Below are 144179 nucleotides of genomic sequence, written 5' to 3' on the forward strand. Positions count from 1 at the left end.
TTATTATTATTATTATTATTATTATTATTATTATTATTATTATTATTATTATTATTATTATTATTATTACTTACTAGACTTACTTTCATTTTATTGACTTTCTTTAACAAATTGTCGGAAAAGAATAAATATGACTGATTACACTCCAAAGAAAATTGCCATTATGCTCCTAATTTTGGGTGAATGTTGCAAAAATTATCTTCCAGCTGCTGTTTTGTATCAAACTCGATATCCTTATCGACGATCACCGATATATACAGTTATCCGAAATATTGAATTAAGGGCCAGTGAGGGTCGCCTGATGCGTGAAAGCTCGACTAGCAACTATAATGATGATGCACCAATGATGATAATTTTAGCAGCAATTCATAACAATCCTCATATTAGTGGCCGACGAACTGGAAGGAAATAGGGATACCTAGAACAACTGCCCTTAGACTCTTGAAAAAGCTTAAATATCGTGTATATCATATCACTTTAACTCAAGTCTTTACTGATCAAAAAAGTCTTAGTAGAAAGGGCAATATAAAGCAGGATGGTTTTATCAGATAATAGTTGACTTTTCCAATCAGACACTTTAGTTTGTTTGCCTTAAGTTAAAAGTAAACAAGTACTGCAACCCTATAGACTCCTTATTGACTTCTCCAATCAGGCGTAGATACTTTAGTTGAGGCATTTATTTTTACATCTTTGAGTAACATAAATAAACGGACATCGAAAAACAAATTTCTCGTCATGTAAGGGACATAAAATGTTAAAAATCCGTCGAAATCTAGAATTCAAATAATTTCAGTAACACAATTCAATATAAAGCAATATAAAGTAGACAGTAAACAGTAAAAATGATAGTAGACAGTAAAAGTACGTTCTACACAAAATTTGAACTTCAAACTAATACGCTCATTTATTCTCAAAGTTGAGTTTCTAATAAATCCTACGGCCTACTACAACGAATCTTTCTTTACACCTAACATTCCCCACACCGAATTTTCCTACACCGAATTTTCCTGCTTCCAGATTTAACATATGAGGTTTAAAAGCATTAAGTAGTTCTTAGCTATGTTCCTAGTCATTTCTTTGTATCTTACACATAATATGTAGTAAAAATATTTCAACAATATAAAAACATCGCATGAAGAAATATCCTTCTTAGTTTGTCATTCGTACATTGTGGTGTGATGTTCAAACTTAGTTACAAAACGCTCCAACACATTCTTTTGTCTCTTTCATATAATAAAAATAGATACAGATAATATCTCATTTCTAGGAATTCTCCAAACATCCACGTTGTTCCACCCTCAAGTAGGGAAGGAAAGGAAGAAGGAAAACAACTCTTTCCCGCAGCTTGGTGACCTAAATATGGATAAAAATTGCCGCCAGCGAAAGTGAGTGGGGGGTGCTCATCACTGGTTAGTAACGAGCATTTTGCTTCCTGAATCAGACGGTCATTTGTTAAAAATTTCCGGTAATTTCTGCAAATGGGAGATTTTATAAATACGCAACAAATGGAAAAGGAATGTATAGTTCCATCTTTCAACCAAATGTCTTTCTATGTAGAAAATGAATGTTAGTGGTAGTAGCGCCGACCTTTGCATAGACACCAAGGTCAATGGCAGAAAAAAGAAAACTAATTTTCGAGAGGTTACATTGAATGGATAGATTCTTTCCCCTCCACCGCCGCCTCCTTTCATCTCCTAGATTTTTTGACTCATGGATATACCGGTTGTATATTTCTGAAAAAAAAAAAAAAAAAAAACAAGTTGTATATTTACGTCTTGACCAGCCAATATCAAACCCGGTCCAAGCAGTACACTGATTGGGTGGCCAAGTAAATAACGGAATTTGAGACAACATATGTGGTCATATATAGATGCTGAAGGTTTGGAGAGATAATTTCACGCCAGCTCCCAAATATCTGGACGTGGGAAGACAATGGATAGGCAACGTAGGAGCCTATTTCGTATAGGCTATCTGGGTCCAGACGTTTTAGTATTTAAATGTACGTAGGTATTGAGTAAAACCAATTAAAAGCTACTGTATGTTGATACGTGTGTTAGTATTTGAGGGCATGTACGTCCGTAGATATATTTATGAAAAAAAATAGTAGAGCCGTTGTTTCTTTAGATTTAGGCCAGACAAAATTCTGAATCGGCTAAGAGTTTACTATTATTATTTTTCTAATTCCAAAATAACTTGAGCCAGGGCAATATATTTTAACATTACTAAATATAGCCATTAATGTCTGTGCCTCCTAATATAATAACTTCGAGATCAACATATACAAGACTATAATTGAGTTACATTTAATATCTTTGACAAAATAAAAAATAAAAAATAAAAAATAAATGATTACCCACAAACTACACAAACATGCTTCTCGAATCTACGGAAAGCAAACTATTATAACGCCCTCAAGTTTGCTGGTATTTCTAAGTAAATAATATTCTAATATTCCCTCGTACAGTTCATATGTTAATAAAAAAATAAAAATAAAATGAAATCTTTAAGTTTTACGTCCCAGGGTTATGCCGGCTAGGCTAAACGAGACGGTGATGATGAGAAATGAGTGAATGGTGGAATGAAGAAAGTGGGAGGAAACGGGAGAAAACCCACGTACACGATGTTTGTCCACCACAAAGCTCAATTGGGACAATCTGAGATCGAACCAAGGATTCCATGCATAGGAACTGGCACGAGTCGAATCAAAGGTAATTTTCTCTACTCGAGTTCCGATCCAAGTCTTTTTTTTTTTTAAGTCTAGTTTCGAGTCGAGTTGAGTTTGATAAATGGCTCGCTCGTTCAGCTCGTTTTGAAATCATGGCCTGATTAGATTGGAAAGCAAAAGCTATGAGAATGATAAACAGTAATGTAGAATACTTTTAGTGTTGCTCACAAGAGGGAACACTGCTCGGATCTCGTCTTGTCTCTGTCGATAACGAGATGACAATAGATTTTAATAGCAAGACAGCCACAAATGTCGTAAGCACCAATATATACTGTAGTTCTTACCATCAAGGCTTCCTGCACGGTCAAAATTTTTGAGCTCAAGCATAATCCCAACCCGAGTAGCCATGTCAACCAGCTCGATTAGTCTGTATCATCGGCTCGGCTCAATTGAGCCGATGGCTTGAGCTGACTTGGTTGGTATGAGTCATCGACTCTGCTCAATTGAGTCGATGGCTTGAGCTGGCTCGGTTGGGATGAGCCAGCTCGTTTGGGGTGAGCTGTCAGCTCGGTTCGTTTCAGCTCAGGTGAGCTATCGGCTCGAGCCGGTTCGGTTGGTAAGCTGTTGGTTCGCTTCACTTCTCGGTTTGGTTCAATAGTGAGTGAGGTATGAGCTGAAGCGCTCCAGCTGTTGACAATCCTAAACCCAGGTCTAGCAGTTTTTAACATGTTTGGCCGGCGCCCTATAACTTATAACAATTTTTGGCTCGAGCCCGAACTCAAACCCAAAAACCTTGTGAACGGTATTCTTGGCTCCTGAAGACGACGAAGGTCGGCAATCAACCAGAAAACAAATAATATAATTTTTAGTATTCAGATATGTTTATACATGTTATTGTTGCTGTTATTATTATTATTATTATTATTTCTTATTAGTATTATGTGTCATGCACCAGAGGTGAAAGCTCTAGCACTGAGCCACTGCGGCAACTGTATGTTCATATTATATGCAACCTTACGTATTACCATATATTATCAATGAGTATTTCGCAATAACAAAAGATGAGTCTTTCGAAAATCATAAGGGATGTAAATTAGCTTAAAGCCATCGAGTTTGTAGCTATCGCCATCGAGTTTGTAAATAACTTTCGGAACATTTTATATTAATATATATAGTAGAAGAGAACTTACGTATATCTTAATATGCACTTTCTTCAAATCGGTGGGATGTAATTTAGCGTAAACACAGAAAGTTTGTAGATATTTTTAAGTAAACAAATTTGGAACTTCCCTCGTATACTTTACAATTTAATATTAATTTCCGCCTTTTTATATTAATGTACCCAGTAGAAAGGACCTACCTTCTTATATATCTTAAGACGCCCTTTTTTCAAATCGGCAGGGTGTAAATTATCATAAAGACATCAGTTTTCCAGATAGACCTATTTTTAAAATTGAATACATTGAAACTTACCTCTTATATTTAATATTTTAATATCATTTACCCATTTTATATTAATATGTGTAGTAGAAGGGACGATAGTGTGCGTTTCCTTCCAATTGACTTCATGTAAATTTGTGTAAAGACATCAAGTTAGATATTTGTTAGTGAACGAATTTTGAAACATTTTAACTCGTATATTTTATATATTATTATTATTATTATTATTATTATTATTATTATTATTATTATTATTATTATTATTATTATTATTATTATTATTATTATTATTATTATGCCTTTGTTATTATAACATATGAAATGCAAGAAACTTCGCTCTTTAACATAAGATGCATTTTCTTGGAATCGGCGGGGAGTACATCAGTATAAAGGCATCAAATTTACTGATATCTATAAGGGAATACATGCTGGTTGGTTGCTGAGATGATCCTTGGTCCTCTCCCTTACCTTTTTATATTGTATAAATTTCATCAGTCAGACCCTGAGATTCTCCATAACAGCCTTGTTTGTTCACTTAATTACTTTTTACGCTACGTGACTGCCGGAGAACCTCATTAGTTCACTATAAGTGTGACTGTTTATCCAAAATTCTTTTGTAACCTAATTTAAGTACACATACATTTTTTACATATAATTACCAGAAAACAATGTTAGTTATTTCACTAAACTTTTCTGATATATTCCTTTTTGCAATATGTTGAGCTAACTTTTTTTTTCAACTCATGTCATAGTTTCATATATAGGGGGCATTTTCTTCCCCTCCAAAGAAGTCAGCTGAAGTATACCCACTGGGGATGCTCGCTTGCCCCCCCCCAAACTATGCTCAGTACAACTCCAAATTTCTTCGGAATGATCGATGCAAACTGTTCAGTTTTGGTCATTTCTACTTACAACCTAATTATCCACTATTTTCAACGTTGTTTAGTTGAACTATATTATTATGACTATGGTTGTTACTTGCAATTGTATCTTCGTACCCTTCAGTTCGTCATCGTTCGTAAATTTGAATGTATTAATTGCGTATAACAAAGCCACATATGGATTTATAAATGTTCTTAGCGGTTGGTCAAGAAGAAGTAAACAAATAGCTTCTTCCACCATACTTGGCGAAGTCCGGACATGCCATATTCATCCTCTACATTTGTATCGATTATCACCTTATTTTAATTTTTGTTATAACATGTTATTTCATTTTCCAGTGTACTCTTTGTTAGTACATGGTCTTCATTCCCTAGTAGTTTGTGTGTATGCAACTTAAAAGTTGCATTTAATTTGTGATAATTAGCATAGCAATTACTGCCTTTACAGCTTACGGAAATGAACTTTTGAAACTGTACTCAAAATCTGAGATATAGGTATTCTCTCGTAAGTATATGTTAACGTACACGCTGGGGATTCGCTCCTAGTGAGCAGACATGTTAGTGAAGATGATTTTTAGGTGAATAAGCGCATAATTGAAGATTTGTTTCAGCATTTGTTAATACGAATGGTTCTACGTGTCATTGTCTGTGTCTGTATCATAGGTGTCCAAACTCGCGAGCCCGACGTTCGTGACTTCGGCACTCACGCTCAACCGGGCTCGGGCTCAATAATTGAGCGCGAGCCCAAGTGAGCCCGAGCCCCAATGAAATAATTGAGCGGGAGCCCGAGTGAGCGCGAGCCCAGTTGGGAGAAGTGATCGCGAGCTCAAGTGAGCGCGAGCCCAGTTGAGGGAACTGATCGCGAGCCTGAGTGATCGCGAGCCCAATTAAGAGAAATGAGCGCGAGTGCGAATGAGCGCGAGCCCAGTTCAGAAAAGTGATCGCGAGCCCGAGTGAGCGCGAGCCCAGTTGGGAGAAGTGATCGCGAGCTCAAGTGAGCGCGAGCCCAGTTGAGGGAAGTGATCGCGAGCGCGAGTGAGCGCGAGCTCAGTTGGGAGAAGTGAGCGCGAGCCCAGTCCAGAGAGATGAGCGCGAGCCCGAGTGAGTGCGAGCTCAGTTGAGAGAAGTGAGCGCGAGCGTGAGTGAGCGCGAGCCCAGTTGAGACAGGTGAGCGCGAGCCCGAGCGAGCCCAATGGAAAATGGCCATCTATGGCACAGAAACATTATGTTCCTATGTTCAACATATTTTTTGTATGTGGTGCAAAGTATCCTGACCTATGATGTTACTTTGCACCAAAGTTTATATTATAGTAATCACGGTCATCGTGAATGTTTACAAATGCACTTGCACGAATGTTTTCCTTATATATCCAGCTATTATATGTTTAAAATATGATGTTCTAAATCATTACGTTTATAAATTACATGCGATTTTCTTTAAAATTCATTACATCTGCTGCAAAGTAACCCCGTCTTACGGTACTGGATGATCTTTGTCTTAAACAATATCACCTACTCACGAAGCTGTATACATTTCTTGGAAAAGCAATCAGAACGAACATAATGTTTCTGTGCATTCACTTTACGGTATCCAAAGAAAACCTTTTATCTGCAGCTATAACGCCTACAGGTAATCTATTATTGAAATCTAGGCCCTGATCTAGGACGGGCTCCTGGGAGGGAGGGGCAGTGAAAGATTTTTGCGATGGTCTGCCAGTGGGGAGCGGCGAATGACCTTTCGTCCCATGCTGCAGAGATTTCTTTGAATTTAGTGCAGGTGTCTTCTGTGGTGCGTATTGTATTCAAATTTTAAAAAGTGGATCAAAGAATTTTCCACATAAGAAATATATACCATATAGGCCTATTACAAAGAGTATTATTGCTGGAATTTTAAACGAAATTTACTAAACTAATTTCGTGCAAATTACTAACTCAATCCTTTATATAAATTTTATATCTCTCTTTATTGTTAATAATTATAAGAAACAATATGTTGAAAGTTACTGTTGAAAATAACACTTTTTGAACCTCGTCACCGTTATCACTCTTACAATTTTCTCTACGAGACGAGAAAATTTTCGAGTCTCGTGAGCAACACTAGTTCATCCAAGTCTTAGATTTCAAACATCATTTCAGTGCTAAATGATCCGTATATAAAACCTATAAATTATAAAAGTAATTATACGATCACAATGAAGAGCATATAGGAACGCCTAAGATATTCAAATCATTACACAATATACTCCAATAAGAAATATGGTTTAAATATTGTTAAATTACATCCTTCTTAGACTTCTCTCCTGAAGCAGAAGGATTCTGAGAACTATTAGATAAGGGAATACATTTTGTACTTAAATTTACAAAACGAGACGAGAAGTGAATCCTCGAGAATCCAGACAAGAAAGAAGTTTTCGAGAATTTATACAAGACGAGATGGTGTGATCACCAGTGGGAACTGGCAAGTCATCTAATTTAGATTCCAAATTAATATAGAGGTTTCCCTTTCATAAACCTCGTTAAACTTAATCAGTCAATTAAGCTTTATTAAGCTGAACGAATGTAACTTATGCGTCCACATGTAAACGTTTATTTACAGATATTTCTCTCGAAGATGGTTTGAATTATGTTGTCCAAATTTAGCGCTATCATAATGATCGTGTATCTGGTTTCAAAATTAGCTAGATAAAAGGCCCATTTAAGAGCTGTATGTCAACTTGACATCGAACCACTTGCACCAAATTTACTTAAAGCTGGCCATTTTTCACTTCCATTCTTGGCAATTTGCCGAACAGGTAATTTTGTCACCGAAAATTTTGTCACAGTAATTTCGTCAGTGGTAATTTTTTCACCAAAATATTAGCATATAGGTAATTTCGTCACCGGAAAATTTTACACAGTAATTTTGTCATCGGTAAATTTATCACCACAGCATTAGCATATAGGAAACTTTGTCACAAAATTTTTTCCCCTTTGTTGAACTAGGTATAAACAAAGTTAACGACCAAAACAGCTTATTTATCTTAATCAAACTTGGAAAATAATTTAGTTGGTGTTATATTGTCATTTTGAATTTATTCCTACATCCATATTAATATATGTATCTGTATACGAAAAACAACGTATCAGTCTCGGTCTTGTTTCGATCAATATTTGCAGCTCCTTCCTGACAAAGCGGTTAGCGTACGTACCTTTGGCGTGGTAGACCCGGGTTCGTTTCCTTGCAGGTTATGTGCTTCGGATCCCACGTTAAGCTATAGTTCGCATCTGATGTGGCCCCGCTGATATAGTCGCAAGAGCCTGAGCAACAGGAAATTTGTTTGAGATATCCTCGGTACCGAAAACCAACATTAAACCCCAATAAATAAATTCCAACACTTTGCATTACATTATACTTGAATAGCCAGAGCACATGTCTTTGAAGCATGGGGTTCCAGGTTTGAATCTTGGTGGGAGATCATTAAAAAGTTTCAACTCATAACGGTAGCTTACATTCCATCTTAAACCGTACGGCGACATCTCGTACAGCTTTGATGTTGAAAAGGGACGCTAGATTCCAAGCCAACCAACTATGCAATTTATATTTTGATATTTTAACAAATACTCTGGTTTAATCTGATAGTTTTCCTTTTCCTATGATCTTGCCTTATACTGAAATTCTAATCTCTACCAATCGCTGCTCTGTTGAGTGAGCTGTCGGCTCGACTCGATAGTGAATGAGCTGTAAGCCGACCCGCTCGAGCCGTTCAGAACCCTAAACCCGAGCCGAGCAGTTTTGAACTTGTTTGGCCGGCGCTCTCTAACTTGTAACGATTTTTGGTTCGAGCCCAAATACTTGCTCCTCCAGAAATCAGACCCAGAACCACGTGAATAATGCCTTCCCTCCTAGACTTCACGACTACCGAAGTCAACAGTCAACTCGCTTTTAGTATTTAGATACAAATCGCCTATCTTTCATGTATATACACGGTGTTGTAATAATAATAATAATAATAATAATAATAATAATAATAATAATAATAATAATAATAATAATAATAATAATAATAATAATAATAATAATTTGTAGTAGCAGTAAGTATCATTGATAATAATTATATTGTCAATGTAGGATATCTGAAGAAAGTATTTGAAACTACACACAACATTGGGCTCGATTTGGCTCGACTCGACTCAAATTCGAGTCTAGTTTAGAGCCGAGTTGGAGGAAATTTTTCGATTCGAGTTTTCGAGTCGAGCTCAAATATGTCTGTTTCGAGCCGAGTTGAGTTTCAATGAAAACTCGCTTGAACTCGCTCGTGCCCATTCTTAACTGTCTCTCGTTCACGGTTTTGTTTAGGACTCTCAAGTAAGGCTCGATCGATATGTTGTATCTCGGTCTAGTTTCGATTTACTAAAGTCTGTCTCGTCTCGAAATTTAAAGAGGAGAAACATGATACTTAGAGTAATCTCGGTCTCGGCATCACCATTAGAATATGTTACGTATGTTCAAGTTTAATTCTAGAACGCTTGGAGCAATTTCAACGAAGTTTGATACACATATGACATACAATCACAATAATATTGTAGGGCAAGATATCTCCGGTCTCCCTAGCGGTGGATAGAAGGGTGACGTATAAATAATCGAGAACGACCTACATTCATGTCGAATACACATTTTTAAAGAGTCGCTATATTGATTGTTGAGAGTCCAGGTGACATTTAAGCTCAAGTTTAGTCTAATAGAACAATAGATCTCCGTAGAACCTTATGCTAACTGTTAGAAATGAATAGAACTATTGAACCTACCAGAAATTTTGAAAACAAATAAATTGCACGTCAAATATACATTTCAAATATTTTAAATAAACTTTTATTCTTCCGTGTATACAGTTCAAAGACTAAACCATATTCGATTACCTATTAAAGAAAAAAAGAAAAAAACGAAAAACAATCATAATTTAACGTCAAACCATTAAGGTCTTTCGGCTGAAGGAGATGAATGATTAATGAAAGTGAATGATGATGAAAAATTAAACTTTGTGCTCTCTTACTCTGAATCAAACCTGGAACCACGTACAACAAAGGAAATACGCGCTAGTCACTACACTAGCAGAGAAAATTGCTTATTGCACTCGTTCGAGTACAAAGGCTATATGACACGGTGACCTTCAATTTAAGGTAGAACCATAAGCACCGCAATACGATCAAATTTCAAGGCTCTCCTCATCAGGACTCCAACCCAGGACACGGTGTAAGGAAGGCGCAAGTGCATGATTGTAAATATTTTGCCGTAATTTAAATGTGTTATACGGAGTATTCATATAGTTTTTGGCCAAGAAGAAGAAAAGAAAAGTAAGCTGTTGTGGTTTTATTCATTGCTTATAGCATTGTTTCAAATTCTTTAGAAATAAATAAATAATAATAAAAATAAAAAACTTCCACTGAAATCTAGTTACATAAATCTAGTTTCATACTATCCTTCGATATGGACAACAAACCCATGTGCAAAAATCCTGCTGCTCTGTAACAACAGATAGCAATTTCCAAGAATTGTCTCACTTCCCTCTATGCTCTGTACCTTCAACCATAAAATACAAGCATCATATGATCACTGCATCTTTCGGAATGATGGGAGAATTTTGAAAACGCTACGTCTCATTCAGAGCTTACGAAGCAGAGATGGGTATTTTTGCTAACTCTCACTCACACTCACCTACCAAAATCTTCCTTTTCAATGCTGCACATGGAATGCGTTTCTTATGTTCTTGTCTCTGAAGCAAATGAGTCCACGTAAGCGCGAAGCGAGTGCGGGCTCGCGATCACACTCACTTCTCTCAACTTTGATCGCGCTCACTTGGGCTCGCGATCACACTCACTTCTCTCAACTGTGATCGCGCTCACTTGGGCTCGCGCTCAGTAACCTTAATTGCACTCGCGCTCACTAATCGTAACTGGGCCCGCGCTCACTTCTCTCTACTGGACTCGCGCTCACTCGCGTTCGCGCTCAGTTTTCCCAACAGAGCTCGCGCTCACTTTGGCTCGCGCTCATTTTTTCAACTGGGCTCGCGCTCACTCGGGCTCACGCTCACTAATCTGAAGTGGGCTCGCGCTCACTCGGGCTCGCGCTCACTAATCTCAAGTGTGCTCGCGCTCACTTCTTTCAACTGGGCTCGCGCTCACTCGGGCTCACGCTCACTAATCTCAAGTGGGCTCGCACTCACTTTTTTCAACTGGGCTCGCGCTCAATTATTGAGCGCGAGCCCGGTTGAGTGTGAGTGCCGAGCTCACGAGCGCCGGGCTCGCGAGTTTGGACACCTATGCCGAGGATATATGAGACGGGGACCTACAGTTTAAGGTGGAAGCCGAATCACGGGACACAATGTTTATGCATCACACACTTTTTTACTATATATCATTACCATAAAACGTTTTCCCAATCAATTCATAATTATAACATTTGAGGATATAAGAAGTTCTGACATAGAGTGAAGCGAGGGGATTCACTATAAATAAGTAACCCCTGTCAATTACAGCAGCATTTAATTTTTATTTTATTTATTAATTTATATTTTCTACTTCATGAATTTATTTCTCCCTAACGAATAATTTTCATTTTGAAGAGTGGACGTTTCGGTGTAAACATTGGAACTTTTACACCGAACCAGCCTTACACCTAAACGTCCTTACACCGAGACATCCGTACACCGAAACGTCCTGCACCAAAACGTCCTACACCGAAACATCCTTCACCGAAACAGCCGTATCCCGGCAGGGACGTATGCAGGGGATGGATCCAAGGAGTCCGGATCCCTTCTACAAAATCTCGATTTTTCTGTAAAGTTCGTCTAATTTTGGTGGTGATTTTACAAATTTGAATATAATTTATTCTCATTTTAAATTTGGACTCCCTCCCGAAATAGTCCAACGTACGTGCCTATCACGAGGTATAAGACATGTATAACTTACTACGTTTTCTTCATTCATGAGGTCCTGGTGTTACAGCCTTGAAAGGACTAACTAACGCCAATAGCACTGGTAAAAAGCGCCCTCGCTTGGAAAAATTTTTGATTTTTTTTTAAATCGCTAAATCCAATGCATCTATTTTAAAACAAATCCGTTCATGGGGTCATTAGCCAAATAACCTCAAAACTGGAATTTTCGAACTTCCATTTATGCGAATGGTAAAAGTTCGATGGCTGAATACGTTTCGAATTGCTCTTTTTTATACTAATTTGAGGACACTGAGGCCAATGGAAGGATGATTCAACACATTGGTGTATGAAGCGACGAGAAAAGTGACATCAATGGATGGATATGCATACTCCATTCTCGTGACTCCATGAACGGATATGCGTTAAAATAGTTCAATTGGATTCAGGGTCCTCAAATTAGTATCAAAATAGCAATTAGAAATTTATTCAAGAGTAGGTACTTTCTACTAGTGGCAATATCGTTTGTTCTCTGGGCGCATTACAGTGATTTGGATTCCACCTAAAACTGCAGATGTACGTTTCATATAGCATCGGTGCTAAAAGGAACAAGCTTTCTTCATATTTTGTTGATATTGATATTTGGGAGGGGTGTCATGGTGAGTTGTGGTATAAGCCTGTAAAGCGCTTACTTCTATCGATTTGATTCGAGTCCATGATTTTAGCCAAAGTATGATAAACAAAGCATGTATTTCGAAATAATTGAAAGCCACACATACACCCTGTTTTCATGTGCCTCCCCGAATTGCATGACTTTCTCATCACGGGATTTCATTAGTTTATACTGCCTCTTCCAGTCTCGGTCGCTTCACCAAAAATGACAACAGAGTCACGTTCTTCAGTTTCTTATTCATCTTCAACACAAACACACACACACTAACAGAAACACCGTAAATTAATATAACGGGTTGAATTTGAAATATGTTAAAATTACAGTCACGCAAAAAATATTTTATCGCTGTCAATGTAACAGAGTATGGTCACACGGTTATCTGTTATCTGCCATTAAGCCCCTCCCATTTCTCATCTGTGTAGATAAATATAGCTTTCCTTTGTTGCACTAAAGTGATCACAGGAAAACATGAAGCGTGACCTAAATCTATCGATTTCACTATCCAATAGAATGCAAGGATACGTATGTTCCGATCATCGACTCCTATCTATTATATTTTTTCATTGTCCTCTCTGAGAGCGACATAATCTTGGAACTATAGCGTTATGCGAAGAACATTTCCTGATGGGCAAAATGTTGTTGGATTTTCGATGCGTTTCGTTTTGTGAAACTCAATATTTCACCACGACTTCAATTTTTCAACATTGTTGACGTTTTCTTAAATGTGTGTTCGGATTGCGGCTCCATAAATCGTACCAAAATCTTCTGATGTATCAAAGGTGAGGAAAACTTTTCTATGATCGGTATAGAACCCAGGATTCACGAGATGTTGCAAATTACTAATAAACCTTGGCATTATGTACCGTATCCATAGAATTGTTCATTTCTCATTGTTCATTTCTCAAGAAAAAACTTTCAACTGTATTCAATTGATGTATTTAAAGATGAATGTATCAGGAATTCAATTGCTGGCACATTGAGGAATTTTTCACTTAAACAGAAGAGAACGACAAGACAAATATAGGACACTGTTACAAAAGTGTATGCAAAGGGTATTTTGGTTTGTTTCTTGAGCGGTAACGACATTGCGGCTAAAGGAGTCGTTCACTTACTGATTATAGTAGAATCCGAACCACTTTTTTTTTGTTCAAATGTACTCCAACCGGGAATCGAACGGGAGACCATGAGCACCGTATAGGGTATTTTGTCCAAGTTCACCGCTTTTGCAGTGGTATAATTAAGTATGTAAAGAAAAAAAGCAATAGACAGACTAAGAACAGGAGGTTAGAAATTGGCTCTATTAAGTAATTTGTTAAATGTAGCTTTTAGAAACATAGTATAATTATAGTTATTCCTATAACAACAATAACATTATATTATACTAGCCTTCGCCTCCAGACTCCCAATTTGCTTGGAATACGGGGTCGCCCAATATAGCAAATACTCATACGTGTTACTATGGTTCAATATTTAGCGTTCTTCCTTCTGTATCTTTCATATAGAATTGAATTGAGCTAAAACTCTGTCAGAAAATTCAAACACCTCGTAAGGCATTTTAGTGAACCACCCCCAGCTCTTTTCCTACACTTCTCTTTATTGAGGTAAAGGTAATTGAAGTTTCGGGACCAGAATTTCATTTTCATATCCTTTTCCTAGGACACAATTTTAAAATATACGTCTTTAATTCAAAGACTGAGCCGTCTTAGTCTCCTTCCTACAGCTGTTCGTCCAACGAATCAATCATATATTCTCTCTTTTGGGGCTTATGGTGTCTGCCTAAGGAACTAGGGACAAAAGTATTCATAATTAAAATATGTCTGTATGGTAAAGACGGGGCAAACGGACATACTAAGCAGTTATCTGTTGTTTGTATGAATACGAATGACCAAAGAGAACTCAAGATGTTTCTTACAAACCAGTAAGCTTTCTACAAACTAAATGTATAATAAAGAAATCAATTTGTCAGTCAGTTACGGATATATTGAACAATTAGTATATAAGGTTGCAAGATGTCCATATGCCCCATGGGGTGGGGCAGAAGGACAAAAATAGTGGGGCAAAAGGACAGTTATAGTTAGAGTTTACAAACCACTAACACTCTTACAATGAATACATAGAAAGTAAGCATCACGACCATTTGGATCGCATTCTACATGGAACCAGATAAAACAATGCTTAACATTTTCATGAGTTAAACTTCTAGCTCTAGCATAGGACAATGATTACGCTACACACACACACACTAAGTGTTTTGTGACGCTGTAGGAAACCACGCACTCAATCTTTACCAGCCATTTTTACATCATTATTGAATGTGTGTTTGTATTTGTTTGCAACAGCAAAGTTGTACACCAACTTTCGAAATTCGTAATTTGTAAAGTTAACCCAAATCCCATTTCATCTAAGGCGAGAATGTTCTATGATTTCCAAATTTTCGGATTATGTGCGATGACAACGCATCGTCGTAGTTTATTACAAGGGACATTGAAAGTTGTCGCTGCAGTTGACAGACCGTCTCTTTTAGCCTAGCCGGAATAATCATGGGACGTAAAACTTAAAGATTTCATTTTCATTTCATTTGCAGTTGACAGAGCCATCTTGTCTTCGCGTATCGGTCTAAGAGCAGCGGCCATGGACGCATCTTCCCATTTGCATCTGTCTGTTGTGCGAGATCTATGACGTACCATCTCTGGAAAAAATGGTAGTACTAATAAGAAACCCGCCTCTTAAGTAATATCACACACAGAAATATTGTTTTCCTACTTCATATTAACCATTTAGGTCACTGTCCATTTGCCCCGCTAATTGCGTGTCCGTCTGCCTCGCATACACATTGGTTTCAAATATTTCTGACCCTACTCAATAGAGGGTACGTAACGTTCATTTATTCTAGTGGCGCGTGTGCCAGTGTTGCCACATTTGGTACAATTGTACCAAATTCAGCCCTTTTTGTCATTAATCGGCCCGTTGGTACCACGCTGACATTTTCAGCCCTTTTTTGTGAAAAAGTTGGTACAATTCTACTCGATTCAGCACCATTTAACAATACTTGTCAACTTGTCACATTTTCAAAAGTATCAGTAAAACTTTTCCTACATCTCACGTTACTCATACCATTGTGACTTAAAATTATTAATAATGTGTTGTGATGTCTTTCAGGGAAGGTTCTAGGACCCTGGACCGGTTTTACATTTTCTACAAATGTCAGTTTACTTACCTTATATTCTCCTCACAGTCTATTATCCTCCTTCGGTCTTCAAATAAGCGAAAATAAGGTGAATAATTATACTTTATTATTTTATATTAACGTACTGTTTACACACGAACTCGGAGATTGATTTATTCCTCGTTTTATATATATATCATATATGGTCAGAATGCCGTTTTGGTTTATTTCATTTGAAATAAATGCGCATTTGATTTTCTTACAATACATACTGAAGATGATAACCGTTTTCCCAGTGGCGGATCTACCCTGGGGCCGGGGGCCTAGCCCCCCACTATTTTTTGTGACAAAAATAATTTAAGCTATTACTTATATTTATGAAAAATTATAGTAAGCTCATGATATAACTACTTATCATAGCCTGGGTTCTGCCTGGCCCCCATTTTAACCTTCTACCTAGGTAGATCCATCACTGCGTTTTCCCTTTTAATTTGTGGCCTCTGTTATATTTCCTACATGTGAGAAAAGTTTCATTTACTTCCACAGTTTTTTGGGGCCCTATTTTTTGGATTCTTTGAAAAGTAATAGTTTCTTGATTTGTACTCTTGGAAGAGGGGGGTGGGAGTGTTCTAGAACTTCACGTGTTTTAGTTTCGTGTTATAGAACCATGTATTTACACTGGTATAAAATAATGAATTCAGGCCTTTTTGTTCCAATTTGGTACTATTTTTCAGCCCGCTCCAGAGCTAAGACTGTGGCAACACTGGCGTGTGCCTATCCATGCTATTGTCTGCTGCTCTTCCCGCGAATGTTTAGCAACTTTCCTTCCTTTTCAAATACTTAATTTCTGAAGTCGAGCTTTTAGAAATCACGTTTCGGGACACTTACTTCTGTGTAATTGTTGCCAATTTCCTTACAATAGTGTTGTAAACACACAATATTCAGTGAATTCCACTCCTGCGATGTGAAGCACGAACTATAACCATACACCACACACGACTCAAATCACTCTTACCGGGTTAGTATATTTCCTATTACTATATTTCTTAACTCCTGTTGGCCTGCCCCCACCATCCCTCTGTCCCGTCCTTACCATATTAAGTATTATTAATTCCACACATTTTGATTAGACTCTCCTAGGTTTGTTACACAAATTGGATCGGTCGTGAAAAGGCAATATTTATATTTGCCAATGATAAATGCTGGAAATATAAAAAAGAAAGACCTTTTGGGGGGGGCGGTTGCCCCCTCCGTGGATCCGCCAGTGTCATAAATATAGAGATTCTTATGGATTCTTATGGTCTCTACTAAAAGGAGGAGAAATTTCACAAAATTAATATATCGTCGCTGCGCCTCGAAGAACCGCTATGTGTTAAAACCACAACTTTTCAGGAGAAGGAAAAGACATTCTAAACTCTTAAAGGCTTGCCAAATACAAGGAAGCACTTGAAAAATATAATAAAATTGGTTCTGCGTATATTATGCACTGGACATTGTTGTAGCTTGCTTCAACAAGTGTGTAGGCTACGTAGCACATGTCGGTTTATCTTTTGCGCCTTTATAAGCACATAGAGGATCAATACGTACGTGATGAGAACTTGAAGCCTTTAATTTCAATCTATTATTTTTTAATAGTTGTGACGAAACAATTGAATAGTCACTTATCACATTATAAGGGACGCTGTCTGACAGCTTTCAGGTTTATTTGCACGCCATAACTCATTTCGAGAAAAATATCACATAACGGTTTTTCGAGGCGCAGCGACGATATGCACCTTAATAGACAATCTAATGGGCGTTCTGTAGCTAAATATGATGGTACTCCTAGGGGTTAAGTGGGAACCCCAGTATACAATAAGATTACTTCAGGTTTTAATTTCTTTCGGGGAAGTCAGAGAGCCCACTCAGAAGTGTTAAACACTGAAAACTTCATGTCAATATCTCATACAGTAACCGTCATATTAAGAATTATATTTTTCATGACGTCACAAATATTCAAACCCTGATAAATATTGAATTTTGGATATTTGATAGAAGGGAAATTCCATGAAACTAAGAAATATAAATACGAACCGTATCTTAATATACGAGTTTATGGTAGCTGTACAATTAAATATTGTTGTACTCTTGTGGGTTAATTGAATACCTCACTAGAATTTTACCCAAAGTCTTTATGTTTTAAATTTAACTTTAAGGCAATTTAAAGAATACATGAATTTTTGTACAAGAGCGAAAGCTCAACATCAACTTCAAATACAGCCACCAAGATATAAAATGGTTAGATTTTTGATGATATCATCAAAATATAAACCTATAGGGGTACCCTCACACTTAACTACATATTGCCCATTAGACTGTCTACTATTGGCATATATTAGTTTTCTGAAATTTCTCCTCCATATAGTAGAGATCCAAAAGTCCATATCCATAAGAATCTCTAATTATCACGTCATCAAACATGTAATACCTCATGTCTCCGTTACTTATTAGATATTGACATGCAGTTTTGAGTATCCGACACAGCTGAATGCAGTGGCGTATTTAGGAGGCTTCTGGGCTTAACCCCCCCCCGAAATCTTACTTGCTATAATAAGCAGAATTTTCACATTTTCAGGCAAAGCCCCCCCCCCCGAAAGTTAGCAAAGCCCCCCGAAACAAAATCGTAAATACGCCACTGGCTGAGTGTATTGTTTAAGGTGCCCAAAGAAACTGAAAAATGAAGTAATCTTTTTGTAGAAACTATAGTGGGGTTCTCACTTAACCCATAGGAGTACCATCATATTTTAATACAGAACGCCCATTAGATTGTCTATTAAGGTAATTACATATATTAGTTTTGTGAAATTTCTCCTCCTCATAGTAGAGACCCAAAAGTCCATATCCATAAGAATCTCTGTTAATGACGTAATCAAATATGTAATTCCTCGTGTCTCCGTTACTTTATTAGACATTGACATACAGTTTTCAGTATTCGACACCAACTAAGTGTCGTGTTTAATCTACACGAAAGAAATTGAAAACTGAAGTAGAAATTGGGGTTTCACAAACCCCATGGTACCCCTAAACCCCATAGGTGTGTATTGTTGTTATGGGTTATGAATATTCTTGGAATTGTTGTTAGGCCTCAGTAATTAGTTTTTCGAAATTGTACCATCTAGTACGCAAACTCCACACATATATGGTATCACTCTTTATTTCCCCATATTTCGGTAACTATGAGGTGTAGCGAGATGCGGTTTTCGATGAACTAGTATTTGTAGTGTTCTTTAGAATATTTCAGAGATATATGTTTCAAAATATTTAATAATGCAGAAATTAGGTATCCCATGGTACCCCCAAACCCCATTGGGGTACTCACGAAATTTTGCATAATAACACATTTTCAATTGTTGTTAAGCCTCAATAAGTACTTTTTCGAAATTCATCGTTGATCTACCCGAAACCTAAAATTCCATTCCCGACGTATGTTAGGCTAGGTTATATTACATTCTACTTAGCTTCATGGATTGTATACATGGGCGTCTCTGGCATGTTAAAATTGGGGGGGACGGGGACGACTCGAATGCTAGTGGACTCCAACTAAAGTTACGTCAAAATTATGAGTAGGGGTCTAAACTGGAATCTACTTTACTAATGGCATCCGCTCTTTCTACTTTTAGCATCACAATTTATCATAATTTTCTTCCATCACTGATAGACTACTTGCCGAAAAGAAATTATGACATAGTTCTTAGGTAATTTCTTCACCTGACATTCCTACCGGATAATTCCTGCTCAGTGTTCTTAAACGCATTTGCAGCAGTGTACCTTCATAGTGATCATATATTTCGATTTTTGAGGTAACAAAATCTTAACTTTCTGTAAGAAGTCTTACGATGATGCTTGATTTGGTGGCGAATTTCGAATTTTTTATTTTCATTCTTCTTCTGTATTCTTAATAAAGTCAAAAGGTATATTATCTACCTTTCTGTTCTTCATTTCGCTGTATGTTTTTGAATTTGTCCAATGAACCATCCTCGATTACTTCGTTTTCCGTTTTAATGTCTAAAATGTACAGTTTATTCTTGCTGTCATCTGGCTCCACAATGTATTCTTTCCATCTTCCTCAAACTCAATTCGCTCATTAAACACTCATTTCTATCTAGTTTCTATATTGTCATAGTAGTTGTCTCTCGCTGCTCTTCTACATGAAATTTACTCTTATATTGAAATTTCTCTATTTTTTTTAAAATTTATTTGTCACCTTCGCTTCTATTGTATATTTCCATGTCATTGTAGATTTCCCTTCTTAATTCATAGATAAACTTTCTATACGTCCTTTCCTTCCCTTCTCCAGTCTCTCTTCGTCACGGAAACCAATTGTTGCTGGTTAAGTAAGAAAAAAATGTGTGCCTGCAGCCGAGACTACTTTGACTAACCAAGAAGCGTACCGTAACTTTTTTAAAAAATCCTTCTTTGAAAGTGACACACGTTAGGCGGACATTCTAATCACATTAACCTAATGTTTAAGAACAGACATAACTTTAATTTGTTCTGCCTGTGTTTTTACTTCTTCAACATAGATCTAAATAGTTTCAGCATTTATCAATTTATCTCGTACTCAAAATATTTGGGGGGGACGCGTCCCCCCTGTCCCCCCCGCCAGAGACGCCCATGATTGTATAGATCGACAAAGGCTTTCAAAAAGATGTGCATTATATTCTGTTGTGCTCTATCAACAACTCATTTTACTACCAACTCTATTGCATTTACTTCACATATTACTCACACATTAATTACGCTTCACTACCAACAAGTCATTAATCCTGTAAACTTCCTGTAGTTAGTATGGTAGTAGTTAGCCGTAATCTAACGTAACTAAACCTAACCTAATATTAACAGAAATAAGCGAAATTTTATCATTTTTTTTTTCGAAAATAAATCTGGACCCCTTTAACTACACATAGGACAAAAATCCAACAGTTGTAGCAGATATTAGGTGGTAAAGTGCTTGTATGCCTAGATCCAGCACATGAAACACATGTGTTGCAACCTAATATATTATCTTTCTCTCCGTTTCTCATAAAAGCATTTATATCGTCCATTATATTATGTATGCCCTCTTTTATCACTATCTAGAATTTCTCCTGTTTTTTAAAACAAATTTCTGACATTACAGCTAAATAAATTATCGGTTCTAATATATAGGAAATAAAAAGATGGAGAGTGCTCATATAGAATAAATACAGTAATTGTTCCACATATTTGGTCTAGGAATTAATTCGTGCGGGTGGACAAGAGATGGCGCAACTAACGGAGCGTCCCACATTTCCGTGTATCCACACATGTGTTGCAAACCCCTGTCATCGCGTATCGTTCGTAGTATAGGGCAGTGGATTAAAGCGTCAACAACACCAGTTTGTAGTTAAGTGAACATGGCGCAATTTGTGCCTGATAAAGTGTTTTTGCGGGGTGTCCTGCTGCATTACTTTAACATGCAGAAAAGTGCGACTGAAAGTCATCGTATTTTGGTGGAAGTGTATGGTGACCATGCTCTAGCTGAGCGAACGTGTCAGAAGTGATTTGCACGGTTTAGAAGTGGTGATTTCGGCTTGGCAGACCAAGAGCGAGCTGGACAGCCAAAAAAATTTCAAGACGAAGAATTGACAGCATTGCTCGAGCAGGATTCGTGTCAAACGCAGGAACAACTTGCAGCAGCATTAGGCGTTGATCAAACAACAGTCTCCAAACGCTTGAAAGCCATGGGAATGATTCAAAAGATGTCACATTGGGTTCCACATGAATTGAAAGACAGAGACGTTGAAAGACGAAAAACCATTTGCGAATTGCTGCTTCAACGACAGAGCAGAAAGGGGTTTCTGCATCGAATTATTACGGGTGATGAGAAGTGAATCCATTACGAGAACCCTAAACGAAAAAAGGCCTGGGTGAAATCAGGTGAACCAGGTCCATCACAACCAAAACGAGATATTCACTGTGCAAAGGTTATGCTGTGCATATGGTGGGATATGAAAGGTGTGGTGTACTATGAGCTGCTGCAACCGGGTGAAACTATGAATGGAGAACGTTATCGACGACAATTAATACGTTTGAAGCAAGCTCTGGCCAGAACACGACCAGAATGGGAGAACAGACATGATAAACTTATTGTTCAACATGATAACGCTCGCCCACATGTCGCAAAACCGGTCAAAACCTATTTAGAAAATGTCGGATGGGAAGTTTTACCCCACCCGCCGTATTCACCATACGTTGCTCCTTCGGACTACTACTTGTTCGATTGCATGAACAACGATTTGATTGGACAGCGGTTTACTTCTTCAGAAGATATCGAAACATGGGTCTCTGACTATATTAATATTTTTTTAACGTAATTGTCTCTCATTCGTGCTTTTTGACTTACCTCCTTTTTGGACCTCTTTTCCCTCCCCGAACTCGTAAAAGCGTAAATGGTTCCGAAATCTGGAAGACAAATTCAGAATCAGATGGCAGAGAACAGCGTTCTCTCTCGAAACCTTGCAACTAGCGCTCAGAAAATAAACCAGTTCGAAGCATAGATTTATTTATTTATTATTTGTTTATTTATTTATTGTAAGAGAGGAAGATGCCATTCATTTCACTTCCTATACTGATACAAATATATTTCTTTCAACTAAAAATAAATAAATAAATAAATAAATAAATGAAAAAGAAAACAGTAAGAGGCATGGTAACGCTACGACATATTATATTTTAAAAGTTATTTATCTTAATTTTATTTATATAATCAATTGTGTTTATTAAATCATATTACTCGACAAAGTTGAGAAAGAAACAGTGTTATGAGAATTATTTACATTGTTCACGAATTATAGTCTTTGTTATGAAACCAGATACTGCAAGCTAGTAATATTACGTTATGAGAATTTACATAATGAGACCATTATATAACTGTTAGATAACTACCATTAAATCAGCATTTTAATTCCAGAATTGTATCAGCAAATGTTTGTAATGTTGTATTCATCTTTTCCAGAAATTTCTTAGCTTGACAAAATTTAAATTATCCGGAAAGCTGTGTCTTGAAATTTTAAGGATTTTTGGTCAGCAGAACGTTCTTTCTCAACTGAGTTTTCTAAAGAGTTTCCACGTGCTAGCTGAGACCATTGTTGTTTCGAAGTTCCTCTGAAATCTGCAATCTCATGTTTTCGGTTATATAAAATTGTTTCCTTGGAAATAGGAAGTAGTAGTAGAGTCTGAAAGTCAGTAGAGTGTAGAAGAGAAACGCGACGAATCAGTAAACGTAGAAAGTCGTGAACCGAAACATAGACGAATATATCATGTTTTCGTTATAGTACTACCTTTGGAGTAAAGAGACAGAATAATTTACGTAAGTACTAAAAGTGCTCAGAATTTTCGTGAACGATTCTTGTCATTAAGTATTTCGGTTGCCAAGTTTGGTACTTCCAAGGACATTTTACGTTAACCGAGACGGAACTGCAGAGAAGGACTCTTGACAACATGAATTCAACAATACTCAAGGTGTGACATTCTCTTTCGCCAAATTTCCTTTCTTTTATCCTACACAATCTTTCAGACATTTAAACACGTCCAATCTAAGAACACATAATACTTTGTCCAATAAATTGATCTGACATGAACGTAAAGATTCTTTCTAAATTTAACATCAACCTCATTAATCACTGTCCAAATTAAATTTAGTTTTCATTGTACACAATTTTGCCTAACTTTCAGGGTCATGTTTACAAGATAAATTTCAAATATTTCTTTAAGTTCGGTCTGGTCTTCTCCTTTAGCTACAATCCCCATACTCATTTAGAACTAGAGTAGACAGGCTAACAGTATTTACTAGATGGAAGAGCATATATTTTCAATAGTTAAGCATCGTTTTTAGAAATGTAACTCTGTCTAATTTATGAGAAAGTCAAACTTTTTCTCTGAAGGACTCAGCTTGAGTAATATCAATTCAAATTAATACACTAAAGTCTACAATATTATTAGTACATAACAGAAAAAAGGCCCAAAAATGATTCCGATATCAATCAATACATCTCATATAATTGAACAAAATGGTATGGGTGAATGTAAATCTTCATGCGTAGTTTGCGAGAAATTTGAGAAACTTTTTTGTAACCCTAAAAATCGATGTATGATAACCACGCCATCTATTAAGAAAAACTGACCCTGATTAGTGTTGTAAAGGCCTGGAAAAAAACGGAAATTTTGGGTAAGAAACCAGTTTTTTACTGTTTTTCCCCGAGCTTGGAAAAGAAAACGGGAAAATTGGAAAAAATTGGGAAAAATTGAAATTTTCGAATATTTTACTACGTTATGCTTTTAAAATGAAAACTATTTTATATTTACTAGTTTACAGTTAAAATCAGTGAATATTTATATTTCTTGTATTAGAATAGGGAAATTTTGTGGCAACAAATATATTTGCACCACTCCTTTAAAGTAAGCACCTTGATAGAATGGAGTTATGTCTACAAAAGATACTAAAATATAATCCTAGTTTGATTAATTAATATAGAAGTACGAGGGCTATTCAGAAAGTAGATTACGTTTTCGTCTGTGTCCGCTAGGGGCGGGGCTAGCGCGGCCATCTTGGGGTCAGAACGTTGCGCAGCTCAGTCGGCATCTAGCCGTGCTAGTGAGAGGTTCGTGCTGTGCTCCGTTAAGATACTGTGACGGTTTGAAATGTCTGCGTTAATTGAAAATCCCGCGAGCTGCGAGGTGCGTGCAGTAATAAGGTTTCTGACAGCAAAAAACTGTAAACCGATAGAAATCTATCGGCAGCTGTGTGAAGTATATGGGGACAACATTATCACTGAAGGTGGAGTGCGACAGTGGGTCATAAAATTTAAAAATGGCCGAACCAATGTTCACGACGAAGATCGAAGTGGGAGACCCAGCAAAGTGACTGCCGAACTTGTCGAAAAAGTCGATGTTAAAGTCCGTGAAAATCGAAAGTTCACAATAACGGAACTTTCTTTGAGTTTTCCACAAATTTCGCGAAGTTTGTTGCACGAAATCATCAGCGAAAAGCTTGGTTACCACAAGTTTTGTGCAAGATGGATTCCAAAAATCTTGACAGAGGACCACAAAAATCAGCGAATGGCTGCAGCGTTGCACTTTTTGGAGGCCTACAATAAGGATGGTGGCTCTTTACTCGATCGCATCGTTACTGGTGACGAAACATGGGTGAAACACGTGAACTGTGAAACGAAATTGCAATCAATGCAGTGGGGGCACACAGGTTCTCCCCAAAAACCCAAGAAATGCATGCAAACAATGTCGGCAAGGAAGATGATGGCGACTGTTTTTTGGGACAGAAAAGGTGTGATTTTGGTGGACTTCCTGGAAAGAGGCACTACAATAAACGCTCAAAGGTATTGCCAAACTCTGCAAAACCTCAGAAGAGCAATTCAAAACAAGCGCAGAGGAATGTTGAGCTCTAAGATCTTGTTGATTCACGACAACGCCCGGCCCCACACGGCAAATGTCACGCGTGAAGTTCTTGAATCTTTTCAGTGGGAGTTGTTTCCTCATCCGCCGTACAGTCCCGACCTGGCACCGAGCGACTTCCACCTATTCCCAGCAATGAAGAAGTGGCTGGCTATGCAGAGTTTTGATGACGACGAACAGCTGCAAGAAGAGGTAACGAAGTGGTTGAAGTCGCAGGCGGCCGAATTTTTCGACGAAGGAATTTCCAAGCTCGTACATCGCTATGTCGAAAAGTAGTATTTGTGTGTGGCTTTCATCTGTATATAATAAAATTTGTTTCCTATACTTTGTTGATTTTTTATTCCAAAACGTAATCTACTTTCTGGATAGCCCTCGTATTTAAATTATCTTAAGTAATATTGTAAAGTTATCGTTTTACGGCAGGGAAGTGTTAAAATAACAGGGCCAGAATCATTTCAGTTATAACCAGTATGTTAAAATCAAATATATATTTTATGGAGATACGTATCTTCCTTGTGCTGTGGAAAATTTTCGGAAATTTTGAACCCATTACAAAAAATTTTTTGTTCGGAAATATTGGCAAAAACTGGAAAATATAATTTAAAAACTATTTCTTAGTTTGATACTAATCTTATTTGCTGTAACGTGTCTGTATGACCTGCAGGGTCTGGTTCCTGTTCGAGCTAACCATTTTTGTGACTGGAAGGGTCTGATCCTTACCTGATCCCATTCGGGATAACCAATTCTTATAACTCCGCTGGATACAACTCCTGTTCGGTACGCCTTACCTGCGGTGGATTTTAGTAGTTGGCGTGAAAAGGACATTCACAATACAAGTGATAATACCAAAATGAAGAGTACGCAAACCTCCAAGTTGGATCTCGAACCAAATAATATTTCATTGAGGTTGCGACTCCGAGCACCCACCGTCCTTGCCACGCCTGCTGGTATTAACTGAATAAATACAAGTCATCAGACATGACATCCACCATTTCGGTAGCGATTGTGCAGAAATACTGTAAAGGTAATTGCACATAAATAAAATAGATAGTATGTAAATTTTATTCAATTAACACAGGTTATGTATAATACTTACGTTTACAACATTACAACATTTTGTTAGTGATTTCTATTTAACATGTACCAACACACCATGAGCCCAAAATATTATTCATGTGGAATTTATGCGAAGAAATTATTAAATATATTTATTTTTTTTTCTTTCTTTCTTTCAAGAAGATGACGCACTACGAATGCCGGCTAAAATTTATATTACACGATGCACTAGTATTAAACACACGCTATTTTTCATATTACACTTAACTGCACTATAAATTGATGGACTTTGGGGGGGGATCATATAGTTATCCTTAGGAATAAGATTTCTCCATGCTTATTGTTGTTCGTCGAATAGTCATTATTTAGTTACCGTGGTAGTTATTACTTTCAATTGGGAATGTGATTCACCCTTTTACCTGTATTGATTTCTTACTCAGGCCTCATTAATTTTCATGGTTTTACACATTATGCGCTATTTTTACACACAAACATAGATTTTGTGTTAGTTTTATATTTAAACACTTGTGTAGGTTTAACTCATTCTTCCCTTAATCAAATTTACAAAGTCTTGAATGATTGCAAAGGAAAACAGATATTTTTCACAGGCGCCACAGAAGTAGGACGACTAAGACCGCCATTACTGCTTAGCATACCTTTCGCGGCTTTTTTGCCTCAGCGTCAGTAAGTTTGCGCTGAGCACGCCAGGAAAGATTTTAAAAATATTCATAATAAATATCCTTTATGAGAAATACACATATCAAAAGGCGTTAAATAAGTTCTCCGTTAAAATGAAATAATTAAAGTGTTAAAAACAGTAAAGATGTTTCATGATGATATCTGAGTTTTAAGAACTATATTTTACATTCTCATGACCACATTGCACCTCTTTTGTTCGGTGAACAGGAAGCACAAGTCACCACTCACAGGACTGCCAACTCATAGAAAAAGATAAAACTAGAACACAGTTTGCGTCGACGTACAGTACATGGAGCCTTATTCCAATTCAGCCAAGAAAACTGGGAAAATTAAAATGGAATGGGAGTGAGGGGGGCTACACGCTCACAGATGGCGTGCGACAGGGACGATGATCTTCTTCGAAGATTATCAGAATCCTGGAACCTTGAAATTATCCTCTTCCCAAAAGTTTATTTCTCCGGTTATTATTCCTCTTCTTTTTTCCACTAGTAATATTTGATTTATCATAGTTCACTAACACTTTCCACATACGTAGATGGGCTATTTTATTTTATGGACTATATACTTTAAATGGGCTCTTTCTTTCTTTATATATATATATATACATATATATATATATATATATATATATGTAAACATACAATTAAATTTATTTTTATAATACAATATTTCAATATAAGTTGAACGATATGTTGATTATTTATTATATTTTCATTTTATATATTATATATATAGGTTTCATATACTATTAACTAATATACTTCTTACATCATTACATAAATCATAAAATTTCAACTTTTACTCCTCTTTTTTTGTTTGTAAGCATCTGACTCGTGTGATTACATCTTATACTAAATATCCTTATTATACTAAACACATGAAATTTTCAATATTTTAAACAGAATGTAATATATAATGCAAAAATAACTTTTTTTTTATACGTATACACTTACTTATAACTAATTTTCAAAGTAACTCTTAATAATGTAATATTTTCATTATTCAAACATTTAAAACCCAACACTTAAGCAACAATATATCAACTTACGAGTTAATTTTCAAATATAATGCAATAATATAGTGACATGAGTATACGGAATGAATTCTGTCATTAGTAAATAAATTTTTAAAACATATTGCATATTAGAAACTTTGTTTTCACTCAATATTAAATATCATACGTTTTTGTCGAGATTTAATAAAATTTATTGGCACCTTCAAGATTCACAGCTAAATTTTTACAACGTAATAATTCAGTTATGACTCTCTCTGATCACTCGACAGGATCTGCCTGGCTAAATTTTGAAGAAACCTACCCACAATAAATTATCTGTTTTACCACCCCGAGATGAGGTCGAATTAAAGAATACAATGTTAAATATTTAAAATAATAAAAAATGGGATTTACCAAAAAGCTTACTCCGAGCGTTACAGAAATGTTACATTACCCAATATATAAAGGGGGGAAACCTCATCTCCATGACTTGACATATATCTTTGCTAGTTTTTCCATTACTTTGGAAAAGAAACATCAACGGCCACCTGGAAGTCGCATAACGGGTCACAGATGCCTGCAGAAATCATATGAAACAACTTTTTTTTTTACATTCCTTGTACTTTCTCACTCAATGACACATAAGGATTTTGTAAGTTTACCAACGCAAGTTCCAACACATCAGATGAACACAGATTTTTACAGTACAGAAAATCCAAATACTTGTCAACATCTAGCAATTTCTCTAAAATTTCATGTATTCGTTGGTTATTACTTCTTGATTGAACACTTTGAGACAAACATACTGGTGTTGTAGTTAATGCATTGCAAAGAACAGTTTCAACACTACTTTCTAAATCTGAATTTTTAAATTCGCTTGAAATCATATCATGGTACTTTTGAGAACTATGTTTTACGGCTAGGTCTAACCAGATTTTACGAGTTTGTTTCGTAGGTTTCCACACCTTAAGTCTATCCACTGAATGTGACCCAATTGATTTACCGGTTAAAGGATCTAACAATTCGAACACCTTTTCTGAATTTGATGGTCTGTTAACACAAAGATAGGGTCCTTTGAACACATTGAAAAATTTTGAGATTTTCTTGTCTGTTGTGGAACTTAAGTTAGTTTGTTTCAAGAAAACCAGATCGTTCACCTGTATTTTGTGTTTGCTCTCCTGTTGTGAGTTATACCTTTCATTTCGCTTTCGGATCACTTCTTTTCTTTTAAAATCTGCCATTACCAATTTATTGTCCCAACTCTCATTATCGTTTTCGTTTGTATCATTCGTAAAAATTCCAAAATGTTCGAAGATAGGTTTTTCAGCCTGAATGTTCAAATGTAAACTGTCTGGACTCGCGCCGAGACTGCTAGATATAGAATAGTTCATCAACACAACGACTTGTGGTATAAATTTCTCCCAAGAACCATGATCATCCTTACAAAACAGTCTGAACAACCTGTTCGTGTCCCGATGGATTCTCTCCACCGCGTTCGACGCCGGATGGTAGGGCGTTGAATAAAATATCTTAACACCATATTCTTCCATTTTCTGTTTGAAGTTTTTAGAGATAAAACAACTACCATTGTCCGCCAATATAGCTGAAGGTATTCCTAAGTGCACAAAATACAACGATTCCAAACATTTGACGACGTACTTCGTAGTAGCGTTCCGGATTGGATAAAGAACAAGGTAACGAGTAAAAACATCCAAAACTGAGAGTATAAATTTACACTTTGAGGGAGATGGCACAAGAGGTCCGATAACGTCAATCGAAATTAATCTCCTAGGGCCTTTCACCTGTATGGTTTCTAGAGGTCTAGCTGGGGGTCGAGTATCAACTTTAGTTCGTTTGCACTCGAGACAATCGTTAATATAGTTCATCACGTCTCGCCGCATAGATTTCCAATAACAAATCTCGCTAATGAAGCTTACAGTTCTTTCACACCCGAAATGTCCACGGTTGTTATGCATTTCTTCAATTACCAAATTTACTAAAGATGGTGGAATGCAAATTCTCCAACTATTAGGAAAGTGAAAGTTCTTATACAACAATATACCATTTTCCAGTTTGTAGAATTTCTCTACATTTCTATTTTGCATCTTACTGTAGGGATCGTTAGGTTTCTCTAAAAATTTAATAATTTTACTGTACTCAGGATGTTCCTTTTGTTTTTCGGTTAACTCTCCTGGTGTGAGATTTCTGAAAAATGATGGCAGTACCTCTAAATTGTTTATGTCCAAAATTTCACTAGGAGGGGCTAAAACTATCCTGGACAAGGCATCACTGGCAACGTTTTCACTCCCTGAAATGTGCATTATTTCTAGGTTAAATCCCTGTAGTTCGAGACTCCATCGAGCCAAACGAGAGTTCCAATGGCGTATTTTATTCAAAAACACTTACGAGTTATGGTCCGTGTACACTGTCACGTGATGGCCATATAATAAATGTCCCCATTTACGTACGGCTGTAACGATTGCATACGCCTCTAATTCCGTGATAGTGAAATTTCGCTGTGTACTATTCAGAGTTTTACTGTAAAAACCAAGTATATGTTTTTCACCGTTAACTTCTTGGAATAATATACTTCCCACTGCTACCAAGGAACTGTCTGTCACTAAACACAAATCGTGATCTAACAGCGGATGATTTAACAACACTTCTTCAGCTAACGATGCTTTTAACTGGGCGAAACTTTGCTCACATTCGTCAGTCCAGACCCACTTTTTATTCTTTTTCAGAAGTTCAAACAATGGATTGGCTAAATGAGCGAAATGATATACAAATTTTGAACACCACTCGAACAAACCTAACACTCGCTTAAGTTCCTTTACATTTTTCGGACGAGGCAATGTTCGAATTGTTTCCACATACGACGGATCCTTTTTCACGCCTTCAGGTGTGACTACGAAACCAAGAAATTGAAAACTCGTATTGCAAAATGAGGATTTCTTTAAATTTACAGTCATATTGGCTTCTTCTAATTTTGTAAACAATAGGTTTAAAATTTCTAACTGTTCATCAAAAGAAAATGTTGGTACAGAAATGTCATCGATGTACGTAACTAATTTATCAAACAATGCATGACCTAACACAACCAAAAGACAAGCCATTAATCCTACGCCTCCATTTGCGTATCCGAAAGGAATAGATGTAAATCTATACATTTTACCATTCCACGAGAATGCTGTATAATCTCGACAATTTTCAGAAATTGGAACTTGTGTATAGCTTCCTACTAAATCAATATTTGATACGTACTTTGCACCCTGAAACTTTAACAACAAATCATCAATTTTATTCACCTTTAATTGTTTTATTTTTACATGCTTGTTCAAAACAGTTAAATCGACTACTACTCGCATTTTACTAGTATTTTTCTTTGGCACGCAAAAGATTGGGTGTGAATGGATTGACACACAAGATTCTATTACACCACATTTTAGCCACTCATCGATTTGCAAATCAATATGTTCTTTGAATTTATATGGTAATGTATATTGCCTTTTAACTAAAGGTTGATCAGTATCTACCTCAATTTCATATTCAAATTTGGTACAACGTCCGGGAATATTTTTAAAAAATTTCCTATGTTTCAACAACAATTTGAACAATTTCTCTTTCTCAAAATCAGACAATTGAGCTTCCCTAACCTTTTCTCGTATTCCTGAAATTGACACAAATTCACTTTCTGTTTTACTATCAAATGTGTTACAGACTGCAACTCTATCTAACGATTTACAATGCGATTTCTCGATCTCACAGTCAATCTCTGAAATTTGTTGTGAATAGTAATCAAACAAAAATTTATCTTCATTAGCAACTTCTAAATTTAACACTTTCATTTCCTTTTCATTACTACAAGAATTACGAACTTTATTATAAGCTTGATCAGAAAGAACAACATGGTTAACCCATTCCTTTTCTAATTTTTGCTTTTCACTTACCAAATTATTTACTATGGGACACTCTACATTCGCTTTTCCAATCTCCAATAAAATTTCTGATTCATCATCACTGTCGCTAGTAACCTTCATTTTAGTTTCAATACCAGCTTGAGACACTAAATTTACCTTTTTCTGTACATCACCTTTAGTCAGAATTTTTGTAACTTTCGTATTGTCAGCTTGACCACCTAGCATAGGTACGTTAACGATTTCTCCTTCCTTTTCAACCGTAATAGAATTATCACCAAAATCTATCTTTGCCTTGGATTGTGTGAGAAAATTTCTACCCAACAAGCATTCAATATTCAAATCAGAGACAACTAGCACACGCACGTCAAAACTAACTTTCCCTATTTCAATACACAATATTGTTTCACCTTGCACCTGTTTCTTTTTCTTACCTGAAAAATCCACCAACAAAATATGTGGAGCTGGTCGCAAGTGAGGGTGGGAGATGATTGACGCTATACGTTTCCATGTCTCTAAAGACAAAATACTAACTGAAGCCCCAGAGTCACACAAGGCTACTACTGGTTGATTTAAAATCTGTACTTTTATTTCAGCTGACCTAGCTTGACTATTGAATTTCTGTTCTTCATCACTACTCTCAGATGAATCAGTGTCCCAACTTACAACATTCACTACGTTCTTTCCAATTACAACAAGCTCGCATTGCGAATCATTTTTGAGTGCATTTTGACTTTCAATACCAAAATTACCATTTACATTACCAACTCTGCCAACCGCACTTGCGTTGGAGAGCACATTTAGTTTAAAGTTTGATCTTTGTTTTGAGGAAACATAACTCTTGGACTATAATACGGAAATTGTGGTGCAGATTGAGTATATGTGGGCATTGGCTGTGTTCGGTTCATACCTTCATCATGGTTACTGTTTACAAAGTTCACCCTTTCGCTTTGGTTTGAATTCTCATACTCATGATCATCTTCGTAATTACTACGATTATTACCCTGACCTTCATTGCGATCATTATTCCTTCTATAATTATTCTTACCTTTGTTCCAATGGAACTTTCTCTTGTTCGGAGTTCCCTTCCTTCTGGGTCCGTCAAACTTACCTTTACCTGAATTTTTGCGGTTTTCATTACCATAATTTCCCCTTTTATTAAAATTCTCGTAATTCCCTTGCACTTCATCTACCTGATTGACACGTACAGTTCTACCATGAAAGTTGTTTCTATCGTTAGTATTTCTGCTGTCATAATACAGTGCTTCAAGATTTTGTATAGCTGTTAAAAATGAATTGTAATCTAAATTTGGGAACAATGCTAATTGTCGTCGGTAAGAGATAGGGATCAACTGTTTAATCGTATTCACAATGAAAGTATCCGGTATATTAGGTGACAAACCACGTACCGTATCTTATTGAACCTTTTGTGAACAAGATCAGTAACAGTACCATCAGTTTTTGGGTTGAACGCTTGCGATTGCAACACTGAAAGTTTACTTGCGATGACTTGTTCAGAACCAAATTGAGCTTTGAATTCTTTAGTGAAATCTTTAAATGAACGAAAAGTACCTAATTTTGACTTGTACCAGTCACGAGCGTTACCGGTAAAAATAAACCCTAGTACATCTAAGTATTGAGATTCAGGTACATCTACTGCGTGCGCTGCAATCTTAAACTGCTCTAAAAACGAAGTTGGTGACTCATCATCTTCTAAACCTGAAAACTTCGGGAACATTTCGATGTCACCATGACGCAATATTCGTCGTTTAGCCCTTTTTACGTCACCCCTTTCTGATTTTCTCACTTTAATACGTTTCTTTAGTTTTGTTGTCTCACTAGCTGTCGAAGAACTACAATCTGTTTGGTTGGCACTACTAGTTTCTTCCTTACTGCTGTATTTTGACTTATGGCTACTCCTATCATCACCGGATGTACTTAATCTACGCCAGTTACGTTCGCTCCCCTCTCTGCTAGCATGTTCAGTCAATGAGGTTAACTTCGTTTGGGTTTCATCTACCTTAATTTCTAAACCTAACAACCTGTCACCTATTAAAGCAATATTTTGACTCATATTAACCACGTCAATACCGGAAGGGATAGTGTTCTGTGACAAAGTGTCGACCCTACTGTGCAATATTGCAACATTTCTTTCTAACTTATGAGTCGTATCATTTAATCCCACTATCATTTTTTCTTTATTTTCTAAATTACCTTCAATTTTACTTACTGACTCCTCGATTGCTTCAATTTTCTTAAAAGCTCGGTCCGCCTTTTCTTCACATTTACCCAAATCGACCGTAATGTTCTTAAGTTCTTGATAATTTTGAACTGTTTTCCCCCATATTTTCTCACATTTATCATTTACTGCCTCACATTTCTCATCTATTTCTTTAGATATTAGTTCATATCTACCTACGCATTCTTTTCTGAATATTTCTAATTGCACCTCAAGTTTATCGTCAATCTGCTTTTTTGTTGCCTCTGATATTTCTAACATCTTATTTTCTAAAGAATCATTGATCTCAGCAATTTTACTTTCTAAGGACTCATTAACTTTTTCAACTTTATTTTCTAAAGACTCACGTGCATTATTAGTTTGCTCGCTGACTCTTTCGATTTTGTTTTCTAAAGATTCGCGTAAACTTTGCATTTCAGCTTTAATTGCTTCTAGAAGTGACTTAACGTTACTTGCATCCATTATTCACAATTATGTAAAAACACTAGATACGAGTCAGAAACTTATTTTATACCTTTACGTTTCTACACAAGAATCACTACCTTTTGCATGTACGGTGAAGGAGTTCTGTTCCTGTTTCGGAGCGCCATTCTTATGACCTGCAGGGTCTGGTTCCTGTTCGAGCTAACCATTTTTGTGACTGGAAGGGTCTGATCCTTACCTGATCCCATTCGGGATAACCAATTCTTATAACTCCGCTGGATACAACTCCTGTTCGGTACGCCTTACCTGCGGTGGATTTTAGTAGTTGGCGTGAAAAGGACATTCACAATACAAGTGATAATACTAAAATGAAGAGTACGCAAACCTCCAAGTTGGATCTCGAACCAAATAATATTTCATTGAGGTTGCGACTCCGAGCACCCACCGTCCTTGCCACGCCTGCTGGTATTAACTGAATAAATACAAGTCATCAGACATGACATCCACCATTTCGGTAGCGATTGTGCAGAAATACTGTAAAGGTAATTGCACATAAAAAAATAGATAGTATGTAAATTTTATTCAATTAACACAGGTTATGTATAATACGTTTACAACATTACAACATTTTGTTAGTGATTTCTATTTAACATGTACCAACACACCATGAGCCCAAAATATTATTCATGTGGAATTTATGCGAAGAAATTATTAAATATATTTATTTTTTTTTCTTTCTTTCTTTCAAGAAGATGACGCACTACGAATGCCGGCTAAAATTTATATTACACGATGCACTAGTATTAAACACACGCTATTTTTCATATTACACTTAACTGCACTATAAATTGATGGACTTTGGGGGGGGGATCATATAGTTATCCTTAGGAATAAGATTTCTCCATGCTTATTGTTGTTCGTCGAATAGTCATTATTTAGTTACCGTGGTAGTTATTACTTTCAATTGGGAATGTGATTCACCCTTTTACCTGTATTGATTTCTTACTCAGGCCTCATTAATTTTCATGGTTTTACACATTATGCGCTATTTTTACACACAAACATAGATTTTGTGTTAGTTTTATATTTAAACACTTGTGTAGGTTTAACTCATTCTTCCCTTAATCAAATTTACAAAGTCTTGAATGATTGCAAAGGAAAACAGATATTTTTCACAGGCGCCACAGAAGTAGGACGACTAAGACCGCCATTACTGCTTAGCATACCTTTCGCGGCTTTTTTGCCTCAGCGTCAGTAAGTTTGCGCTGAGCACGCCAGGAAAGATTTTAAAAATGTTCATAATAAATATCCTTTATGAGAAATACACATATCAAAAGGCGTTAAATAAGTTCTCCGTTAAAATGAAATAATTAAAGTGTTAAAAACAGTAAAGATGTTTCATGATGATATCTGAGTTTTAAGAACTATATTTTACATTCTCATGACCACATTGCACCTCTTTTGTTCGGTGAACAGGAAGCACAAGTCACCACTCACAGGACTGCCAACTCATAGAAAAAGATAAAACTAGAACACAGTTTGCGTCGACGTACAGTACATGGAGCCTTATTCCAATTCAGCCAAGAAAACTGGGAAAATTAAAATGGAATGGGAGTGAGGGAGGCTACACGCTCACATCTGCAGAATATATATACCTAGGTACAACGTATTTCGCTAGCAGGAAAAATATTTAAAGCAACAGCTTTTAATTTTACTTTTTAGTTTTCTGATTTCTGATAAACATCCCTCTTTATTATTTGTATATTTTCCGAAAAAGTCAAAAAGAGAGATGATCTTATTTACATATACACACAAGTGCATAAATTTGAGCAGCGACAAATATATTAATAAATTTAACATGTGTAACTTCCGTTCGTTATTATTAAACACTAGCAGAATACCCGTTCTTCGCACAGGGAGAATTCGTTTCATTTTAGGTATAAAGGGCACCAAAACTGTCACCAATGAACTTAGGAACCCCAAAAACTATGAATTCGACACAGTATCAGTAATTTTCAATTACTTTTAAATGTCACCCTCCCCATTTACTAGTACTAGTGGGGCTGAATTTGGATTTAAACAGCTTCGGAAGTGTTAATGTTCATCTCAGAACCCCCAAAACCATGAATTCGACACTAATATGGGGAAGCTTTCCCCGCCCCCAAGTTACGAGGATGAATTTTGATTTAAACGGCATCGGAAGTGTTACTGTTCATTTCAGCGACCTTTAAAATTATGGATTCGACACTAATATCGGTCATTTTCGATCATATTTATATATTTTCTCTCCCCCCTAGTTACGGGGATGAATTTGGATTTACACGGCATCGGAAATGTCACTGCTCATCTCAGAGACCCCGAAAACTATAGATTTGACACTAATATCGGCCACTTTCAGTTATTTCATATATCTCTTCCTACCCAAGTTACGGTCCTGAATTTGGATTTAAATGGCATCGGAAGTGTTACTGTTCATCAAAGCAGCCCCAAAAACTATGAATTCGACACTAATATCGGTCATTTTCGATCATTTGTATATATAACTCCCCTCTCCCCCATCCCCAGGTCACGGCGCTAAATTTGGATTTAAACGGCATTGGAAGTGTTACTGCTCATCTCAGCGACCCCAAAAACTATGGATTCGACACTAGTACCAGTTGTTTTCGATCATTTTTTATATATGTCATTCCCTTCCCCCTCTCTAAAGTTTTGGCGTTGAATTTGGATTTAAACTGCATCGAAAATGTCACTGTTCATCTCAGGGGTCCTGAAAACTATGGATTCACACTAATATCGATCATTTTGCATCATTTTTATATAATCTACCTCCCCCTCCCCCAATTTGCGGGGATAAATTTGGATTTAAACGGCATCGAAAGTGTCACTGTTCACCTCAGAGTCCCCGAAAACTATGGATTCGATACCTATATCGGCTATTTTCCATCTTTTTATATACCTCCTCTTCCCATTCCCCAAAGTTGCAGAGCTGAATTTGAATTTAAGCTTCATCGGAGATGTCATTGTTCATCTCAGCAACCCCGAAAACTATGGGTTCGACACCAAGATCGTTAATTTTCAATATATATCCGCACTTCCTTCCTCCAAGTTGTAATCCTGTCGAATCTGTGACCAACGAGGAAAAAAAAAACTTCTTTAAATCGTCGACACTGGCGAATTTCAAATACAGGAAGCATCCTGGATCCCAGAGGAAGAGATCGATATCAGTTCTTTAGATTCTGTTTCACCTGCATCTTTCGGCACCTGCATCTTCAAAAAAGGTAGTAATCTGATATATTTAAGTAATATGTTTACTTAACACTCGTCCGGTAACAACCATAACACTCTTGCCAAACAAAAGGTCATTTTTGATCCATAAAAATTTTGATAGGTTATTAAGCAAATTGTGTCACCTGTTATGGTAATTTTTATATTTTCATAAAAACTGAAGAGTCAAAATCTCCCTCGGGCGAGTGTTAATCAATTTAGTATTTTGTAGGCTTGAACAATGCAAAATTCGAATAAAACTCAACTTAGTGATATAAAGAGGAAAATGAAGTTATTATTATTATTATTATTATTATTATTATTATTATTATTATTATTATTATTATTATTATTATTATTATTATTATTATTATTATTATTATTATTATTACAGGTGACATGATTTGTTACGGAAGTTGTACACATGACAGAAGTAATTAGTAGTTCAAACAATCAGCTTGTATTGACGTTATCCGATGTGATTTTATACCAAAGTCAGGAGAGACTGGAACAGAACGCACCAAGAGGAGGTGTTTTTTCCTTTACTACCAAACATAATTTAATGCTTTACTTTTATAATTGTGCTATTGCTTATTTGTTTAAAGAATTTCAGATTCGTGAAAGGGATTTTATTTTTTTCTATAATACTTCTTTATAATTGTGTTTCTAATAAAAATCTAACAATAATGATTTGTTTTATTTTTATTTATTTATTTATTTATTTTTTGTTTGAGCTGTCTTCTAACGCTTCGTATTGACTTCTTAGAACTCACAGCATATGCAACTTGCACATCGGTCAGCGCTTCCTCTGTTAGCACCTTTGGCCAACCGTTTCTCGATGTGTTAGTTACGTTCCCTGTCTACGGAAACTTTTGTAGCTGTTTACAGAGAATACGTTACTACCGAAGTGGATGTACTGCGTAATGAACACATGCTGTTTCAACATGTACCTCATCGCCCCTCAGGTCCTGTAGTTAGTGCTTTTGGACACCTGAAAAGACAAAGAACAAGAGCTTCATTATGTTGCATGACTTTTTGAGTACACTGTTCAAATAATAACTATACATTAATATTACATGTACCCAAGCACGTAAATAATATTTTGTAGTTATTTATGCGTCTTATGAGAACTTTGCTACTCGTAGGTTGAAAATCACTGGTATCACAGTTTTCTAATAAGAAACGAGAAGTTAGGAAGAAAAATTTATATCATTTGAAAATTATATATAAAACAAAAATTAAAAAGAACAGTCAATTTCATAATATACTATTAACAAAAACATCCAAATTAAAGTCTCATTTAACTACCATTTAAAAGAATGAATCAACCTTGCTTAAAATTGCACATCCAGTATGCAAAAATCTTGGTCATTTATTGTCATATTTTAATATAAAAGACTGGTTCTTTGAATAAAAGATTATAACATAAAAATACACTAAGAATACACAATAAGAAAAAATCAAGATTGGTAGCTAGAATCCTTGTCATAAAGTTAAAACAATTTAATTTATGTAAGGATTGCTCTGTTATTTCTCTTAACATATATTCATTTTAAATTGTAAGACATTGTTACCCTTCTTAGTATTTCATGTTCTAAATTTAATGCTACCATTATCGATCGATTCCTAACACTATAAATCGGTACTCTTATTCCTATATTTTCTAATCAATATTTATTACTGTATTTGTTATCCAATACCATTTGAATAAAGAATTTATCAATAAATTTTCCCATTTCCGATATGGACTGAAGTCCCCAGAAAGTTAATCAATATTCATAGTCATGTGAATGGTAATCGTTTTACATTTTACAACATAGTAGCCTTATAAAATATCTCTGTACAGCTTCGATTTTGTTAACAAGTGTGTTAGATATACTGTTCCACACAACTGAACCAAATTCCAGTTTGAGTCTAACAAGTGTCTTATATAGGTACACGTAAGAACAACCATTTATAAAATCAGGCCATTGATAAAATATAAAACGTATTGTTTTTCTTGTTGATTCTACTATATCATTTATATGATTACCAAATTTTAATTGTTTGTCATACAAAATACCAAGATCTTTAATTTGTTCTACTTTGTTTATTGTTATTCCACTAAGTTTACATTTGCTAACAAAATATTGAGTTTTATTAGTGAATGTCATATAATAATAATAATAATAATAATAATAATAATAATAATAATAATAATAATAATAATAATAATAATAATAATAATAATAATAATAATAATAAAAATACTAAAGTATTTCGTGTCTTATTAAATCGGGGAACTTATCATTACTCTGCGTTGACATTGATGTTGTGCATTTCACCCTCATTATCAATATTCATGTGTGCAACCAGCAGCTATGATAGAAAAATTATTTACTAGTAGTAAGGATGTTAAGAACAAATAAAATAAAATTGTATTTAACTTTAAATAAATTTTTCATATATATAGTGTTAAATGTATAAAGAAAGTAATAGTTAAGTGTAACTGTAAATCAGTGGATCTTTCTCTCTCTCTCTCTCTTTTTTTTTCCGTCAGGGTACAGTCTTCTTCATTGAGTGTATCTGCGGCACACTAACTATGTACTGTTTTCTCCATAAAATTTCTTGCATGTAGTTTGTTTCTCAAGGAAACAAAAAGGATAAGTTGGAACCTAATGCAATTGCGTGAGCGAAATGTGTACATAATTTAAGTCATTTTGCTTTAAATATGTAAAACTATTTAACATAAGATCAAATGTTAAACCATCTAGTTGTCCTATATGGAAAAGAAATTTAAACAGTAAAAAAAATAAAATACATGATCATAAATTAGTAATGAACAAAACGTGGTTTTTATGAAAATCGGATACTGGTTTATAGAATAAAAAATCCGACATTTCTATTATCTCCAAAACTGATTCGCTTTTTCACTGAAACCGGTTTTTGATGAATTGAAACCAGTTTTAATATAAAAACAAAACAGATTTTTGACAGAACGCCGAACCGAAAACAGTTTCTGATCAAAAACCGAATCTGTTTTATAGTTTTCAAAAACCGGTTTCAGTTTTTCTAAAAACCGGAAATTCAGCTTTTCTAAAAACCGGAAAACCAGTTTTTTTGTCCACCACTAACATTAATATGTCTATATTTGATGAGCTGATTTTTAGTTTAGCGTCTCTTTCAGCAGCGAGGCTATATGAGACGTGGACCTACTGATTAACGTGGAATCCGAACCAGATGAGCTCTCGCCGGGAATCGAATCCGGATCTCCCACGCCAAAGGCGCGTACGTACACTACAAATATATCTATAGTGTTCTACAGAATTTCAACCTTTACACATAGTTTTCTCAATATCAGACTGAATTGTTTGAGTGGCTATTTTGTGTTATTTTCATTCTCCTTTTAAAATTGCAACCATCACTTCAACAGTCATGCATAAAAACAAACCAAAGCAAGAAAGAGACTATATCTAATGATTTTTCCTCCTCTTTCATTCTGTCAACCGTGCGAAATAATGCTCAAAATAACTCGTGTCTCCCTTTCCAATACCTCTCTTCATTCACGACACCACGTAGACACAATAGCAGCAACCCTACAAAACGTTATGCAGTAACTTATCAGTACATAGTACTAAATATATTAAGGTTTTCCGTTTATCGAAACTCCCTTATATATTTACCCTGTCCGTCCGGGCGACAATCAAACTCAAGAAGTAATTGATGAATCACCACCAAATTTGATCAGAATATAGAGGATCGAAAATTAGGAATTAAGTTCGCTGATGGAGGTGATATTGAAACCGGATGTGGTAGAAAGAAACCAATTCCGGTTTATACATTGATCACTAAAGAGGAAACACGGTAACAGGTAGCAAGAAGCAGTTTTCTGCAATCGATTAAGCATTCAAGGAATATATTTTATCTTCACTCTAATCTCTCTATTGAAACCGGAAGTGGCAGAAAATGAACCACTTCTGGTTTTAACGATGAACATCATAGAACAAAAACCATAAAAGGGGGAAGGAGTTTTCTGTAATCAATTAAGTGTACCAAGAGTATAATTCATCTTCACTCTAAGTTCTCTGCTGAAATCGAAAGTAGAAAGCTACTACGGTACCACTTCTGGTTTCAACATTGAGAAAATATCTCTACATACAAACCAAACTCCTTCACGTGGTGTACAGGTAACACTGCTACTTGCATCTTTATATATATATATATATAAGCGCGGATCCAAGGGGGGCTATAGTTTCCTTCTTGACGCTCAAGTGTACACTGGATAAACTGGGCTTCAATCCCGCTTTACACTGGATAAAGCGGCAAACTATGGTTTAGCCCCTGCCTTGATCATATCCTGGATCCGCCACTATCCATCCATCTATCTATCTATCTATCTATCTATCTATCTATCTATATATATATATATATATATATATATATATATATATATATATATATATATTACAATTAACGATCTACTTCCAGTTGTCTTGCCGCCTTTCCTCTATTCTTCAGCCAAGGCACAATATACAGAGTATGTCGAAGATAAGTTCACATTGATGAAATGGATACAACAAAATGAAATTAAACATTTTTATGTCCCTCGGTTGTACCGTTTAGGCTGAAGTAAATGGAATATAATGGTAGCTGAATGACGAAACACTTGATGGAACGAGATGAAACCAAGATGTATATATACGAAGAAACAAAATAATTCCGGAACGAGAACTACAGACGTAATTGTCTCAATCTTTATTCATATGGTGTAGGATCGAGGAACAAGTAACTAGATGTGAGTGCTCAACCACTGAGTTATTATGCTCATGCCCCCTTACACCTCCGAAACAAGAAGATCTAACATACATATGGGCGAATTGTGGAGAAAAGCTTTCATAAATAAAATTAAACACTTTTCTTGCATTCAATCCAGTCTCCTATATTTAAAAATTAATTATATACAATATTTTGATCAATTCTATGGCCATGATCTTATCTTGTGTTCTATGTAAGAAATGAAAATATCATCATGATTCATTTTGTTGTTGTTTAGCGACTTGTCCTGTAAAAGAAAAATAGTCCCAAATATATGTTTAAAAAAAACTCGTTTATGTCAATTCTACATCTTACGAAATCTGATTACTGTCTTAGGAATTACAACTATTTCCCGTGGACTACTTTTGTCATTAAATTCACTTTAAAAATTATATAATACAATTATTTTATGCTTACGGTTAATTCCTTGTTCTAGTGAAATAATCTTTAACTTGTTGTTAAACTTTTCCCTGATCAATCCAATTACTTTGTGATTCTTTCTTGTCACCTTTATTATTTGGAATTTTCTTGACTGTGTAGTCATTCGTTTAGTAGTTTACTAATTAATTTGTTTTTCCTTTGAATTATCTTTCCGAGCAGAAGAATTTGCACAGTCTGCGATAACTGATACTATGTCTTACACACAACAGAATGAGACCATGGCCACAGAGTTGGCCGAAATATTATGTATAATTAAATTCGAAATATATGAAGACTGGATTAGGTACAAAGTGAGTGTTTAATTTTATATAATTTCTATTAGTAACCCATTCTTCAATATTTCGCGTAATGATATTGGATTTCATCAAATAGAAAAGATGAAAAGGTATGAAAAAAGGTTCATGAAGCAAGTGTTACGTGTCAACAGAAAGTTGCTTAAAAGTAATAAGTGACGGAAATTTAGAAGTGCAGATTAATGGTTAACGTTCTTGTTTCAAGCAGGAGGTCCCGGATTCACATCCAAATGTCAACCACCCTGATTTCCTCAGTTTCAGTTAATAATTCCAGGTTTAATTGGCCTCGCAAACTTCAACTGAAAGTTTGTTAAATAAATATATGAAATTCAACAAAGTGTCCAATGTGACTCTCAGCAAGGTTGAATAAAAAGATGAAATACTAAAAAAGTAAAAGTAAATAAATTAAAATAAAATAAAACAAAAATAAATAAATAAAAATAAAATAAAACAAAAATAAATAAATTAAAATAAAATAAAACAAAAATAAAAATAAACCAAACTTGCTGCAAGACTAATGAAGATAAATCTTAAACATTAATTTTTGCAAATTTCGTGTAAAGACAAATTGTTTTAGAAATTTGTTCTTCTAAAGAGGGAAAGAGAAGTTTCGCCAAAACTATGATTAATTGGATAATAAAGTATTAGAATATGAGGTGTGTTCGTGTTGTTTTTATCTGAGCTGGTATCTGAGACAAGAAGGGTGATATATTTGAAATAATTGTTTCAGAAGTGAACTACCTCGAAAGGTCAAGAGAAGCTGTGCTCCTTTTCATATACTCATACTATTTTTAAATATGTTATTTACCTATATAGTTTTTAATTTTTTTTCAGTATCTACGCTGTATCAGATGTGAACTTACCCTGGTGTTCAAAACTTAAGCATGATGCCGGGTAGAGTGTCACGAGCACGAGGGAATGTGGTGGACGGCGCTTATTGTTTGCTAGGCTCATTGACTAGCCATGGCATGTGTCAAGCCTGGCCCTCTGTGGGAAAAAATCGAATTAGTGCTTGCAGCCGAAATGTGTGCATTCTGTGTTCTGTGTAGGTTTGTTTTAGTGAGCGGAGGGTATTGACGACTTGATTGTGGCAATAGACAGCAGGAATATGGCATAAAGACTGCATTTGGATACGTTTACTCAGAATCACATTATCGATCACTTGGAACGAGCGGACACACAGACAGCAGAAGCACGAGCTTTCAATGCACCACAAAGTGTCATGTTCAGGTTGTGAAAACAGTTTATTGACAGAGAAGATGTCCGATGGAGGTCACCCACGTGTGACAACTCCATAATAGGACCGATATCTGGCGATAACAGCCCATCACAAGCCGCTGGCGATAACAGTGCAACGATGCCTACAAGAGAACTGTTAGCGGAGCTTTCAACCTGCTTTAGGGATGGTAGTGTCGCGCCAAACTGTATACCGGAGACTGGGTGCCAGTGTTCTGTGTGTCCACAATAGTAACGTGTGTTCCACCGTGGTTTTACTGATTCCAGCGCACAAAAGTGCCCGTTTACAAGGGTGTCAAGATCATCGCTATTGTACCAGCAATGAATGGAAGTGCGTACTGTTCACAGATGAATCCTAACACAATACCCAGAGCGATTCCCATCATACAGTGATCGGAGGAGACAAAGGAGCCCGTCATGATTGTGGAAAGGGATTAATATGGTGGTAGTGGCTTACTGATCGGGGCAGGCATTATGATGATGGTCGTACAAACCCAAATGTCTTAAATGCAGAATCCACCATTACCCAGAGGTAAAGGAATGAGGCTTTGTGTGGCTACTTGTGGCTTTTCAGGGACTCAGTCGGCTCACAGTTTTTGCTCATGGATGCAAATGCTCATTTTCATCGTATCAACCTGGTGAACGACTACCTAGTAACGAAAAATATCTAGTGCATCGAGTGGCCAGCGCGATCTTCCGACCTAAACCAGATCTAAACATGCTTGGGACGCACTAGGAGAACGTGTTGGAGTCCGATGGCCGCTCATCAGAACACACGGGGAGCTTTGCAATGCTCTTCGTGAGGAGTGGAATCAGCTGCCATAAGAGCTCCTCAGCAACCTAATCTTCAACACAGAGCGTCTATGCCAGACATGTGCGGCTATTGGGGATGGCCATACCCCGTATTTACATGTTTCTGGTGCCGGTAGTGCGTTTTTGGTATGTGAGTTCTGATTTTATTTTATTTATTATTATTATTATTATTATTATTATTATTATTATTATTATTATTATTATATTATTATTATTATTATTATTATTATTACGTTTTGTTGTGTGACCTCCTGCTATCATGGTTCTTGCAAATGAAGCCTATTCCGTGCGGTGTGTTGGTATGGTGAATCCCCTTGGTGTGATTTATTCACATTCTTCGTGCCCTATGTCCTGGAACAGTCATTATGCTAAAGTTTTGGACACAAGTGAATAATTTAACGTTAGATCCAAACCACATGTACTTGCAGCTTGTACAGAAATAAAATCATTTAAAGGGCGAGTCAATTTTATCTGGTTGCCCGAGTCAAACGTACGCAGACCTGTATTGGTGTTTTATAAAAACTATACAACAGAACAAAATAATCCACTTAGACACTCAGTAATCACAGCTACTGAAGTGTTGTTGTGTGATTAGATATTAAAGCGGATGGAAAATGGAACGGCGAAAGCTTCAGAACTCTGTGAAAGACATCGATCAAAGAAATTAAATAAAAATTTCTGTTTTGCTTGGAAAAGGTGGAAATGTTATTGGAAAAGAGTGGAACGCGTTAGGTAGAAATTTAAGAAATGGGTTAAGAAATTTGAGAAATTCAGTGAAAGAATAATCATTGGAGAAGGTCGTGGAGGTGCTCACAATTTCGACTATCATTAGACTGAAAATATTGAACAAATAAATGAAAAATCGTAATCAATAATTTGGAATGTATGTGAGCTTGCCCATAAATGTGAACTCTCAAAAAGATCCGGAGAGATCTTTCAAAAACATCCTCATGAGATCCTAAAGAATTGGAGTATGGAAATTTTTTCCCGCGTGGGTCTCTCATGAGCTTACAGAAGATCAAACTGAACTCCGGAAAGAGGTGTTTCGTAACAATTTAACTCGTTACCATTGTTATGCACGACTATTAAATAGGACGTTGGCTCAAGTCCTGGAGTGCTGGTGATATACCACTTACAATGATGGTACGCGAGAACTAACTAGATAAAGAAGATGTTGATTGTGGCCATCAGCATCTACAGCATCGTATTCTAAAATTTTGAGATGTAGGTCAAACATTTAATGAAGAAGCCTATCGTTCATTTCTTATTTGAAATGTTTACTATTGGAGCAGTCGCGAAACTTATCAAAGGCAATCGTTACCCATGACAATGCAAAGCCTTATTTGCACACAGTATTAAGAAATATTTAATGTACATGACTTCGAAATGTTTATTCATTCCGATTATTCACCTGATCTCCAACCATGCAACTTCAACTGGATTGGTCGTCTGAAGTATCAGTTAAGTGACAAGAAGTACGCTAATTTTGATTAGCTGAAAGCTGCTATTGAACGCATTTATGATGTTGGGGTTGCGCGTGGCCTCTCAGGATGTCAGCATGGTTTCGGAGCGCTGGCTGCATGTCATTGATTAATTGACATTTCTTATAAACGTAACTTTCAGTATTACATCATTCCTGTTTTTTATTTATTGAAATAAATGCTTACACGTGTTTGACTTGGAAAATACTTTTTACGCTTGAAATACGCCATACTTATAAATGTTCACATACATTTACAACCATTTTTTTCATCATTGTACTTTGTATTCACCTGTGCAATGTAAAATGAAAACCGCAGTAATCAAATTAAAAGAAATATACAATAACTAATTGAATGTAAAGAACACGTATCGATTATGACACAATACTGACCTGGGTGTGTTTTTGTGATTTTATTATTATTATTATTAATTCTCATCGATATTTCAGGCAAAATTATGAATTGCCCTTCTTCAGAATAAGACACTTTCTATAGAAGGTTTTCGTTATTTCTTTAATTACTGGAATACATAGATTCTTATCAGTACATTATCACTGACCTGATATACACTCAGTGATGTGATTCGCCAAGGATTTAACACATTTTAAGCTTAAAATCCATCCCAAATAAAGGCAATCAATAATTTTGCCTAAAATATCAAAGACATTTAAAAAAAAATATAGGAACACCTCCGGGTTAATATTGTTTTATAAACCTACTTAAAAATGCAACTTCAATCCTGACGAATGGCCAGGCTTGAGGTGTTATCTGAAAAAATATTTATACATATCAGTTATAATAGTAAACTGGGAGTGTTCCTGTGGATTTGTTTTTATGCTCCTCACTACAAAAATGTCACCTCGCATCCGCTGTTCAATGGAAGATCAATCTATCGGGCAGCATTGGATTGAAACGAGAAAATAGAATTATGAAAACTGCAAGGAGTCTATTCTATTATATAGACTAAAATGGCACGAATGGGGTTGAAGGTGTGAAACAATTACTAGATAGAGATTTTGAGGAGGAAAATTATTAATTATGAATGATGAAATTTATGAGCTCTGTAATATTAATCATGTTCCATGGAGACAATCTTGGAAAGAATTGGTGTTTACATCGCTTGCCAAATTTGACAAGTAATTGATCAAAATAGTCAAGTTTGAATGATAAAGTGTAAAGTATAAATAAACGCTGTCTTAAAAGGCCCACTTTTATAATTTGATAAGTCACATGAAGGCTAGAGAAACAATGAATAGCCATAGAACTGAATAATGCTCCTTTTGTTTTAGAGAACTCTGAGTGAGTGATGAATTATCGCAGGTGAGGTGTCTTCAAATCAAATGACCTGTATAGAATATCATACAAATATAGAAACAAAGAACAACTACCAAGGAATTATGAGAAATTAAACTAAATCAAAGACGGAACAATAAATAAGAGCCAGAACATAAGGGAAGGATCTATTTGTGAATAGAATAGGAGTAGTATAAAAAGGGGCGTTCTGCGCCACTGACCCTCTACCCACTTTCTCGGTCCCGCCTGAAGCAGACAACGAGTTTCCCAGTGCCGCCTGACACACTATGCCGGGGGACATATGGGGGATACGAGAAATCGAGCATCGTACACCGTGAGCCCACGGTCTTTTACGACCTCCATTTTAGGGGTGAATTTATTCCCTTTTAGGGGGTGTATTCGTTCCCTTTTACGAGCACATTTTAGGGGGTGAACTCGTTCCCTTTTATGAGCATATTTTTCAACCCTTATTTTAACATAGCAGAAATTACACTGAGACTATTTACGACCGGGGTGAATTTGTTCCCTTTTACGAGCACATTTTAGGGGGTGAACTCGTTCCCTTTTATGAGCATATTTTTTCAACCCTTATTTTAACATAGCAGAAATTACACTGAGACTACGAACACTTAGAAGAGGTGTATTCGTTTTCAATCCCTTAGCATAACAGTTACTAACATACAGCAGAGCAGATAACAAACACAACCACCTCCATTTTAGGGGTGTATTCATTCTCTTTTATGAACATATTTTCCAACCCCTATTTTAACATAGCAGAAATTACACTGAGACTATGAACACACAGAAGAGCAGATAACACGGAGATAACACATAAGACTCGTTTTCAACCCCTATTTGAACATAGCAGAGAATACCGAACACGCAGCAGAGCATAAGACTACGTAACATATTTTCCAACCCCTATTCGAACATAAGACTACGAACACATAGCAGAGATTACGAAACATAGCAGGTGTGTATTCATTCCCTTTTATGACCTCCATTTTAGGGGTGAACTCGTTTTTTTTTCCAACCCCTATCTGAACATAGCAGAAATTACACATGAACACACAGCAGAACATAGCACAGCTAATAAAAGAGCATGGCTTATTTTCCAACCCCTATTTTAACATAGCAGAGACTACGAACACATAGTGAATGGGGGGTGTACTCGTTTCCACCCCTTATTGGAACATAGCAGAAATAGCAAAGATTCGTTAACGGCCTATTTAACATAGCACATAACAGATCATAAGATTCATTCCACCCCTATTTGAACATAGCACAGCTAAGAAAAGAGTATGGCTCATTTTTCAACCCTTATTTTACCATAACAGAAGACTACGAAACATAGCGAAGAATACATAAGATTCCATTTTAGGGGTGGACTCGTTTCCAACCCCTATTCGAACTTAGCATAGAGAATACATAAAACTACTCCAACCCCTATTTTAACATAACGAACATAGCATAAGATTCATTCCCTTTTATGAGCATTTTTTTTTCATGTTGGGACTAGCGCTGTTGGTAATTATAAATCAGCCCAACAGATGGCAGTAAAATAAAGACGGAAAATAATGGTTGATAGTTTTGCTAATAGATGGCATTGCCGGTAGATAGGAGAAAAGAATGATTGATTAATAATTCTGCTAAATATCGTTTTATTCACAGATTTTTTGTCTTTCCAATTGTGGCGCAATTGGTAAAGGCAGCAATCTAAAGAACAGAGATTTGGCCGATACGTAGGTTCGAATCCTGTTCGGAGCCGTAATAATTTATAACTTTGGCCGGGTTATAAAGGATTACATCTCCATAGATTGTTGAATAAAAAACTCTATCTCTCATTTGGGAGATGAAGAGCTCCAATGCCGTGCCATGACAGGGGGTTTCAGTGCCATAGTTGCAACTATGGTTTCAGTGCCATAGTTGCAACCTGGCCCCCAGGCAATCATCTCCCAGTTATGAGAGATAGCGTTTCTCCGAGAGGAGTTTTGCAAAAATTTACAATAATTTTTTAATTAGGAAAAAAAAGACATTTTATTATAGTATAGTTACAAAAATAATAAGGGACAGAGAGATCGGCTTTGATTCATTAGAAATTCGATAAACAGTGAACGTTAAGAATAATAGCTTATTAGAAAAATCACTACTTGGTGTTCTATAGTTGGAAGTCCCAATTTGATTCATTATAAACATTGCTTTCAATATATCGTTGTAAAAAAAAAAAAAAAAAAAAAAAAAAAAAAAAAAAAAAAACAGTGAACGTTAAGAATAATAGCTTATTAGGAAAAACACTACTTGGCGTTCTATAGTTGGAAGCCCCAAACATTACTTGGTGATCTACAGCGTTAATAATAATACGTTATTAGAAAAAAACACTATTTGGTATTCTATAGTTGGAAGAGTTCACATTAACGATAAAAATATGGATTCAAAGCAACAATGTGGTATGTGTAACAATTGGATTACAAAGAAACATTATGGCAGACATATGAAACGTATTCATTCATTATCATCATCAAGTAATATTGTGAAAAGACAAAAAAAAGCTAATCAGGGGGTAAAGACTGCATTCGAGCGTACCCTTAGAACTTATATTTTACCAGATGAAAATATTGAATACTATTTATGTGACACACCAACGTTTTTAAAGCGTATTAAGCCGCAATGTGAATCAATTATAAAAGAAGCTTTGAGTATTGATCATTTAGTTAAAGTCAATTGCAGTTTAACAACAAGATTTATACAACCTTCATCACCAGATGTTATAACAAGTTTTCCTGTTGTATCCGGATATCAAGTAATCCAACCGGTTGATGATATCAGCAAAAAACTGGATGAAATATTCCAGGATTTATGTCACTTTCAAGAGGAAAGATGTATTCAGAAATCAGGCTGGAGTCTATGTTCTGAGCCGGAACATAAATTAAAAATTGATGTTGATAAATATATTCCATTGAGAGCATCAAGTTATATAGATTTGCCAGATTGGATTAAAGCTAAAAAATGCGTACTTAATATAAAAAATAATGATAATCATTGTTTTGTATGGTGTGTATTGGCAGCGTTACATCCAATTTCACGACAAAATCATCCTGATCGTGTGTCTTGCTATGTTCAATATCAAAATGAACTTAGATATATTAGAACAAGATATATTTGAAGGTATTGAGTTTCCTATTGCATTAAAAGATATTGATAAGTTCGAGAAACAATATTATGAGCATACTCAAAAGACTATTTCGGTAAACGTATATGGATGTGATAATAATATTTATCCATTACGTGTAAGTGATGTTTGCGAACAATGTGATTTACATGTTGATCTGTTATACTTGACTCACGAAGATGGTCGAAAACATTATTGTTTAATTCGAGATTTTTCACGTTTAGTTCATAGCCAATTAACGAGTCATAAGCGTAAATCATATATCTGTCGACGATGTTTTCAATTCTTCAATACACAAATTAAATTAGATAATCATTTGGAGCTATGTTCAAAGCATAAAGTATCACGAATCGAAATGCCTAATTTTGGTGAAATACTTAAATTTAATAAACTTGTGAGCACTTTAAAATTGGATGCAATAATTATAGCAGATTTTGAAAGCATTTTGAAACCAATTAGCGGTTCTGATAATAATCCTGATATATCGTATAGCCGTCCTATTCAGCATCATGAGCCATGCAGTTTTGCGTACAAAGTTTGCTGGAGTGATAATACACCAACGAAACCTGTACTTTATAGACGAAAAAAAGACGATGATCGATCTGCATCTGATGAATTTTTGTTTCGCATAGAAAATGAATTATATAATATTATTCAACGGATTCACGACAAAAAAGAAATGGATGTATTGACATTTGAAGAAGAGGAAATGTATAAGAAAACCACTGAATGTCCTCTATGTTGTAAGAAATTTACATATGAAAATTACAAAGTTAAACACCACAGCCACTTGACAGGTAAATATATTAGTCCTTTATGTAATAATTGTAACTTACAAGTAAAACGACAACATAATTTCGTGCCTATATTCTTTTACAATTTATCAGGATATGACAGTCATTTGTTTGTAAAAAAATTGGGGTGTATGCGTGGAAAGATCAATGTAATACCACAAACTGAAGAACGATATATATCATTTTCAAAATATTTCACTTTTGGCAATCAAACTGTAGAGCTTCGCTTTTTAGACATGTATCGATTTCTGCCGTATAGTCTGGAGGCTCTGTCATCAAAATTGGTAGCAGATCAAATGAAATTTACTACATCTTTCTTTGGGGTTGATAAAATTGATTTAATCACTCGTAAGGGGGTATTTCCTTACGAATATATTACATCACTTAATAAATTTGAAGAAGAGGAATTACCCCCGAAGGAAGCATTTCATAATACTTTAAATGGGGTGATAAGTAATGAAGATTATGCGTACGCTCTCGCAGTATGGTATAGATTTGATTGCAAAACACTGGGTGATTATCATGACCACTATTTATTAAGAGATGTATTACTTACTGCTGATATTTTCAATAATTTTCGAGATGAGTGTATGCTAACGTATCAGATCGATCCAGCACACATGTTTACAACACCTGGATTAGCATGGAATGCTATGTTAAAATTTACTAATATTGAACCTGAATTGCTTTCAAACATAGATATGTATATGTTTTTAGATTTGAATATTCGTGGGGGAATCACACAGTGTTGCCAAAGATATGCAAATAGCATTGAAAATGATTCTTGGATTGCGTATTTTGACGTAAATAATTTGTATGGATTTGCAATGGCGGATTATTTACCATATGGTGGATTTCATTGGGATACATATCCTGAACAATATACTGTAGGAGATATCTTAAGTTGGTGTATAGATAAGGAAGAAGGGTGTTTTCTTGAAGTAGATTTGATATATCCAAAACATTTACATGAGATACATAGTGATTTTCCGATGGCGCCCGAAAAGAAAAATAAAAAGTTAATGTTAACCCTAGATAATAAATCCCATTATGTGGTTCACTACCGACTTTTACAATTTTACATTTTACAAGGTCTTAAACTTACAAAAATTCATAAAATTTTATGGTTTAAACAGGCTCAATGGTTAAAATCATATATTGAACATAACACAAAATTACGAGCACAAGCCACTACATCCTTTGGTAAAGATTTTTATAAACTTATGAATAACTCACCCTACGGTAAAACAATGGAAAATGTAAGAAATAGGGTTGACATTCAATTGGTATCCGATCGACTGAAAGCTCAAAAACTTTTAGCATCACCTCGTTTAAAATCTAGAGTTATTTATAACGAGGATTTGGTAATGTTTAACATGGAGCGTGCCAAAATTAAGTTAAACAAACCTATTTATATTGGTGTTGCAATTTTAGAATTATCCAAACTTGCAATGTATAACTTTCATTACAATGTAATGAAAGCAAAATATGGTAATAACATCAAAATTATGTACACAGATACAGACTGTTTCATTTACCAGATATTTACAGAAAATTTATATAATGATATGAAAGAAATGTCTGATTATTTTGACACCTCAAATTATCCGGAAAATCATGTTTTATATAGCACAAAAAATAAGCAAGTTTTAGGTAAAATGAAAGATGAAGTAGGGGGACTCCCCATTATAGAGTATGTTGGGTTACGTGCTAAAGTATATGCAATTCGCACTAAATGTGATAAAGAAATAAAAAAAATTAAGGGTATAAAAAATGTAACACGTATGATTTCTATCGAAGATTTTAAGGATTGCATAAACAATAATCGAACTATTAGAAAAAAACAAGCACAGTTTCAATCTAAAGAACATGAAATCTTTACAGTATCTGTTAATAAAATTGCTTTAGATCCTCATGATGACAAGCGATGTATTCTTAATTGTAACATTCATACATTGCCATGGGGACATTATCAGTTACCATTGAAATATTGTGATAAGTGTAAAATGTAAAATATTTTTTTAAGAAAGTAAGTTTTTCAATCGAAACAGCATAATGATAATCAATGTAAAATATGTAAATAATATTTTAGGAGAAATATATAGAAATGATGTCTTATCAGGATGAAAGAAAAAATATTGTAAATGAATTACATAAATCTGCTAGAAAACACTATGCTAGAATTCCTGTTATTACCAAAGGTATTCACGATTTATGGCAGGCAGATCTTGTAGAAATGAATAGTGGGAAATTAAAAGGACTAGCAAAAATTAATAAAAATTACAAATATTTATTAACTGTCATAGATACATTTAGTAAAAAAGCATGGGCGGTGCCTGTGAAACAAAAAAACTGATGAACATGTTGCCAAAGGTTTTGAGTCGATTTTAAAGCAAAATCAGATAAGTCCTAATTATCTTCAGACGGATAGAGGGAAAGAATTCTACAACACATACTTTACTCAATTAATGAAAAAATATAATATTAAGCATTATTCTACATATACTGAAATAAAAGCTAGTATTGTCGAAAGATTTAACAAAACATTGCGTAATTTAATGTGGAAACGCTTTACTTTACAAGGTAATTATAAATGGCTCGATATATTACCAGAATTACTAAAATAATATAATCATACTAAACATAGCACTATCAAAATGAGACCTGCAGATGTAACCAAAAAACATGAACAGGTTTTATTATCAACCGTGTATTGTAAAAAATTTGCTTCCTTTAAAGGAAAACCAAAATTTAGAGTGAATGATTATGTTAGAATAAGTAAGGCGAACAAGCAATTTCAAAGAGGATTTACTCGTAATTGGACGACTGAAATCTTTCAAATAGCTGAAGTATTCCTGACAAATCCACCGACCTACCACTTAAAAGATAGCAAGGAACAACCTATACAGGGACGTTTTTATGAACAGGAATTAATGAAAACCAAATATCCTGATACGTATTTGATTGAAAAAGTTTTGCGGAAGAAAAATAATAAAGCCTATGTGAAATGGTTAGGTCTGCCAAAAAGTGAAAATTCTTGGATTGATTTAAAACATACTATATTGTAAAAAAAAAAAAAGAAAAGAAGAATGTATAGGTGAAGCATGTCATCACAAGTATTTCTTGTAGATTTTATAATTTCAAAAAGTGAATTTTATATTTTAAATTCTAGCAACACTGTAAATTTTCGTTGCTTAGTTAAATTGTCATCATCATCATCATCACGAGGTCTATCAGTATCACAAGTAAAAAGTATATTAAACCAAATTTGTTCTTCCACAAACGCTGTTTTTTTATGTAAAGGAGAAAAGAAAGCAAAATATTTAAAAACGCTATTTAAAATAAATGCAATATATCTATAATAGAGATGGAATGGAAAATTCCTTTTACATGTATGGTAGCAGGTCCTACAGGTTGTGGAAAATCATATTTTGTTAAAACATTTCTTGACCATTATAGTAAGTTATTTAAAAATATTGTATGGTGTTATGGTGAATGGCAACCGTTGTATGATACTCTTTCAAACTGTACGTTTAAAGAAGGTTTACCTCAAAATAATGAATTTCAAGCACATGAGGGTCCACATCTTGTAATTATTGATGATTTAATGCGTGAGTGTGATCATCGGATTGTAGATATTTTTACTAAGGGTAGCCATCATAGAAATATAAGTGTAATATTTATAACACAGAATATTTTCCATCCACAAAAAGGAATGCGGGATATTTCGTTAAATTGTCATATTGTTTGTTTTAAAAATCCTAGAGACCAAGCTCAAATTAATTATCTCGCACGACAATTGTATCCAGGTAATACAAAATTTATTCAAGAAGCATATCAAGATGCAACTCGAATTGCACATGGTTATTTACTTTTTGATTTAAAACAAAATACTCCTGATGAGCAGCGAGTTCGAACAAATATCTTTCCAACAGATTCTTTTAATTATGTTTATGTACCTGTAAAAAAATAATAATTGTAATATGGTTTATATTCTAACAACTATTTGTGCTTTAATAGCACATTAGTAAGGAAAATGCACATTTGTTAAAACTTTTAGCAAAGTCAAAACCGAAAGCACGTAAGGCAATTTTACAAAATGCAGATCCTGATTTAATTCGCTCTATTTGTGAATGTTCCTATAACGTATTACAAGGAAATGTTCCATTAAATAAAACAGAGATAAATAAGCTAAAAAAATATAAAAAGGAACTGAGATATTTGGTGAAAAAAGGCCCGTCATTAAAACAAAAGAAAAAACGAATAATTATACAAAAAGGTGGTTTTCTTACTGCATTGCTTGCACCTATTATTGGAGGTATACTATCTAGTTTAATTAAATAATTATGCAAAACGCACAAAAACTTATTTTAATCGCACCAGAAAAATTACATCATTATCAAACGATATCTAATCTTGATGATGAAATGAAAGAAATTTTAAATAATAAAAGTTTAAATGCAGAAGAAAAATGGACAAAATATAGAGAAGTCTTACAAAAATATTTAAATATAATTCAAAAACCGGCAGCAGTTACAACAACAGCAACAGCTACTACTACCACTACTATGGAGGAAGAAGAAGAAGAGGAGGATGACGATGATGATGAAATAATATCTACTCTCCCTGAAATTTGTAAACGTAAAGCAAGACCTTTATTACGTAAATTGAAACAAAATCCAAATATTCAATGGGACGATAATGGAAATGTGAATATTAATAATAAATTAATTCCAGGTGCAAATAGTGGATTTGATATCCGATTTTGTTAGATGTCGTAAGAAAAATATTTCAGTTGCTGGCTGGAAACCTTTTGCTACATTATTAGCAAAAGCCAATATACCCTTAGAGTACATTGGTAATCCTCAACGAATAGATTATATTAGAAAACTAACAGAAGACGAAGAAGACGAAGAGGATGGTCCTCCACCCCGTAAACGCAAATGGTGTACTTATAAGCAATAATAATAATATTCTATTGTAATCTATTGTTATTTTTAAGTATATAGAAAGAAAGATGAATGAGCCCTACCTTAACTATTACATATATCAAGCAGGAGGTAATTATAACGTGTATAGAGGTACAGCATATCAAGAAGGTTATGGCATTGGTAGTTTTCTAGGAGGTTTATTTCGTACTGTATTTCCTTTATTAAAACAAGGTGCAAAAACTGTTGGTAAAGAATTGATACGTACAGGAATTAATGTAGCAGGAGATGTACTAGATAATAATAGACCTATTGAAGAGTCTTTGTATGATCGATGGCAAGAAGTTAAAACAAATTTAAAAAATAAAGCTCAAAATAAATTAAATCAAGTGTTGGAAGGATCTGGAAGAAGAAGAAAAAGAAAGAAAGTTCATTTTGGTGGTGGTGGTGGTGTGAAACGGATAAAAAGATCCAAAGATATTTTTGATTGACTATGGAGCAAAGTGATAGTTTTTATCTCACACTTCCTAGCAATAGTTCTATGGAATATTTTCCTCAAAATACTCTTGTTTGTTATACTACTAAATTATATCAACCTATTGTACTGGAGAAGGGAGTGTGGGAAACAGCTGTTGTTGAAGTGCATTATACAAGTTCATTTCAGAATGTTTCCAAATATACAAATAATATTTATTACCGTCTCATGAATACAAAAAACTGGAACATAACTCAAATCTTACCAGGCCACTATTATCATGTTGATGATATTCTATCTCAAATTAATCATAAAAGTGATATATTAAATTTACAATTAAAAGTCAAAGCATCAGTGAAACGAATTGAGGTTAATAGAGTAATAAAAGATCAAGAGAAGCATATAGAAGTACGTCTATCTCCTGAACTAGCCAGAATACTAGGTTTTGATCACATACAACAAGAAGATATTGCAGTTGTGCATCATGCTCGTTATCCACCTGATTTACAAAAAGCGCTACCTACACTTATGTATATTTACAGTGATATTGTAGAACCACAAATGGTGGGTGACACCGTAGCTCCATTGTTACGTATTATAAATACAAATATTACAGAGCATGGTATTAATAATGTACATATTTTTGATAATCCTCATTATGTCACTGTGCAACGTAAACAATTTGATCAAATTATTATTGATTTAAGAGATAGTACAGGTAATCCACTTCCTTTCCAATATGGCAGTGTATGTGTAAAATTACATTTTCGTAGACGTAATATGGTATTGTAAATTTTACCATGTGTGAATATTAATAGTAAGAAAAATGCAGTGTGAGTGTATGAAATCAGAATTAGATTTATTTGCTGGTTTACCCACTCAAACCAGTATTATAGGTAATAAAATAGTTCCATATAAGCCTGTGGCTTCAATAGCTGATAATGCACCAATAGAATTTGTAGTCCCCGGTCATGGGGATGACTATATTGACTTACCGCACACAATGTTATATGTTAAAGGTAAAATTACTAAATCAGATGGTTCTAATTTAACTTCTGCCGATAAGAAAATCGGCCCTGTAAATGATTTTCTCAATGCAATGTTCAGTGAATTGCAATTATATTTAAATAATCAACTTATTTCCTACTCTTCACATACATATCCATATCGATCGTATATTGAAAAACTACTAAATTATAATACTGAAGCTAAAACAACGCATCTTCAAATATCAATGTGGTTTAAAGATACTGCAGGGCATATGGACAGTGTGGCCGATGCTAATGTAGGATTTAAACAACGTTTTCTTCTCACTGCTTTAAGTCAGTCATTTGAACTATTGGGCTATATTCATGCTGATATATTTAATCAGGAGAAATTTTTACTGAATGGTGTACAATTGCGTATTAAACTAATTCCAGCTAAACCTACATTTTGTCTCATGGGTGACGCAGATGCTGATGGAAAAGTTGTAATTACAGATGCAACATTGCTTGTGAAAAAGGTTGATGTATCACCAGCAGTTAAAATAGCACAAAATAAAGTATTACAAAATCCTAAATTTAGAGTAAAATATCCTATAACAAAAGTGCAGGTGAAGACAGAAACTCTGCCACAAGGAATTATGGATAGTACACTTCCAGATCTGTTTTCAGGCATAGTGCCTAAACGTATTATTATTGGTTTTGTTACTAATGCTGCTTTCAATGGTACTTATCAAACAAATCCATTCAATTTTCATCATTTTAGTATGTCATTTTTTACACTGTATGTTGATGGAAATCCAATGCCCTTCAAACCTTTACAACCAGATTTTGATAATAAGCTATATGTACAAGCATATTCCACGTTATTTACAGGTTCAGGTATTTATTATTCTAATCAAGGTAATAATATTTCACTCGCCGAATATCCTAATGGTTATACTCTACTGGTGTTTGATTTAACTCCTGATTCAAGCGCAAGTGCTGCATTTCATACTAGTCCACAACGGCAAGGAAGTGTACGTTTAGAGGTTCATTTTAAAGAAGCACTGCCATCTCCTGTAACAACAATTATTTATGGTGAATTCTCTTCAGAATTAGAAATTGATTTCCAGAGAAAAATATATATTAATTAAAGAAAAAAATGTTAAATACAATTGAGCTTTATGAAGCATTACAACAAAATTTACCTAAAGATCATTTTATTGGTGTATATGCTGCTGATGAGTTACCTTTGTTTATTCATACATTTCCAGCCGCCATAATTATAAACACTGATTCTAGTGATAAGCCTGGTGAACATTGGGTTGCTGTTTATATATCTAATATGTGTGTGGGAGAGTATTTCGATAGCTATGGTATACCTCCCTATATACAACATCATATAAGGTTTTTAAAACGAAACTGTCTGTATTATACATGGAATAATAGACGTATTCAAGGTGATTTATCTCAATTTTGTGGACATTACTGTTTTTTATATTTAGCATGTCGTGCATCTGGTTATTCGTTGCATGATTTTTTAAACAAATTCTCACTCACTACTATTGATGCTAATGATATTATGCTTTATTCATTTATGAGAGTATGATGATGTTATTTTTTTAAACTCCGGCATGTTGAAATAGGGGTGGAAAATATGCTCATAAAAGGGAATAAATTCACCCCTAAAATGGAGGATGTTGTGTGTTACGTAGTCTCTGTGTAATTTCTGCTATGTTAAAATAAGGGTTGGGAAATAAATCATGTTCTTTTATTAGCTGTGCTATGTAATTTCTGCTATGTTAAAATAGGGGTTGAAAACGAGTTCACCCCTGAAAGAACGAGTCTTATGTATTATCTGTTCTGTTGTATGTTCATATTCTGCTATGTTCAAATAGGGTTGGAAAATATGCTCATAAAAGGGAACGAGTTCACCCCCTAAAATGTGCTCGTAAAAGGGAACGAATACACCCCCTAAAAAGTGGTCATAAATGGGAACAAATTCACCCCTAAAATGGAGGTCGTAAAAGACCGTGGGTTGACGGTTCACGGTGCTCGATTTCTCGTATCCCCCATATGTCCCCCGGCATAGTGTGTCAGGCGGCACTGGGAAACTCGTTGTCTGCTTCGGGCGGGACCGAGAAAGTGGGTACAGGGTCAGTGGCGCAGAAGCCTCATGGCGCAGACGCCTCACATTCTTACTACTAATAGGCCTACTGAAACGTTATCCAAATGTTAATGGTACGAATTGTATTTACATTTATTACAAAAATTTGGATTCGGAAGATATAACCATGACTAAAATGAAACACAATGTGTTTTTGAAGATTATCGAATACTCGAAACACATCACTAACAATACGTGACACATAGCGCATAGAGAATAATGACAACGAAACAAGATATAGAAATAGATTTAAACAATGCACAATCCACTGTAGCTTGGTAACAATAAGTATTAGAGAAATGCAATTTTGTAGGTAAAAGCATTCGTTCTTTACCACCCTATCTATACTTAATTTTCTGTTGTTTCCGATAAGCCTTCATGAATAATCAACGTGACGTTCTACTACACCAATGTGCAGTAATCGAAATCTTCTACTAATCCGGGAATAACTCAGCAACATAGATTTAGAGTAAGTTCTAGGGGAGGGAAATAACTTAAATCTAAGTAATGTGTCATGACTTCAGAAGATTCGCCATGGTGATTGTAGCCTCCAGGACCAGTCACGTTCAGATAGACCATCACAACCATTGAAGACGCATAGGTCGCTGAGGAACTCATTCAAAAACACAGATGCATCACCACGAGATAGATCAAGCAGCACATAGATATTGCAAAAGGATCTGTGTTAATGATAATCGAATGATTGGGATGCAGCAAATTTGGTCCTTGCTGGATTTTACGACCCTTGACAAGAGAGATGATTCAATTGAGGGAGAACAAGTGGGATGATTTTCTGCAAAATTTATCTGAGGATTGTCCAGAATATACTCAAGAGTCATCGTATTTATATCTATTTGGACGAATCTTCTGGAAAACAATTTTAACATAACAATGAGCTCATTGCGTTTGTGAAAAAATGGTGTAATGACCAATCTGAAAAATTTTAGGAACATACATTTGTGTCATGGAAACAAAGATGGCTGCAACGCAATGGAGGAAATGGATCATATATTGAGTGACATTTACAAAAGACAAACGCTTGTACCTAAAATTTAATTTATTTAGTGCTTTTACCGAGATGCAATGGATTGTGCATTATTTTTTTGATTGATCTTTGCACATACTGGTATTTTATAGGCATACATTTGTGTCATGAAACAAAGATGGCTGCAGCGCAATGAAGGAAATGGATCATATATTGAGTGACATTTACAAAAGACAAACGCTTGTACCTAAAATTTAATTTTTCTAGTGCTTTTACCGAGATGCAGTGATTTTGCATTATTTTTTGATTGATCTTTGCACATACTGGTATTTTATGGGACAAGAGTAACGATATAAACCTTAATAGAATCACGGGTAAGGAAGGACAACGTCTTGTCGGTAGTAAAAATTTGAAATATCGTATACATACACTTGACATAACCAGATTTTAAACAAGAATGAAATTCTAAGCGTGTCTGGACTTGAAGGTTCGAAGTTCGTTATAAATTCTAAAGATAAGGTCTCTTATTGAACAGAACTTCAAAGAGATCATGGTAAGCAAAGAAACTTAGGATAAGTTAATCAGAATGACCTGAACAGGATTTGAACAAATTCAAGATTGCCACTGTCGAGTTACAGTTATTATTTAATAATTAAGAACTAAACCATACGAGTACTTTATGAGTAAAAGGAACTAATCACAAAATCAATAAGTATAATAACTGATTGCAGCAACTGTAAAATAATAAGCGTAGTGTATGCAAGGATATACCGTCCACGAATCGAATTGTTATCGTCAAAGAAAGAAAAATAAAAATGAGTGATAAACTAAGGAATACTCATAATTCATTTCAATATCTCAGATATATGGAAAACAACGTGCACTACGTGAATGATACAGGCTTGAAGAAGAAACTAAGTGCAAACATTAGAATACTAGTAACATAAATCACAAAGTGGTTACAAGATTTATAGGCAACTTAACATAGAATACAAATTGAACTTTGGTATTAAATAATTGAATTTTGATACTATGCAATGCATATCTTAACAGAATATGAAAATTCTCACACGTTAAAACACCCAAAATTTCAATATCTGCGTACTGTTTTATTTCATTACCTATAAATAAGGAATTAATCTTTCTATCTAACTACAAACTTATCCCATAACTTTTATTCCTTAGAATAGGCAGCAGAGATTTTCATATATATATATCTTTCCTTTTCTTTTATTCTTTTTTTTATGTAACAACAAATTTTCTTTGGATGTACTGAAAAAGAGGGAAACAGTGCTCGAAACCATTCACCGATTTCGCGCAATGCTGGACTGCAGAACATAGGAACAGACCAGTAGCCACTTAAATAATGGAAAATGTAAAGGTTAATCTGGTTGAGCTATAACTGCTGTAATCTTTTCTTTGAGATCGTGATCTTGTCAAGTGATATTGGTACTTGAGATTGGTACTTGAACTCTTCACTTATTTGAATTAATAGGATTTGAGCTTGTCTTGAACAAAAACACTTATGTGTCTGTTCTCAATGTTATGTTCAGGTGCCAACGTCATTCTTTTCGTCACATTGCAAGTAATATACTTTTCAGAGTGTGAAGCCAAACTAGATACAGAACAGTCGCAACATTATTCAAATGCATCACTGCGTTGCTTCATATTAGTTTTAGTTGCTCACGAGGGCGAACGGACGACTATTTCAGAGTCAATTCATTACATTATCTTCCCATTTGCAAAGGATTTAGGATGCTGTTTCTGTATTGTATCAGCAGCCAGTTCATAAAGTATTTGAGCTGAGGAAATATTCATCCTATAAATATTGGGATCACATCACAGAATTACCATGAGATGTATATGTATTATAGTAAACACTATTTTTCATACCTTCAGACATCCAAAGGACACAAAATTTGTGAATGGTTTCGAGGCACTTCTCACCTCTTCCTCGACGCATCTATAGAAGATGGGATAGAGTTATTCACACAATCAAAAAAATTTACAAAAGTACTATTGGTACAATCTCCTTTCTTTCTTTATTTTTTAATTCTGTTTTATTTTTCCAATTTTGGCTATAATTATTACAGCCCAAAATTTCTAAACAACACTGAAGTTAGTTTGATTACTTACATGTGTTCAGTTTGGTTTCAGGAGGAGAATTTGGTTTTGGCGTAACCTCCCACAATTGTTCATCTGTTTGAAATGCTGGATTCTAGAACAAAGAATAGGAAGTTAAGTTCTACAGAACAGTAACAGGTTGGCTTATAACTAATACAATCTTATTACAAAGCACTTGAGCGTAGTTAAATGCTTCAAGTAAAATAAATAAATAAATAAATAAATAAATAAAAAATAATCGATCCATACCACATTATCATCATTTTGTGAGTGAATCACAGTTCAAGATAGTAACTAATTGAATATTAGTTTTAGATCGTCAATTGAGTGTTCGTTATTTGTAACTTACCCCATCACTTGTATTCTAGATGATAAGCAAGCAGAGAATTTCATACATCACGTACTTTATGTAACAACAATTTTTTCTTTAGATACATCGAGAAAAAAAAAAGAGGAGTCAATCAAAACTTTTGGCAGATATTGTATCTTTTGGATATTTTAGATAGGAGAATTTGCATCACGTCATTTAGCGAATATTCTTAAGCATTGTTACATTATACATCATCTACTAAGTAAATGAATCTATACTTGAAGTTTAATTTAATAAACCAGAAAGACTTTTCACTTTTATTATCATATTATTCCATTGAAGAATCTTGCAATTAACGTTAAAATGTTAATTAAAACAGAAACTTAACAGTTTAATCATCCAAAACTATAAAATCAAACAAGCAAATGAAAGAGACCAACAAGAAATACTTTAACATATGTTGGGAATGAAACCTTATAAAGAATTGAAAATAGTGTAATATGCAACGACAGAAGAGCGACGAACAATACTAATTGAAAATACTAAATAAAGAGTGAAACATAATGAAAAAAATGAAAGGTAAACAGAGAAATAGGAAGAAAAATGTGGATATAGTAAGGATCATAAAATAATTATTAAAATACAGTTTGACAGAAAGAATACTAAGGTATAGGTGAGAAGATAAAACAAAAGGATATGAAAAAAATTAAATGTTCATAATCAAACTGGGAAAAAATTGTTATACGAGGAAGTAGGTACATAAAATTCAACAACACCTGACATAACTATTAACACAGGAAACAGAAAACATCTGCACTTTACTCTTTATCAAACATAGTCAGAAAAGTTATGGATTTACATAAGAGGAACGGAGGTATTGCAAATTATAAAAGAAATTTGACAATATTTTAATGTGGTAGAGAGTAAATAGTAGAATCAAGTATGCAATGTGGTACAGTATGCAATTAGCCAAGGGCAAAGCGTACCACATTAGGCATATCCCAGTAGGTTTTCAAAGCATTGCAATTTATAACTAGGTGAGATAGGATAGAGGTAGATAAAGAAATGAGAACAAAAGAATGCATTTTAGACAGCATAAAACCTTGGCTAAGAAAAGTGATTGTATGAAGCAATGAGTATTTTTCTATTATTACTGACGTACATTGTAGGGTATATTTTCCGAAAAGAAATCTTACATTGAACCATGAATGTTGTTCCTATTTAGAATCCTATTTTCACAATATTTCAATTATCTTTATAACATGATCCCGTGCAAATGCGACGTAGGCAGAAACTATCACTTTAATGTATTTTATATACTATGTTGCTTGTTCTGTCTTTTAACGAGCTTTTCGTTACTCCACAAATAACTTAAATAATCAATAAATAATCACATAAAGGAGTTTTTTTTTCTTTTTTTCGTGAGAACAGATTTAACAATTTTACTCTCAAGAAATGGAAAGAAAGCGGCATGAGAATACTACCAAAATTCGAATAACAAAACTAAATTGGAACATAAATGTGTTTCGCTACCCCTTTGACTCTGAAAGAATGAGAAAAATGGGCTGTAATGTTGACATAAAATTTTTAGTGAAATTACAAAGAAGTTCTGAAAATTGAATGTCAGCATATGAAAGTTTTTATAAAGAAACATCTACTGTGAACTTCTGAAATTTTGATGTTGTGTCTTTGCAGAATCTTGATTTTTGCTGAAAATTGTGGAACCAAAGAGACACCAATTCATCTGTCAGTTACGGCATGTGGATTGGTGTCTCTTTGGTTCCACAACTTTCAGCAAAAATCAAGATTCTGCAAAGACACAACATCAAAACTACAGAAGTTCCTCCAAAATCTATAGATAAATACATAACCAATTTTAAAGCATTTTTTTACTGACCCTTCACAAAGCAGTGGCGTCTATCGGGTGAAATGTCAATGTGATAAAGTGAATGTAGGTCAAACAAAAAGGAACATTTGTACTAGATTAACTGAGCACGTTCGTACCTCGAAATCTCGGAATCCGCAACAGTTATTCGGTCTAGCAACGTATCTTAGAGATTATAACCATCATATCGTGGAATCATGTTTAATTGAAAAAGCAAAAACATCAACGGAACGAAAAATTAAAGAATCATATTATATTCACAAAGAAAGGCCCTCACTTAATCTGGATAGAGGAGAAACAAATATTATTTAGAGTAATCTTTTCACTATACTTTCACCATTTGGAAAGCAAAAACAGAAAACAGTGAATAGCAGTGTACCATGTCAGTGAGTTTCTATTCCTGTGTTTTAATGTTTGACAGAAGATTTGTTTTTTTACATATCCTAACCTTTTAACCATATTTTAATCATCCTTCATGTTTTATTTAATCTTTTTTTAAGTCTACCACAGACTGATGAAGAAAGTTGGATCTTCCGAAAGCGCTACTTGTTGCATGTAGAAGAAAATTCTGCTACTTTTTTTTCGGTGAGTAATAGCCTTTCCGCTTTTTCTCATTGAATATAATCATCGCTCGCAATATTGTGATATTTCCAATATGATTATTCACAAAATAGCCATTCTTTTGTTTAGAACGCAGCTCGTCAGTTATTTGTTTGTAGTACACGTTTGATAAAAGCGCTGTGTTTATGATGTAGGAGGCTGGTAAGTTTGGTTTATTAAACATAATATCCATTCGTAAAATATAACATATGTCTATAATAATCTTAGGATTCGAATTTTTAGAAGAAAAGAATAAAAAATATATAACGGGCGGATAACTGTCAGTTGGAAATTTTCCAAACGGTAGCAAATGAAATCGCGAGGAAACAGCTCATGTGCTAGAGGGACCGAATGAGAACTTATGAAAATTGAGGAAGAATATTTTATAATCTTCAAAACATTTTATGTACCACGTCAAAGTTAGCGAGAACAACAGTCATTACTAAAAGTGAAATTGAAGACGTCGGACGTGTATCGGAGTAGTTGGCGCTTTCTGCATCAACATATTAAGGTAAACCAAGAAATTTATTTCTAGATTCTAACATATGTCATCAACTAGTTTCCAAGTAAAGTGGAAAGATAAATTTCCCTACAAAATTAACTATAGAATGTGTGTGGTATAATACTTCATTTTCATTTGGCACCATGGGACGTACTACTCTTACTAGTCATTCAAAGAGCAAGAAGCATCAGAACCTTGTAGCTACTCGACAGAAGACTTTCGTAATGACGTATCGTTTCCCAACAAAACCCAAAGAAAGTTCAGTTGTTTCTGCGTCAGCATCACATGTAGACGTCCTGACACCACCACTGATCCTCTTCCATGCTCATCAAGTGAAACACACACTACCACTAGTACTTCACTCCTGGACAAATATAAACTGAAGGAGTTACACAGGCAGAGATTTTATGGTGTATAAACACGGTGATGAATCACAACTCTTTACTCAGTGCTGAAAATAGTGTTGTTCTTTTCACTAGGATGTTTCCAGACAGTGCATTTGCTAGCGAGATGAAATTGCACAAGGACAAAGTGTCATATAGCATCGTGTATGGGTTGTTTTCAAATGAACTTAAATCCTTGTTGCAAGAATGCGAACATTATGTCGTTGGATTTGATGAAAGTTTAAATCATGTTGCGCAAAGAATTCAAATAGATGTGAGTATACGCTTCTGGGACGACAACAACAACACAGTCAGAACACGATATTTGAATTCTGTTTTTATGGATCATAGTGCAGCTACAGACCTACTGCGTGGTTTGCAGAATGTATTGCAGTTGCTTGAGCCATCTAAGCTTCTGCAAATTTCAATGGATGGGTCAAACGTAAATTTGGCACTTTGAAGGCTAATTAAAGGTAAATGTTGTGCCACTCTTAAGACAGATGCTCCAGAGCTTCTTATCATCAAATAATATATATCTCTGCAAGATAGTAAAGACATGCCTAATTCTTACCCATGGTAATGCAGTCTTAGAAAAAGGTTTTTCCGTAAACAAGGAAATAATAGTAGAAAATTTGTCAGAGGATTGTTTAGTGGCGCAGCGTGTAGTGTGTGATGCTGTCAATGTAGCTGGTGGGATACAGGCTCTGCCTATCCCAAAATAGATGATACTATCCAGTGGCGGCGATTGGACGATAAAAGTGGGGGGCAAGATATGATCTGAATATGTGTATATCAATGTTAGTGTTCCTGGTTGTTTCTAACACTTTGTTTGACGAAAGGTAGTATAACTAATAGGATACTATCTTTTTCAGTTAAAATACCGTATATCGTGTTTCATATTTAATTAAGTAAATTGCCAAGAGCAACGCACATAGATACTAATCCTTGATTCCTTGCTCATGAACATCTTAAAATTCTGTCTGGAAAATTGTGTGATCAGATTATTTACTAACATATTTGTAAAACAAATAAATAGTAAGGATATTATTAATCATACTAATGAATAATGAGGCTTGTTTTGTAGAAGTTATATTGAAACTGGGGATTAATGAACAACTTACATTTTTAATTCCACACATGCCATTAAATGTGTTATTACTCTTAAAAAATGAAAGACAGTAAATACTACAAGCATATGCTACGACGCAATTGTAATATTAGTTCCTTTGAATTGCAATTATAACGCAATTCCTGTAGCTATCTTAACTCCACAGGAAGACAAATAACCGATACACAGTTACGCAAGGACAAATATATGGTACCATTTTTTCTATGAACCAGTAATATATGCAAAAACTTTACATTTCCAAATGAAACTATATACATTAACCATTTTAAATTAAGTCTTTTTAAAGGTAAATTATTGAATTTCAGTCAATCAGCTACAGCATCAGCCCTATTTATCCTAGGATCATGGTTAGTACCTCATTCTCTTCAGAATAGAACAACTTTTCATATGGTTCCATTTACGTTTCCCTATCATTTCCCCAAAGCGGGAAATTTTGAGGGAAATCTGGATTTTTTTATTTTTTCAAACTTTGATCCCCTCTAACCCCCTTTGTTAACGCACAGATCTCAAAATCAACTGAAAAATGCGAAGGGGTATACCAAATGTGTATTAAAAATTTCAAGCTTCTATCTTGAAAACTAAGTGTGGGAAAATGTTTACCAATGAGCTAAGAACATTCCCACAATGCCCCAGATGACCCGGATGTAATATAAAATTTTCCTGAGACATCCCTATTTATCCTATGATCATTCTTCGTACATCATTCCCTTCAGAATAGAACATACTTTCAAACGGTACCACTAGCATGTCTCCACCATGTACCTGAGGTGGTAAAATCATGAAAAAATGAATCATTTGTTTGAAAAATATTTCTTCTTTGTTCTTTTTTGCCACTCTGTACCCCCCTGTTTTAACGCAGAGATCTGAAAAATACAAGGGGTGTACTAAATGTGTGTGCGAAATTTCAGTCTTCTAGGTGCAAATGTACGCTCGCCAAAAATATCTCTACAATACTCCAGATTCGCGTATAAAAAGGATCTCAGGTAAAAATTCCTTGAGACATCCCTATTTATATTAGGATTATGGTTCGTACATCATTCATTTTAGAACAGAACACCCTTTCAAACGGTACCATTCACATGTCTCCATCATGTATCTGAGGAGGGAAGATCGTTAACAAAGGAATCTTTGTTAAAAAGATATCCTTTTTATTTTTATATTTTTTTACCTTTTTGCCCTTTGGACCCCCCTGTTTTATCGCAGAGATCTGAAAAGAGTCTGGAAAATATTAAGGGGTGCACTGAGTGTGTGTGCAAAATTTCAGACTTCTAGGTGCAAAAGTAAGCCCTGCAAAAAGTAATAAAAAGTCATAACAAAAAATATTCTTAGTTATGACGTCATCACACTCTACGTCTCGACGCAGAAAGGCGTGAAAGCATATGTAACGTGTTCTACAATGCCTCCAGGCTTGAGAAAAAAACAACTGAAAAGCTTTTTTGGTACTTTTTTAAATCTAATAATGAAGATTCGAGTCTATCACCGAAAAATACATGATATAATTTAAAAGAGTTAAGTGGTCGCTTCAAAAAAGTGGGGGGGGGCAACTGCCCCCTCTTGCCCCCCCCCCTAATCGCCGCCCATGATACTATCAATGAGAAATGCATACGCATGATTCAAGGAAGCCGAAGAACACCGCAGGAAAGTGATGTCAGGAAAACATCACAGGACTGTTGAAGAAAGAAGAGCACAACAGAAACTAAAGAAACTTAAAGCAAAGAAGAAGAAAACCGTAAATCAGTTGTCAAAAAAGTCGTTAGCATAGAAGAGAGGCTGAAGAAGTTGTGTGATTAGCTCACTTCATTGCATATATGAACAAGGAGAAATTTTTTGATCAGGTAAGATTTTGCACACTTTTTCATTACATTTTAAGTTTTCTTAACTTTACAATTTTGTTCTTAGGGTAGGTCGGGAAAAATATGCAACTTGTCGGGAATAGTCGGGAAATTGCTGAGAGAAATTTGCTAGACACCCAGCAAGTATGACAATAGGATAAAGTTAATAAAAATGCATAGATATGTTAATAGGATAAACTTAATAAAAATGTTAGTAGAGTCAGCAGTAAGAAATGTCAGTAAGGCAGCAGTAAGAAATTTTTTTCTCAACTATTGCATTTTATTCTCTCCATGTTTTTTTATTTTTTTTTTTTTTTATTTTTAATGAAGAGCATACACAACAGTTTAAGAGAAAACTATATAATTATTAGTTGTTGTAATTCATATCATTCATATTCTGTAATACCTTCATACATTGTAACCAATTAATTATATAAATATAATAAGTACTAATCAGCTTAATGTTTTCTGACATGTTCTATACGAAGATATACAAGCTGCACATGTATTTGTTACACTGAACGCAATTCAATTCAATTTTATTTCATTTTTATAATCACACAAACGGGTATTACATCAATTCAACAGGACTCATCAAATGACAAAGATACATATATATGTATACCGTATGTTTCAAACAGAATCATCCGATTTTAAACAATTGTAACTATGCAGCTTTTTATCCGTTTTGCACCAACAATGAATTGTCGGAAAGAAGGAATTGTCAAGTTTTACGCAGTTAGGTACGGTAGGTTACAGAACACGCACTTCCTTCATGGTCATTTCCGGGTTTATTAGGATAATGATTGCACAACTGAAATCATTTTGCGTAAGCGACCTGAAGCTTCAACTTTACATCATTTGACTTCCAGATCACTAGAGCCCATTGGGTGCGACCTTTTCTTGTGGGGGTTATAAAAGAGCCTCTCTTTGCAAATGCAGCAGTCAAACTGCGGAAATGCATAACAGCAGCCATGAAATATATATTAAATATAAAGAAAGGCACTCAGGCGTGTTCTTAATGTCGAAGCAACGCACTCAGGCTGATCCTTAAAATATAAAATACGAGGGTCATACTAAAAATCGTGAGCAACATGTTTTCACAACCACATTCTTTAGTTGTAAGTGAAACCAAGTATATCGTCTGAATCTACAGACCTTCCTTTCTTTCCTTCCAGACGTTGACGCTGTTTGTTGTTGCACGTGATCACAGGCAGGATTTCCAAAGTGGCGGACAACGATGTTTCGTTTCGGCAGAATGCCAGGATTGAATTTCTTGTTAAAGAGGACCAATCTGCTTGTGAAATTCACCGCAGACTGCAACGTGACTATGGAGATGTGTGCATGGGGCCAGCAATGTTAGGAGGTGGGAGAAACATTTTAAGGATGGAAATATGATTATCGAAGATGAGCCTCGCAACCGGCGCCCTTGAACTGCCTCCACGGAACACAACAAGGTAAGGGTTGATGAGCTGATTAGGGGAGATAGGCGTATCACTGTGAATAAAATCGCTGAAAACTTGGTGTTGGACATAGTGCGGTGCAAGAAATGATTGACAGCTTAGGTTATTGGAAGATTTGTGCCCATTGGATCCCGCGTTTATTAACCGAGGACCACAAACGTCAGAGACTAACCATTGCCCAAACCCTTCTTCAGAGATTTCGACATGAAGGTGATGACTTTTTGACGAGTATTGTGACTAGAGATGAAAGCTAGTTCCATCATTATGAACCTGAAACAAAACGACAGAGTATGGAAATGCACCACTTCAATTCGCCACCGAAGAAGAAAACGAAGACAGTGCGATCGGTAACGAAAGTTATGGGCAGCGTCTTCTGGGATGCATAGGGTTGCATTCTGGTTGGCTTTTTTTGAGCCTGGACAAACCATAAATTCTGCTCGCTACATCCACATACTTTTGAAGCTCCGTCGTGTCTTGCGTGATAAACGTTCTAGAAAGATGATCATCCTTCAACAGGATAATGCGCATTCGCATACTGCACGTGCCACTATGGAGCAGATCAGAAGATTTGGGTAGAAAACACTCTCACATCCTCCCTACAGCTTCGACATGGTACCCTCCGATTACCATCTTTTCAGTTTTGTGAAGGAAGAGATGCGAGACCATCGCTACGAGACACTGGAGGATATTCTGCAAGCAGTGCACCAGTGTCTACAGGCAGCTGGAACGGAATTCTATCGTAAGGGTATTTTCAAACTTGCAGAACGAGGGGGAAACTGTGTGCCAAAAACGGAGACTACGCGGAAAAGTGAGAGAAAGGTCTGTAGATTGAGATGATATATTTGGTTTCACTTACAAATGAAGATTACGGTTCTGAAAAAATGTTGCACACGACTTTCGGTATGCTCCTCGTATGTCAGTCAGTGTTATTCTTGAACATCAGTAAAGCTCTCAGTGAAATTTTTCATCAGTAAAATGATCTACTAAGGTCTCATTAAGATAGAGTACTAAGTACTATCCTTGAATACAAAAACAAGGCACTCAAGATTTATTAAAACAGTAAGACGAGGCAATCAGTTTTATTGTAAGCACTAAGGTAAGGCATTCATTGTTGATAGAACGTTGACAGAAGGGCCAAGAATTATTCTTAAACAATGATACAACCCACTTAAAGTTATGCTTAAATAGTAAGACAAGGTACTGAGGGTTAATCTTAAACAAGAAGAGAAGGCAATGAGACTTAGTCTTAACAGTATGACAGCGCACTCAGAGTTTTTCTAAAACGCTAATCAATGCAATCATAGTGCCTCTTATACACTAAGAATAAGAACAATTGTTCAATATATATAGTGATTTGTTCAATGACAGGGGTAATGATCAGAACGAAAAAAATTCAAGATTATAGGTAGGTCATTAACACGATTAGATATGTTGATGACACGATTATTATAGCCAGAATCGAAGAAGAACAACAGCAAACAGCTCATAAATTAGTTGCAATGGGAAAATATATGGAATGGAGATTATAATCGAAAAATCAACAGTCAAGAAAATAACCCTTGAAAACACGTCCTTACTGTTCAGAATAGAACAAGGGGAACTTGTATAGGTCGATCGTTTCAAGCATCTTAGAAATACTTTTAGAATAGACGCTAACTGTATCTATGAGATGAAGTCAAGGATTAGGTAGCGATAAAAACCTTCTACAAGAATGATTGTTTTAACTAGCAAAAATTATACTGGACTAAGGAAGAAGCTTATCAGGTGTTATATATGGAATGTTGAACAGAGATTATCCTACAGAGATTTAGACGGGTAGGAGAGATGATTGCAATTTCACATCCAGTTTAAGAAAGAAAATTGATTTGAACAAAAGTTTGCAAAAAACAATCCTCTTCATACCGATAGAGAAGGAATCATAGAAACAAAACAAATAGCAGTAAGAACAAGAACACAATGGATCGTAATTTAAAAAAATAAATAAATAAAATAAAAACAGTAAAATATCTGAACTTAAGAAGGTAGCTGAAGGTCCACAAAGTGGAAGAAAAATTTCCAGTCCCAAGCATAAAAGTAAATTGAAATGAAATGATAAATAATATACAACTCATTTGGATGAACACCTTCCAAAAAATGAAACACTTAATAATACTAATAAGACAAAGCACTAAAACTTAAATACAAACACTAAGTCAAGGTATTCAGGGTTAGCATTTAATACTAAAGCAAGGCATTCTAATTTATTTTAAATTATGAGACGAGGAATTTAATGTCATTTTCAAATATGCCTACTCTCAAAAGAAACTCAAGTTTACTTTTAACCCTTTCCCCTCGAATGCGGCGAGAGCCCCGACATTCGAGATTTTCCTTTCCGCTCGTATGTCGGGGCTACTCCGCACTATTTTGACGCTTTAATTACTCGCATGTCGACAGAGCCCCGCTTGTATGATTTAGTCGACAACTTCTGCCATCTTTTGGCCGTCTATTCAACTCCTTCTCGGCTGTTCCTGCCACAGTTTTCAACAAATGAAAAGCGATATACAAATGTAAACAAACACCAAAGATGGCTGGGTTTGTGAGAGACGAAGATATAAAAGATGTTTTGGAAGCTGCGATTTCAGTGATAGTGGTAGCGAATATTTAGATAATGACAGTTTGAGTGAAGAAAGTAGTGGTGATAAATCTTCCGATTCCAATAAAAATGATGACCAAGTAACAGGTGATATACTGACAAGGGACAATTGGACTCCCTATGGTAATAATGATGTAGATTTTCCAAAAATACCCTCCACAGCAAATTCCGGGTATAAACCACCAGTTGTTGGAAGGCCAACTACAGAAATTGATTTTTCCAATTTTTTTTAGTGACACTTTGCTTGAGGAAATTACATATGAAACAAACAGGTATGCTAAGTCTAAGATACAAATGCCACTACAAAAAAGGTCCATTTGGTAAACTTGGCATGACATGACAGTTCCTGAACTGAAGGCAGTTTTGGGTGTAATACTAAATATGGCACTAAATCCTAAACCAAACATACAAGATTACTTTTCAGAGGAATGGTTGGACAAATGTTCATTTTATAAGGAAATTTTCAACAGCGATAGGTTTTTTCAAATTTTTTGGATGCTTCACTTGTGCCCCCCAACACCTCAGATGCAACAAGGTGTTCGTGCAAGGGGTTCAAAGATAAAAAACATTATGAAACATATGACAACAAGTTTAGGGAATTTTTTTTGTGCCAGGACAAAATGTAAGCATTGATGAAAGTACAGTGGGGTTCAAAGGGAGAATAGTTTTTAAGTGCTACAACCCACAGAAGCCAACCAAATGGGGGCTACGAATATTTGTATTGGCCGACTCAAGTACTGGGTATATCTCGAAATAAATCCGAGCTGTACAGCTTGTTGTGTCAAAACAAATTCGAGGGGAAAGGGTTAATTAGTAGAACAAGGCACTTAGGATAATTGTTAAATAGGAAAAAAAAAAAGAAAAAAAAAGATAAGAAAAGAAATGAGAGTTATGGTTTAGGAATAAAACAAGCCATTCAGAATAATTTTTAAACAATAAGGCAAGGCGTTCAGGGTTTTCTTTAATACTAAAACAAAGCACTCAGGGCTTTCTTTAATACTAAAGGAAAGCACTCAGTGTGTACCTAAAATCTATTATAAGCCAGTGAGTGCTTTCTTGAACAGTAATAAGGCTTTCAGTAATATTCTTCATCACTAAGGTGATCCACTGATGTATATTTTTTAACACTAAGATGGAAACTCACAGCTCTCCTTAAATATAAAACCAAGGCATCCAGATTTATTCTTAATACTAGAGCAAAGCACTAAGGATGATCCGTAAAATGTAAAACAAGAGAGGGTGTTATTCTTGAATATTTATAAAACACTCAGTGAAATTATTCATCACCAAAATGTTCTACTGAGGTATATTTTAAACACTAAGAGAGAGTACTCAGAGTTATCCTTGATTATAAAGACAAGGTACTCAGGGTTTATTGAAATATTAAGTCGATGGAATCAGTTTTATTGTAAACACTAAGGCAAGGCATTCATTGTTATTCTCAATAATACAAGGCATTTATAGTTATGATTAAACAATAAGAAAAGGCACTGAGGGTTAATTTTGAACAATAAGAGAAGGCAATAAGGCTTAATCATAAGCACTAAAACAAAGCAATTAAGGTTACTCTAAAACACTAACCAATGCACTCATAAGACTTCTCATGCACTAAGAATAAGAAGATTAAAGAACTTTTGACCCGCCAACTGGACCAAACTTTTGACAGTACTTAAAGAAATCGATGCCAAGTGGAGATATCGATAACATATTTGCAACCTGTACATAGTACAACGTGTGAATTTGCGTTTGAATGAAAAATAAACCAATATTATGTAGATTAGAAAAAGAGTAAGAAAAGGATGTAGTATGTAACCCAAATTATTCAATATTTATAGTGTTATGTTCAATGACAGTAGTACTAATGAGAACTTGAAATTTCAAGATTCTAGCTAGGCCATCAACATGATCCGATATGTAGATGACACGATTATTATAGCCAGAATCGAAGAAGAACAACAGGAAACAGTAGATAAAATAGTTGCAATGTGAAAGTACATGAAATGGAAATTACAATCAATAGCTCAAGAGTCGAGAGTATTACCCGTGGAAACACGCCTTTAGTGTTCAGAGTAAGGACGAATTGCAGAGGTCGGTTATGTCGAGCATCTGAGAAGTACTTTGACCATAGAAGTTTACTGTGTCTATGAAATGAAATGATGGATTGGATAGCGAAATATGCATTCTACTCGAATGATTAAGAGAATACTAAAGATAATAATATTTATAAAGCTTCGAAATATACTGATGGAGGATGATAGAAATGATAAAATAACTCGGAAAGGGTAAAGAGCGAAAGCGTTTTAAGATGGATAGGAGAGATGATTGCACCTTTACACATCATCTTCCTAAGGAAGGACATTAGATTTGAACAAAAATTTGCGAAGATATAATCCTCATCATACCGATAGACAAGGAAGTTATGGAAGCAAAGCAAGGAGTTGGAAGAAGAAGAACATAATTGATTGTAATTTGAAAAATAGAATAAAATACCTCAAGTTAAAAAAGGAAGCTCAAGATACACGAACTGAAAGAAAAATTTCCAGTCCTAGAGATAATAGTAAATTAAAATAAAAAGATAAATAATTTAAAACTCATTAATAAAAAGATGAAATACTTAATAATAATAATAATTATAAGACAAGCACTAAAATTTAAACATAAATACTAAGAGAAGGCACTCCGGTTTAGCATTTAATAATAAAACAAGGCATTCTAATTTATTTTTAAATTATGAAACAAGGGATTTAATGTTATTTCCAAATACAAAAGAAACTCAAGTTTACTTTTAATTACTAGAACATGGCGCTCAGGGTAATTGTTAAACAGCAAGAAAAGACAATGAGAGTTATGCTTTAGGAATAAAACAAGCCATTCAGAGTAATTCTTAAACTATAAGACAAGGCGCTCAGGGTTTTCTTTAATAATAAAGCAAAGCATACAGTATATTAAATAAAATGTAAGCCAGTCAGTGTTATTCTTGAACATTAATACGGCTCCCAGTGAAATTCATCACCAAGATGATCTACTGAGGTCTATTTTAAACACTAAGATAGAGCATTCAGTGCTATCCTTAAATATAAAGACAAGGCACTCAGGGTTTATTGAAACAATAAGTCGAGGCAATCAGTTTTATTGTAAGCACCAACATAAGGCAAGACATTCATTGTTATTCCTAACGTTGACAAAAGTCAAACAGAATTATTCTTATACAATAATACAACCCACTTAGGGTTATGCTTAAACAGTAAGAAAAGGCACTCAGATTAATCTTGAACAATGAGAGCAGGCAATAAGGTGTGGTCTTAAACACTACGACAAGGCACTCAGGGTTATCTAAAGCACTAACTAATTCACTCATAGTGCTTCTTATACACTGAAAATAGGAGGAGTTGTTTTTGTTGTTTGTCGACTGCCAAAGAACTTTAGACCCATGATCTAAGCAAAACTTCTGAAAATATTTAAAGAAATTGGCGTCAAGTAGAGATATCGACGACTTATTTGCAACCTGTACATGGACAACGTGTGAATTTGCGTTTGAATGGAAAAGAAACAGCTAGTGTGTAGATTAGAAAAAGAGTAAGACAATATTGCCTGAATTATTCAATATTTATAGTGCTATGTTCAATGATAATACTACTAATGGGAACTTGAAATTTCAAGATTCTAGCTAGAACATCAACACTATCAAATACGTAGATGACATGATTATTATAGCCACAATAGAAGAACATCAGCAAACAGTGGATAAAATAGTTGCAATGTGAAAATACATGGAATGGAAATTACAATCGATAGCTCAACTGTCAAGAGAATTTCCCGTGTAAACACGCCCTTACTGTTGAGAGTAGAGCAAAAAGAACTAGCAGAGGTCGGTCATTTCGAGCATCTGAGAAGTACTTTGACAATAGACGCTTACTGCATCTATGAGATGAAGTGGAGGATTGGATAGCGAAAGAAGTATTCTACAAGAATGATTATTTTAACTGGCACGATTAATACTGGACTAAGAAAGCAACTTATCAAATGCTATATATGGAATATGGAACTTATTGTATAGAAATTTGGACATTAAGGACAAAAGAGATAAATGTTTAAAAAGTTTCGTAATATAGTGGGGGAGCATCATAGAAAAGATAAAACGCCCGGAAAGAGTAAAAAGCGAACACGTTTTAAGACAGATAGGAGATATGATTGCACTTTTACACAACATCTTTCTTCGGAAGGACAATTGATTTGATCCTCTTCATACCGTCAAAGAAGAAGTCATGGAAGCAAAGCGAGCAGTAGGAAGAAGAAGAACACAACTGATCATAATTTTAAAAATAGTACAAAATACCTCAAGTTGAAAAAGGAAGCTCAAGGTCCTGAAACGTGAAGGAAACTTTTCCAGTCCCAGACATAAAAGTAAAATAAAATAAAACAGATAAATAATGTAAAACTCATTGGGAAGAGCAGTTTCCAACAGATGCAATACTTAATAATAATAGTAAGACAAACACTAAAACTTAAACATAAACATTAAGACAAGGCACTATGGGTTAATACTTAATACTAAAATAAGGCATTGAAATTTTTTTAAAAATATGAGACGACGAACTCAATGCTCTTTATAAATAGTAAGAAAGGGAACTCAAGTTTATTTTTAATTAGTAGAACTAGACCCTCAATCTAATTCTTAAACAGTAAGAGAAGGCAATGAGACTTAATTTTTAGGAACAAAACAAGCCATTTATAATAATTCTTAAACAATAAGAGAAAGCACTCAGGGTTATTCTTAATACTAAAGCAAAGCATTTTCGTGATCCTCAAAACGTGAGATAGGCCAGTCAGTGTTATTCTTGAACATTAATAAGGCTGTCAGCAAAATTCTTCATCACTAAGATGCTCCAGTGAGGTCTGTTATTAAATATTGATATATAACACTTAGAGCTATCTTTTAGTATAAAGATAAGGCATTCTGGGTTTATTGAAACAGTATGTCGAAGTAATCAGTTTCATTGTAAACACTAAGACTAGGCATTCTTTGTCATTCCTATCGGTGACAGAGGACACTAAGGGTTGTTTTTAAACAAAATAGTACCTACTTAGGGTTATGCTAAACAGTGAGACAAGGCACTCAGGGTTAATCTTAAACAATAACTGAAGGCACTGAGGCTTAGTCTTAAACACTAAGACAAGACACTCTGGGTTATTCTAAAACTAAGGCAATGCACTCAGTGTGGCTCTTGTGCACTAAGAATATAATGATTTATTTTTATTGTTCATCAGCTGGCAAAGAACTTTCGACCGGTCAATTTCAACAAACTTCTGAAAATACTTAAAGAGATCTTTGCCAGCTAGGGATGTCGACGACTTATTTGCAAATTGTACATAGGACTACATATTATGTTGATTTTAAATGGAGGAGAAAACATTGGAAGATTAGAAAAGAAATCATTCAAGGGTGTAGTTCATCGCCCCAGTTAGTCAAGGTTTATAGTGAATGTTTAACTTTATAAAAAAAAAAATAAATAAATAAAAATAAATAATTAAAATAATGAATGATGATGATACTGATGTTGTGTTTCTTGTATGATGTTCCCTTTCCTTGAGACTACAGGCTATGCCGAATGTATCACTGACTAGTGATAACGAACCTACTGGGCTTGTAAGGGCTCGTCATCAACAGTCACCGACACACTCACCAAGCCAATCATCTACGGAAAATAGAACTCAAACTTGCCCCAAAATGTAAAGATTCCAGAGTCTCTTCCATCTCAACTCACAGTCCGGTATCCAGGCCTGCAGTCCATTATCCACATCCCATCAGGAAATAGGTTGTGAACCACAACTACAGACACAGGACATCGACCTACGAGTGGAGCTGGCAATGAGCACAATGGAGATCTTAATGTTGTCTGTAAAAGCCCTATCTAAATAAAAGAAAAAAAAATCTTACAAATCCCAAACAGAATTTTGTCGCGCAACGGAATAAAAAAAAAAAAATCCAAACTGAGATTTTGATTAAAACTGATAAAAAAATAAAATTTCTGCAGACTCGGTTGTTTCCAACCCCGGTCACACTAAGGAAAAAATCTCTTCCATCGATTCACAGCTATTTCATTTCACCAGTAAAATTATTATGTGCGTACTGCTCTTTGCCTTGTTCATGCTTCACATACATATCAAACATAACTGTAACTCATATTTTACTTCTTAAAACTACCAAAAAAAATTATATTCTGTACTTGAAAAGAAAGATGTTTTCACGGCTAGTAATTTTTATTTGACATTATTCATAAAAAGTGGATTTGACAAGAAATTTGGTAAAAGAATCTTTACACTTGCTCGTACTGACATACCCATCTGAATTGAAATAAAGAAACTAACATTAAAGATTTTCTAAATCTTCAGAGCCTAAACATTATTTACTTTCATTTAATTTTCCACAAATATTCTTGAAATATTCATATTCATTAATATTCTCAACATTTATAAACATTCACATCAGACCGACACGAAACAAATGCAAAATCAACAAAAAACACATCACACTTTTAAATCTTCAATATACAAGGTGTTCCATGTTACGTTATGCCGAGCATAAGGTAACAAATGTTTAGTCACAGAAGTATTAATGGAACTAGATATCTCAAGATAGTAGCTAGATCATTAACATAATCAGATATGTAGATGACACAATTATTATAGCCAGAATCGAAGAAGGACAACAGCAAAACAGTAAATAAAATAGCTGCAATGGGAAATATATGAATGGAAATTAAAAGAGAAAAATCAATAGTCATGAGAATAATACCTGTAGATGCGCCCTTCTTGTTCATAGTACAGCTAATGGAACTTATACAGGACGATCGTTCCAAGCATCTGGGAAGTACTTTGACGATAGACGCTTCCTGAGCCTATGAGATGAAGTCAAGGATTGGATAGTGAAAGAAGCATTCTACAAGAATGATTATTTTAACTAGCACGATTAATACTGGACTAAGGAAAAAGCTGATCAAGCGCTATTTATGGAGTATTGAGCTTATGGTACAGAGATTTGGACATTAAAGTCATAAGAGAATAACACTTACAAAGCTTCGAAATATAGTGAAGGAAGATGATGGAAAAGATAAAACGTCCAGACAGAGTAAAAAACGAACACATTTTAAAATGAATAGGAAAGATGATTGCACTTTTACAAAACAATCTCCGTAGAAATTCAAATTGATTTGAGTAAAATTTACGAAGAAATTGTCTTCTTCATACTGACAGAGAACTAATGATGGAAAGGACACGAGAAGTAGGAAGAGACAAATATAACTGAACGTAATTACAAAAAAAAATAGAATAAAATCCCGCAAGTTGAAAAAGGAAGCTCAAGATACAAAAAGTGAAAGTCCCAGACATAAAAATAAATTAAAATAAACACATAAATAATAAAAATAAACATTAGTACCAAGACCAGCAAACAGATGCAATACTTAATAATAAGACAAAGCACTAAAATTAACTACTAAGGCAAGGCACTCTGTGTTAACATTTAATACTAAAACAAGGCACTCAAGGTTATTTTTAAATTATCAGACGAAGGTTGTGTGTTTGTTCATCGACTGCCAAAGATATTTAGACCTGTCAACTGAATCACACTTTTGAAATGCAATGAAATGAAATTCTTAAGTTTTACGTTCTACGATGAGAAATTAATGAAATGGTGGAATGAAGAAAGTGGCACGAAACGGGAGAACCTCGAGAAAACCCACGCATACGGTGTTTGTCCACCACAAAGTTCACTTGGCGCGAGCTGGGATCGAATCAAGGACTCCAGGCACCAGAGTTGAACGCTATACCACTGAGCCACTGCGATCTCAGTCACACTTCTGAAAATACTTAAAGAAATAGTTGCCAACTAGAGATATCGATGACCCATTTGCAACCTGTACATAGAACAACGTGTGAAGTTGCATTTGAAAGGAATAGAAACGAATAGTTTATAGGTTTCAAAAGTCAGACAAGGATGTAGTATGTCGTCCCAATTATTCAACATTTATGCTGAATGTTTAATGACAGAGTTAGTAATGGGGAACTCGAAATTAAGATTGTAGATAGTTCATTACCAGAATCAGATATGCAAGTGACACGATTATTATAGCCAGAATCGAAGAAGGACAACAGCAAACAGTGGATGAAATAGTTGCACTATATATATATGGAATGAAAACCAACATCGAAAAATCAAAAATCAAGTACATAAACCGTGGAAACGCGCTCTTAGTGTTCAGAGTAAAGCAAAGGGAATTTGTAGATGTCGTTCATTTGAATCACTTGGGAATATTTTGACGAGACGCTCTTACCGCACCAAAAAGATGAGGACACGAATTGCCATAGTGAAAGAAGTATTTTACAAGAAATGAATACTCTTAGCTAGCAAGATTAACACTGGACTAAATAAGAAGCCCAAAGAAACTATATTGTTTACCACATGCTCACGTAAGTAGAGACCGAATTAAAGATATCTCGCCTTAGGTGGGCGCTCTACCAACGTCCCCAATTTTCGCTCTTCCTCATAAGTATAAGAAATTTAATGATTAGGTTACTCATGTTTTTACATAACAGATAAATTATTTGGAAAACACAATTTATACGAAGTACAGTAATGTGCAAAAATAATACAATACTGTTCTTTGTTTTAATCTATTCATAAAGGAGAGACAAATAAGAACATTTAAATTTTGTGTTTTCCACCTAAACATGTTAAACAGGGTTTTCAACATGCACGAAAATAGAGAAACTTTTAACATAGTAATTATTATTTTGCTATGTTACTTGGAATCAAATTGCTGTTTATGCATTTCCACTATGGCATTCGTTTTATCATTTTGTTTAAATGTATTATACATTGGTTGCTTAATCTTTAAAGGGCTCAATTCAAAGTTATATTAAATATTTTGTTCAAAAACACAGATGAAAATGTGCAAAATTAAATAGCAAGGTTTTTTTTTTTTTTTTTTTTTTGTAATATACAATATTTTGGAACTTACCCATTTAGTAAGAAGAATTTGTTTCTTTACCAGACGAACAAAAGAGAAAAAACTTGGTTCTGGACGAAGTTTCAATTTGTTATGTACGATTTTAATCAATATATTTGACACTTAAGTGCTTGATATTAATTTGTATATGAACGTGTTTAAACTGTAGTTTTGCAACTGAATCATCAACAGAAAGACAAAGCAAGTATATATTCATATTTGGTGCACTTCAAAGGCTACCTCTCTCTTTCCAACGATAGTAGTATAATTTTCTCTCCTGGTAGAAAAGATCATTTTTTTACGAGTGATTTGATGATATGTCGTAAATAATAATACAAATCCTAGCAACTAAAATACTTTAAAATTATTTATTGTTGCTAATAAAAATACGTAATTGTTGTTATAAGATTTCCCCATTAATTATAATCTTGTAATACATGAAATTACAATAGAAGGTTTTCATCAATATTGAGAATACAGGCAACGCCAAATAAGTAGAAGGTAATTACGGTATATGCGTAATAGTGCTTTATACAAAAACTTCTCTCATGTTGTTGACTACCATACCAAAGATATTAGCATTGAAATTGTAGGAAAAATAAATAACCATTTTAATCCATTTATGCCTAAAAGCACATGTAATATTTTTTTTTGAATAATTTCTATATAATTTGGATTAAAAGGAGTCAATTGAACATATTTTCACATCAAAATATATTTCTAAATATTTTGGGTACGAAAACTGGACCGTCCTACATACAGGACGTTAGGAACATATATAAGCTTGGTTCAGATGTGACCTGTGAAATATGTCGCACGTTAGAAACATTAATAATCATTTTGAACAATAATAAAAACTCTTACATAAATTACCTTCCTCAGCACTTTTCGTATTTTATTTTCACTTTTCACTGTCCATTCCTCATACCTCATTTGCTGTGATAAGCAAGAAAGCATTTCACATGCACACCAATCGCAAATTTCACACACTTTGTTGTTGTCTTCTGGTGACATGCTCTACATCTCTTTTGCATTTCCTGTGGCGCGACAAAATGATCTAGGCGGTCAAATCTAATATCAGTGTTTTCTGTTTGCTTGTGATCAGTGGCGTCGCTTTGTGCAGTTCACAAGAGAATGTGAACCACCAAGTATCGTGGGCTGTTTGTTGCTCCTTAAGATATTTAATATTTAGAATATTATTATATTGTCGTTTAGTTAAAGATTTAATTTCATTTTTCTATTTTTCGCTTGCTTTAGCCCTTGCGTATATGCATTCCATCATCACACCACATTCACAACAGAGCACCGAGCGTGATAGGCTGCTCTGTGTGTAGTACGAAAGGGAAACGTGGGCAACTGAGGAGGGGATCTGCAGTCTCCTGTCGTTCAAATCAAGATTTGCATGAGCAGCATTGACAACACTGTTGTTGACATATTTCCAGTAATATGGCGCTTTAAACAGAATTAAACAATGAACTGCAACTTAAAATATATAGAAGAATATAGTAGTACTATATAACTCATTCTTTCAATCAGTTATCCACATTTCTTTTTATCTCAATTTCTCGTAATGAAAATACACTAAGGGAACAAACAAAATTACGGCTGATCATACCAGGGAGAATGGGAGGTTTAAAACCCTTCCCCAGAGATTTTAAGTTAATGCAGAATAAAATTAAATTTTATTTATTTTTTCAAGACTTTTTAAATATGTATAATCTCTGATTTTTCTTTAGGCTATGTTTTTTTCTACCTAAATAAATTAAATGTTTGTAAGAAAAGCGAATATCTTATCAAAACATGCTGTACTTGATAATACTGCTACAATGGTAAAACCTTACCTTCTGTATTGTGAGAATCTGAGGGAAATTTTGGAATGGATTTTTTCAACATGCATCTTTAATACATGCGAAATAGAAAAAGATGAGTATTAAGATTCGCAGTAACGTACGTTCAGCTGTAACCGGAAAGATTTTTTTCTTTGGAGCGGGGTGGAACAGTAATGGAGTGTCTTGAGATAATGCAAAAGTACATGGACAAAGCGTTTCTAATTAAAGGCGCCTCTGCAACTATCATAATAATTTGATACATTGCATGTTTCGTATATACTGTTAAGAGTTCACTAAAGAGCATACATGGCAATTCAAACATACGAGTTTGGGGCCGCGGTGGCTCAGTGGTAGAGCGTTCACCTCTGGTGTTTGGGGTCTCGGGTTCGATCCCAACCCCCGCCAAGTGAACTTTGTGGTGGACAAACACCGTGTGGGGGGTTTTCTCGGGGTTCTCCCGTTTCCTCCCACTTTCTTCATTCCATCATTTCATTCATTACTCATCATCACCGTCTCCTTTAGCCTAACCGGCATAACCGTGGGACGTAAAACTCAAAGATTTCATTTCATTTTCATTTTTCAAATATACGAGTTGAGTTGATTTTTAGTTTAACGTCCCTTTCAGCAGCGAGGCTATATGAGACGGGACCTACTGATTAAAGTGGAATCAGAATCACATGAGCTCCCTCCGCGAGTCGAATTCGAGTCTCCCACGCCAAAGGCACGTAGGCTAACCGCTTAGCCACGAATGAGCTCTTCAAATATACGAGATTGCAGACGTTTGTAGTCTTGATATTAATGGAGATTACATTTAGTATATTGTGAAATTGATGGTGAGTCTGTAGAAAGAGAACGGCATACAACAAAATTCGTGAAAATTATAGCAAATAATCCGAAGTTTACTTCAGAAACTGAAAGTTGTGTTACCATATTAAAGAATATGAAAGCACTTAAAGGAGTACCGTAGCTCAAAATAGTTTCAGTGCATTAGCTATGGTATTAACAGAGGAAAAGAAAACTAAACTTTAGAAGAGTTATTGACAAGTTGATTGCCCAGAACATGAGAAGTAATTTCATACACGAATGAAATGGAGCATTTGTTTATAAATTGGTACTTTTCATTATATATATATATATATATATATATATATATATATATATATATATATATATATATATATATATATATATATATATATATATATATATATATATATATATATATATATATACTTTCATTGATTATTTATAGTTTTTCTTATCTAGAATATTGAAAGAATTCTAGAATAGAATTTTCTAGCGACTGTGAACTACCAAAAAATTGTCACGAGACGCTATTGCTTGTGATGTCCTACTGATGTCGTAGTCTTTTTCTGGTTACTTTGTAGAATATATTGTGCAATTCGTCTACGGAATGCAAGGTGGTCCAATTTTCCACCAGCCTTGCGATGAAGCAATCATCCATTTTGAACAACCAAATCAAGGAAATAAGCAATAAGAGGAAAATACAATTTCTTTCCTCTTACCGCTGTTCGGTACAAACTGATGTTCTCATCACTCAAGTCCTCACCTCTTATATATTTGTTATACATGTGGACTATATTAGGCTGCTGTACGATAATCTTCTTTTTCTCATTCTGAGAGTAACGGGCAACATTACAAGCAGGATGGACGCCAAAATAATTTGACGAATCGTTACTATACTATTATCGTTCCACTTCAGCACAATAAGATTCCCTGAAGAACGAAAATCAAAATGCCCTCTCTCCTATTTCTTCATTTCTTTCTCTTCTTTCAGTGGGCATTTTCCAGTCCGATTTTCTCTAACTGTACCAGTACCATTCATGTTCTCTTCTGATAATCTTTCCAGCAAATCAACAGATGTAAAATAATTGTCAAAAAATAAATGAAACCTTACATCTTCATTCAGTTTTCTCAGAACTTTTGTGTAGTGAAGGACGACACTCTCTTCAACACCTATTTCCTTGAAATCTTCATCCACAACAGTATTTGCTCCTTGATATGGCTCAATCTAGACAACGTACCCGAAGCTTATAGCTCCAACCCACATCTTATACCCGTAGCGAATTGGTTTACCCCTAATAAATTGTTTACGTGGATGTCTACCAAAATATGTCACCATAGATTCGTCAACACTGTGCTCAGTTTCTGTAGGAGCATATTATTGAAACTTGTCATTCAAGAACTCAACCAAAAGTCTCACTTTGGCAAATCTGTCATCTTTCTTCAAATTGTCGTTATCACAGATATGCGAGTTGGACATAATAAATTCAAATCGGTCACGTGACAAAGCCGAACTAACCAATTCATGTTTAGTGTCCAGGGAATTCTCCCAATATACTCTTGGTCTAGGATATTATACATACCCGCTTAGTAATACTATACCGAAAAAAGCTTTCATCTCAGTTAGAGACACATCACCAATTCTATTTCTCAAAGCTGCATATCTGTTAGTTTTCTGCACAAAAGTTCATCAACTCATCGTTAAAGAATTTGGCAAATATATCATACGGAGATTCTTCATGAGATATATCACTAGTGAACTCACTTTCAACATTGGTTATGTCATTTGTTAGATCTTTCTTTATCCAATGAAATGATTTACATTTCTTCTTCACACTTTGCTTCTTATTTTGGTCTTGTGATTGTACTACGGGAGCTTCACTGTCACTCAGAGCTTCTCTTCTACACATAGTCTTAACTTCTGCTGGAGAGGATAACTGGCGAGTAGGAAGGTTGTTAGGCGACACATGTTCTTCGTCACCACTATCTTCATCTGTAATGTTATCAGTATTTCCTGGTGGCAGAATTGTAATATTGTAAGAGTCAATACCTTCACAATCGGAATCTTAAGCTTCAAGTTCTGCTAGAATCTCGTGAAGATTCAGACATCTGATATATATATAAAGTACCAATTTTCCTTTAAACTATTGCGTTCCTTTGCACACAATTATAAAATAAACTTACATAAACCCTAAAGGAGGTCACAAAAATATAAGCTGATACTGCTATTTCTGGCTGATACTGGCAATGCTGATACTGGCATTTCATAAAGGGGCGTCTTAAGTAGGCAGAGAATAAAACTATATTTTGCGTTTCAGAAACATGAGCCTATCATAACATAGTTCAGACTAAATGAACAAACTGATAAAGAGTGCAAATCCCAACTCAAAAAATTATAGTTTTACATTACAAATCTTACATGATTGTAAGTTATTTTCCCACATCACGTCTAAAACATTGTTTTCGTAAAGCAATTTCCAAAAGAAATGTCTGGTTTTGCATACTAGAAAAAGATGAAATATGATATCAAGTGTTAGCTACAAAGCTAGCGTAACAAGAAAGCCAACATTATTGTAGGAAAAAGTAAAATATTTCTTTCCCTAAAGTATACAAATTCTTACAAAGGTGCATGGTTCTATGTTCCATGTTCCTAACGTCCTACATGTAGGACACTAAAGTTCAACCCTTCTCCGTATTTACAAATTAAAACCACTTCCTGTTTTTGTGGTATCGAGGCAAAAATTAGTCTGTTTACTTCACAAACAAACAGTAATACCGAAAATAAAATGAAAATAAGTTTATCATTACTAACCTTTCAGAGTCTATGTTGTGCGAAACACAAAAAATACTGGAATGTGCTTCTTCAACTATACATAAGCAAGTGCTCAAGCTAAGCAGCAGTACAATGCAATCGTCTGCGAATACTTCAGGCATTCATTTGTCGTACTACAATATCGCCAGCTCGAAATAATTAAAATAATTCTATTGACGGGAACAAAAGTAACCGTCCTATATTTAGGACGTTAGGCATATATGGTAAAGGAATCTTAAACCCTCGTTCACCTGAAACAGTAGCCATTAGCAATCTTACGAAAATTCTGACATGAGTGCAATACCAAGTTTAGGAAAAAACACAAATTGCAACTTCAGTTGATAAATTTTATTAAGAAGAAATGAAACTCCTTTATTTTCTGTTTGCTTGGTCAAATCCGGAAAAGTGGCGGCACACACTGATTTATACAATATTTGATTTTCTTTGACAAGATTTTACTCAGTTCATACAGATGTTGTAATTAATGTCTTCAGTGCATCACTGCCAACGTGTTTGAAGTTGCACAAATATTTCGGATTTTTTTACACCGAGAATCCATCTGAGAATCGCTCTTCTGTACGATTACATCAAAAACAACTATTTAAAATTGAAATCTTCAGTTTATTCTAGAAGTGTTTGAGATGCTTCACCGATATTACAATTCGATTTATCGAGTAAAAAGTGTCCTTTTCATCTTTTTTTCTTAATTGTCTCAATTCCAATGTTAGACTTCTTTTTTAGCCAGGGACGTACGCAGAGAATGAGTTCTGTGGCTCTGGATCTCCCTCGAAATCCCAACTATTCTGTAATTTAGTCCAATTTTAGGGTGATTTTACAAATTTTAATAGAATTTATCCTCATATTGAATCTAACCCTTTCGGGACTTAGTAATTTTTGTAGTGCCATAAAAGTTCTAACAGATTTCCACTTCGGATCTTGATTTCTAGCCTCTAGCATTCTCCTGTAACCTAACTCTTGAACGTGTTATCCCTCATCCACTGTCATAGACAACAATATGTTCTCTGGATGACAGAAGAACGCGTTTCTCTCAATCACAGGATCGATTATTCTTTTAATGTTGTTTGGCAAATGTCTAGTTGTTTGAACCACCTTCAAAATATGTTTAGGTCCATATTTCATGTCTGATATCTCTCTATGTTGAACCAGGCAGGAGCATATGTCTTTATAATGTAGTTTACAATCATTTTGAGTTCGTTTGTAGGATTTGTTTGAGAAACGTACAACCCTAATATCCGATTTGCACATGTCAGCCATCGGAAGTAACTGAGAGGTCCAGGATCTCTTATAGCCATGTCTGGAGCATACTGCCCTGTCTGAATTTCTCTGTTAGAACTCTTATGACACCTTCAATAATTTTTGATGCCATGGACTACAGTGAGCTGATAGATTGGAGAAAATGTAAGCTGTCACCCCCTCAACTGCTCGAAAGCTTAACACCAGAAACTATCTTATAACTTATGCATGACAAATGTGCTCATGAGTTAGACTTCTTAAACTTTCTATGCCAATACTCACAATGCCAAAATTTGATTTAAAAAATATCTAAATTTAAGACAACGTCCCTGACTGAATCAACATAATTTAGCACATCTAAATTAATAGGATGGTTGGATAGGGTGCGGATGGAACTCGAATTGCAGTCACCTTCTCGTGGTGAGTTCGAGAGAGAGAGAAATGGGTGAATAGCTGCAAAATCATTACGAAAATAGAATGTTTAAAATCACTTACATTAACGAACTATTAACAAACATGAGCTCACAGAACTAAAATGAAGTACTTGGTCGCTATGGAAATAGAAAAAAAGTAATCTGTATATTTCTTGCATAAAGGTAAAGTTTGGTGTTTTTTGTATTTTTATCAAATTTTAGGCCGTTTGCGCGAACTGAAGATCCAAAGTGTGATAATTTTCGTTATTTTTCTATTGATTAGCACGCAAATACGCAACGTTTGAGCCCTATTAGAATTCTATACTCGAAAATGTGATTTTTTTCGCATAAAGGCTTTTTACCCTCTCTCTGTGTGTGTCGTTTTATTTTCAAACTTCAGGCCGTTTGCACGAACTGAAGATCTAAAGTATGAATTTTTCGTTATTTTTCTATTGATTAGCATGCAATTACGCAACTTTTGAGCCCTATTAGAATTCGATACTCGAAAATTTTATTTTCTCGCTTCACCCTAATGTGTATATATTTGCTTTAAAGAACTTTCATCACTCATTTTGAAATGTATTTGAACAAGAAATTAAACACTAACTGCATCTATTTGCTGTACGTGGTGACACTCAACCTTGAAAAGTATAAAAACCTTACATTTCATAGCATCGTGTTCGTTCTGATGTATTACAAAAATCTTAATCATGAAGCATGTTTCAATGGAGGAATTTCGAAAACTTTTATTCAATATAATTCGAGAGGGTTACTGGTGTCAAAATAATTCGTAAAATTCCTGGATATACTAATGCACACATAACTTGTAGGAGTATTATACAATAATAATAATACCGTTCTTTCCAATCAAGGATAAGAAATAATTGAGTTAAGTTAAATAAATGAATTAAATTTAAATATAAATTCTACTAATCCAACACTGTACACATATTATTATTATTATTATTATTATTATTATTATTATTATTATTATTATTATTATTAATAATAATAATAATAATAATAATAATAATATTAATAATAATTTCTCCACGTCTTACCTGAGGAAGTAATGTTGTAATATACGGGCTACTTTTTCTCTGTTTCCTCCTGTATTTTAGTTTCCAAGATGTTCCTTACTGTTCTTGTCTGTATCTTCTTTATTTTTTCCGTTTAATTCCGAATGTGTTAAACGCCTATTTTCATGTCTTATGGACCACTCCAGTATTCCATATTATTATTGATATTATTTTCACTTTAAAAAACTTTGTTTTCTTATGCTCTTAGCTAGTTGTTTGTATGTTTCTGTTTTCTTTAATGTGCTTCTTGGAAGTTTGTTATGTTGGGTATTGTGCAACTTCTTATGTGTATCTCTTCTTTCTCCCTGGTTATTTCTGTTATGTCTGGCCTTCTAAAGTACTTCCTTGACAGTTGCTATTCTTCTGTCCCAGCTAAATTTATGTTTGTCTGTGTCAACGTAGAGTGTTTTTCGCATGATGTTTGTGATACGGTACTACTGGTATCATTTTCTATTTCATTCATATTTCTTGGCGATTTTTGACAGTGTCATGTTTTTCTTAAAATTTCATTCGTGTCATTACTGTGTACCTAATTGTGATATGTTCAATTGTTTCCCGATTTATTATTATTATTATTATTATTATTATTATTATTATTATTATTATTATTATTATTATTATTATTATTATTATTATTGAAGAATATATCAGTCATGGCATGAGGAGACGTGATAAATAATGAACTGAATCTGTCATGAGGAAAGAATAAGTGTTATTGAATTGAATCTATCATATTGACTATTAATCTATAATAGAATGTGTACAAAAGATTCAAACAAGGCATAAGTATTGTACAGTTTAAAACAAACACATCATTAGGTATTCCTTTGCTAATGATTTCGGAATATATTTATAAATTTGAATACAAATTTTATTGATATAAAAGTAGTATAATTTTATCTATAGCACTGAAACACGTATTCAATTTGACGAATATAATTCGCGATTATTGGCAAAGAAAATCTCGCAGTGAGAAAGATCTTTTGCTTCCGACTGAGTAAGACATTAGTTATTGGTAATTTCTTTTTCTATTTTTATTCATTATTTGTTTCATTTAGGCCCTAAGTTGAAGATAGAATGAAACACTGCATTGAAACAAATTAAAAAATAAAACTCTCTTAGGAAATAACATCTCTAATAGAGATGCAAAGAAGCCGGCTGTTTTGAATCGATGATTTTTTTCACATAAAAAGCCGGCTTTTTTGGAAAAAAAAAAACGAGAATTTTGGAAATTTTGGCTTTTTTCAACTTCATGATTTTTCTATCTAAATAGCTTTCTTATAGTATATTCTATAGTTAGATAAGAATTCCATGACCTGAATGTGATATTTCGCTCTGAAATTCACCATCAAGATGGATGGAGCACATGTTTTACGAATTAAAGCTAACATGAAGAATGTAGTATTTGAGGGCAATTTTAGAGGCTATTTAACTTTATTTTAACTTTTGAGTTATCGACATCTTTTTTCTTCTCTAGTTTGTCATCCGTGTTTCATTTCTAAGAGCTTTTAGTACTCTAGCTTCTAGCGCAAAAGTTAAACTTGCCCGTTTTTCTATTTATCCGTCAAAGCGTACGTTCTTCAATATATCCGTCAAACCGTACTTCCACATTTCTGTTATACTGTAGCTGTGAAGTGATTTAGCAATAATTTTCCGGACACAACCTTGAATACCAATTTATACAAATAATCAGTAGCGGATTTAGAAAAATACTTTAGGAGGGTTTTTTCTGATTGTGTCGTTTCCTAAAAAGTCCTAATTTTATTTGGGAAGTGCTTGAAGTTTATGGGTACAGGCATAACTAATATTTCGTTTGATTTATATGTTTAGCAATAATCTTCCGGATACAACTTTAAAAATCATTTTATACTGAGAATCAGTGGCGGATTTAGAAAAGTATTTTGGGAAGGGTTTCTTACTAATGTTTAGTTTTTTTAAACATTCGTAATTTTTATTTGACGGGAGCTTAAAATTTATGAGTAAAGGCATAAATAATAGATATTTCGTTTGTTGCAGACATTTCGTAACTTTGGGGAACGGGCTTCAGTCCGAAAGACCGCCCCCCTAACCTTCGCAAAACCGTCACTGCTGGTAATTAGTAATAATAACGATTTAAAAACAATAAAAAAGGAAGTCGCCCAACTCACAGTACACGCACTATTTCTACATTCACAGATGGAATGAAGAAAAGCTTTGTCAGAATGGTCGAATGCTGGTTGAATCCCGGACTTCCCGATAGAAGCGCAAAAGCTAATCACTCAGTCATGTTTGTTGTGCAGTTGTATTTAGCTTAACTTAAATATATTCCGTTATCCTTTCTTTTTTTGGGGGGGAGGGGGAGTTCCGTAATGATATGTTGAATCCCTCTTGTTAAAAATTCAGAAAACTTGAGGATTGGGTAAACTGTGATCGTGGTTCTATAAAACTTAACTGTAGAATTTCAAGAATATACAGAACCAAAAGCTCTAGATGTGCAGCCTGTAAGTGTATCATATAAATCTAAGTATTTCTCTTATGTTTTATTTTAATTTTATTTTGTTTCAAAAAGAGGGTATGGAATATTTTGAAGTAAAAATACTACATACTATTTTGCTAGTTATTTGTGTATTCTTTAAAAGGAAGTGTTTACTTTTAGGGTTGGCTGGTTTACACCAACTTTTTTTTTTAATAACTGGTTTAAACCACAAAAATAAAAAGAATGAAAAATGCGAATCCTGTGAACTTCATGTTGACGTTTCCAGATATCAAACCACCTGCAGTAGTTTTATTTCCCTTTCACCTTTTAATCAAGGTGTCCCATGTTCAATTCTCGGTCGAACCACAAACCTTCTTTCATGCGTAACCCAAGTAGCGGTTCGGATGTCAGTTTAAGCGAAAGTCTTCTTCTTGATAACCTCGGTATTTCGTAAGGATGTTAAGTCTAAATATACGAAACAAACCAAATTGTATATATTTTTGCATGCCTAAATGCGTGTTGTTTTATAAAGAAGCCAAGATTGCTTAAATATATTGATAGAAATTGGCAAAATTTATCGATTGCCTACGTAGCTTCCAACATTAGCTTGGATTGGACTTTCAATGATATCTACGTACTAAATTTGTAATTTAATACCTCAGTTTTAGCGTACTGATTATGGTACGTTGACCTTTAAATTTTACATGCAAAGCAATAACAGGATTTTCCCGTTATTGTCTTACATTTCAAGTAATGGCGGGATTTTCCCAATGGCTAGGGCGGGAGATTCTCAACTTAAGAAATTTATTGACCGCAGTTCTTTAAACTTATGGGAGTTCTTCCGGCATAACCCCGCTGTTGCATAATAACATCAAGGCGAAACAAACTTATTTCTGTGAATATGTAATATAAATACATAAAGCAAAAAATCTAAATCAAAAAAGCCTGGTTTAAACCAAAAAAGCCTGGCTTAAACATCCCCCAAAAAACGGGTTTTTGGCATTTTCAAAAACAACCATGGTTCTTGCCAACTCTGCTTACTTTTGTATATAGGAGGTTAAAACATTCTTATTATATACATTGGTTAATCCTGTGGAATTCATAATGTAAATATGTTGAAGAAAAATTGTTTGAAATATTTTTTCGAAATTCATAGTTTATTTTCGATGTTTTATATTATTATCAGCATCAACCACTAATTAAATGATTTTTTGTGTTATGGAGAAGCGATACAAAGTCTGTTTTATCAATTTAAAGCAGTATTTTGAAAAAAGCCCAAAATTTCCCAAGCAAAAAAGCAAAGCAGAAAAACCGAGTTTTTTTTCAAAAAAAGCCGGTTTTTTCCGAGCCCTTGCATCTCTAATCTCTAATAAGGGATTCTCACAGCCAAGTATAGATAACGCACGAGCTAGCTAAGTTTGATCTCCAGTGGCTCTACTTAATCTGGTTTGAATCCAATTTATGAAACAGGGGTTTCGACTTTCTCATATTGTAAAGATAATGAAAAGAATCTTAAACTCTATACTACTCATCAACAACTTTCACGTGTTGTTATTAGGATTTCTTCTAGTTATTTAACGAGGAAAAGTTGTCGAAACTTCAGGCATTTCCGGGCTAAACATCACACGCAAACTGTAATACTACACATTATTGTCTGTTGAAACACAGTTTTTTGTATGCTTTATTCTTCGAGTCTTTTCTTGAAGTACTACCGATTAGAATGCTTTCGGAAACTAATTGCAATATAATGGTAGCCTATATACACTACAAGAAGAATTGAGAAAAGAAATGAAATAAAATTCTTAAGTTTTTCGTCCCATGGTTGTGCCGGCTAGGGTAAAGGAGAGAGTGATGATGAGAAATGAATGAAATGCTGGAATGAATAAGGTGGGAGGAAACGGGAAAATCCCAAGACAAACCACGCACACGGTGTTTGTCCACCAAAAAGCTCAATTGTCACAAGAAAAATTGAATTAATAGGACAGAAATAATATTAAAACTTGAGTAACAGTATGAAAAAGATATTGTAATAAAACATTTTATTTATAAAAATACCAAAATGGTTACAAAAATATTGACTAAAATCCAAATAATAAAAACATAATTATTGCTGATAACAAAACATGCCACTGAAGTGATAACGAAACAATAAGTGTAATATTAACGACAATAATTCTATGAATAAATACTACAACTCAACACATACAGATTTTCATTTACACATAAATAAATTACCACAATTTCATGCATAATGATGTATCACATTTATTTACGAGCATTTTTAAAATAGTTCTAAGAATATTAGATAATAATAAATTAAATACATAAATAATTTTCAAATAATTTAATAATACTGTACAAAGTAAAAATAATAACAGTGTTCTAATTGAGCATACATAGACCTTCTTAATATATTGCATCTCTACCAAAAAACATAAAAATTAACATGTTATATTTAAAAATTCCAAATAAATTTAAAAATATATGAAGTATTCATAATTTGAAAGCTAGAATATTGTGAATCTATTTTAGAATTTCTTGCACATTTTATGTGGATTGCGATTTGTACTATAATTACAAAAGTTTGAAATACAAAATACCCAATAAAAGTTTGAAAATAATTTACAAGTTTGATTAAAAACATAACATAACGGATATTTGAGAAAAAATACAATTTGTTCATGGCTGTTACGACTTTTCTTTGCTTGTTAAAGTTGAACTACTATTGATATTTAGTATTTGTTTTCAGATTAAGCACCCCATTAAAGATTTCAGGACCTACACTAGGTACTTTACAAATTGTTTCACAATATTTTAAAATAATGTAATATGAATATTATTATTCTTACTACTTAAATTACTCCCTAATGTATACCTAAAGAATATAATTATTTTATCTTTTTAAAATCATGTTACGATATATGATGGTAGTCCACATATACCCTGTTCTCTTGCTGCAAAGAAAATACTCAAACAAACACTTAACTTTAGAAAAGAGTTCTTGCATTCTTGAAAATGAAACACCCGTATAAAAGCTAGATATGACCCTTCAGTATTATCTGACTTCCTATGAAGCAATGGGTTTTGGACGGATCCCTCCTATTTTGATTCTTATCAAATTTCTAATTGTCTGTACCTTATGAAACGCTCTCTGTACACATTTCTTGATTTTGTATAGAGCAACGCGTCACTCGGTGTGTACTAATTACTATAGGGAAATTGTTCCATAATTATAAGTAGATATTTCTCCCCATGAACTCACTGCTTGATACTACTCCTCATTATTATGGTTTCATTGTATTCATTCTCGTTTATTTTTACAACATATGTTCACATCCCCCTCCTGCAGAAAAGTCTGTTAAAAATGAATATGATACAATATTTAAATTTCCAACTCAACTTAAAAGAGAAAGAAGTGAAATGAGAAACATTACTAACGAAATACTTACAATAGTTTGTACGTAATTTCAAACTTCATTGTTATTGATATATATGTGAAAGTCAAAGAACAGCTTTAAATCTCCACGAGAAAATATTTTGTTGCATAAATCTATTTATAAAATGAAAGTAATGAATCACTCGTAACAACTCACTAATAATTATATATTCTCATAACTTTCAATCTAATCACATTCATTATGGCAGACAGACAAATAAATATAACTATCACTCACAATCACTTAAATAAATATAACAAGCATTCTAGTTCCTGAGATCAAAATTCTTCAATAAATAATAACTTTTGGGATAATAGAGTAAATAATGCAAAACGATCTCAGAATATCTAAACAGCACTTAACAGCGCAAATGAAAAAAAAAAGTATCGTTCACCGAAGAAAAACTTCTAAACTTAAAGTGAAATTCAACTTTTATGTCTTTTATGTACTTTTATGTCTGTAGCAACTAGCCTTTAAAAGATTAGAAACGTGTTTGAGGACTCGACACCACTAACATTGCACGCAATTAAACTTCTAGAACTATAGTCTATACACAGTAATGTAATGCTAGAATTTTTGTTATCGAAAAGATAGTGTATACACTCGTTTCTCCCTAAATTTAAGATGAGCATACACCGAATTACGCCGTATACTCGTGTATACCTATACATCTCATTACATTCATATACGTACATAGCCTAGTAACAACTAGGATGTTCAAAGTACAAGGGGATCAAGTCCATTACCAAAGTTATGAGAAAAAGACATATAAAGTTTATATGGTACGCTTAATTACAAGGGAAAGTTAATACTGTCTTTGACATTATAAAAGTTGTTTAGAATATATGGACATAAATCTTTTAAGTTCTGGATTGTGCTCAAAATAGAGATCTCAAAGATGAAATACGTCCAAAACGACCAAAAGTGGATCTGATTCCTTTATGCACTGGACACGTCAACTGTAGAATCAATAACTTAACTTTAAGAACATACCCAGGTAACTGAAAGACAGAAGGCTTACAACTCTTTGTATCACAGTACATAATAACTCACTAATATGTTCTTTTAACTTCACTTCACATATTCACTAACATACACAGACTTCAAATAAATATGATTATTATTCGCATTCACTCAAAACATTGTACATAACAATTTCACAGTATGAGTATTTCAGAATTCTTCAGTAAATGGTTCGAATTGTACGGTAAATGATTCGCTGGATCCTTTGGTCCAAACTATTGTCAACGAGTTGGCTTCTTAAATCAAACAGTATGATCTGTTACTGTATTAGTATATCACAAAAATAAATTATAATTCTAGAACATCAATTGAGTCATTTGTTTCTCCAAATTTCTTATTCTGAATCTCTTATTGGAAAATCTGCTGCTATGCATAAAGAACAGCAAAATGTGTTACCTTATCTCCAAACTCGAAGCAGCCTGAAGCGTTTGTTGTGCCTCACATGAGCACACACATCCTGTTTTGAGAGTGTACGGTCGTGTTTCATTTCTATCTGGATAAAACACTGATATTTCTTGTTTTTGTTGAGTACACACATAGCTAGGTCGACACATAGTATTCTCATTAGCACAAACTCGATTAACTAATGTAATGGGTCTTCTAAATTCGTCCGTGTCTGGAGGTTCCTCTACATATTTACATAATGTTTCCTGCCCGATTTCAGACGGACAATTTGATCTACTTGGTGCAGCCTTTGCACAAATAATTGTGAAATGCACTACACACACTGCAAAAATAAGGTTTGCTAAAACTTCCATCGTGTCTAGAATACCAAGTGCCACTCTTTCCAGTAACGCTGCACAACTGATGTCTGATGCTATTCCAATAATTTAAGTTCTTTATAAATCTTGCTATCTTTCCTCTAAAGAAATTCCCGAATACCACCCACACCTGCTCTGGCGGGGGCATTGCTTAAAAGAACTATAAACGACAACGTAAAATCAGGGGATGCGCTTGATAGGAATGTGGTTTGAAGAAACTCAAGTATTACGCACGCGTAGACCTAGTTTCCGCTTGTGAATGAATGAATCAGCTATCGCAATGGAGAAACGCTAAAACAACACTAGCTAATTGGGGAACCACAAATTTCCTGCATTCACAACTCTTCTGCTTACCAAGATTGACAGATAATGTGGGCGTTTCGATTGATATTATTTTACACAAGCCTTCTACGTCATTACAACGAAGCGCACGGGGAAAGTAATACATGAATCTCTTAGTTTAATTTTGTTCGAATAGGTGCGTTCTGTTGACTTGCTTTCGAAAAATTAAAAATCACCTTCTTTCCTTTCACGGGGGAAATCCATTTTTTAGTACCATGGTACGGGGCCCAGTTCACCTGGGGATGTTTCGTCGTCTTCGAGTGACTAAGGTTGCGGGTATGACTTCTTCTAGGTCACAGATCATGAAGTTCATGACCCACTCCATCAGTACTTTATACTGTATTGACCCTTTTGATGTTAGTAAAAAGGGGACGGCAGACACAGGGGCGTAAATGCAGGGTGGCTGGACTGGTAAAAGGCCAGGGGCCTATGCGTGGCCCGGTACATTTGTTATTTATTTCTTTTATAGTTTTTTTTTCATCCAAGAGATTGCTCTCAGTATTAAAGATAAATAAACACATGGCATTCAATAATGCATGCCATTCTTATATCTTTAGCTATTGCCATAACAAACACGGAAAATTTCAGTCTTGCGTATAGGCAATGTCCTACTGAAATAATAGAGAGTGTTTTTTTTGGGGGGGGGGCACAATATCAAGAGATGGAATATACTCAGTAATCTTTCATCCAGTACGGATGACCAAAATGAAACTCTGAAGAAAGTAAAACCAATAAGATGAATCGAAAGTATGACGCGGTTTTAGTCTTAAAAGTGAGATTTCAAGAAATTCAAAAAACTCTGCAGAATAATTCTGTTTTAAATCTGACGAAAAAATGGAACTGAAGAACTGAAAAAGCATATTGAGAACTATAAGATGGCATGGCAGAAATAAATGGGCTGAGTAATTATTTCCAAGTTTAAACCATTGATTTTCTTGAATGTTTAGAAGGAAATTTAGACCATATAAAAGTAAGTAGTTGTATTCTGTGTAGTGTTGTGAAAGCCTGGGAAAAAACTGAAATTTTGGGTTAAAAAAAAAGTTTTTTACCGTTTATTCCCCGAGCCTGTAAATAAACGGAAAATTTGGGAAAAATTAACATTTTCGAATATTTTAGTACGTCATGCTTTTAAAATGAAAGCTATTTTACATTTACTAGTTTACAGTTAAAATCATTGAATACTTATGTTTCTTGTATTAGAGTAGGGAAAATTTGTAGCAACAAATATATGTACACCACTCCTTTAAATTTAGCACCGTGATAGAATGGAGTTATGGCTACAAAAGATACTGAAATATAATCCTAGCTAGATTAATTAATATAGACAAATTTAATTATCTTAATGCAATCTTATGAAGTACTCGCTTTATGACAGGGTAGTGTTAAAATAACCGGGCCAGAATCATTTTAGTTAATACCGGTATGTTAAAATTAAATATATATTTCATGGAGATACTATCTCCCTTGTGTTGTGTAAAATTTTCGGAACTTTTGACCCCATTAAAAAATCTTTTGTTCGGAAATATTTGAAAGAAAACAAAGATAAAAGAGCTAATGTAGAGGAGTCGCTAAAATTTTATTCTCTTTAACGAGGATGATTACGAAACATCACCTACTGATTGAAATCCAGATTATTTTCCAATAGAGTAACTTCCAATAAACCTTTGGTTATTGTTAATTATTCCATATCGGACTCCCGAAGAAAACTCATCGAAACAACTTATTGACCGTGCCAATAGCGACTACTCTCAATCATGACTCCGTTTTCTTTCATTTAGAAATAGGAAAGAAAGAGAAGAAAGTAGAAGGGTAAAAGAAGGAGGTAGGTAAAGAAGAAAGAAAAGAAATAGGGTATTTTAATGAGAAACAGATTACTGGATAATTCCGGAAATATAGTAAAAGGTCGGGAGAGTCGTTGAAAGATGAATCATTCTAAATGTTATTAACAACTAATCAATTTTGGAATGCTTCGGAATAGACACATGTTCCCTCATACCACCCAGACCTAGCTCCAGGCACAACGATCATGGGGTTGCCCAGACCTAGACCTGGAAATGAGAAAAGTGAAATTTAATTCTTTGTAAAGTTATTCCGACCGGTGACTGATAACTATCCAGCATCTGAACTCTGTCCTCTAGGATCGACCACACATATGAATTAGCCAAGGAAAAAAAAAAAAATCAAACTTATCAACTCAATATAAATTTATGTATCGCATCAATAAAAGTCTCAACTTCCTGGAAGAAAGATGTCGTATTTAGGCTTATCCTGCTATTTTTGCTTCACTCCTCGAGCCGATTTAAACCATTAGTGACGGTCCTTCATGACCTAGGTTATTTACCTTAACACATATATATTAAAACATGACACATATATTACAGATGTTAATATGACAAATGATATCACTAAAATTACTTATATTAAATCTATCATGCATTCACACGCTCACTCACTCAGGACAGTGTATCTATGTTTAAAGGAAACCAACTAACTACAAAGGTACAAATAGTTTATTACATTCATAGTGAAAAAAAGGACAAAACAAATAATTATGAAGAAAATATTCAAAGCACAAGTTCTTGGTTATATATTAATAGAGTACATAGTGTTATATTTTAGTAATTTTTTATATATTCAATCATATTGACAAATGAAAAAGAAAGAAAAAAAATAATTACACGTATCATATCTTAGGCATGCTAAAGCAAAATGATGATTTGCGACATACGCAAAAGAAAAAAAAACTTATTTCACTTAAAAAAAATTGGACAAAGAGGAAAGAAGGAAAAAAAAAAACTTTTTGGTGTATTAGAACTTATATGAGTCTCTACCTCACGTCGAGATATTAAAATATTAATAATTTCGAGCGTCCAAATCACAACTCACGCACTAGTCGGAGTGTCCAAAACGTTTCGCTCCATTTAACTTAATTTGTGGTCATTTATATATATCTCTATATGTATATATATATCTATTGGTTTACAAAACCATTCGTCGTCTATATTTGGTTTGTAACTGGTAACAGTTTATATCTGCAATCGCACACTGCTACGTCTATACCCATCTAGGGATTTCGAGAAAATAACTTTCACTAGAGGATGTTTCTCCTCTGAGACGATCCATTTCCAAACTTATTAATCGAATAATTTCAAGTTATTTATCCAACACTGGGACACTTCACAAGACCTTTCATTAGGATTACTTTCGTATATGTTTATACATGGTTCGGATTAAAAAAAAATTGATCTTCCACAGGTGTACGGAGTATGATGGTTCAAATTGAGGATAAAAAAAAAAAAAAACTGGTCAAGTCACAGGATACACATGAAGGTGAGACGGATTCAAGGTACACTTTCCACAATGGTTTTAGGTTAATTGTTCAGGGATAATATTTGTTATGATGTGGGTTACGTTTAGACCTGCCGATATTTTTTCAATGCATGCCATTATATAAGTACAGAGGTTATCACTTACATTGATTCAGAAGAAAAGGAAAATTATTTAAGTGCACGGCGGTATTCTTAACAAAATCTACATTCTTAAATTCGTCGGAAGACTTCTGGTAAACTATAGCAACCAATACACGTTTTTTAGGGGGACTGACACGAGCGCTCTTACATATATTCATAATACATTTAATATCATACTTTTACTTTAACATCATATTCACATACTAATTACACATACATTTCGAAGTATTTATTTCTCTCTCTATATATATATATTTATAATAAATGCGCACACATTTAAATTAATCACCCCCAACAATAAAATTTTTCAAGGTTGCAACATTGTCCAAGAAAACAAATGACTTCCAACATTACATTTGGAAACAAATTAAATTTTATCTGATACCGCGCGTCTATAAATTTTCACTTTTATATAATCAGTTCGTGCTTAAATCATGGAAAAAAAAAAACTTTGGAAGGCAGGCACGTAACACAGAGCATTTCTAGATATAACTAGGTAAATCAAAATACAATTTCTGGGCCCAGGTTAACTACAAAGTAATTGAAAACCAAAACAGAAAAGGAAAGTGACCAACGGATTAAAAAAAAAAAACTTAAGAGGAACGACGGTGAAAGAACGTAATCGAAGTGTCGTCAACTACGAAGTCTCTGTTCATTTCGGCGATAGGTCAAAATGTGATGGAGGACCCAATCATTATCTACTCCATTCATGAATCGTGTCTTGCAACGTCTCAGCTGGTCATTTCAGATCAGAGTTGTACGTTAAATAAATCGTAAGTAACAAGTTCGAAATCTTGGGGGGGGGAGAAGGTTGAAAAATTAAAAAAAAAAACTTGAAGAAATGAAGACAGAGAGAGAGAGATAGAGAAGAAGGAAGACTAAGAATAGGGGCGCCAAAGACTTAAGTGAGAAATAACTCACGCTACAAAGTTAGAAGTCGAATTTCGCTCTCAACAAAATCCATAGCCAAAATATTCTTAATATGCCAAAAAGGGTTCGGCTTACCAAATAAATAGCCGATAAAACTGTCTGCGAAGATGAGACAAGTCTGTGTCCACAATGGGATTTTCGGAAAGACAAAGGCTTTAGGGAAATCCCACCACTCACCGTATCCGGTCAACACCCTTGCAGACCCCGAAATCCTCCGGAAGGTTAGAGACGGCGTTAATTTAGGATTTCAAAAGGGAGAAAAAAAAATCATCCGACCTCTTGGAAACTAGAAGATTCCAGGATAGTAATGAAATTAGAATAATAGTTAAGATATCCCTGATTAGTGATTTGCCGAAAATAAAAAAAAATTAAATAAACTGAATTTTGGATCGGTGATTTCTATTGCCAAACTCCACCGATAGCTACCCTGCGCAGACACGCCACAGTCTGGGATGTCGTTAATTTCCCTCGTCTAATTAAACTAAGAAAAGAAATGAAAATACTTAAAGGGACTAGGGGTCGACATCCGGGTACGCGAAAATAAATTTCAATAACTAATTGTTTTGATTCTGTACCCAGTCAGAGCTGTCGCCTCCATGAACATTGTAAGCTAGCCTGAGTAGGTAACGTGAAGAAAAAAAAAATCTCACGGAGTGGTACATTCTATTTTTAAAACCGACCAGAAGATATGATTCACTACAGCCCTGTTGTCTAACTACTATTGTCTTTTCATAATTTATTATTCAATATGTCTAGTCAGCGATTATATGATGCTACCCATTCTATCAGATGGTATTACTATGGTTGATTACTATTATGACACATAAACTACAAAGTATTACCGTAGTCCGACTATATATCGCCCTCCGGTCCGCGTGATATTATGGTGCAGGGGTCAGAACCTGAGATGTTTGTAGTTACACGTATCTATTCAATATCTATATATCAACACGCGGCGAAGTATTCACTGGGCTACTATATATTTAACTATATGGGTGTCCTATATTCTATATTCATTTACTACAATATTCATATACTTATTAATATTCATATTCACATTAATATTCATTTGCCACGACGCTATATTCTACAAACACCCTGTTTCCTCTATCTACGCCCAGTCTATTTACACATTTCATCATAATACTTTAAAATCTATAATCACTACAAACATTTTCCCATTCCGATCACCGCACGAAAACCTCACTCGAACCCAAGACTCTTTTACCACACACACAATACTATGTAATACTTGGTAGCTTTATTAAGAACGAAAGAAAAAAAAATCCTATGTATGTTCACTGAAAATAGAATTATCTGCGATAATGTCTAATGTTTATAAAATTCTGCATCAACAATGAAATTCTACAGCCACGAAGAAAAATGGACATTTAATATATTTTCAAAGCGAAGAACTAGCATCATATCGCCCGACTGCTGTTAAAAATTTACGTATTGTTTATTTATTTAAATATTTAGATTTCTAAACTATGCAGAATGTTGAAATTTTCAGAATATATTAATTTTGGGTCACTCGACCTAACTGTACATTCATATGGGCTGTGAATTATACCTTCTAGGTTTTATTTCGGAAAGAAAGGTCAATTTCATGAAAACTAAATCACTAAGTACCTCGACGGAAGAATGGCGGTTAGTACTGACTTTTGACACTAGGGCTAGCGACGATATAATGAACCCTTGAACAACTGAATGTGACCTTGTACACGGAATTATTATACTATATTACGTTCACTTAATGACGGAGTAATAAAAATTTATCGCATAGTAAATACTACACTGTCCAACACACTCTTTCATCACTTAATTATCACTATCACTGATACTACATTACCAATATACACATACTACTCGAACTACAAGACACATCATGCCACATTCATACTACACACTACATTAATACATGTTATACTAATAAATACACACAGAAATCATTCCGATTTTACCATGTTAAATCGGCTCTATGAAAGGTAACGAAAGGAAAGAAATGAACAGGGCCAACTGGCCCTTATATTTACTAAATCATATCCTTTACTCGACCTATTTAATCGATGCCCTGAGGGGACATATCGGAGTATTAGCTAGCAATAGGACCCCTGCCCTGAAGGGGCAGGAACCCGGAACAAACTGAATGTTCAACTCATCCCGCTGGAAGCCGTACTCCCAATTTGGGAGTCAGATAGGAGCCCTTACTGAAATTTACACGTGCATTGTGATTACTGGACTGACTACCACAAAATTAAATACCGCCATGTTACTAATAAATAAATACAAAAAGAAATCACATCCACTACATACACGAACACAAACGGTAGTGAGGCAGGCCTTACGTAACTAGAAAAGGAATAATTTTAAGGATAAGAATATTTTAAGGGAGAAAACACCACTCCTCCGAAACTGTTTATAAATTCCTAAGAAAACTCGCAAACTGATGCACTTTACAAAGCCTGTCCATAACTAACAATATCTGCACAACATGGCGTCATCTATTTTTTATTTCTTCAGTCCGGTTTTACTATGAAAAACTAACAAATTATGGCTCCGTAGCTTCCTGCTTGGTAGTTATTCGACTATTATATCAGTTTTACCTTTTACTGCAGGTTTTCTCACTCCGTTTCAACGTTTTTGCTGGGAAGATCCAAATCTAGCTGTTGTCAGCAAGATTTTCCGGCTTGGAATGGAATAATTGCGCCCTAATATCATAGCGTGGGTTTATCAGCCAATCAAAACTAAGCATTTTGGCGGTGGGGCTTTGAAACGAATAAAATTTGGTAGAATCTGGATTAAACTAGTTTTTTAGAAGGACCTCGGTATCTAAAAGAGAGGTGAAGGGTGGTCCTGAAAATTCTGTCGAATTTTAGATTGGTTATTTGATCTGGAAAGTTCCGTCCAATAGTGGATCTATATTTTCGGATAGCACTGACACCGTAAGAATTGTAATAATCCATTTACATATACATATGCAAGACTTATAACTAATTTAAAATATAAATAAAGATATTGATTCCCAAAACTATCATTCCCAATGAATTTTTTACAGTTTTTCCATGTTAATTTGAAATAGAATAATGAACAATATTACGAATTATATGAACAGCCAGAAATTTTTTGTTAAACGTCAAGTACAGTCGGTGCAAAAAATTTCGGGCACCCTCCTATTAAAACATAATTTCATTAGACTGTAATGGCATATTACAGTTCCCCGGCGTCGTTAAAAAAAATTTTGTTTGAATAACAAAATTTTGTTGAATAGAATTAACATGTATTAATACTAATAAACTAACTACTCACTCATACTCTCATACACTCATACACTCAAATGAGACAGTGTAACATTCACTTTGGGTATTGAGATAGAAGTTCACGTTTTTTGTCCTCGGTACAGTTGAAAAGTTTAAGATTTTGGAAATTGTGAGTTCCGATACTTTCACCTTTTAGATTGTGTAATACAGCGCAATTTTTCAATAATTTAACTGCTAAAAACGGGCCGGTATAGACTTTCATCCATTTTGCTGACTCATGCTTTATAAGTGAGGATAAGTTATGCAGTTTCAACATCACTAATTGCCCTTCTTGCAGATTTATAGCGTTTGACGACTGTTTAACATGACTTTTTAATTTTACCTCTACTTCAGCGTATCGGAAACGGTTATCTATGGAATCTAACTCTTTGGGCCATGGGAACACTTTCCTATAGCTATCAACGGCAGAATAACTAAGAAAGCGTTCCGCAGGCGTACAGCCAATACTGGAACAATATGAGTTATTTAGGAGATCCTGAATTTTGACTAGGTACTTGTGCCAAGTGGTTTGATCCTCATGACACCATAATCTAACTAGCCTATTGAGTTCTTTATGGCTACGTTCTGTAACGCCGTTAGCCTGCGGGGAATAACTGGAAGTTTTCTTATGTTTAATTTTATATTTGTTACAAAAGTCCTGCCATAACTTAGATTGGAACTGTGGTCCTTTATCAGATAAGAATTCCTGTGGGTAAGGCAATAGATGAAAGTATCGTCTCTCTAATACGGTGATTATTTCCTTAGTATGAGCCTTTTTCAGTGGGAGGAAGGTAACGAAACGAGAATAAATATCTGTTAAAGATAAAATATAATAATATCCCTGACTGGGTGGCAATTTTCCAATAAGATCCACCCCCAAAGTCTCATGGGGTACGGTGGCTTGAATATGGTATTCCTGCTTAGCTATAGCACGGTTTGTAAACTTTGTTTCGGCACATTCTATGCAATTTCGTATGAAGTTTTTAATCGTGGTTTTTTTGATTCTTCCAATAAAATATAGCTCGACAAAAGCGATAACACTTTTGAACTCCAAAGTGACCGGTAGAATGGACAACACTGATAATTTGGGGTATACAACTCTGCGGTATCACTAAGAGCCATTTCTGAATACGCAAAGGTTTAATATAAATTAACCCACAGTACATTGTTACTCTGTCCAGATTACGGTTGTTTTCATATTGCTTTAACAGGTTCTTACATAATTCGTCTGTTATTTGATTTTCTCGAATAAAGTCTAGATTAATATCGGCATCCTGCGTTTTGGTTAAAAAATGAACATAATGTGTTTCGGGCTCAAGTAATACCTCAGGTGGGTATCTACTAATTGTGTCAGCTACAAAATTTTCTCTGCCTGGACAGTGTTGGAAAATTAAATCAAATTTCTGCAGTTTCAATAGAATGCGGGTGGTTCGTGGCTCAAGGTTCTTTTGGGTGAATGCATGTGTGACTGCCGCGTTATCTGTATGGACATAAGTAATACGACCCATGATATACTGCTCGAAATGTTCACAGAGGAACAGGACTGACAGGAGTTCCAGCTGAGATATTGAAAGAGACAACTCATAGGGTTTCACCCGTCGACTGGTATATCCAATGACGTTAGGATTATCTTTATCTGAAGGATATTGTGCAAGTAGGCCAGCCAAATTTTCCATGCACGCATCACTATGGATGTGAAAAGGCAAAGAGAAATCCGGCTGACTTAATGCAGGTGGATTACTAAGAAGAGTTCTCAGTTTATTGAAAGTTTCCAAGGCTTCGTTATTCAGAACGAATTTCTGATCCTTTTTCAGGAGTTGATACAGATTAGCAGTGAGACCAGAAAAGTTTGGGATAAATTTTCGCCTCCATCCTATAAGCCCTAAAAACTTCTGTAATGCTTTCTTGGATTTCGGTACTGGAAAACAACGAATTGGCTCATTGAGTCGAGGGTCAACCCTTATTGTTCTGCCACTAATTATATGTCCTAAAAATTTGATTTCCCGTGCAAAGAACTTACATTTCTTGAAATTTAATGAAAAATTTGCTTGTTTAAAAATTTCGAAAGTTCTCTCTAGATGAATCAAATGCTCTTCTTCAGTAGTTGATTTTACTAGTACATCGTCTAAATACAAAATAACAAAAGAACGGGTCGAGTCATTAAAAAATTTTGTCATTACTGATTGAAATACAGCAGGACTACTTTTCAGCCCCTGTGGCAGAACAGTAAGGCAATATTGTCTTCCCTTGTACACAAAACTGGTGCATTGGTAAGAGTCTGGGTGTAAACTGATCCCATAATATGCACTTGACGCGTCAAACGACGAAAACCACATTGCCTGCGAAACACGGTGTAGTAACTCATTGATAGGTTCTACCTGCACCTGTGGAGATATAATTTTTGAGTTGGTAGCCCTCAGATCTAAAACTGGACGTACACCGCCAGAGGCCTTCCGGACGACATGAATAGGATTTCGATATGGAGACATTTGTTCTATTGCTATCCCCAACCGTAACCATTTATTCAACTCTGCTTCAAACTCAGGTTGTATAGCCTGGGGAACGGAATAACATGGTCCAACAACTGGTTCTTCATCCTTCAACTGTATTTTATAGGGAGGCGCGTTAACGCGGCGTGGGTACTCAGAGAAAAGAGAACGGTACTTTATTAATAATTTCCGAAGACCTGATTTAATCGGTGATGGTAAGTCATCCCGAGTGACAATATATGAATCAATCTCTTGTTCCGAGACATTGCATTCGGTGCCCAGGAGTGGATCCAGCTGATCTCCCCTGTTAACCCCTCCCTTGTGGAGAGGTGTCACTGCACAGGCAGCTTGACAATTTAAACTGGGGTCAAGCATGGGTTGATCCACCACCGGCCATCCTGATTCACCGATTGCAATCTCTTCTACGGGTAATTTCACTAACATGATGTTAGGTCGATCTGTAGGAACAACAACAGTGTTTCCTAAACTATCTTTCATTCTAATCTCTTTCTTTTCCCGGTCAATGATACAATGGAATTTGTCCAGAAACGGACATCCCAGTATTAGGTCCGTTCGCAAATATTTTATGACGAAGATGGCTATTTCGAATATATGATTTTGTATGTTTAGGTTAAAATTTTGAACGCCCTGAACCGAAAAACTTTCTTTTCCAGCGAAAGCGCTAAGTGTAAGGCCCGTGTATGGTCTCAATTTAGCGGATGGAAACCGTTGCTTTAAATTTTTCCACACCTCCCAGTCCATTAGGCAGAGCTCCGAGCCACTATCTATTGTAGCGACAAGTTCAACGCCGCCGATACTTCCTCGTAGGCTGGGAGAGGTAGAAAAATAGCGTTCTTCATTTGAAGCAAAGGGTTCCTCATCTATAACAAATTTTATAACAAATTGTAACGAGTCCCGAAATGATAAATTTTGTGTCCACAAATTAGATTTACATTCGTGGTCAGTCTGGTTTTTCAAAATAATGGGGTATATTTTCCCGCAACTATCCTCCCCCATTTCACCAGGTAGTTGCGGAATTAGTTTGTCGATTTGACAGCGGTCTCGCGACTATCAATCCCTCGAGTGGCTAGAATTCCATTTCCGCCATTAGTTTGTAGTTGCGAAGGGGCAGAATTCTGAGATCTGTTTGCACTATTATTATTATTACTGCCTTGACCATTACCGTTTTCTCTTCTCCGGTACGCCCCGTTAAAGTTCCTCCTATTATCGTCCCTATTCGGGTTCGATTCCCCCATTGTGCGGTCATAGGGGCGATAACCCCGGCGATTGTTAAACATCGGTCGGTTACGGAACAGACGTCGACCGTTATATTGATTGCTTTCTGAGCCACTCCCACTCGGATAGCGAGATCCAGCTTGGGTGTAACTCAGAAAGTCCGTTTGGCAACTTGCCGTTGCCTTGCTTTTCACGGGTTTCACAACTTTTGCCTGTCGGGCGAAATACCTCTTTGGTGGGCCTCCAGTTTCTTTCCCACACAGAGCAGCTAGGCGTGACGTAACTTCTCGCACCGTTTGGCATAAGTGGGAAGCAATAGCCCGCGACTCATCTGGTGGAAGAGCGTTCACTATGATGTCTACTAGTTCGGCTTGCGATGGATTCTCTGCAATCTGGTAATACAATTCTATGATCTTCCAAGCATAGTCCAGAAGGGACCCATACTTGGCTCGATCATATCTTAAAGATTGGAGGTTGCGTTTCTGAAGCCTCTCTATATGTTCATTGCAGTATTCTTCCTTGAAAAGGATCAGGAAATCGTCAAACGTATGGATTCTATATTTAATAGAAGCAAACCACGCGCCTGATGCTGCAATTAAAAGTTTTTCCACTATTTGTAAACGTTCTCTATCGGTCAGCCGATACATTTCTAAACACTGCTGCAATCTACGCAGAAAAACACGAGGCTGTCCATTGGTAATATTCCCGTCAAAAGTGGGAAAACGTTCGATGTCCCTCAGCGAAACCTTGGAACCCATACTAACATAAGCAGGGGAATAGTTACTGGGAATTAACATATTATCCTGCACAATCGGAGTCGTCACCGGATTTACCACCGACGACGTAGTAGCGGTGTTATAACTACCCATGTAAGGGAAAGGGATTTTGTTGGTCGTATTGAGTATGTTGGGCTCCATCCCCGGACCAATCGCACCCATGAACAACGACTCAGAATGGCACCCATCTCCTTTTCCCGGCAACACGCTATGTGATTGTATACCTCCATGTAAGGAGGGAGCACTCACGCTAGTGACCGTAGTCGTCACAACACTCGACTGATTCGGCACACTATTAGAATTGAACCACGACTTTGGTTCTGACCGATACATGGGGTAGTGAGTCGCAATATCCCGTGCATCAACTGACGTTAAATTTTCTTTTCCTGCGCTACATGTAGTTGTTATCGCAGGTAATATTTCTGAGAAATCGCTACCGGGGAAAGGATAGGTTACCTCTGATTTTTCGCGACTAGTTTTCGTCATTTCTTTTCGAATATTTACTATGTCATTTTGAATTTTCGAAACTTTCTGGTCAGTTACTTCCAGTTCGGTTTTCAATGATAAGTCTGACAAGGTTGACTTTAAACTATCAATTTCGGCCTGCTGTGTTTCCAGTTTATTGTCGATTTTATGTAATTTTGTATCCATTTCTTCAATTTCAGAATTTACATGATCTAATTTACTTTCAGTCTCCTGCTGAAGTTGCTTTATGGACTGTTGAGCCTCGCATCTGACCAAATCGATGTCAGTAGACGTTTGCTCTCTCAATTTGTTTATTGAGGAAGCAAAGTCCAAACATATGTTGTCTATTTTGTGAGTTAATACTTCGAATCGAGATTCGGTTTCTCGGTTCGAGGCATCTATTTTTTCATTCATTTCCCGGCTATTCTTATTCATTTCACGTCTCATCTCCAGGCTATTATTATCTATTTTTTCATTTATTTCGCGGCTATTTTCATTTATTTCGCGTCTCATTTCCTGTAGCATTTGTTGCAATGAAAGGAGGAGAGCGTCATTATTAGACGGCCCAGTCTTCCTTTGCTTCTCTTTGGGTTTATCACCACTTGGATCCCCATCTCTTTCATCATCATCGAGGTCAGATATCTCCACTGGAGATATTTGGCCTCGGTTCTTCGGGGTACTATACCCTCGCTCACCATCCGAATCGGGATGCTCATTTTCTTTTTCAGAGGATAAACTCATGGGTTCACGCGACTGGTGGAGCTTCCCCTCACATTCTTTGCAGTATTTGACTATCTCACCAGCCCGGACCTTTTCTGCATTTTCCGCAGTATCCTCTAAATTGCTACAACTGAAATGTATCCATTTCAGCCCACATTCGTGACACCTCACTAGCCTACGAGAGACGCGAGCTCTTTTCTCACTACTTTCTAAAGTACATTGCGTACATGAGACTTCCGCGTTCTCGTGTGATACGACTTCTCTATTGGTTGCCATAGCTTCGACCCAAAAAGACACAATATAAATACATGCAATTATATACTTATCAACTAACAAGACTTATTAATCAGGTACTATTCATAAATTAAGGGACTCCTATCTAATTCCCTCCTTGGGTCAACTTCCAGCATTTTCAAATTTTAGAATTTGACAAATTCCTTCATTTCCCCCTTTCTACAGAGAGAGACAAAGATAGCAGAACAGCCAATGACTATAATTATTTAATCTCACTGTAACTTTTGATTATGCACCTTTTGTGGCCAAGTCAATATGTGCTCGATCCTAAACAGTGTTTAATAAATAATTTCAGATCCGTTACCAGGGAAAACAATTGTTTCCATGGTAACTGTCCGATGTCAACGGTCGCCAATATTGAAAGAAAAACTTCCTGTCCGTTGCCATAGAAACCGTCGTTTCTAGGGCAACAGATCCTGTCACGGTTAGCCAAAATTGAAAGAAAACAAAGATAAAAGAGCTAATGTAGAGGAGTCGCTAAAATTTTATTCTCTTTAACGAGGATGATTACGAAACATCACCTACTGATTGAAATCCAGATTATTTTCCAATAGAGTAACTTCCAATAAACCTTTGGTTATTGTTAATTATTCCATATCGGACTCCCGAAGAAAACTCATCGAAACAACTTATTGACCGTGCCAATAGCGACTACTCTCAATCATGACTCCGTTTTCTTTCATTTAGAAATAGGAAAGAGAAGAAAGTAGAAGGGTAAAAGAAGGAGGTAGGTAAAGAAGAAAGAAAAGAAATAGGGTATTTTAATGAGAAACAGATTACTGGATAATTCCGGAAATATAGTAAAAGGTCGGGAGAGTCGTTGAAAGATGAATCATTCTAAATGTTATTAACAACTAATCAATTTTGGAATGCTTCGGAATAGACACATGTTCCCTCATACCACCCAGACCTAGCTCCAGGCACAACGATCATGGGGTTGCCCAGACCTAGACCTGGAAATGAGAAAAGTGAAATTTAATTCTTTGTAAAGTTATTCCGACCGGTGACTGATAACTATCCAGCATCTGAACTCTGTCCTCTAGGATCGACCACACATATGAATTAGCCAAGGAAAAAAAAAAAAAATCAAACTTATCAACTCAATATAAATTTATGTATCGCATCAATAAAAGTCTCAACTTCCTGGAAGAAAGATGTCGTATTTAGGCTTATCCTGCTATTTTTGCTTCACTCCTCGAGCCGATTTAAACCATTAGTGACGGTCCTTCATGACCTAGGTTATTTACCTTAACACATATATATTAAAACATGACACATATATTACAGATGTTAATATGACAAATGATATCACTAAAATTACTTATATTAAATCTATCATGCATTCACACGCTCACTCACTCAGGACAGTGTATCTATGTTTAAAGGAAACCAACTAACTACAAAGGTACAAATAGTTTATTACATTCATAGTGAAAAAAAGGACAAAACAAATAATTATGAAGAAAATATTCAAAGCACAAGTTCTTGGTTATATATTAATAGAGTACATAGTGTTATATTTTAGTAATTTTTTATATATTCAATCATATTGACAAATGAAAAAGAAAGAAAAAAAATAATTACACGTATCATATCTTAGGCATGCTAAAGCAAAATGATGATTTGCGACATACGCAAAAGAAAAAAAAACTTATTTCACTTAAAAAAAATTGGACAAAGAGGAAAGAAGGAAAAAAAAAAAACTTTTTGGTGTATTAGAACTTATATGAGTCTCTACCTCACGTCGAGATATTAAAATATTAATAATTTCGAGCGTCCAAATCACAACTCACGCACTAGTCGGAGTGTCCAAAACGTTTCGCTCCATTTAACTTAATTTGTGGTCATTTATATATATCTCTATATGTATATATATATCTATTGGTTTACAAAACCATTCGTCGTCTATATTTGGTTTGTAACTGGTAACAGTTTATATCTGCAATCGCACACTGCTACGTGTATACCCATCTAGGGATTTCGAGAAAATAACTTTCACTAGAGGATGTTTCTCCTCTGAGACGATCCATTTCCAAACTTATTAATCGAATAATTTCAAGTTATTTATCCAACACTGGGACACTTCACAAGACCTTTCATTAGGATTACTTTCGTATATGTTTATACATGGTTCGGATTAAAAAAAAAATTGATCTTCCACAGGTGTACGGAGTATGATGGTTCAAATTGAGGATAAAAAAAAAAAACTGGTCAAGTCACAGGATACACATGAAGGTGAGACGGATTCAAGGTACACTTTCCACAATGGTTTTAGGTTAATTGTTCAGGGATAATATTTGTTATGATGTGGGTTACGTTTAGACCTGCCGATATTTTTTCAATGCATGCCATTATATAAGTACAGAGGTTATCACTTACATTGATTCAGAAGAAAAGGAAAATTATTTAAGTGCACGGCGGTATTCTTAACAAAATCTACATTCTTAAATTCGTCGGAAGACTTCTGGTAAACTATAGCAACCAATACACGTTTTTTAGGGGGACTGACACGAGCGCTCTTACATATATTCATAATACATTTAATATCATACTTTTACTTTAACATCATATTCACATACTAATTACACATACATTTCGAAGTATTTATTTCTCTCTCTATATATATATATTTATAATAAATGCGCACACATTTAAATTAATCACCCCCAACAATAAAATTTTTCAAGGTTGCAACATTGTCCAAGAAAACAAATGACTTCCAACATTACATTTGGAAACAAATTAAATTTTATCTGATACCGCGCGTCTATAAATTTTCACTTTTATATAATCAGTTCGTGCTTAAATCATGGAAAAAAAAAACTTTGGAAGGCAGGCACGTAACACAGAGCATTTCTAGATATAACTAGGTAAATCAAAATACAATTTCTGGGCCCAGGTTAACTACAAAGTAATTGAAAACCAAAACAGAAAAGGAAAGTGACCAACGGATTAAAAAAAAAAAAACTTAAGAGGAACGACGGTGAAAGAACGTAATCGAAGTGTCGTCAACTACGAAGTCTCTGTTCATTTCGGCGATAGGTCAAAATGTGATGGAGGACCCAATCATTATCTACTCCATTCATGAATCGTGTCTTGCAACGTCTCAGCTGGTCATTTCAGATCAGAGTTGTACGTTAAATAAATCGTAAGTAACAAGTTCGAAATCTTGGGGGAGGGGGGGGAGAAGGTTGAAAAATTAAAAAAAAACTTGAAGAAATGAAGACAGAGAGAGAGATAGAGAAGAAGGAAGACTAAGAATAGGGGCGCCAAAGACTTAAGTGAGAAATAACTCACGCTACAAAGTTAGAAGTCGAATTTCGCTCTCAACAAAATCCATAGCCAAAATATTCTTAATATGCCAAAAAGGGTTCGGCTTACCAAATAAATAGCCGATAAAACTGTCTGCGAAGATGAGACAAGTCTGTGTCCACAATGGGATTTTCGGAAAGACAAAGGCTTTAGGGAAATCCCACCACTCACCGTATCCGGTCAACACCCTTGCAGACCCCGAAATCCTCCGGAAGGTTAGAGACGGCGTTAATTTAGGATTTCAAAAGGGAGAAAAAAAAAATCATCCGACCTCTTGGAAACTAGAAGATTCCAGGATAGTAATGAAATTAGAATAATAGTTAAGATATCCCTGATTAGTGATTTGCCGAAAATAAAAAAAAATTAAATAAACTGAATTTTGGATCGGTGATTTCTATTGCCAAACTCCACCGATAGCTACCCTGCGCAGACACGCCACAGTCTGGGATGTCGTTAATTTCCCTCGTCTAATTAAACTAAGAAAAGAAATGAAAATACTTAAAGGGACTAGGGGTCGACATCCGGGTACGCGAAAATAAATTTCAATAACTAATTGTTTTGATTCTGTACCCAGTCAGAGCTGTCGCCTCCATGAACATTGTAAGCTAGCCTGAGTAGGTAACGTGAAGAAAAAAAAAAATCTCACGGAGTGGTACATTCTATTTTTAAAACCGACCAGAAGATATGATTCACTACAGCCCTGTTGTCTAACTACTATTGTCTTTTCATAATTTATTATTCAATATGTCTAGTCAGCGATTATATGATGCTACCCATTCTATCAGATGGTATTACTATGGTTGATTACTATTATGACACATAAACTACAAAGTATTACCGTAGTCCGACTATATATCGCCCTCCGGTCCGCGTGATATTATGGTGCAGGGGTCAGAACCTGAGATGTTTGTAGTTACACGTATCTATTCAATATCTATATATCAACACGCGGCGAAGTATTCACTGGGCTACTATATATTTAACTATATGGGTGTCCTATATTCTATATTCATTTACTACAATATTCATATACTTATTAATATTCATATTCACATTAATATTCATTTGCCACGACGCTATATTCTACAAACACCCTGTTTCCTCTATCTACGCCCAGCCTATTTACACATTTCATCATAATACTTTAAAATCTATAATCACTACAAACATTTTCCCATTCCGATCACCGCACGAAAACCTCACTCGAACCCAAGACTCTTTTACCACACACACAATACTATGTAATACTTGGTAGCTTTATTAAGAACGAAAGAAAAAAAAAATCCTATGTATGTTCACTGAAAATAGAATTATCTGCGATAATGTCTAATGTTTATAAAATTCTGCATCAACAATGAAATTCTACAGCCACGAAGAAAAATGGACATTTAATATATTTTCAAAGCGAAGAACTAGCATCATATCGCCCGACTGCTGTTAAAAATTTACGTATTGTTTATTTATTTAAATATTTAGATTTCTAGACTATGCAGAATGTTGAAATTTTCAGAATATATTAATTTTGGGTCACTCGACCTAACTGTACATTCATATGGGCTGTGAATTATACCTTCTAGGTTTTATTTCGGAAAGAAAGGTCAATTTCATGAAAACTAAATCACTAAGTACCTCGACGGAAGAATGGCGGTTAGTACTGACTTTTGACACTAGGGCTAGCGACGATATAATGAACCCTTGAACAACTGAATGTGACCTTGTACACGGAATTATTATACTATATTACGTTCACTTAATGACGGAGTAATAAAAATTTATCGCATAGTAAATACTACACTGTCCAACACACTCTTTCATCACTTAATTATCACTATCACTGATACTACATTACCAATATACACATACTACTCGAACTACAAGACACATCATGCCACATTCATACTACACACTACATTAATACATGTTATACTAATAAATACACACAGAAATCATTCCGATTTTACCATGTTAAATCGGCTCTATGAAAGGTAACGAAAGGAAAGAAATGAACAGGGCCAACTGGCCCTTATATTTACTAAATCATATCCTTTACTCGACCTATTTAATCGATGCCCTGAGGGGACATATCGGAGTATTAGCTAGCAATAGGACCCCTGCCCTGAAGGGGCAGGAACCCGGAACAAACTGAATGTTCAACTCATCCCGCTGGAAGCCGTACTCCCAATTTGGGAGTCAGATAGGAGCCCTTACTGAAATTTACACGTGCATTGTGATTACTGGACTGACTACCACAAAATTAAATACCGCCATGTTACTAATAAATAAATACAAAAAGAAATCACATCCACTACATACACGAACACAAACGGTAGTGAGGCAGGCCTTACGTAACTAGAAAAGGAATAATTTTAAGGATAAGAATATTTTAAGGGAGAAAACACCACTCCTCCGAAACTGTTTATAAATTCCTAAGAAAACTCGCAAACTGATGCACTTTACAAAGCCTGTCCATAACTAACAATATCTGCACAACATGGCGTCATCTATTTTTTATTTCTTCAGTCCGGTTTTACTATGAAAAACTAACAAATTATGGCTCCGTAGCTTCCTGCTTGGTAGTTATTCGACTATTATATCAGTTTTACCTTTTACTGCAGGTTTTCTCACTCCGTTTCAACGTTTTTGCTGGGAAGATCCAAATCTAGCTGTTGTCAGCAAGATTTTCCGGCTTGGAATGGAATAATTGCGCCCTAATATCATAGCGTGGGTTTATCAGCCAATCAAAACTAAGCATTTTGGCGGTGGGGCTTTGAAACGAATAAAATTTGGTAGAATCTGGATTAAACTAGTTTTTTAGAAGGACCTCGGTATCTAAAAGAGAGGTGAAGGGTGGTCCTGAAAATTCTGTCGAATTTTAGATTGGTTATTTGATCTGGAAAGTTCCGTCCAATAGTGGATCTATATTTTCGGATAGCACTGACACCGTAAGAATTGTAATAATCCATTTACATATACATATGCAAGACTTATAACTAATTTAAAATATAAATAAAGATATTGATTCCCAAAACTATCATTCCCAATGAATTTTTTACAGTTTTTCCATGTTAATTTGAAATAGAATAATGAACAATATTACGAATTATATGAACAGCCAGAAATTTTTTGTTAAACGTCAAGTACAGTCGGTGCAAAAAATTTCGGGCACCCTCCTATTAAAACATAATTTCATTAGACTGTAATGGCATATTACATATTGGCAAAAATCGGAAAAAAAATTTTAAACTATTTCTTTCCCTGATGCTAATCTTATTTGCTATAACGTGCTTGCAGCATATATAGAATGTATTTCGCTAGCAAGAAAAATACTTAAAGCAAAAGATTTTGATTTCTGTTTTCTGATTTCTAATAGAAATATATTAAAGAATTTAACATGTGAAACTTAGGTTAGTTATTATTAAAGAAACAGAATATCCGCTCTTCGCATGGGGAGAATAGTTTAATTTTGGACATAAATGGCACAAAAACTGTCACCAATTAACTTAGGGACCCCAAAAACTATGAATTCGACACTAATATCGGTCATTTTCAATTACTTTTACATGCCAGCCTTCCCCTTTAGGAGTAATAATGGGGGCTGAATTTGGATTTAAACGGCATTGGAAATGTCATTGTTCATCTCAGCGACCCCGAAAACTATGGATTCGACACTAATATGGGTCATTTCGATCATTTTTATATATTACCCCCTTCCCCCACCCTGAAGTTAGGGGGCGCTGAATTTGAATTTAAACGACATCAGAAGTGTCACTATTCATCTCAGTGATCCCCAAAACCGTAGATTCGACACTAATATGAGCTTTTTTCAATCGTTTTTCTATATCTCTTCTCTCCCTCCCCTAAGTTGCGAACCTGAATTTTTATTTAAACAGCATCGCATGTGTCACTGTTCATCTCAGCGACCCTGAAAAAGATGGATTAGACACTAATATGGGTCATTTTCAAAATATATCCCCTCTTCTTTCCTCCAAGTGGCACCTTCAAAGTGAAATGATAAAAATCATCCCAGGTCCGAACTTCATCTATGTTGAAAATTTTATCGAGATCAGTCTGGTAGTTCAAAAAGTGTTAAGCTACAAATATATCACGTTCATCTTATAGATAACTTGTCGCACAAGAAAACAGGTACTTGTTTACATACAAAACATTGTACATAAAAGTTTATATAAAAGTCTATATTAGAATGTTAAATAGTAATTATTTGTTTTAGTGCATGAGTATTAATGAAATTTGCCTACTACTCTCTCTTTTAAGAAGTAATTTGGTTAAAATTAACAAAATTTCACTAGATCAAAGAGCACATTAAAAACTCAGTTTCATTCAGGAGCCCTGTTTATTGCAACAGAAACGCTTCATGATGTAAGTTGTGTATGCTGCTGTAAAAGTTCTATAATTAATGCACAACGACGAATAAATGACTAAAAAGCACATAAAGGAAATGAGTGCAGACTATTAATTGTCAAGAATAATTACAACAGTTTTGTTTTCGGATGCTTCCTTTTTAAATATTCTCAATTTGCATTTTTCACGCGTTCGAAAAAAAACCGGTTCCATTATGTACTAGTAAAATTAACCTATAAAAAGATTTATTATTATTTTTACAATTTTTCCGGAAAAAAACTGGAATAAACAGATCGCCTAGAGTCCAGTTGCTGTTTGGGAATTTATTTTTTATAATTGTGTTTGTTGTTTTTGTTCGGGAGGCATTTTTTATAATTGCCTGGTATCGGGTCGCTGTTCGGGTACCATTTACTCATATAACTTTTTTCCGGCGTCCTGCCAATCAGTATGTTCCGGATACCTGTACTTACCTGGGTAAGGCGTTGAAGGACATTTTTACAAAGGAACTATAACATTATTTTTAAATTGCCTGCTGGTTTTAGTAATGACACGGGTATTAGGCACCGAGAGGTTTGGATGTTTTGTCTTAAAAACCTTACGGACGATTAGACGGTTACTTAGACCATAATGCACACAAACACCATTCATACACACAACAAAAACACACTGGATTAAACGAAACTATGCTTATTTATTAAAATACTATATAAAGAAAAAATAACGGATTAGAAAAATAATCACAACACTTAACACTGCATATGTATAATTATTTTTTAAATAAAATTACACTTTACTTTTTCATTATATTTTAGCCCTTTGTTACTTTATATATTAGGACTAGCAGCGTTCACCCCGCTTCGCTGCGGTCACCCCGGAACGCAATAAACTTTGTTACTTAGATAATTTTTACTTTTTCGCTTTCAAGTGATATGATAAAAACCATAGAAGATTGCAGTAAATCTTAACATTATATCGCCTGTCATTTATGTTAACCCGCCCCGCTTCGCTGCGGTCATCCCGGTGCTGGCATATTGTAAAAGTGTCTGTAAAAATAAGCAAATCAATTAAAAAATTTTAAACAGAAGATTCAAGCTATTTTCCGCTCTATATCGCCTGTCATTTATGTTAACCCGCCGAGTGACACGGTCATGCGGGTTGCATATAAATACGTTTATTTTTACCTATGATGAACTAATAACAAAGGATTTGTACGTTATGGACACCTGAATGGTCAATTATCTCAAGACACTGGTAATTAAAAATTAAAGTGATATGATAAAAACCATCTAGGGTCCAAATCCTAATAACCCCCCAAAAATGAAAGAAATTGGTTCAGCCGTATTAGCGTGATGAGCGGACAAAAAATTGTACGTTCTCTTTTATATATATAGATTGAAGATTAAGATAATGATTTTATTAGATATACGGTACTTTTCTCACACCACTAATGCATTTGGGGGATTAGCACTGGGGGAAAGTCGCCGGGATCCACGAAGTATTATAGTTGCTGCTCCAAACAATCCTCAAATGTTGATGTTAATTCTCAGTAAAAATGGGAAGACGATCACCAAAATGGAGTGATAACGTTGAAGGGCGCGTTTATAACTTATACGCACAAGGTATGTGAACCTGGGACTTACTGATTGGGGCTACCCACGATTAAGTCATTGACTGGTGGCTAATAACGCATACCCCTTAACACAACATTATACTTGATGCTCGACGCGACGTGCGTGGTTGCTGCCTCGAAACATGGTAATCTGACGATGGTGTTTTAAAAGCTGGTCATTTCGGTGGTCCAGGAAATCATTTGGGGGTCTGGCCCCGATGAATAAAGCATAATTTACAGAAATAAAGCATAAAGCATGCTGCTTAATGCTTTTTATTCCAGAACCCTGTGTATGTTTACAATAAAGAAAAAATATGTTCGTATATTTTGCGCCAAAGAAAAAAAATGATCAACAAAGGTGTTATCAATGTCGCAAACAATGGAAATCAACTGCCAATTGCTTTTACGCCTAACAATGTAAAGTTCGAATTCCTCCGCTCTCCGCACCTTCCGTTCCGGATTTTATTGTTTCCTCAGTTTGTGTTAAAAGGCAGGCAAGACTGGTTGTGCTTATTCCAGATGCTAAAATCAAAAGTTTATGCAATCTCAGAGTAAGAGAATTCCCAACTAACCATTTCAAAGTAGAAGGCGGTAATCTATTTTGTATTCTTTGTTCTGAACCCATTAAATATGAGAAGTCTATTGCGCAGCTACAGGTTTCTTCTCGAAAACATCGCTTAAAAAAAACCACATAAAATGATGTAGTATTTAGTGATGTAATTTAAGTGGGAAAAATTAATAGTTTGATACATTTTTAATACTTGTGTAATAAAAACGAGTAAAATAAAACAAATATGTAATAGAAAAGGGTAAAAAATTACGTATAATTCAAGGAACAGAATATTAAGGTGGATCACTAGGTGTTGTCGGTGCTATGCTAAACACTGCTTGAATAGTGTGGCGTTGCCATATAGTGTCGAGTGTTTACCGGTGCCAGATAATAAAGGAAGTAATCATGGAATTCTGCTTGGATACTTACTGCAGAAATTAGTTTTCGAGCCTTACCGCAATTCACAGATAAGTTCCGCTACTCGAACTGCAACGCTAGAATCCAGGAATTAAACGTACAAATTTGGCAACAACGCATTATGGCGTTCTGCGCAAGTTTCTTCTAAAAATCTATTTCCTTAAATGTAAATTAACATATAAATAAATTGTGAAATATAACACGAAAACCAGTCAAACAATATATCTATTTTATAATAAGATCATTACTTTAAAGTACTTTACACATTCAAAGAAACATTTCATAAAATTGAGCACTTCTAGTAAGATCTAACAGCAAGTGCCAACTTGTGTGCTCATTTTAAAACAAATCAAATATTTTCTTTTAAATCTTACCTTTTTCGATATTAGAAGACACAACCAAATGAATCAGTGTCTTGTGTTGTAGTTGAAACATAACTTTATCATATAGTAAAATATTTATAATATGTAACGTTTCATTGCGCAGTAGTAAAGGAAATGAGCTAAAATATGTACTGACTTCCGGGTGGTGATCCACCTTAAAGCATAATTTAGAAAAAAAGCATAATGTAAGGAAAAATAAAGCATAATATACAGCTGTATAAAGCATAAAGTTGGTTGCCCTACTGATAAGTAACTTCCGGCCGCGAGTTCTTGGGAGCCCTTCATGCACTTCGGCTTCTCTGTCTTCATCTAAGAATTACTTTTTCCATATTACTCATGAAATTTTCTTCCCGTTCCTCGTTTTCCATCCATCATAGTTTCTAGCACGTCCTTCAACGTCTGATTACTTCTTAAATAACATTCTGACAACTTCTACTTTATAAAATTATTTTTACTGTAATGTTGAACTTCTCTCATATGTTTTTTTCAAAAACTTCCTCATTAGTATTCCAGTTTTCGTATCTAATTTTCTCTATTTTCTTCAGGATCCTGTACGAATCAAATGAGAAAAGTATTGAGTCTTTTCTCTTTTCATTTGCGTAAGATATTTATATCTGAGTCCTAGAAAATATTCCACACAAAAAATTTCATATTTTTGTTTCTAATTATTCACTCACAAAAACACGATATAAGTTTTTAGCTCCAAGAAAATTTCATTTTTCTCTGTTCTCTAGAAAAATTCACGTCAGATCACTGGGGGTTCAAGGCAGCACAAATCAGTTCCGGCCCCAAGCCCGAATAAATTATTAGAGTTATTGTCGGAAACGAAATTCGGCTTTTAAGAAAATGCTGACAAAACCAAAATACCGTTGTAAACTTTAATCTTGATTCGTGAAATGGTAGGGTGTTACCTGAAAGCGACGCACAAGGGTCCCGCCTGCCCCTATGAGAAATGAGCCAAGGCTACAGACTGATAGTCAAACTCAGTTAAAGAAGCTATTCTAAATACAATTCGGAACTTTAAATGTGGAATCAATGGCCAGAAAAGGGAAGAAAGCGGTAATGGCAAGAAGAATAGAAGCATTACTCAGGAAACAAGATGGAAAGGAAATAAAGCGTAGACCTTAGGAAGTGGGTATAAACCACTGTATAATAGAGCAAATCAACAAGCTAGAAATGGGGTAGAATTTGCCCTGTGTACTAAATAAAGTGGATGTGTAGTTGATGTAAATAGGAGGAGTGATAGAATAATAAGTGTCAAATTGTACCTAAAGAAACATTTATTTGTAAGCGTATATGCCCCGCAAGTTGGATACGAAGACGAAAAAACTGATACTTCCTAGTGTGATCTCGGCGAGAATTAACTAGTATACCAAAGGAAGAAAAGTGATTTAGGGTAGCGATCTAAACGGGCATGTTGGTGGGAACTCTAAAATCATTAGCGAAGAAGCAGTTGGAACATAACACAGAGTCGTATTAGTGAATTGTGAGTAGGAATTCGCACGAGACGAGTCGAGACAGAATTATCCTGACAAAATTCGAGTCGAGACACAGCTCTACCAATAGAGAAGAATACATTTTTCGAGTCGAGACATCACTTTTACAGCACATTTTTGAGACGAGCAGCCTCAAATCTTGTCTCGTGCGCCTATAGAAGGAAATGAATTACTAAGATGGCTATACACCTAAAATTAAGTTGTGGAAACTCAAAAATCCAATATAAGATGCGAATTCTAAATAAAAGTGTTACTGAGACTACAACCCGTGAAAGGAACAAAAAATGATGAAAGAAAATTGAAGCAGTGCAAAGGATCAAGAACGATATTGGAAAGCGAAGAAAGCAGCTAAAAGAAAGTGGAAAAAGCAAGTCACAGGTTTGGTGAGAAGTGTACAAAGAACTTGAAATCAGCAGAAATGAGAGGAAGCTCTTACAGGTAGCCAGGGCAAGAGACAGAGCAACAAAAGATTTCTCTCATATAGATAAAGAATGAAAAAAGGAGAAGTACTACAGTACTACAGGATGTACAACAAAATACTTTGGTTTGTGTAATATTTACCTGTACCTTGGGCAGAAAGTACTCATACATATGCACTATACTTAGTAGAATGTTCATTTTTATATTAACAAAAGAAGATTGTTTTTAATATATGTAAGTGATTATTATGGGATAGTTGATGATATGAACATGTTTTATGGTTAACTAGTCAGTGAGTTTGTGTACTTAACAGTTTTAAGAAAAGGATATTATAAGTTATATCAAATAATAAACCAGTTTAACAGCGTTTATAGACGTTGTCAGTTTTATTAAAAAGGTGAGATTAATGGTATTTAAATATCGAAACTAATATTTTTATGCCAAAGAATTACTACCACTTCGGATTTTTATCCCAGCAAACGAACCAGGTTTACGACTATCTTTTGATAAGTCGTTATAAAAATTTGGTTTACCTCACCCGGGACTTTGTAAATTCAATTCCCGAAGAAGAGTAAGGCTGAATTTACTTTCATATTACAGTTAATGAATACGAACTTAACAATATTGCGAAGTGGTAAAGTAATCATAAGAAAAATGGACAACGAAACAATGCAGCAGGAATCGAACACTAGTGACAGCGATGAGACTAGTGTAACACCAGGATTGGCATCGGAAGATATCTTGTTAGCTTTACAGCGACAAATAATGCAGATGTCTACCGAGATAAAGCAGACCATGGAACAGAAATTCAACGAATCTAACAAGACCATGGAACAGAAATTCAACGAATCTAACAAGACCATGGAACAGAAATTCAACGAATCTAACAAGACCATGGAACATAAGATAGAACAGAAGTTTGACGAAGCTAATAAGCAATATGAAGAATTAAGTAGACGGATAGAACAGAAATTCGACGAAACGAAACAGACAATTGTCCAGGTGGTGAACGACATTTCCTCACAGTTCGAGGAAAAGTTAAAAAGGATATCCGATGATTGTCAAGAAAAGCACAATCAACAAAACCAAGAAATTAGTGCTGTAAAAAAAGATTTAGAAGTAATAGAATCTTCCATTAAACAGCAAAAGATCCAGGTCAGCAACAACTCTAATAACATACGTGTAAATACACAGTTGTTAGCTACTATTCAGGAAGAGATTAGAACGTTACAGGCTAAAGACAACATTTTCCGTAATAACTTGGGTAGTGATCGCTTTGAGTTGCCCCACTCACCAGAGATGAACTCGCCTTCGCCCGGATCTGATGAGGATATTATACTAGAAGAAAGTTGTCCGAAGAGCACTGATGAGCGAAACATAGATGGTGTCATGATACAGCACGTCACGGATAGGAACAATCACTCAACAAGAACAAGGAATGAGAAAAAGAAGGTAAAATTAAGTGTTAAAATGAGTGAAATCAGAGCTATGAGCAAATTCAGTGGTAAGTGTAATGAGAATGCTACTTCTTTCTTAGAGAAATTCCAAGACGAATGTAATATAATGTCTATCGACCGATCACAATATATGAAATTAATACCCCATGTATTACTCCCACCTTGTTCCTTATGGTTTAAAGCAATACGTGATCACATTAGTACCTATGAGGAATTCAAAGCGGCATTGATCGCAAATTATGAAAATGACTTTTTGCTGGCAAATAGAGATGCCACCCTTAGAAATCAACACTTCAATCCTCGATTGCACAAATCTCTTGTAGAGTTTGTTGTAAATGTCTACAACGACTTAAAGGTCGTTAATCCTTTGCAATCGGAATCGAGAATAATAGCATCGATTCGAAATTTGCTTCCATTTAAACTGCAACAGATCTTATTTTCCACACAGTGTATGAGTTTCAGCCATTTATTGATGCTTGTCCAATGCTACGAAACTCAATACCATGCCATGAACCCACAATCAGGAATGGGTAAAAATAAGAATAATTCAGATCATTTGGTGCCTGTTAGGAATTTAAATATTCGGAGTGTGAATAATACCGGACCTAACCTAAGCCGAGTATACTCTAGCAATCCAAATGAGCAAAATAGACAAGGTTATGTAGGGAATCCGCTTAACCTAACTAATCATGGTAATTATGATGTCAGATCACTCAACAGCAGTAGATATAAAAATAATCGAAGTACTGAGCGAAATTCCAGAAATGTAGCGAACTACGTGGATAGACGTAATTGGAGATCAAGAGATGGGACTTCATACCAAAGTCAGAATCACGATGAAAGACATGTACAACACAATGTAGAACCTAATCATGATAGCGCAGTACAGTGTACTTTATTAGAACCGTATGCAAGTTCGAATGTAACCTGATTACCGTTACTGAAATTAGGTTAAATTCATGTTAGTTGTAGATTCCTGTAAATTTTCATTTTAAGTTTATGTGTTAATATCAATAATGAAAACGATTCTTAAAAATACTTGAAATGCTTAAATAGAGTTTTAGGTAGACTGGAAAATTAATTTTCAAATGATTTTTATTCTTTCTTGTTAATATGAGGAATTATAATTCGATTTATAATTAATTAAAAGCAAAGATTATTTATATTAGATTGATTTATGTTGAAAACTTAATTGTCAAAGATTATGTTAAAAGGAAGCTCTATTCTATAAAATCAATTATCCAACGACTACCTTGAAAGAAATTCTTCTTTATTATAACATCTTAGTGCTACTATGTATACCTTTAAACGCAACATCCGATTTATTTGTTATTTAATGCGCCCGTAAAGATTAATATTATTTGTAACCCACGTTTGTCCTTTACATTTTTCGAAATCGCACCCGTCGACGATTAATTAAATAAGCGACGATATTTTAATAAGGAAATATATTAATAATATAGTGGATAATAATAAAATAAATATAATTAATGTAATTAAAGATAAATATTGATGAAATGAAAGAATTGTTATGAATGTATTTATATATATATATGTATCTGTGAAATATAATGAATAGATATACAAGGTGCGATCAAAATATGATGGACATATATAATATAAGAACACTAATGTAAACGGACCAGTGGTTCTTGAAGATAAAAGCCAAGCCTATTCATGACTTTTATATTCAGTCCCTTTGTCGAGCGACATTTTTATACAACAAAATACTTTGGTTTGTGTAATATTTACCTGTACCTTGGGCAGAAAGTACTCATACATATGCACTATACTTAGTAGAATGTTCATTTTTATATTAACAAAAGAAGATTGTTTTTAATATATGTAAGTGATTATTATGGGATAGTTGAAGATATGAACATGTTTTATGGTTAACTAGTCAGTGAGTTTGTGTACTTAACAGTTTTAAGAAAAGGATATTATAAGTTATATCAAATAATAAACCAGTTTAACAGCGTTTATAGACGTTGTCAGTTTTATTAAAAAGGTGAGATTAATGGTATTTAAATATCGAAACTAATATTTTTATGCCAAAGAATTACTACCACTTCGGATTTTTATCCCAGCAAACGAACCAGGTTTACGACTATCTTTTGATAAGTCGTTATAGATGGTAATTCATATATTATAATTATCGTATAATATAATTATTAAGGAAAATGTACTTATGCACAAATTCTATTCAATGTACACAGATTGCAAGAAAAATGGTTAAAACTCACGTTGCAATCTAAATGGAGAATTAAACCTGATTTATTTCAATAAAATAAATCTGGTTTATTTTTTCAGATTTAATGACATATATAATGATATGTGCAACGTAACGAAGTATTAGGGTAATTACATTATGAAATAATGAAAAAATTATGCTACTCTACAATATGAACTTAGTGAACGTCGTTAATAAACCCAAGTATTGCTCAAAAGGTTATAGTCGAAATATTGTACTCCTACAAAACAGGAATTGCGTGTGCTCTTATGTGATTGTTATATATGTTGACCCCAGTGATGTAATGTTAAAATTTTGGTGGGTATGCGGTAGAATGTTTTGAAAAGTATAGCATATACATATCCCCGTATACGCTTGTTGAATGTAAGTTTATAGTGAGTATACGCTGCACTACAAAAATATTAGATGGGTATACACCGTATACTCTCGTATACTCCCCATTATATTCCTAGTTAACCCCTTCGTTCAACGATATCCCTTTTTGGCTGATGTTATGCTTTGTATTTCACAGAAATTAGTATCTGCCTTGTATACATCCGTGTATTGGAAGTATGCTTTTATTTCTTTTCAGCAGTACATATTGCTATAAATTAATAGTTTGGGTTTCAGTTTGGAGACTACTTGCTAGAGACCCCAATAATTCAATAAATTCATATCAGTCGCCGAGGTCCTAAAAATAAACAAAGTAATTTATACGTGACTATTTCGCATTCTGACAACCCAAGAAAAGATTAGAAATGGTTTCAACATGAAAGCAGATCCAGGATCTTGCACATCTCTACAAAATATTTTAGGTCAACTCATATCGACATTATTTCAATGCCCAATGTTTAAACCTCTGGTTTCTCAAAAAAAAAAAAAAAAAACTCCCAACTACTCAACGTATTCTTTAATCCATGCATCTTCCTTCCGCTCAATACATATATTAGGACACTCTTCAATGACAGGACACTCCTCCATTACTGTTCCTGGGACATTTCTCGCAATCAGGACATTCCAATCACTCTTAGAGGACACTCCTCAATAACAGGATACTCGTCACCATCAGAACACTCCTCGCCACCGGCACATCCCAACCACTTTTACAGGATACTCCTAGCCACCAGGAAACTCCAACCACCCTTATACCATCTTTACCAGAAGTCCAACCTCCTATTTCTCTCTTGCCTAGGAAGAATCTAATTTTGATATATCTCAAACATACTTACATAACGATTCTCGTGAACTTATTTCCAAAAAACTCAAGAACCCCGTCTAAAGCAAAACCACCATTTGCTACATTTTGATAAATTTCACTTAGGATTTCGTCTGTATCTAAATGCCATGACAATACTACGATGCTAGGCCTATCTGTTGCACTAACGCTTATATCTAAAACAATACTTAAACCCATCATAATCAATAATCAGGACATACAATCTTAATAATTTAATCTGTATATTATCATTATAACAAACTATCTTAATTTTAAACCATATCAGTTACACAACTAACTTACAATTCAAACTATTTAGACAGTTTAAAAATCTTCTCCCAAAAAATTGTCATTACGGAAAACTAAAGATTACTTTTTCTTTTGTATATTTCCTGTCTAGCCATATCTACAAAACACAATATATTCAACATTTTTTAGTTTAAAATCATACAGTGGTATATGCAAGGTGGCATCCTAGTTTTAACCCCTCTTAAGAAATATATTAGACAAAAATAAACATTTACATATTAAAATATGTATAAAAACACCTGAAATGATATGAAGGTGAGAGTTTGAGCTCCAATGGCAAAATTCTGCGTACGCCACTGAAATCAGAACTTTTAAGCTGAATCACCTCCTTCATATTTCGTCCGTTGCTTCCGAAATACGTTAAATCGAGGTCCGTAAAACTGAATGATGAATATAGTCTCATTGCCCTATTAAAATGCTATACTACTTACAACATACTCGTACTTCCATAACTATAAATTAATTATAGGAAGTGCCTCAAGTATCCAGTAAGAATAGGGTATATTACTCTTTGTACATTTTATATGTATAACTGGTTAATAAAGTCTTTGAAATAGCCATTATTATTATTATTATTATTATTATTATTATTATTATTATTATTATTATTATTATTATTATTATTATTATTATTATTATTATTATTATTATAGTATAGAACTAGAGAGAAGGTATATAATGAGAGTTATGGTACCATTCATATATTTTCTTAGTAATTATTGGTATCGAGAAGCTTAGATTTAAAAAAATGTATTCCCCTAACATATTAATAACTTTGTTCCCCGTTAGATTTTACATATATTTATATATAGACAGAGTTTTATAGATAAAGATGGGGACACCCTACTTAGGAATCTCACGATTCATCACTTGATTCGACGAATATGATTCACGTTTTCCAAAGAGAATATTTTCAATATTGTATCCCGCCTTTTGTTGTGTTACTCTGTTACAACAGCTCCGTATGTGCACTATGCAATTTGCTGAATGCGTTTGTCTTTGGGAATTCCAAGAGTAACATATAAAAATTCGTACTTCCCCTTTGGCTGAGATTGACACCGCCTTGTAGAGTAAAGCCCAGCAGAACATTGCTGTCTGTTGTCAATAAGGAAATTGCTTCCATACTTTTGACTGGCTCACCTGATTAGTGTGCATTACAAATATCCCCCGAATAGCTCAGTAGGCGTTTGAGTGTAGATTGCAATGATTTTATATAAGCAATATTGTGCATAACGTTACAGTTCCAAAATCTAACACCACTAATTCGCATTGTAGCTGACGCATTGAGGCCATACAAGTTTTGAAATAGTGCTAATATGAGACTCAAGAAACTGGTTGTAGTTGTGTTCACCGTTTTTGTTGTGATTATCTGCCTAAAATTTATAACAAGCAAACGACAATGTTTAGAAGAAGAGGGCAAGGAAACATTGTGCAACTATATAACAGATATAGACCAAGACAACAAGAGATTTCCTTCGAAGTTACTGCACAGGAAATGTGTTAGTGAAACAGTGTGTCAATTTGGGTATTTGTGTACACAACAAATTCAAGAGATTATGGTGTTTTACCCTAAATACAATAGTTCCAAGTCTTACACTTTGTACACTGGATGTGTGTGTTCTTGTGCTAGTAAGGTGTCAAGCCTTGTTCGTGGTGTGTCACTATCAATATAATGTTTGAAATCTAGTGATACGTTTGATTTGTTATTGGAATGTGTGAATGGTATAGCACAGTCACTTTAACAAAAAACAAAACAAAAAAAAAACTGGTTTTATACGTTTGTGATGTATTTATTATGGTTAACTTGATTCGTTTTATTTATCGTTGCTTGTTCATTTATTTTGGTATTTTGTATTGTTTAATTTATTTTAAAAAGTTATAGTGTACAATGAAATTTTAAACATTTTAATGTGCCGTCAGTCACCTAATACAAGAAGCAATATTTCGCTTTGTGTGTTTACATGAGAAAGAAATTTATATTACACGTAGACCCACAGTTGGAAGAAATTAATGAAACATATAACGGATTACAATTAAAAATTGAGGTAAAGAAAAACATTGCCTTGAGCTGTTAAAATTTATGTAAAATTTAATGAATGAAATCAACAACACGGTAAAATTAATAGGTTGTTGTGAAAAAGTTACTCTTTTCAAACAAAATTGATAATTAATAAGAAAATCATAAAATTGAGAAAAACCAATGAAATAATACAATTTTTAAATATATTTTTTGTGTACTTATTATTCTTCAAGGAACACACATATATAGTATATAGTAAAAGTAATAGTAATAATAGTAATAATAGTAATAATAGTAATTACAAATTACTCCGTCAAAATGTAATTGATTGAATTTAAAATTAATAATCTTCTAACGGATTATTTTAGTCGTTAGTGCTTTAAAGGATTAATTTCAAACCTGGTAACATTTGCCTTCGCAAAACTGTGAAAATGCTTCGGCTTGTCTATAACCTATATGTATATAGTTGGTCAATAACAAATGAACCAGTATCAAAGCAGGTTATCATCCAGATTGAATATGTGCAAAAACTCTGAAAATGAATAGAAGATCATATTTTTAATGTCCAACAGTTGAAATGGAATTCCCTTTTTTCCTCACATCTCTTCTAATATTCGTTCAAATAAATAAAATATTCGTATTTACTATCAATCAAAAGTCCCCTATATTCAATTTCATGCCTGTACGTACATCAAGCTGTTCAAAATTATAATACGTGTATCAAAAGTCCGGGACCATAGCAAGAGTCCGTTATTAGTAACGACACGAAAAATTAAAAAAGAAAGGAAATAAGTGATTTTTAATCTCAAACGGTGGGATCTTTCCAAATGCACCTGCTTTTTAGATTCTACATTGGTAAGGTGCTTTATATTAAATGAAAAAGCAACGTTGCCAGATCAGGAAGCTGTTCCCCTGGGCTTACACCACACCAACAATCCGGCATTGTTTTGAAACGGATTCGAGATGTTCAAGATTCCCTCTCACAACAATGTAAACATTCCCCTTGTTATCATATTTTTGCGTCCTCTAACGTTCCGTTCCAACGGCCTGCTGAGCTGGGAACTTTTCTTTTCAGTTGACTTACAGATGTGGAGTCAAAACAATCGACTCGATTGGAAAAATTCCACTGTTTTTGATTGAAAACCTGCTATTTTCAACAAATTTATTCTCTTCCCATTCTTTCGTATCTTTACTAATAACGAAGTTGACCTACGGCCCCTGACTTTTGATACACCCAATATAGTGGGAAATGTATTACACATGTTCAGTACCTACGCCATCTTTATTCTTAGTTTACTGATTTATAAGGAGAATTATTTTTCTGTTTTCTTTTAAATGAAATGGAATTTTAACGTTGTGATTTTACTTATTTATTCCTCAAGTCTAGTTAAAAGTGTGTGTGTGTGTTTAAATTAATTTCCATTATAAATTAATTTAATATATATTAATTTAATATATATTAATTTATATATTAAATTAAATTCGATTATTAAATATTTAAACTATACAACAATAAATAATTTTGAAGAAATAACGACACTTAAAAATATTTTAAGTAAATAAAATCAAACTATTAAAATTACTATTTATTTCAAAGACAACAGAAATGAAAGTCCTCTTATAAACCAATGGGTTCAAAATCTTTTAAATCTTTTAATATAATGCCTCATAATTATGCCCTTTAGGCTAAGGGAGGCGCAACATTAAGGCAAGTGAATAATGATGGAAAAATTAGTGGAATGAGAAAGTAGGAGGAAGCAGGAATGCTCCGAGGAACCCCACGATGTTGTTCATTTACTTGGCCAGGGACCGAACCAGTGACCACACGCACAAGAGGTAAGAGCGGTACCACTGAACCACCGTGTCCCCCAGGGTTCAAAATCAAAGACGGAGCAGAAAATTCAACAACGATAACTAACTTCTTCATCCTTTAAAGCAGCGGTTCCCAACTAATGTGTCGCAAAGAATTTAAAAATCATGAACCATTTAATAATTAAAGTGAATTTTAAGGCAAACTGTAATAGTCAATGCCTTCACAGTAGCAAACAATGCTCAGTACTACAAGAATCACTACTTTATAGAAAATTATGGTCTTAGACTATTGTAATAAAAGTTCAGATAAGTGTCTGTCGATGCCCTGCACGTTCAGTAAACTGTTTCGACAGTCAAAAATATTGGCAATCACTGCTTTAAAGGGGCGAATTTCCCGAAACTACATCTTATTTATTTATTTATCTTCGAACTTCAACAGGAATAAATCCCTAATTATAGAACTCTTACATAAATTAAATTCCAATATTACATGCTATAAAGAAAAATAATAATAATAATAATAATAATAATAATAAAAAGTAGGAAACGAACATAAACATAAAAAAGAAACCAGTCAATCATTATATTACAAAATTTTCAACTTATTCATTTTACAACCGCAATAATAACAACACGATCGATGTTTTCATTTTGTATATATTTCTTTAATACTTTTACAAACTTTGCTAAATTAAAACAGAAATCTAATTATCCATGCTTACTAGCTAATTTATTATATGTCTTGCACATTCTATATAACAGAGTTTTGCAAAGAAACAGTTCTGGGTATACAATTTGTTAATAAATCTCTTGATCTCAAATTACATCGTATAAATAAAATAAAGAGTTTGTTTGTGTGTTTGTTTGTCTGTCTGTGTGCGGCCTGGGGACCAGACGAGTAGATCGAGAATTACCAAATTTTGGTCAGGGGTACCTTGACCGAGGCCCCAAATCAAGACGAACCCCTTTTTTTTTAAATTTCAAACCAGAGGGATCTCACGGGGGGAGCGTTTACCGGAACCGGCTTGGGAACCAGACAAATTGACCGAGAGTTACCAAATTTGTCACGAATACCTTGGTCCAGGCTCCAGACCAGAGTTAAACGTTTTTGTCAAAATTCGAACCAGGGGGGGTCTCAGGGGGGCGTTTACCGGGACATGTAAAAGTAGTAGAAAATGACCGATATTAGTTTCAAATTCATAATTTTCGCGGTCGCTGAAATCATTGGTGAAACTCCAATCGCATTAACTTCCAAATTCACGCTATTCGGCTCCGGGCCGGGGGTCATCGGGGCGGGGGGAGATACCGAAACATGTAAAAGTAATCAAAAATGATCGATATTAGTGTCAAATCCAAAGTTTTCGCAGTCGCTGAAATCAATGGTGACACTTCTAGCGATGACTTGCAAGTTCAGCTACAATTGTATGCGGGCCGGGAGTCGGCGGGAGGATACCAAGACATGTAAAAATAGCCCAAAATGACCGATATTAGTATCAAATCCATAGTTTTCGCTTTTGCTGAAATCAATGGTGAAACTCCGATCGCATTAACTTCCAAATTCACGGTATTCGGCTCCGGGCCGGGGGGGGGTGAGATACCGAGACACATAAAAGTAATCCAAAATGACCGATATTAGTGTCAAATCCATAGTTTTCGCGGTCGCTGAAATCAATGGTGACACTTCCATTAGCGATAACTTGCAAATTTAGTTACAGTTGTATGAGGGCCGGGAGTCACGGGGGGGGGGATACTGAGACATGTAAAAAATAGCCCAATATTAGTATCAAGTCCATAGTTTTCGCGGTCGCTGAGATCAATTGTGATACTCCCACAGGCGTTGACTTCCAAATATAGCCCCCGTGCGAAGCATGGGTATATTCAATTAGTTGTTTATAATTAAAACTAATTTTTTTAAGAAAATCAGTGTTATCCATTATTCCATTTATTGAGTTATATAAAAATATCATCCAAAATTTCACATCTATCAGTCAGTGATATACATTAAACTGTTTTGATAATTCTACATATGAAATTCCTTTATTTAAAACTGATTCATAAAAGCCTTTTCACAATCAGAGGGGAATATTAGTACAACAATTCAAGTTTCTATGTTCAAAGGTTTCAGATACCTGGTTATGAGCGTGTCATTATCTCGCTTAAATAATTATAATTAAACTAATAGATTTTCTAATTTGTGAAAATTTCAGTCCTTATCAAATTTCATCATTACAGAACAAAATTATTTTTAAGGTCATCCTTCCCGTTTCCATTAGTAGCAATTCTTAGAAAGACAATTAGATAGGGACGCACATAGACAGTCTTGTCTCAAAAAGGTGCTGTCAAAATGATGTCTCGTCTCGTCTCGAAAAGTGTACTTATTTGTATTAAAAGAAATCTATCCTGTCTCGAATCTCATCTCGAAAATTCTGACACGTCTCGTCTCGTCTCATGTGAAACAATCAGACAGATTACACATAAAAACGCTTTTATGTTACCACTAAAAGTTTTAACTTGAAGTTGGATCTAAAATGTTGATTTTTTTTTAAAAAAAAAAGGAAATATCTAGTGTTGAAAAGGAACTATATGATAACATTTTAATGTACGTCCTAACATTTTCACGGATGATGTGTATATTCCAGTTATATACTATTATGTAAGTAAACCCAATTAAGATACTGTTGTATTTTATATGATACGTATTTCCTTTTTCGAGTTTAACACCTCTTTTCAGCATTGAAAGTGTATAAGACTTACACCTACAGCTTAACAAAATGTCTCCCACCAGAAATTGAACCCAGATCTTCTGTAAGAGGAATAAACACAAGCTATTCAACGAAATACTCCAGTATATGATACGAGTAATTGGTTCGATCCATGATAAATGTTTAACTTCCTGACGAAAGGAAAATGGGGAAAATATTATTTATTGTTCCACTTTCCTATATTTTACTTACTGATTTACCATCTTTAGACATATTTGAATACCAGTTTTTCGATTACTAACAAATGTCCTCACGTGATACTGCTGCCAATATTTTGTGTTCCTTCTGCACGTTTCATATAGAATTCCTCTTAAGTCGAAGCCACACACGAAATTAGAACACCTCATATGAGCATCTTAATGAACCACTCAACCTTTTTGGATCAAAAGATCCAATAATATTTAAGACGAAAATCTTCTTGTATTCCTTATATCTGGAGGACTACAGATAGTGTAGCCAAAGCCAAACTATCACTTAACTTACTATGATGTGCTTATTCCGTAGAAAATACGAAAACTCGATTTAGGGGATGTTTAAAAATTTTGTGGCCCCTGATCCAAAACCTAAATATTGGCCAGTATCGCAGTCTTTTGAGCCAATTCTTTTATCATTCCTTAATTCTTTCTTTCCTTGTAGGTCAAATGATAAGTGTTGTGCTAAACCCCGTTAATCCCATTTTTTCTCGTTAAAATGAACTCTGATGCTATCTATGTCTAAAATGGTGTCATCTAACACTCATTAGATGCAGGTGAAGAATAGCATCGAAGTTCACCTGTTATCTCTTAAGGAGGCCATAGACGCACATACTTGCTTGAAAACATGCATGAAAGATTTGTTTCATCATGCATGTTGGAAGAATTTTTTGCCCACACACGTACCAACATGCAGTCCAACATCTAGAAGAATGAATCGAATAAAAGAATCACGTGATTTCTTCCGCTGTCATGATTGGCGAACCTAAAAATCAAACAACCAACTTGCATGAACGAGCGCATACACGATAAACTTGCATGAAAAACAGCAAAACCATCATGCATGTTTCAGAAGATTTCGAAAACTTTCAACATGCATGAACGAGGCCGTGCACGATCAACTTGCCTGTGGTTTTATAATTTTTCATGCATTTTGGGAGGTTTCTTCATGCATGTGTCTGCATGTATGGGTCTCTTTAGCTTCGTTAAATCCAGTGATGGATTTAGATATCTTGTGTCCTTAGGCAATTTATGGCCGGAGATCCCTTGCCCTCCACTACTCAAGTGATTGAGCATGCTCACTCATCTATCAAGTGCAGTGAACGTTGGGTCAGTAGATGACGTCGCTTTCTGACCAGTACTGAGAGTAAACTATAAAGTTGTTTTAACAAAATTTAGAGTAATATGAAATGTACCAAATCAAACAAAAGTAAAACGTTTCAATAATAATTTTATAAGAATGTTCCAAATGTTGATTTTACATCCCTTTTGCGGCTGCTTTGAGTTCTGCTGCTCTACGTAGTTTGCCTATAGTTCGAAATCCGACGCTGGTTAAGTTCTTAATTGATTTTCTTCTTAACAAGCGTTTTTGAATCTTTCTAGGTCTCTGACCAATCATTGAAGTATTATAAGTCAGTCATTTTTTTATGAACCTGCTTCAAGACCGAGGGTCTCTTTAGATCAACATTCTGACAAAGTGTATCTGACGAAAATGCTTATATTTAAATACACTGTGCTAATAATAGTCATAATGTTTAAAATTGAAGCTCAAACGGCATGCAAAAATGACATTTAATAATGCTCTTATAACGCATTTATCAATATCATTATTGTCTAAACATATATATATTTGTTTCGGAGCAGTTTCGATTTGTTTTTCTCCCCTCTAAAATTTGTCAAAGTGGACTTAACGGGGTTAAGCATAACAGGTCTCAAATTTTAAAAAAAGACTGATACAGGTATTTAGTTATTTTAAAAGTCAAAAAACTAAAATAAAAGTTAAAAAATAAAAAAAAATCACGTGTCTAACCTTGAAAGGTTCTAACATATGGACATCTTATCGTAATAATTACAACCAATATCTCTTTCTCTTTCCTATCAACTATCAAAAACGCTTAAACACGTTTTCAATTATTCTAAATGAAAAGTCTAAATACTGAATTTCATGTGTCTAAACATAAGGGATTCCGAGATATGAACATGTTATTATAATATTTGGAACCCTCACCCCTGTTTCTTCCAATTTCTTTTCTTCCCTTCTAGGTCAAATATGTATATTAAAACAAAGCAGCAAACAGACAATTAAGTATTTTAAATGAAAACTCTAAATACAGAATTTAATGTGTCTAAGCTTACGGAACTCCGACACATGTACATCTTATTACGTATATAATAATTGCAACCTCCGCACCACCCCCGTTCTACGTCGAATTTGCAAAAATTATTTATTACGTCACAAAGTCTATTTTACTGTCCAAATTTCAATTTTGTAGCTCAAGAGTTTGACCTAAATGTTGATTAGTCAGTAAGCACTTCTTACTTTATATGCTACAGAGATTAAGAGCACTTTAATTCAAATACACTAGATAATTACTGTTACTAATATTCAAATCCTAGAACACACTTTTATTTTTGATATCAACCTATGTGAATCGTTTACCTGCAATTAGAATCTTTATGAGCTATACAGAAGAGATTTTCACTAGGAAGTCAAGTTGAAGGACGCCAATACGCGTTGAGTCATGTACCAAAGCATCCACCGTGGAAATTCCTTTCTTAGAATCCATTCTATGCGGAAAGAACAAGGAAAGGCGATTTTATTTATTTATTGATTTATTTACTTGCTTAAGATGCATTTCTCTAGGAATTCAGATTATGTTGATCATCCAAATACTTATATACTTACTCATTTTCAGTCTAGACCATAATGCCCCAAAGTTTTACTTACGTAATTAATTTTTTTCACCTCCCTTAAGATTTTCTTTCTTTTTGTTAATTTCTTTTTGTTTTCCAATTTACTATATTCATTTTTCTACCTGTCTTTCCCTTTCAGTTTAGAGTTTGTGCGTCTATAATGCTTAGTTTATTATTAGTAGAGACCGGATGTTAGGCAAAATGCCTATTCTTTAATATTAAATATATGATCAAAAATAACGTTTTGAAGTTTAAATGGGGGTTTACAATTTCAATTTAAGCCAATTTTATTTTGCCTATTTGGTTTATTTCGCTCATTCCTGCCCAAATAATTGCTTTAGTGCCTAATCTTGCCTATTCTATACTTTTTATTCAAAATAAGACTCTATTGGGAAATATATACATAAAATTTATTATTTCAAGAAAAGATTCTGCCTCTTCCGAGAAATTTAAGTGTTGTTTGTAGTGATAAGATGTCGTAAAACTTTGGACTGCTATGTGTACTGATAAAGTGCTGTAAAGCTTTGGACTGGTGTGGGTACTGATAAAGTGAAAAAAATTTGGACTGTTATGTGTAGTGATAAAGTGCTGTAGAGAATGTGTTTAGCAAATACACATGGAATACATGTCAAACTTCGCTTTTATATATTAAAAAACAGGTATGTCTCTATATTCTTTGAACATTATATATGACTTGAATTTATATTTTAATTGTATTTAGTATTTATCTTCATTATTTCGAGTTACATTTTAGTGCCTATTTTACTGCTTTTTTAAAATTTTAAATGCCTATTTTCCAGGTTTTTAATGCCTAAACATCCGGTCTCTAATTATCAGGGTTTAACAGAAAGGGTTTAGTCCAAGGATTAATAACTATATACACTGTAAAAAGTATTAAGGCTTTGCGCACTAAATGCGTTAGTGTCCCAAACCTCAGTGTATATGAGTCTCAGTGGATCAGGTCTAATGTCATTTACAGCTGACAGTTGAAGCAAGTACTGTGCAGCAAGCAAATGGTAGAATTCTTACAATCAGACATAAAGTATTATAATACATCGTGAAAATGAGTCAAATTTCCGCAAAACTGTGCTACATTTGATAATTTTATTTCGATAAAGAGGCAAAGTATACGGATACCCGATCAAGAAATCTTTTGCAACCTTGGCCAAACTTGGTTGAGCTTGAAAACCTTAGTAAGCAGGGCCATCAAAGTTGGAATTAGGATCTAGTAAAATTTGCAAGAGAGAGAGAGAAAGAGAGAGACTTAATTGCTCTTTTAGAACAGAAATACATGGGACAAACATCTTAATCATTAATTTATTGCATAAGAAAGTAAGTGCTGATAAAGTTGATTAGCTATTGGAAATGCATTGTGTACTTATGAAAAGTTGCAAATTGAGTCAATGAAAAACAATTATTTTTCCAAGTAGGAATATTTGTCTAGTCAACGAACTTAAAAAGTTCGTTAATAAATTCTTTATGTCTGTCTCTGTGTGTGTCTCTTTCTGTCTGTTATTTGCCAATTTTTAAATTTTGAGCTCTCCATTCAGTAGAGCATCAAAAACTATCTGAAAAAGTTATGAAATTTTTCGCATCACTCTTACCGTTCCCGAGATATTGAGCAAAAAATGAGCGATTTCCAGAGATTTAAAGAGCCATATCTCGGGAACCATAAGTTATAGAGAGATGATATTGGTGTTGATCAATGTCTAAGACGATGGTGAACATTTTGATACCAAATTGTAACTGGAGGCCATTGGCTAACTGGCCACCGTTCCCCAGATATTGGCCCCAAAAAACTTCGAATTTTGGGAGATTTAACAAACCATATCTTGGGAACAGTAAGTTATAGAGAGATTATATTTTGCGAATTTTTGCGAGAAACTTCAGAATGGTACGGATAAAAAGACTTACATGTAGGAACGATCTCAGTTATCTCTCCACAGTTATCCTTCCCTCTCCATCTCTCCATTGTTTTTAAGTTCGTTCTGGCAATGCTCTTGGAGCATTCGCAACTGGTTTATAAATTAAATATATATACAGGGCCGGATTTAGGGGGTGCACTGGAGCACGTGCACCCCCCTCCGTTCTGAATATACACTATCTAAAGTGAGAAACTGGCAGTGGAAATAGCAATACTTTCCTAAAATTTCATGTCATGTTTCCGTTTCGGGCTTAAAAGAAAGCGGTTTTGCTAAACACAATAGTTTAAGTCAGTTTCTCATACACATCACAGATGCCTAAAGGCATTTAAAAAAATATTTAAATTTGATTCAAATGTAATGATAGTTATTGGTGCAACCCCCTCAGAAAATCCTGGATCCGGTCCTGCATATATATATATATATATATATATATATATATATATATATATATATATATATATATATATATATATATATATATATATATATATATCCATCCTTGTGATTGATCCACTTCACTGTTCTAGAGGATAGCGAGTATTTTTGCTGCACGAGGTTCTTAGTTCAATTCCCGGTGGGAGAATCTTGAAATTTTGAACGCATTATGGGGGTTCGGATTACACTTTAATCTGAATGTCCACGTCATACATACTCTCGGTGGTGAAAAGGAACGCTAAACTTTAACAAAAATAACAATAGCCTTGTGAGTGATATTTTAAATACAAAAATCAAACGAAGGAAGAGAAATAGGCTCATTTAAACATTAGGAAATAATAAAATATTTTCAATATATCTCAAAAAAGTTCTTAGTGAATTATTGAAAATATTCTGATCGTTCTGAAGTTATTAACAAACATGAATTGGATGGACATACCTTTACTGGTCCTAAAACTTTAATCATAAATAAGAGATTCTAGAGACAATATAAATAATTATTATTGTCATTACTAAAGTATTTTTATGTTCATTAAATGTAATAACTTAAGATGAATTGGAATTCTACTAATTCTTTATAGTCAATTCAAATAATGTTCTTAAATTTAGCCACATTGCTCCAATGCATTCAAGTTGCTAGTATAAATATTTTCTATGCCTACATTGCCATTAAATTTATTTCGAGGTTTCATTCTGGTAGTTTGGTATCCCACTTTGAGCTATATATCATGTGCTGACCTCTGGCACTAAGGTACCTAGTTTGATATTAGATCATGTGAGTGTATGGTGAACAACATCGAATTCGCGGGTTTTTCTCGTGGTTCTCCCATTGCTTTTCATATTCTCATTATTACATCAATTAATTCATAATACTAAATTTTATTACCTATCCGTCTCCTCTACCTCATAAAACATAACTATTCATTTCATGTATTTCACGTATCTTATATATTCGGCACGAGGGTCTAGTCCGATTCCATCAAAGTATGTGAGTTCGTGTTGTATGATATTACCCTCTCCTCCCACATTCTCACTTCATTCCACCAATTCTTGCATAATGATAGTAGTTTATTTTCATTAATCACCCGTCCCCTCCTTTAGCCCAAAGTGGATACCTATAAAACCTTCAAATTTATTTTTATTCGTTTAACTTCGTTATAAAAGACAACATTAAATTCCAGCCAATGAAATAAATCGAT

At 34.7% G+C, this 144179-nt stretch overlaps 1 long non-coding RNA gene across 1 annotated transcript; it reads right to left on the reverse strand.

Moving 5' to 3' along the window:
• Nucleotides 1-38510: 38510 nt before the first annotated feature.
• LOC145660566 (uncharacterized) lies at nt 38511-108316 on the reverse strand. The gene is made up of 3 exons (XR_014126836.1): nt 106711-108316; nt 63764-63845; nt 38511-38784 (listed from the first exon to the last, which is right to left on the reverse strand). It is a non-coding gene; the product is annotated as an uncharacterized LOC145660566 (long non-coding RNA).
• Nucleotides 108317-144179: the final 35863 nt, after the last annotated feature.

The sequence above is a fragment of the Thermobia domestica genome, chromosome 9, assembly GCF_964235325.1.
Source record: "Thermobia domestica chromosome 9, izTheDome1.hap1.1, whole genome shotgun sequence".
Lineage (NCBI taxonomy): Eukaryota > Metazoa > Arthropoda > Insecta > Zygentoma > Lepismatidae > Thermobia > Thermobia domestica.